General features: G+C 41.9%; 3 protein-coding genes and 1 pseudogene across 7 annotated transcripts in view; 3 read left to right on the top strand and 1 right to left on the bottom strand.

The window, feature by feature from the left end:
- Positions 1-665: 665 nt before the first annotated feature.
- On the top strand, positions 666-74,864 carry Herc4 (HECT and RLD domain containing E3 ubiquitin protein ligase 4). 4 transcript variants are annotated; one of them, XM_021173606.3, is made up of 26 exons: positions 666-1,010; positions 2,281-2,311; positions 2,698-3,001; positions 20,812-20,971; positions 26,195-26,271; positions 29,856-30,077; positions 31,415-31,506; positions 34,745-34,875; positions 39,964-40,124; positions 42,644-42,720; positions 43,009-43,133; positions 44,729-44,788; positions 45,113-45,224; positions 45,888-46,077; positions 47,337-47,509; positions 57,347-57,466; positions 61,749-61,772; positions 63,914-64,012; positions 65,323-65,490; positions 65,921-66,064; positions 69,117-69,283; positions 69,485-69,551; positions 71,635-71,717; positions 72,825-73,008; positions 73,671-73,773; positions 74,258-74,864. In XM_021173606.3, exons 3-26 carry the CDS (start codon positions 2,776-2,778, stop codon positions 74,464-74,466), a joined length of 3,174 nt encoding a protein of 1,057 aa, XP_021029265.1. In that variant the 5' UTR covers positions 666-1,010; positions 2,281-2,311; positions 2,698-2,775; the 3' UTR covers positions 74,467-74,864. The 4 variants fall into 4 exon arrangements, 3 of the variants coding, with proteins under 3 accessions (XP_021029265.1, XP_021029266.1, XP_021029267.1); XR_003837764.2 differs by lacking the exon at positions 72,825-73,008; XM_021173607.2 differs by lacking the exon at positions 61,749-61,772 and having other exon boundaries at positions 667-1,010.
- A 1,175-nt stretch (positions 74,865-76,039) lies between these two features.
- Positions 76,040-96,154, bottom strand: Sirt1 (sirtuin 1). 2 transcript variants are annotated; one of them, XM_021175120.3, is made up of 10 exons: positions 95,979-96,153; positions 95,182-95,655; positions 93,593-93,709; positions 92,243-92,484; positions 88,557-88,709; positions 82,768-82,915; positions 82,058-82,137; positions 80,856-81,042; positions 78,768-79,322; positions 76,040-77,988 (listed from the first exon to the last, which is right to left on the bottom strand). In XM_021175120.3, exons 2-10 carry the CDS (start codon positions 95,573-95,575, stop codon positions 77,660-77,662), a joined length of 2,205 nt encoding a protein of 734 aa, XP_021030779.1. In that variant the 5' UTR covers positions 95,576-95,655; positions 95,979-96,153; the 3' UTR covers positions 76,040-77,659. The 2 variants fall into 2 exon arrangements, with proteins under 2 accessions (XP_021030779.1, XP_021030780.1); XM_021175121.3 differs by lacking the exon at positions 93,593-93,709 and having other exon boundaries at positions 95,979-96,154.
- A 29,516-nt stretch (positions 96,155-125,670) lies between these two features.
- Positions 125,671-126,350, top strand: LOC110302695 (small ribosomal subunit protein eS6 pseudogene; annotated as a pseudogene).
- Positions 126,351-142,015: 15,665 nt separating this feature from the next.
- Positions 142,016-144,179, top strand: part of Dnajc12 (DnaJ heat shock protein family (Hsp40) member C12) — a 15,943-nt gene continuing 13,779 nt past the window's right edge. Inside the window, exon 1 of the mRNA XM_021174705.2 lies at positions 142,016-142,221. Within this exon, the coding sequence (XP_021030364.1) occupies positions 142,144-142,221 (78 nt within the window). The 5' untranslated portion in view covers positions 142,016-142,143. The remainder of the gene's footprint in view (positions 142,222-144,179) is intronic.

The following is a 144,179-nucleotide window of genomic DNA, read 5'->3' on the forward strand; positions in this document are numbered from 1 at the left end:
TTTTTCTCTGAGTGAAAGAGTTTGGGTAATTTAACCTCGTATCTTCCAAGAAGTTAGCTGAAAACGTGAGCCAACACTGTTCCGGAACCTGAAGCAAAGACGTTGACATTTAGTAAGATTAGACTAAGCCATTGCTCCATTGCTAGCAATATATCTTACATGTTCAAATTAGGCTCAGGTGAGTTTAAGGGTTTAAAATGAGCCATCATCGGCTTTTCTAACCGTATTTGTGATGGTTTCGTCTGCTACTTCAAAACCAAAATTAGGAAAGGTAGAATAAAATTATGAAAAGGCTAAAACCCTCCAAGCAGAAAGACAAACCAAAATGAAATTTTCACTAAGTAGCCCTTGTCAACGCCAAGCATTGTTAAAAACACACCGACAAGAACAAAAAAAAAAAAAAAAAAAAAAAAAACAAAGAAGAAGAAGAGGCAGAAAGAAAATACATTTGACAGCTTCTAGCCCTAGCCGGCTACATTAGCGTCTTAGAGCAGGGAACCGCAACACTGCGCAGGCTCCTGGATCAGATGAACCCTGGGAGGTCTCCCGCGCAGGCGCCCGAATGGGGAAGTGGGCGGGGTCGCGCATGCTCCCCGGCTCACTTCCGGCCAGCCCCTTCCCCCTCCCCCCTCCCCCGCGAAACCACCGCCCCTCTCCCTTGTCGCCAGCCTCTCCCTTGTCGCCAGCCTCTCCCTCCGCTCTCTCCACCCCTCGTGGTCTCCGCCCTGCTCGCCGCCAGCCCTTCCCCTCCCGCTCCATCCGGGTCGCTGACGGCTTGTCTCTCGGTCCGGAGAGTGCTGGCGGCAGCGTTTCTCGGAGGAGCCTGGGAAAGTTTCACGGGCGAGCCGGGCAGCAGAGGCAGCGGAGCTGCGGTAGGGGACGCCGGAGGAACCGTGGTAATCGCCGCGGCCGGCTGAAGGAGGAAGGTCTTGGGAGCTGGAGAGCCGCCCAGAAGTCCAGGGAGCGTCCGTCCTCCATCGCTTAGGGCTCTCCCTGCCCTGAGAGACCCGGTGAGTCGTTGCCCCCCGTGGGTTCGGGGTAGTGTGACGGAGGCGAGCTCCGCTGGGGCCTTGGGGAAGGGCGCCAGTGTCCTCAGTGTTTTCCGGGGCCGGAGTGGTGCACCGCCCTCGGGGAAAGGGTCTCCCTGGGACCGAGGCCGTGGGGGCTGAGCCCGGTGGGGTGGACCCTCTCCCCGGCTCGCCCGTAGGTAGCTGCGGGAGTTTGGCTGGCCGGCCCGTGAGGCTGAGTGTGTGCAGACCATTCCTCTGCCCCGGGCCGCGGGAGCTGATCGTGAGGTGCATGGTCAAGGAAAGAGGAAACCAAACTGCCTTGCGTTCTCCTACCTGTTGCTGGCGAGAGAACGTCTTTCCCATACTGGTTCTGACTTTTTGGAGATTAAAAAAAAAAAAGGGTACCCAAACGAAGCGCATTGAAATCGGAGATATGTTCCTGTCTTATGCTAGCCTTGAAAACACAGAGAGAGATACGGAAAGACAATGCAGAAATCTCCGGAACTTTCGAGTTTTGGTGTCCCAAAGGGATGAAATCAAACTTTTTCTGATAGGAGTGGAGTGAGACAGCTTCGGCACTTTCTAAATAAACATAAATAAACATAAATGCAGGAAAATTACGTTTTGAAACCTCAGATTAAGCGTAAGGAATTTAGGTGATTTTGGACAGCAAGGATAAGACTGACTTCTATTAATGCTTCTTAATACACCGTGCTTTTTAAAGAAATGTGAAGGTTTTTTTTAATGTTAATGGAGGATTCCCTCACTTGTTTGTGCACCATGTGTGCCCGTAGTGCAGGAAGCCAGTAGAGGGTGTAGGATTGATTCCCTGGGCGGAGTTAAACACACAGAGAGCAGCCATGTGGGTGCTGGGAATTGAATCTGGATCCTTTAAAAGAGACATCTCTCAGCCCCTTATATATGTCTTTCAAGTGTAGAAGTTATATAGATTTTCCTATCAAAAGTTAACCCCGCCTCCTACCCGGTTTTGTTTGGAAAAAAAACTCAGCAGTCCTGTGATTGTTTTTCATCTTTAAGTAATTTTCCTAGAGGTATGTATTATAATCACATTGATTTGGTTTTAAAATTAAATTAGGAGTGTGAGTTCGAGACCTCAGCAGTTTGACTTATAAAATGGAGTCGATTGTTTGAAATTACGACTTGATAATTTCTAATTTTGTATATAGCTTATTAGTACAAATAATGAGAAGTCTAGTTTAAATTGTTATTTTTTTCTAAAGTTCTATTATTGGTTTTATTTATGTTACAGATAAGAACTTTCGTTTTCTGTTGATGTGGAGGTAGGTATCAGATTGTTGAATTCCGTGGGCTATGGGGGACTGCAAGATTATGTTTCTGAAGTTGGCTGGATACTTGCTTGTTTGGGCATTGGACACATGCCTTATTTACTATTCTCATTAAATGTATTTAAACACGAAAACCTAATTTCATTAGAGTACTTATATAACAGAGTTAAAGCCAGTTACTGTTTTAAGTCTTGCAAAGAATAGTAGAAGGTGATGTCATTTCCTAAACATTTGTATATGGTCCTTTAAAACTGAGAGAGCTGACTGTAACCCTGAAGCATATTATAAGTATTAAACAATTGCAGTCCTCATTTTAGCTTAACACTTGATGAGAGAGCAGCTTGCTTTGAAGTCTTACTAACTTTTGTTTTTCTCCTCAGACATAGGGTACCTCCAAGTTTCCAGTGTTTGAGAAGGGACTTTTGTATTGAAACTGGAAGACCAAAGTCATTACAAGCATGTTGTGCTGGGGAAATGCATCCTATGGACAACTAGGTTTGGGAGGAATTGATGAAGAAATTGTACTCGAGCCCAGAAAAAGTGACTTTTTCGTGAATAAAAAGGTCCGAGATGTAGGCTGTGGACTCAGGCATACTGTGTTTGTCCTGGATGACGGGACTGTGTACACATGTGGATGTAATGATCTAGGACAGCTAGGTCATGAAAAGTCCAGAAAGAAACCAGGTACGGGACATTTCTCTATTTCTAATAATTGATCATTTATTTCACTCTTGAAATGGTGTTTTGTATGACCTCTGTAAATCCTAAACTTACAGGCTTTTTCAAGATTTAAAAGCAAAGTAAAAGTGAAACATACTCTTGACCTTTCCGTGCTGCTTAAAAAGTACATTGGTGTGTGTGTATGTGTGTGTGTGTGTATATGTGTGGGGTTGTTTGTTATTTATTTATTACTACTACTAGTGGTTGAAAACAGTAACGAAAAACCCTAGACTTCAGTGTTTGTTTCTTTTATATAGACTATAAAGTTATCAAAATCTTTAAGAAGTTCAGCTACCTTGAATAGATTTTGAATTCCTAATTTGTTCTCTGTGATGATTCTGTACTCATGGGTTCATGGTAAAAGCTTTTTATTTTCATTTACTTGTGTAAATTATAATTCTTCCATTTTATTCCCCATTATACTTTAGGTATGTAATGTTTTGTTGCTTAGTTAGAAATACTGTTTAATCCCCTAGTTGCTGCTTCCACGTTTTCAGTGCTAGCTTTTAAAGGGTTGTGAATGCCAGGTCTGACTATGGAGAGAGATCTAAGCACAATGTAAAATAATTTATCAGGTAATAAACATTGGAAACATTTGGTCAAATTTCATGGTGTTTTTCTGGATGTTGTATTTAAAATTGGGTAGTAACACATTTGAGGTGGAATTATTAGATATTTTGCTCTCAGTTGTGATGACCCAAAGCTCCTACAGAAAGGTGGTAAATTCAGGAGAGAAAGCTGCTGTGCTGTTTGTCACAGTAACACACTTAGGCGTTCCCTGTGGTAATCCTTGTTTTCCGCCATCCCATTGTAGGAGGTGTTTAGTTGGTTGGTTGATTTTCTTTTTGTTTTTTGTTTTGTTTGGTTTGGTTTTGTTTGTTTGTTTGTTTGTTTGTTTCTGGTCGTCTTGTTTTGAGAGATCAACATAGGTATAAACACTCAGGCAATTAATTGAAGTATCTTTCATACCATCTCACCTCCACTGCCATCCTTAACACCTAGTACTCTTAATTTGTAGAGACTGTACCTTTTATTCTTTGTGGGTAGGATCTTAATCTCTTCTCATAACCTGTAACTTATTACCTCATGATATGTAACTTGATTAATGAATGAGAGCATTTCCTTAATAAAATGGGTCTAATTATTGTAGAATTCAAAGTAAATGAATTTTCTTGTATTACATTTCATGAAAGAATCTCTTAATCATACCAGATTTTCATAATCTCGGGCACTGAGGTAGTTGTGGGTGGTAATTTACTATCTGTACATTTTGCTTGTGTGGGAATGCTACGGCAGGTTGAGGTTTTCATGGTGTTGGAATTACATAGTAGGTGTAGGAGTTGCCAGTGTGCTTACTGTGTAACTCACTGAGGTTTAGGGATTTTAAATGTTACCTTAGTGTTGTTTAGATCAGAGCCCTCCTGTCCCCCCCCCCCCCCACCTCCACATGTACCAGTAGGAAGTATAACTTAAACCTCATGGATGTGTTTGGGGAAAGCTGAGTGCGTTTTGGTCTTGTTGACATTGTGATGGCTGTATTGTGACATCTCTGTCTTCCGTGAATTCATCCCGGAAGCATTATTTAGTAATGCCAAGCTGAAGAGTGTGCTTCCACTTTAGATTGACTCATCGGTGTCCAGACATAGAAAACAGTCCCTAGAAAAGGAAAAAGGAAAGAAAAAAGAGCTTTGTTTTTTAGAGTTTCAGTTGGGAGTTAAGACATACATAAATGGAAGTAACTGAAGAGAATTGAAATTTTCCATGATATTATATGTATTTTAAGCCTTGGGAATTTGAATGATGAGAAAGATATGTGTGATTGAATGAAAGGAATAATGGTTTAAGTTTAATTCTGTCTGTAGTTGTGTAAATAGCTAGTAAATAAGTCTGGTGCTATCGAATTTTATAAGAGGGGTTAGTGGGGGAGCAGGAGGGCTCTGAGCTAAACCAAAGTCCTGGTTCTCGGATAGCTTGAGGTGTAACTAGAGATGGAAGAACAGGAACTCGAGGAGGTGTGATTGCTCTGACAGGATTTCCGCCTTCAACCTCAGTTTTTGTTTCAAGTACATGAGTGGTAAACCTTAATAATGTTTTAACTAAAGTTCTCTTTGGATGATTCTTCAGTGTTTTAAGTGTGCTTCCCCTGTTCCTTTTATGAATTGCTACATTTGAGGGTGAGTTTAAAGATAAGGAATTGTCGGAACTTATTTAATTGGTTCGAAAGACTTGATAACTGACCAGTCTTGTAATATGTCTGAGTCACAGGCAGTTCTTTTATCAGAGCTTTACTCACGTCTACAAAGAAAGTAGAGAAAAGCCAAGAATTATTTCTTTACATAGACTGGCTTTATAGCCATAGCAAATAGTTGTAATGAAGGAGCAGATTTTAGTACCATTAAGGATTAGCTACTCAGCCGGGCGTGGTGGCGCACGCCTTTAATCCCAGCACTTGGGAGGCAGAGGCAGAGGCAGGTGGATTTCTGAGTTCGAGGCCAGCCTGGTCTACAGAGTGAGTTCCAGGACAGCCAGGGCTACACAGAAAAACCCTGTCTCGAAAAAACAAAAAAAAAAAAAAAAAAAAGGGTTAGTTACTCAAGTCACGTGGCATACTGTAGGAGTTGGCCTTGCTGTAACCTGTTGGGAAAGTTTTCCATTTTGGATATTTTAGGAATCATATAAACACTTTCTGACATCCTTTTATTATACTAAGAGTGTGGATTAAGTCATGTCCATCTCTGGTCTCTTACATAGGTATGAACCTCTAGCTGGCCTTGAACTTGCTATATAGACTAGGCTTGCCTCCAATTTAGCGAGATCTGCCTGCTTCTGCCTTCTGTGTGCTGGCATTAAAGAAAGGACACCACCGTACCTATCTTACTTAGAGACCTGTCCGAATTAGTGCTAGAAAAATGAATGTCTTTTTCACCTTCATGCATTTTTTTCCTATGTAAGAACTTCTAAAAATACTTTTTAAAGCTAGTTTCTCGGTTTTTTAATTCATAGCTTACAAATGAATACATTTATTCAGTGTGTTATATCTGTCCATTTAAATGAATTGTTATATTCACATATTTCTAGATTTACTTAGGAAGATTTAAAAGTATATTTTTCCTAACAGGTTTATTTACTCACAATATATTTAGTTACAACTTGTTGACGTGTTTTTACTGGTTTCACGGTAGAAGTAATACTAAGCTACTTTATGATTGTAAATGATGCTATAATTTTGTTAAAGTGTGTGTCGGTAGCTTTCTGTGGTTCTCCAAGTTCTTTCAAATGGAGTAGTATCTCATTGAGGCTCGCATACTGTCTGCTGTTAGTCATCCCGGCAATGATGCTCGCACACTGCCTGCTTTTAGTCATTAGTCATCCGGGCGAAAGCATTTTGGTCGCAGCAGTAGCTACTTGCTTCCCTTTCTTGAGTCCTCACGTTCTGACCTATTCTTTCTGTTCATAAAACATAAGTGAAATGTCCCTTTATATACAGCTGGTTTTTTTAAAAATAGTGTAGGAAATACATAATTATGGTAAATTATTTGCAGATTAGAATACCAAATTATCTCACATATTTCTTATTTTATCAAAACATACAAGATTGAAGCTCAGTGGGTTTTATAAGTCTTAGTTTTCATAATACCTTCTAAGGAAGAGAAAGATGTAGGTTATACAAAGACTTGGAGAAAAGAATTACCTAGGTCAGGATGTCAGACATGGCTTTGAGCACGATGAGAGTCAGTGCCCAGGAATCACAGCGCAGGTGTAGGGGAAAGTCATAGTACAAACAGATGCTACTGTTAGAGAGATGTGTAATAATACTTTACTTTGTGTAGGACCCCACATCTGAGGAATCTCAAGAGCATTACACAATAATTCATGGTTCCTTTCAAAATGCTTGTGACACAGATTGCAAGGATTATCCTCATCTTAGGGGATAAGTTTTCGGAGAAATGGCAGCACAAGTTGGTAAGTAACTTGTCAAACAGCAAGTGGCTGGTGAAGAACTATAGATTGAATCTGAAAGCTTAACCCTACCAGTCTCCTACTTTATTCACTAAATTGTGCTTATGTTTAGCATTATTTACAATAATACCTTCTGTCGAGGCAGATCAAACACTAATGCAGGTTGTTCCTTTGCCATTCTATTAGATGGCCTGTTGAAGTGAATCAGTATTTCACCAAGATTGCATTATGCCACTGTGTGGTAGAAGCAGTATTTTTACTTTTTTGTTATGCTGTCAATCAAACCTAGCGCCTCATACATGCTAAGCAAGCACTCTGACACTTAACTACACCCACCCCCAAGAACATTTAGACAAACAAAGCTCACTTCTCTTATTTCTGTTTTGTTTCATCATATATTCCTTTATTGTCTTGACTGTTTGCTGGTCCATCAGAAGTCTGTAGTGATTGCAGTGCAGGGTTGATTGGGTGGCTGGCATTCGGACTTAGGCTACTTAGTTATGTTGTGTCAGGGCTGTCTGTCTCTGGGATGCATAGGTTTATGCTTTATAAAACACACTCTCTCTTACACACACATACACACACAGAGACACACACGCACACATGTGGTAAAATTTGGTTTCACAGTTTGGGTGAATACCAAGGAATAACATCAGATGGCAGCCTGAGGAGTCAGTTCATATTATTACTCATATTTTGTTGTTCTAGTTTTTGAGATAGGGTCTCACTGTGAACCTTTGGCTGGCCGTGAACTTGCTATATAGACTAGGCTTGCCTCCAGTTTAGCAGAGATCTGCCTGCTTCTGCTTTCAGTGTGCTGGGATTAAAGAAAGTACATCACCATACCTATCTTACTTAGAGACTTCTTAAGGCTTCTTAGGCTCTCAGTATTCTGTATATATGTAGCATGATTCTCATACACTCTGTGCTAAAAGTTGTTGTAAAGAAATAAAGTGATTCCCATTTTTCTAAACTATAAAGCATATTATTGAATGTTGGGATATTTAAAAAAATATCCCAACACAGACATTGTGACAGTAAACATGATTTGGGTGAGATTGTGTAGGGTAACGATCAGTAAAAGGAGCCGTGTACAGTAGCAAGCCTCTGTTCTCTCCTTTCTGTTTCTCTGCACTCACACTTTGTCGCTAGAAAGCAAGGCAATAATACAAACAAGGAAAACAGTGCTGTGTGTAGACAACTTACAAAACATTTGCTAGGCATAGTGGTGTTCACTTGTAATTTCAACACTGGGTTTACAGCAAAAGGATCAAGAATTGGAGACCAGACTATGTTATATAGAGATACATTCTCTGTGGTAGCTGGTCTGACTGTCTCTGACTGTGGCTTGTCCCTCCTGCAAGCCTGTGTGTCCGCACTACTGGGAGACCAGTTCTCTCGGGGGGAATTTGTGTATGGAGAGCTGTGGCATAGGGTCAGCTCTGGGGTGCAGACAGAAAGCGGAAGGATCCTGTCCCCAGCTGTTCCTTGGTTCCTGTGTCCGTAGGGCTCTGGGCGGGTCCCTCAAAGCAGAAGTGGTGGTCTTACCTGTGCTCACAGGTGTGTTGGCACTCCTGGGAGACTAGCTCTCTCCTGGCAGGATTTGGAGCTCTGTCACGGGATCAGCCTAGAGATACATTCTCACCAACAAAAATCAAAACAAATTTGTTCTAGTCATAAAAGGGGAATTTTCCTAACCATTAGTACTGCTAAAATTTTATTTATCTGGACTTAATCTTCTGTCTTATTTTCTAGCATGGTATTGTTTTATTTTTTATTCTTAAGACTCTTTAGTAACACGTTTTCTACATACTATTCAAAACTAATACTTCTTTCTTACTGTAATTTGAAGTGCTGGAGAGAGAGCCCAGGGTCTAATACATATATATATATATATATATATATATATATATATATATATTAAACTAATATATACCATACTAATATGTAAGTATACAGTACTCTGCCATTGTCCTATACCCCAGGTCCTCAATCCTTTATCAATATATAGGTTTAGACCGATTTGTTCCTTTTTTATACAATTCTGAACTACGGTTTTATTTTTTTAATATCTTTTTCTGGTTAAAACGTAGTACACATTCTTGGTGGAAAAATTGACAGGTCTAAGAAGGCAAAAATCAGTGTAATGACATCTTGCAAAAGTATTCTCTTTTGCTTACTTACTTATGTTTCTGACTACAAATTAAAAATGTGTTTTTCTCAACCTGTTTTCAATGATAGTTAAATAATTATTTTCCATATTAAGAAAAATTTGAGGGACTAGAGTGACAGCCTACCCTTTAAGTGTACCTGGCTGCTCTTCCAGAGGACCATCTGTAACTCTAGTTCCCTAGGTAAATCGGATACCCTCTTTTGTAACTCTAGTTCCCTAGGTAAATCGGATACCCTCTTCTGGCTTGGGAAACCACCTCCTATGGTATGCATGTCATACCCAAACATACATGTAGACAAATATAAATAAAATAAAATATTCAAAAAAATTTTAAATTGTTGACAAGTGATAATTTAATATTCAAGATTTTTAAAACTTTATTTCTATATCTATACATATTTGCCATGACTGTTCATTATCAGTTTAGTTCTTGTTTCAAGTGCATATGCTCACAAGAATTTTGTTTGTAAATGAAAGTTCCAGAATACATTCTTCTGACAAGCTTCTGACGACAATATAATGAACATCATTTGAAAGTCTAGTAAGGAAAAGAAAACAAGACACAAATCATAGGAGTGCAGATAAATATGAGCAGTGCTGGTTACAGAGTGACTGTATGGAATGGTAGCTCCCACCTGTAATCCCCAGACTCAGAGGAGTGCTGGACAGTGGAGTCCAGTCTGATCTAGTTTGGAATAGTTGGGTCCTGTTTCAGAAATCCCTAATCCCAAGGATGGTGATAGAACCTTGTGAAACAATGTGGCTTACAGGGGTGCATAGCAGAGGTGAGTAGGAAAGATAGATATTCAGTGCTCTTAGAGGAGAGAGTGGGAAGTGCGTTAGAGGCAAACTAATTCAAACGACTACAGGCAAGTGTCTTACCTAGGGTTTCTGTTGCTGTGAGGCACCATGAGGACAACAACTCTTATAAAGGGAAACATTTAATTAGGGCTGGCTTACAGGTTCAGAGGTTTAGTCCATTATCATCATGGTGGGAAGCATGGTGGCATACAGGTAGTCATGGTGCTGGAGAAGGAGAGTTCTATGTCCAAATCCACGGGCAGCCGAAGAAACTGTGAGCCATAGTGGGTGTAGCTTGAGCATATGAGACCTCAATGCCCACCCCCACAATGACACATTTACTCCAACAAAGAGACCACACCTACTCCATAAGGTCACACCTCCTAATAGTACCACTCCCTATGGGCCTGTGGAGACCATTTTCTTTCAAACAACCACAGCAAGTTTAATGCTTTCTAGGGAATGGAAGTCTTTTTAACTGGAATGTCTGAGAATAGAGAACATAAAAATTATATACAATCATATATACACACTCATTCATTTGTTCATATATGATGTTCATTATATTGTACCCAGAAGCTTGGAACTGTCATTTAACAAACATCCTCACAAGCATAGGCACTTGTAAAATGATCTACAACTGTGTTTACAACAGGTCGAGCTTTTAATTTGGCTAGTAGGCACTAATTATTTTTTTAAATTTTTAATCTATTTTATGTATATGAGTACACTGTTGCTGTCTTCAGACACACTAAAAGAGGGCATCTGATCCCATTACAGATGGTTGTGAGCTACTGTGTGATTGTTGGGAATTGAACTCAGGACCTGAGCCATCTCTCCAGCCTGACATTAATAGTTTTTAATGGTATTCACTGGTTTTATCAAGGAAGAATTGAAGGAAGGAGAATTTGGAAAGTAATTAGTTTAACTGTGATAATAGTTCTTTAAAACACAGAAGAGAGACTGGCAGACCAAAGATGGACAGCCTTGGTTAACTTACTGGATGTGAATTGTGTCTCCGTAAATATTAAGAGAGCCAGCCCTGACCCAGGTGGGGTCACTGGTTGGAAATAGGGACTGTGAGGTGATGAACACTGTTAACTATTTGAAGAGAGAAGATCCGGTGAGGTAGATTTTATTGTGAATGTGAGAGCAGTATTCAGTGGACAGTACGGAATTAAAAGAGAGAAAATCGGAACTAAATTCATAAAGTGTTGATTTTCCAGTTTTGCTTTTCCTTATGTGTATTTAATTAGGTAGTCTGTAAATTTTTCCATTGTTCCAATGTATCAAATAATTAATACAAAGTTATTATTTTGTGGTTAGAATTCAATCTTTTAGAAACTGTTAAAATTTAAAGTAACTTGTAAATTTAAAGTGTCATAAATGGCTGTCTACTTTATCTGTTTTCTATTTTGTTATTTTTGTTCCTTTTGAGATGCCTGGTACTCATGGCTACTCTCCTGCTTCAGCTTACCAAGTTCTGAGATGATAGGTGTGACCTGTACCCTTAGTTTTATTTGTTGTTTTGAAGTTGAATTTTTATAAAGTGATAAAAATGTCTGTTCGTCAGGTACCATTTGATAGCTTGATCACTTGAATTTTGTAATAGCCTTATATGCTTATTGCTTAACAAACACAACCCTATCAGTTAGTTTCTGTGTTTGACTCCATGCTTTCTGGGTTACTCGTAGTTGAAATAACCATGATGATAAACTGTGTTTTTGGCATAGGAGAGAGTACCTTTGCTGTACACTCTTTTGTGACATGAAAGTAGTGGGGAAGGAGCTAGAGTAAGGCAGAGGTTCTCAGGAGCGGAGGGGGGCAGGAACATCTGAACACAGCTGGGGGAAGGTGGCCTGCTTTTCTTACTAACTCGTAGGAATTTGGGATTTTATTTCCTTTTAATATTGTCATGTAAGCCAGGCAGTGGTGGTGCACACCTTTGATCCTAGCGCTCAAGAGGCAGAGGCAGGCAAATCTCTTGAGTTTGAGGCCAGCCTGGTTTATCATCCAGAGTGAATTTCAGGACAGCCAGAGAAACACAGAGAAACCCCGTCTCAAACAAACAAACAAACAAACGGACAAACAACAAACAAACTATCAAATTGAGTGCAAAACTCAGATTGCTGTCCAGAATTGATCCAAAGTACTTATGAGTTGGTACATACATATTTTCTGCTTTTGAATTGGTACATACATATTTTCTGATCCAAGTATTTGCTAGTTATTTCCTAACTTTAACAACAGTCATGAACCTGGTGAAACTACAATTACCTTTTTAATAGTTTATTTTAAATTACATGTATGTGTCTTTGTGTGGACAAGCAGTATGTAGTACAAGTGCTGTCAGATGCCCATGGAGCTGGAGTTACAGGTGGCTGTGAGCCACCTGGTGTAGGTTCTGGGACTCAAACTCTAGAAGAGCAGTACTTGTTCTTAACCAACAAGAATACTTATGTAAAAAGCTAGTTAGCTATCTCTGTATGAACATATGTTTACACATATACTCAGGTGAGCGGTTGAGTAAGTCTGCAAATAGAAATAGGAAGGAAAGCATTTAGAAGTTGACATGGGAGGTGTATAGGGAGGAGGGAAAAAAACATGGGAAACTTAAAAAAAAGGAATCTTAGTAAACTATTATTTTACAAATATAATGCTGATATTCAGAACTAGTAATAGCAACCGCCACTGTGTATCATGCCCTGTGGAACCCTTTCCGTATTACCCCATTTATTGTTGTCTGAGACCGAGGCTGCCCTTGAGTTAAGCAGTGATGGCATTATAGGTTTGTGGGGATTACAGGTTTGCACCACTGTGTTCTGCCTTGGTTTTGTGGGTAAGGAAAATAAGGTGCTCTTCTAAAGGACTGAGTCTGGTTTCTTAGCATCCATAGAACTACCTGTAACTGCAGCTCATGGGTGTTTCAGTGCCCTCTTCTGGTCTCCACAGGGACCTATACACATGTGGCATATTCATTCATTGTCTGTATGTCTGTCCCCCCAACTTAACACAATTAACACAGTGAAAATAAGTTCAGCGATATAATAGAAGAAAACATGCCCTTTATAATAACAGTAAAGAAGAGTAATAACTCGGGGTGATTATAAAAATGTGTAAAAGTGTAAGACCTAGATGAAGAATTGAAAGCACTGTGCTTTTTATCTGAAAAGTTCAGTTTCTGGGATACCACCTATTAGCTGGATTTGTATTGCAACAGCATTTTATGGAGATTAGAAATAGCTTTAATGTTTCTTTTGGAAACTGACAAAATTATAATTTATCCAACCACTGTAATGTAGTGCTATGTAGTTGAGGTCTGGTATGGAAGACATCTAATACACTAGGAAAGAAATAACGAGGTATAGAAGAATGTAGGAAGTTAGATCAATCAAAAGAAAACATCCATTTGTATTGACTTATAGATGTATTCAAACAGGTACTCAGTAGTTACTGTAGGTGCAGAGGTGGGAGGAAAAACAAGTAGACTGATGAAGGACTTGAAGGACAGGCTTCGCTTTGTATCTGTTTGGAAATACAGTGTTTAAAAGGTAGGAATTGAAGAACTTAGATGTGGTCCTGGTCTGTTGGTTGTAGGTCTATTTTTTTTTACATTGCTTATTCTGTATGTCTTAGTGTTCTGATCTATTAAATCAGGATAATCATGGGAAGTTCTTGCAGGTTTTGAGGTTCTGATCAAGTGAGAACACATGCAGTGCTTGGCATGTAGTGAGGGAGTATTCAGTAGGTGTCTGCTTTTTAAATAAAAAGCTACTAATGGTGCAGTTGGGCAGGGCACACAGCTCGTCTGCCTAATACCAAGTAGGGGATTGGGTTGTCTTTACAGTTGCCTGATACCTGTTACATACATGTCCTTGTGAGAAACTGTGTCATTCACATATTTGCTTCCAGATAGCGTATCTCTTTATTATAGCTAAAGTTTAGGCATTTATTCAACAAACAGTTGTTCTTATGACTTGGCTATACCAAGTACAAAAATACTTCTTTAAAGACCTTGTTGAAATTTTTATTCAAGAACTGTGCTAAAATATTAAAAAATCAAAAACCTGTGATGCTGTATTTGAACTAGACAAAATGGATGGGGTTCCTTCACCTTCAGATGTAAAAGGTGACTTGGGATAGGGGAGCTGTGATACTTCCTCCTGTGAGAAGCATGGAAATGCCAGAAGTTAAAGTTGGTTATTGATTATCTTAAGCTAAAAACTTGTTTGGTGGAGACAAGTGCGCATGTGCAGGTTTACATGGAGAGGTCAGTAGACAACCTGCAGGCGTTGGCTTTCTCCTCCCATTGTGTGCGTAGGTCCTGTGGAGGGAGCTCAGCAGACTTAGTGGACAGCCCCCTTTACCTTGGGGCATCTTGTAGGCCTAGCCATTGATTTTACAAACGATTTAATGAGTAATTACGATGTATAGTTGTGTCCTGATATTTTAGAAAATAAGTATTCAGATTACTATTATTCAGGTTTTTAAACATAGCTGAACTGAAATGATGAACTGACCTGTAAGATATAGGAACAAAAAACATTTCATCATGCCTCTTGTTTCTGAATGTATACTTATTTTCACACCGATATGAATATTTTATTTTCTTACTACAGAGGAGAAATTTACATGTCAAGAAAATTAAAGCTTTTCTTTCCAGTACTCAGGGAGGCAGGGGCAGGGGAGTCTCTGGGTTTTAGGACAGCCAGGGCTACAAAGAGAGACCCTATCTCAAACAAAACACCAAGAAAGAAAGTCAAGGTGTGTATGTGTGGAATTACAACAGATATGATTGTGAGAACAGGAAAGGAGTGTTGAAAGTGAAAGCGATTGTGATTTGTCAGTCTCTTTCATTTTCTCCAAAACCATTCCTCATCCCTCTATTATTTGCCCCTTGATCTCACTCGTGAGATTCATCTTAGGCTTGTTTCCTTGTCACAGGATCAGTGTTGGCTGTGTTGCCAACATTTGGCACTTTACCCTATAGCCAGTTATTTTATTTCCTTTGCAAATGGATGTGACCCTTAGCTCATTACTTTAAATCTTAGGCCATTGGTTTCCTTGGGTCGGACCTGAAAGTCTTTGTGTTGATCCTAGTAAGATCGCTTCTGTATCGGGCGAAGAGCTGTGACCATAGTTTTCTCTGATTCACTCTCTTCTTAATAAGTCGTGGTGAATGTTTCCAAAATGTATCTCATTTTGTCTTTTGAAACCCCAGCTAAAATGAAATTTTTGTAATACCTCTTTGGTCATTTCTATAAAAATTTAAAGAAAAATATTGAAATCCTTAAGTATTTATAAACTATATTCTGAAAATAAATTGTTAAAACAATCTTGCTTTTTCTATATATGTATGTATATATATATATATATATATATATATATATATATATATATATCTGTGTGTATATTACACATATATGTATATGTGTGTGTGTGTATAGCTTATCTGTGCCAGGAGGATGTTGTACAACTCACATAGTAAGACTCTCTCAAACAGTAACATCAACAAGAAAATCAGAATTATTCACCAATCCCAAAGTGATTAATATCCTTATTTTTTAAAGTAGGAATTAAAAAAAAACTCTAAAAGTTTTGTGTTTTGTATATTATAAAATAAAATTCAGTTGTTTAGTAATTAAGGGAGGAGGGGAGGAAAGCACAGATAACTAGAGTTGATAGTTTAATTTGCAGTTCTTCTCTGTATAAAAGTTTGGGCTATCTGGTAGTGTTTTTAAGTGAAAATGGAATTCTGTATGTGGTACTGAAGGAGACAGGGTTTCATAAAACCCAGGCTGGAGAATGACCTTGAACCCTTGATCCTCTTGCCTCCACCTTTCAAGCACCACCTAAAATTAAAAATAAAAGGATTTTGATCATGTTCTTTACCGCCCCCCCCCCCCCCCCCCCGCAGATCTTCCCCAGTTTCCCACCCAACTTTATGTTAAACAGCATCCCTCCCCCATCAAACAAACGAAAGAACTAATAAGATAACATGGATGCAAAAGCCATGAAGTCAGTTTTGTGCTGTCAAACTACTCCTGGCCATGGGACCTGCCCTGGAGTGTGTTCTGTACACCCAATGAACCCTCCCTCCATCGGAGAAAATGGACTTTCCCTTTCACTGCAGAGAGCTTCTTGGTTGGGGGTGGCCTTTTTATCCAGTTTCTCTTCTCTGTGTTGGGATTTTCTCTGGTCTGAACCTGTGTAATTCTTGTGAGTTCTGTCACAGTATCTGAGTTCACCAGTCCTATTGTGTCTGGAAGATTACTTTCTTGGAGAGTCACCCACCAAGTCTGGCACTTAATACCTGTCTGTCTCTTTTGCATGGATTCCTAAGCCTTGAGGGGGAGGGCTTTGATAGTGACATCCTGTTTAGGGCTGAGTGCTCCAAAGTCTCTCTCTGCCCGTTGTCCAGATGTGAGTCTGTTAATTACCAAGAAGCAGCTTCTCTGATGAGGGCTGAGTGATGTTCCTCTCTATGGATATAGCAATATTCATAGTCATTAAGGGTTGATTTTTGCTATGTTCCTTCAGCAGAATAAAAGCAGTAGGTTTTCTTCTAAAGCCCACAACCTACCCTCTGGTCGTTGGCCACTTTTTAGCAGTGGGTGCTGTCTCATGGGGTGGGCCTTAACTGCAGTCAGAGAGTGGTTGGTTACTCCTACAGTTTTTGTGCTACTATTGCCCCACCTTATCTTGCAGGCAGGTCACTGTTGTAGGTCATGGGGTTTGTAGCTGGAAGACACTGATTATGTTTCCGCTTCAGTAGCGTGCAACGTTCATTTCTAAGTTCTATATTTGATGTAGATAACCTGCTGGGTATCACACTTTAACAAAAAGAACATGTGGGTCTCTGTCTGTTTCCTGTTTTCAATGTAATTGAAAGCTGACTGCACCTCTGCCACAGCCCAGCAATCACAGGACCACAACATACCTTATCCCTAGCTCTGGAAAAGATCAGAACAGCAAGCGCAGTTTCCACAAGTTACCTATAGCTTTTGCAACATTATAAAATTGGAAATTTATCTGTTTAACACTCCTGAGTTGAGGACTATCTTATTTGTTATTTGGTTGGTTGGTTGGTTGATTTTTGAGACCTGGTCTTCCAATATTATATAACATTGGCTAGCCTTGAACTAAGGACAGTTCGTTAGCCTCTCAAGTGTTCAACCAACATACAGCATTTGCCACCACTTCAGCTCTGTTTTTTTTTTTTTCCTCCTTGATAAAGGGGTTTTTATTATAGCTCTTGGTGTCTGGGATTCATGAATCTCTTGTAGGAGCCTCTGCTGTGCCACTGTGCTCAGTTTCTGATATGTTATTTTTGTCTTAAGATTTATAATTATTTTCTCTTTTACTCTTTTCTTTGACCTTTTAGTTGTTCAGGAGTATGTTGATCTAAACACACCCACCCACCTCCACCCCCTGCCCCCCACTTCCCCAGACAGACTCTCCCTTTGTAACCCTGACTAAGCTAGCCTAAAACTCAGAGATCTGTCTACTTCCTCCTCCTGAGTGCTAGGACTAAAACCAAAATCACTTCGTCTATTGTATTTGTCTATTTATCAAGATTGTCTCCTGTTAGTGATTTCTACTTTCATGCTGTTTGTGATCAAAAATAACACTTTGGTAAGATTTTTGTCTTGTTGAAATTTTTTAAGCCTTATTTTGTGGTTTGACGAAAGAGTGTTCCTTTTGTATTAGATATTAGGACTATTTAGTCTAAGTTAAAGTCCCATGTAGTCAGTTCAGTATTTCATGGGTGTTTTCTGTCCACTTGATCTATCTATTGTTAAAGGGAAGGGATCAAGTCCCTTACTGCTTTTGGAGTTCCTTTTGCATGTATGTCTCTTAATACTTACTCGCTTTATATTAGGTGTTTTGGTGTTAGGTGAATGTTCTGTGGTAATTGATCCTTTATCATTAGATAATGATGTTTAGTCTTGTAAGAGGTTTTGATTTAAAGGTGTTTGTTGTTGTTGTTGTTGTTGTTTTTAATCTAATGTAAGTATAGCCACGGGTGCTCGTTTTGTCAGTTTACTGGCCGTCTCTGACAACCTTTGACTTACCTATATCCCCAGTACAGTAGATAAAATATGTGTTAGGGCTTAGTTCATGCAGAAGAAAGTTTTATTCATTTTGAAATGTAGTTTGAATTTGCCTTTTTTTTCCTTTTGGAGTTGAGCATCTTTTGATATAATTAAAGGCTAATGGTTTTTCTGAGTGAAGTTCTTGTCTTTACTCCAGTTTTGAAATGAATTACTGATCTTTTCCCTAGGAATTCCCTTTAAGAATTGGATTGGGCTTGGTGGTGCCCACAGTACTCGAGATGAGGTCAGAATATTGTGAGTTCAAGGTCAACCTAAGCTATATAGTGAGACTCTGCCTCTTTAGTGAATGAATGAGTTAGGAAAGTTATTTCTTTTTCTGAGATGTGTATAACATTTTTCCCCATCAGTCTTTTTACTTTGATTTATCTTTGTTTTGCTCTAGTAATCTGAATTTTCTTTTTTTTTTTTTTTTGATTTTTAATATTTTTATTACATATTTTCCTCAATTACATTTCCAATGCTATCCCAAAAGTCCCCCATAGCGCCCCCCATAATCTGAATTTTCTTAATGGATACTCGGATCTTCTTTTTCCTTCCTGAGCTTGTGACTTAAGTATCCCTGTCTTCCAGAACCCTTCCAAATGTGTTTGGAAACCTGAATGAGCAGCTGGTGTTCACAAGCTGTCTTCTCATGTCTGTAACCTTTATCACAATCCTATTTCTTCTATTTCTCTCAGACTTCACTTTTCTATTTCAGCAGTTGGAGCACAAACATGTGTATTTTGATATTAATGTACAGTACTTTATATTAGATACTCATATTACACATTAGAATTTGATGCCTTTGGTTTCATAGTCATTCAAATCCAATATAAGTGCTCTTAATTTGTTAATTGGAAAAACAAAAAGTCTTATTCATTTTTGTATTCTGTTTTCTTTTGCTATTTTCTTTGAGAATTGTTTTAGTAAGATAATTGATAATAAGCCTCTGTTATTGATAACATATTTCTTTTTTTTTCTTGTAATTAAGATTTATAGGACTGTTTGTGTAAGCTAATGATTCTTAGTTTTCTTGATTTTTAGAGAGGGGTTATGTTACATCTTGTTATCTTTTGTGTGTATGTGTTTCTGTAATGATTTTATTAAACCATATACAAAAGAGTTAGAAATTGGTGTAATAAACTTCCGTGAGTGTACTGGGGCACCAACTTGAGGAATTATCGACTTGCTGGGCTGGTTATGCACACTAGCACTTGGGAAGTGGGAGACAGAGGAAGGAAGATTGCTGCAGGCTTAAGCTGGCCTGATCTACTTAGTAAGGTCAGGTATACAAAAAGGTCTAAAAAATAGGTTATCCATTCAAAATACTCTAAGGTAAGTACTTAGTGTATCAGTAGAGTTGTGTGGATTCCTAGATGTTACCTAGCACTATCCTCCTACTTAAAAAACAACAACAAAACACCAAAATCTTAATCCAGATATAATTTGAAATGCTCTACATGCAGGAATGTCAGTTTGTATGATGCAGTCAGTTTCATTATTGGATAGCATTATTTACTGTGCTCTCTGGTTGGTGGAGTTTGACTTGCTTTTATCATGAGGCTTCTGATGTATTGAAGATGATAATTATAACGTTCTTATTAATCTTTTTTTTCCTTCTTCTCCCCTTCCCTTCTGCCTCTCTTTTGCCCTGCTTGCTCCAGGCCCCGCTTGCTTATTCTGGGCCCATTCTTATTAACCTTATAAACTTAATTTTAAATGTCATGTTAAAAATTTGTATACTGGTAAAACACTAGCAAACATTGTGTATATTTTTATTTTTGTGTGTATGGGTGTTTGTCCTGCATGTTTATGTGTCTATTGTATGCATTCAGGTCTTTGGAGACCAGACAGGGCATCAGATTCCCTGGAATTGAATTACATGAGTTTGCAAACCAGTGTGTGCTTGCTGGGAAGAGAACCCAGGTCAGCTATAAGACACCAAGGGCTCTTACTCTTGAGCTATCTCTACAGCCCTAACACTGGGTATCTTAAAGAAACGTTGGTGGTCACTGGCTGGCTACTTTTGATTTTATAAAAGCATATTTTTGACCATATGAGGGGGTTTATAACTGTTGGTACTAAAATAGAAACCCATAAACTAAGACTCACCATTTATAGTAGCCCTACTGCATTTTACTTCTCTATTCAGAATATCTAACCGGTTTTTCTATTTTTAAAACCTGAGCCTGGAGTGATGGTGGTATATTATATGCTGTAGTCTTAGTCCTTGGGAGTGAGAGGTGGGAGGATCCAAGGTTCAGGCCACCCTGGGCTGCAGTAGTGAAATTCTGCCTCAAAAAACTAACAAAAAGAAATGCTAATGAATTACCAGTTCAGATTATTTCATTATGAATACTATACTGTACTGTGTATGATAAAAATAAATCTGAATTATAATTATACTGCTGAAATTCCCATAGCCCAGTTTATTTTTAAGTGATTTCTTTTTCAGTGTTGATTTTAAGTAAGAGTACAGTCTTCTGAGATGATCTTGATAAGCCCGGATTTCTCTAGGATGTTCAGGTCATTTATTATACCTTATCATAATAATTATCACAGTGAGAGTTTCATAATGAGAACTGTATATGGAACATATTTGTTAATTTTTTCAAAACAACTGGTTGCATTTTATGTTTTAGCATCTCCTTATTTGATAGAAAATGAGAATTGAATATACTTTAATCCTCGGTTCAAGCTCAAAATTAGAGTGTAATGTTTCTCTGCCTGATTTTGTTCTGTAGAGCAGGTTGTTGCCCTGGATGCCCAGAATATCGTAGCTGTTGCGTGTGGAGAAGCCCACACATTAGCACTGAATGACAAGGGCCAGGTGTACGCTTGGGGCCTCGACTCTGATGGACAGCTTGGCCTACAGGGATCAGAGGAATGTATCAGAGTACCCAGGTAACAGAGGTGACCGCAAAGAGGTCCTTAATCTTCTATAATAAATTTATCTATCTAAATCATTTTGTTTACTGTGCTCGTGTATTATTGTCTAATTATTTCTCCCCTTTGAATCTTTCAAGAAGTTACTAAGTTGGTTCTTGTTAATGATTTGGGGATTTGGGTTGAAGTATTTGGTTAAGTATGAGTAATACTTACATAACTGATATTTACTCCATAATGGATAGAATTTCTGTTCGTAAAAAAAGTAGGAATTGTTTTCTTCTAGAATGGGATAGACTGATTTTCAGCTGCTGGTTCTACTCCGTCAGATGTCCCAGCTATTTATTTATTTATTTATTTATTTATTTATTTATTTATTTATTTATTTATTGGTTTTTCGAGACAGGGTTTCTCTGTGTAGCCCTGGCTGTCCTGGAACTCACTCTGTAGACCAGGCTGGCCTCGGACTCAGAAATCTGCCTGCCTCTGCCTCCCGAGTGCAGGGATTAAAGGGGTGCGGCCACCATGCCCAGCTGAAATATTTATTAAATACTGATTGGTTGCTGAGCATGGTGGCCAATGCCTTTAATCCCTGCACTTAGGAGGCAGAGGCAGATAGATAGGTGGCTCTCTGTCAGTTCCAGGCCAGCCTGGTCTGCATAGTAAGTTCCAGGACGGCCAGAACTATGTAGAGAGACCCAATCTCAAAAGTACAAGCAAACAAATAAAATACCTATTGGTTGCATGTTTCTCTGATTTGTTTTTAAAAAGGATTTATTGGTTTTGTTTGTTTATTAATTAAATCTAGAAGTCCATTAAAGTGAAAACCCTCAGTACTGGGTATGTACCACCATGCCCAGCTCTTGGTTTAGATCTTAGAAGGAAACCATTTAGCTTTTATCCACTATAATGTTAACTTTTGCTCTTGTTGTTGTTTTTTAAGATCTTATTTTTTTTATGTGTGTGTTTTTTGCCCACATGTATATATATGTATGTACCACAAGAGTGCCTGGAGCCCAGAAAAGCAGAAGAGGGTATCAAATTCTATGGAACTAGTGCAGTAGTTCTCAACCTTCCTAGTGCTGAACCCCCAACCATAAATTTATTTTTTTCTTTTGTTTTGTTTTGAGACAGGGTTTTTTGTGTAGCCCAGGCTGTCCTGGAACTCTCACTCTGTAGATCAGGCTGGCGTTGAAATCCGCCTGCCTCTGCCTCCCAAGTGCTGGGATTAAAGGCATGTGCTACCAACGCCCAGCTATAAAATTATTTTTATTGCTTTATAACTGTGATTTTGCTACTGTTATGAATTGCAATGTAAGTATTGGATATGTAGCCCCTGTGAAAGGGTTGTTTGACCATCCCTAAGGGTTGAGAGCCACTGAGCTAGAGCAACAGATGGTTGTGCACTGACATGTGGGTGCTGGGAACCAAATATGGGTCTTTCTGCAAGAGCAGCAAGTGCTCTCAACCACTGAGTCATCTCCCCAGCCCTAAGTTGAGTTTCTTTTCTTATCTCAACATAATGAAGACCTTTTATATATATATATGCCCCCCTTGGTTTTTTGAAACAGGGTTTCTCTGTGTAGCCCTGGCTGTCCTAGAACTAGACAAGGTTGGCCTCAAACTCACAGAGATCTGCCTGCCTCTGCCTCTGCTAGAATTAGAGGTATGTGCTACCACTGCCTCATGCAATACGCCCGGTTTATACCTCTGTGCTCAGCCTCTAGCTTCCTTTTTTGTTGTGTCCTTACTTGTGATTAGTATCAGAGTAAGTGGATTCATTTCTCTGAATTTTTTGAAATAGGAGTCAGTAAGAAAGACTTTTTTAAGAATCAGTATCAGTTCTGTAAATGTTTTTTAGAATTTAGCAGAGAAGCTCTTAGGTCCTGTGCTTTCTTCTCCATGGACACATTAGCACTGATTCTATCTTGCTCCTGTTACAGGTCTGTTGAGTTTTCTATTTCTTGATGGTTCTGTTTTGACAAAGCGCTTATGTTCAGAAATTGACTTGTTTCTTCTGGGTAATGAGGTTTATTGTGTAGAGTTGTTTGTAATAGTCTCTAATGTCCTTTGTAATTTTGTATCAGTTGTAATGCCCCCCTTTTCATCTCTGATTTTATTTTAAATACCTTTAGCATTTCTTTTGCATGTGTGTGTATATGTGGGTATGAATATGCAGCAGTGTCATGTGTGGAAGTCAGAACAAGGTACAGGACGTGTAGTGCTTCTCCGTCGTGAGTTCCAGGAGTTGAATTCAGATCTTTAGACACGGCAGTAAGTGCTGTAGTACTGAACCATCTAGTTGGCCCATGACTACTTTATTAATCTGCTTTAGGAGGATGCCCATTTTTGTCTGTTGAAGAACTTTGTACATTTAAACAACAACAACAACAACAAAAAAAAACAAACAAAAAACCAACTCTATTTCTTTATTTCTACTGTGGTACCTATTTTTCTTTCCATTTACTAAAGTTGGGTGCTTTTTGTTTTTTGCTTTTCTTGATCTTTGAAATAAGAATGGATGTTTGCAGGTTTTTGTTTTTGTTTTTGTTTTTTTGATCTTATTTTAATGTAGGTGCTGATTGCTGAAATCTCAGTATAGCTTTTGCTGTAGTCCATAGGTTTGCTGTGTTGTGTCTTTATTTCCCCCTTTTTAAAGAAAATTTTTCCTCTTTTGATCCATTTGATTGTTTAAAACTACGCTGTTTAATTTTGTATAGTTATTTAGTCTCTAGTTGTTTCTTGCTGCTAGTTTCTAGTTTTATTGTATTGTGACTGAAAAAGATAAGATTTTGTTAAAAAAAAGATTTTGTTTTTAAATTTTTTTTATTGAGGGGCTAGGGGTAGAGCTTATTTGAGAGATAGTGCTTGTTGCCTAGCAACATGGCAACCCCAGATCCGATGGCATGTTCTTCTAATCCCAGCACCAGGGTGGTGGCAGAAGCTTTAGAAGGTCGTCCTCAGATTAATAACAAGTTTGAGGACAGCCCAGAATAATAAGTGAGACCTTTATCAAACTAAGAAAAAGGGGAAGATACATTATTGAGAATTGGTTTGTGGCCTACTAGGTAGTTCAGCCATACCCTGGAGAATATTCCACATGCTGTTGTGTAGAAGGTTCTGAGGTTCTGTAGTTGTCTGCTAGGCTAGTTTGGTCTAGGGCACCTTTTGACTTCTGATTTTGTATTGAGTTTTTCTTGGCTATCCTGTCAAGTACACAAAGTGGGACATTAGAGTCCTGTGTTACTGTGTTGGAGTTGATCTCACTTAGGTCTAGAATACCTAGAGGACGTGTTTTGCATATTTGGATGCTCTGATGATCTAGAATTGTTTTCTGAGTTGACTCTTTAGCACTGCATCATGCTCCTGCCTCTTTACTGCTTTTGACTTAAAGTCCCTTTCATCTGACAGAATTATGGCTACTGTTTTCTGTTACTTCTCTTTGCCTAGAGTATCTTATTCCATTGCTTCACCTTGCATTTTGTCCTTAGAGGTAAAGTGAATTTCTTAGAAGCAGCTCTTAGGATCTAATTGGGGTGGTCCACACCTTCAGTCCCAGCAGTGAAGAGTCTGAGCCAGAAGAATTCATTTAGGTGAGCTTGAACCACCAAGTGAGGCTGTCTCAAACAAACCAAAAAGAAGTAGCAGCTGAATGGGTTTGGATTTTGTAATTCACTCAGTTACTCTTCTTGTTTGTTTCTTTGTTTGTTTGAAGAGGGACTGTCCTGGAACTATGTAGGCCAAACTGGCCTTGAACTCAGATCCACTCGCCTTTGCTGAGATTAAAGGCCTGCTCCACCATGCTGAGCTCAGTCACTTTTTTTAACTAGAGAATTTAGTGTGTTGTCATTTAAGATGTTTGTTTAATTTTACAGTGTCTCACTGTGTAGTTCTGACTGGCTTCAAACTCTGTAGACCTTGAAAAATGGTGCATTCACCAAGTGATATTTGGCTATGACTGTGTTAGGCTTTGGGATTCCCGTGGATATAGGATATAAGATGAATTCTGCCTTTATAGAGTTCATTGTTTAGCATATGAGACAGACATTAAGTGAATATATAATAGTGATAACTGTATGAAAACAGGAAAACGTGTGGTTCTTTGAGAATTTAGTATTTTGAAATGTTTTATGTGAACTTGTAAATTGAAGTTAATAATGAAAAGATGAATGTGGTGTGGGTGGTACCCACCAGCAGGAGCAGTTAATAACCAACTTCAGCACGATTGAACACATCCATGTGTTTTTGTTTCTAGCTCTTTTGCATTTATTTTGTTATAGCATTCTGTTATACCGTTAAAAACTTAAGGTACATTAGATCCTGCTAGTTTAAAGCAGCACAACTCTCAGGTTCTGTTGTTAAGAACATACATCTACTAAATAAAAGTCTATATTCTTATACACTGTGGCGTTAGAGCTAACAGCCCTTTTTCCTGCCCACAATAGTATTCACTGGAACTGTCTTTGGAAATCATAGGGATCAAAACTCTGTTCAGAATTTGCCCCAGACTTTGAGTTGGCAGGTCAGGTCAGGTGGCAGTATCAGGTAAAGTCAGATAAGAAAAATTCCTCTTACCTTTTCCTTGAGAACATCTATTTAGAAAAGCAGGAGAAGATTGATCAGGTGAAGGGGAAGTATGTAAGGTGCTTGGGATGTAGCAGCCAGCCCTCCCCAACTCCCTAGGAACGCATTGTGGTTAGGAAAAACTTAAGAGTGTGAAGACAAGAGTGTGATAGCATTACTGATTATTGATTATCGTAAATGACATTGATTATCATAAATGCAAATGGACTAAATTTCCCCAGTTAAAACAGGAGTGCCACTGATGTGGCTGTAAGCAGAAGGGTAGGCAGGGGACTAGGATCCATCGTTCTGATGTTGGAGATGTGGAAAACACCAGGTTCCAAATAAACTGCCAGGTTTTACACTAAAAATTAAGAAAAGTCTTAGATAATGGAAGAAAATGTTTGAGTGATCAACGCATTCTGAGGGATGTTTATCTATAAGCATGGTTTACCTTGCTTCTATTCTGTCTTTTACGTGTTTCCTCAGCGTATCTTTTTATACTTGTATATTCTGATTATTGGTTTTAACCCGAAGTTTTGATAATTAGCCTTGACTGAAAGAGATAGCATGCCCTGAAAAGTCAGCAGAGAACTAGACAGTGAGTCGCACATGAGTGGCACATGAGATCCACTGGTTCCGCAGAGGGAATTAAGTCTGCTCTCTCTTCTTTTCTAGAAATATTAAAAGTCTTTCGGATATCCAGATAGTGCAGGTTGCGTGCGGTTACTATCATTCACTTGCACTTTCTAAAGGTAAGCGCTTGCCCCTTTCTAACTAATTACTTCTTGGTGCTCTGAACAAAAGGCCTCTGGATTTGCTTTTACAAGATTTGTCCTGAGTTCATTTCCATGTATTTTAAATCAGCTGTTAGTTTCTATGTTTACAGAACTACTGAAATATTTGTTGAGCTTATGGTGTCTATAAATCAGTTTTAGGGTAATCTTTACAGTGTCAAGTTTTTCAGCACATGAACATGATACTTCTGCATGTACTCTGCTTCTCTTACTAGGCTGTTTTCCTTGTTGTTTATTCAAGACCGGGTCTTATGTATCAATGTGGCTATCCTTGAACCCACTGTGTAGACCAGGCTGGACTTGAATTCACAAAGCTCTTCCTGCCTCTGCCTCCCAAGTGCTGGGACTAAAGAAGCACACCATTACACCTGGCATTAGTGTTTCTTTTATCTGCAAATACCTTATATGCCTTTATTATATTTTTTACTAGGTATTTAACTTTTGTGCACTATGTAATTTTTTTTAACCATATAGGCTTGAAATTGGGTTATTACTTCTTACTTAATTACTAAATATTTAGAAGCAATAACTTATTCATATGCCAGTTGAACATTAGAGAATGAATTAGAGAATCTCCCATGGTTTTTGCGTTATCATTTAAAACTTGGGGGCTGGAGAGATGGCTCAGTGGTTAAGAGTACCAACTGTTCTTCAGAGGTCCTGAGTTCAATTCCCAGCAACCACATGGTGGCTCACAACCATCGGTAATGGGATTTGACGCCCTCTTCTGGTATGTCTGAAGACAGCTACAGTGTACTCAGAAATAAAATGAATAAATAGATCTAAAAAAGAAGAAGAAAAGGAAAACCTAGGGGGAAAGGGGAGATCAATTTGAAGAGGAGGAATGGCCCAGTGGGTTTATGACTACCCCCTGCCCTTCCAGAGGACCTGAGTTCAGTTCCCAGCACCCATGTCAGGTAGCTCACAAGCATCTGAATTCCAGCTCTAGGACATCTAAGGACTTTGTAAGCATGTACACTCACAGAGACACGTACACATGAATAAAAACACATAATTAAAAATAAAAAGATAAATTCAGCCTGGCATGGTGGTACATACCTATAATCTCAGCACTTGGGAAGCTAAAACAGGAAGCTTTCTACCCGGTCCACATCAGCCTAGGCCATCTCAGAAATAAAAACACATCCTGGTGTCTGTTACCATTTTAGGAAATGTCTCGTGGGGTTCACTGTGAACGAAACATTAGGTTTAGCTCTATAAAAACTGATAAATTAAGATAGTTTTCTATCTGGAGCTGATTTTTCTTTCTTGCATTTTATAGCTTTAGGTAGTATAATGAGAAACGTAACTCTCTGAGCATTTAGTGAGAACTGTGCACACCTGAGTGTGTAGTGAGTGAGAAGCTGTGACCACTCGCCCTCACAGCATCACACAAAGAACATAAATAGTTATGTGCGGTGAGAGGGGCTGGAGAGGAAACAGTTGGTTTCTATAACATTTAGTGGGAATGAGATTTAATCTGGTATGTCCAAGAATGATGACCAGACTTGAGCTGAACAAAACTCAAGTTAGGTGGTCAGGGCGGTGAGAGCGGCGGGCTGAGTGCTGAGGAGGGTAGAGATAAAGGAAGGTGTAAACACACACAGCCACAGCCCTCCTAAGGAGCCTGTCCTAAGAGCAGTGAGAAACCATGCAACTTTCCCCCTTTTGGTTGGCTTTGTTTTTGAGGCATGGTTTTACTCTGTAGCCCAGGCTGTCTTTAAACAAGGAGCAATCGCTAGCGCTCCTGCTCGCTCTCTCTCTCTCTCTCTCTCTCTCTCTCTCTCTCTCAATGATTTTTAAAGGGTTAATTTTTTTTCAAAGATTTATTTATTATTATATCTAAGTACACTGTAGCTGTCTTCAGATGCACCAGAAGAGGGCATCAGATCTCATTATGGATGGTTGTGAGCCACCATGTGGTTGCTGAGATTTGAACTCAGGACCTACCTTCAGAGGAGCAGTCAGTGCTCTTAACCCCTGAGCCATCTCTCCAGCTCCATCTCTCTCTCTTTTTTAATTTAAAATTTTTTGTTGTTTGTTTTTCTTGACAGGGTTTCTCTATGTGGCCCTGGCTGTCCTGGAACTCAGTCTGTAGGCCAGGCTGACCTTGAATTCAGAGATCCACCTGCCTCTGCCTCAATTTTAGTCAGAAGTGCTGCCCAGCTAAAAGCAGTCTGTTTCTGTCTCAAGGGCTGGGATTGTAGGCATTAGCCACCACACCTGGCTGCAGTTTGCTTCTTATGCAAATACAGACATGCTTGAAGAAGAGTCAGAGACTTAATATTTTAAGGGTTAGATGGAAGTTTACTTTAAAATTTCTTAATTGTTTGTGTATAGGTTTGGATCCAAAGGACTGCCTTGGGAGTTATTCCTCTGGAGCCATCTATTTCTTTTTTGTTTTGTTTTGTTTTGTTTTGTTTTGTTTTGTTTTGTTTTGTTGAGACAATCTGTCACTGCCCTGGAGCTCCAAATGAGTGCTGACTAGCCAGTGAGCCAGAGAGAGAGAGAGAGAGAGAGAGAGAGAGAGAGAGAGAGAGAGAGAGAGAGAGAGAGAGAAGAGAGAGGAGAGAGAGAAGAGAAGAGAGAGGAGAGAGAGAGAGAGAAGAGAGAGAGAGATGACTGGCTCTCCCTCCTCCTCTTCCTCCTTTCTTCCCTGCTCCCCAGTGGGTGAGATTGCAGAGCAGGCCACTGTTCCGCTCCACCCGGCCCTGTCCTGGGGACTGTGAACTTGTTTTCACTTTACTGGCTCAGCTGTTTCCCCAGCATCGAAGCTTACTTTCAAATGTGTACTGTTTTATAGAATGAACTTTTAAATTTGCTTGTTTAAATAGATTATTGCTGGTTATTTTAACAAAAACCACCTGAAGTTGCTGGCAGATGAATCTGAACTAACAAGTAGTAGAGAAAATGATGAAAGGAAATAAGAAGGATGCTAAAACAGATCTATTTACCAGAAGGAGAAAAACAAACAAACAAACCCAAACCTGTAACATAGTAATCCTTCGTAGATTTAGAGTTGATGATGTCTGAGAAGGAGCGACATCCCTGGTATCTGACCTGCTGGTGAAGGGCAACTCGGGGAGGAGAGCCGTGGGGATTGGAAATGGGGTAGAAGCCATATTCAGTCTGGGCACAGTGAGTTAGAAGTGGCTCTGGAACATCCTTGTGTAGGTGTCAGATAAGCAGTGGTTGCAGGGTGTTTCTTGGTTTAGGTTTGCATATGTTGATAGCTGAAGCCATGAGATTTGAAGAGTTCCTCTTGGGGAAAGCTTAGAGAGTAAGAGAGATGAGGAGTGTTAGAGAGTCAATCCTCTGTTGTAGGGCATGAGGAAATGAGCGTATTTCCTAGCTTATAGGACTGGTTACCAGTGTGCTCATAAGACAGTCTCTAGGTGGTAGTGTGTTCTCACATAAAGAAACAAACTTCCTCGTTCAGTAAGTATGTATTTTCATCTAACGAGAGAATGTCTCAAAAGGGTAGTTGATGTTCACATGATACTGTGTGTGTGTAAAATAATTTTATGATTTTTGTCTTACAGCAAGTGAAGTTTTCTGTTGGGGACAGAATAAGTATGGCCAGCTGGGTCTAGGCATTGACTGTGAGAAGCAGACTTCGCCGCAGCTGATTAAGTCTTTGCTTGGCATACCATTCATGCAGGTCGCAGCAGGAGGAGCCCATAGTTTTGTACTCACCCTTTCTGGAGCTATCTTTGGATGGGGACGTAACAAATTTGGTCAGCTAGGTCTTAACGATGAAAATGGTAGGTTCACTTTATACTTAAGCATGTTTTTAAAAGATGATCTTCTGAGAGATAAATGAGTGATTCTTAGAGCATGGAGAAATGTATACCCAAACATTCCCAGGACTAGTAGTGGTGGACCTGAGGGTGTTAGTTTAACATTTTAATGTGTTTGGGAGGATCCTGGGAAGGCTGAAAATTAGCATGTAATAAATTGGAAAGTTTGTTGAGACCTGGAGATATCGCTCAGTGGAAAAGCTCAGGCCTAGTGTGCACAAGGCCCTGGGTTTAATCCCCAGCACCTTTTCCCCACAAAAAAAAAAAAAAGAAGAAAAATATTCTTGAGATCACTTGTACTGCGATTATATATAGGTCCACGGTAGACTGCTTGCCTGCCACTCGGGGCTATGGGGTTAATCCCCAGGACTGAAAGAAAAGCAAGGCCGTGCTGTTTATGTCTTCATTGTTGGATGCCATTAAGAGACAGTGTATAAATACTGAGTTAGGTTGGTAACCAGTGTTGCTCCATTATTGGCCACCATTAATGGAAAGAAGCTATACAATTAATTAGCCAAGAAGCTACGTCTAAAGCTTCCTGTTAGAACATAGGTGCAGTAGCTTAGCCTGGTACTGAAAAATTTTGCTCTGGGAAAGTAACATGACATTTAGTTAATATTATTGTTTCAAGTTGGATTTATATGATCTGGGTTGTTAGATTATTTTTTGGTTGAGCTTCTTTTTACACTGATTATTGTCTTGAAAATAAACATTTTAATTTTAAACAACTATTTGAAACAAGTCACAATCTTTTTTCTGACATTTCATACTTATCGGTTTTTGAATGCGAATATTTGGCATATAAGTCATAGGTTGTAACAGTCAACATACTTGTAATGCCTGAGATGGCCAAAGTATGTTTTTACCTAATAATAACTGATAATGATATGTAAATAATTCTCTCATAGAATTAGATAATGGTTTTTATTCTGCATAAAAAATATACTCATGTTATGCTATTATTGTTTTGCCACAAAGTGCAGAAAGTAGATCAGGCTGTTGAGTAGAATCTCTGAACATGGTCATTACAGAATAAAGAATTATACACATGTAGGAAATCTGAAAACACCAAAGTCCTGTATTGTTGAACCCTGTGTACATTGGCAGTAGGGTAATCGAATGCTCATCTTTGAGTCCTTACTTTATCATAAGGCCTGGAAACCCAGTTTTATAGGCTTTTTTCTTAGGAAGTCTTTGATTGATAGTAAAAATTATTATTACAGCTACTGAATTTGGAAATCTATAAAGGAAACACATTTTTAGTTAAAAATATCATTAACGTCTTTTATTGGAATTTTCAGATAGGTATGTTCCTAATTTACTAAAGTCACTAAGATCTCAGAAAATAGTTTATATTTGTTGCGGAGAAGATCATACTGCTGCATTAACCAAGGTATTGTACTTAAAAAACTTTTTATTATTCGCAGTAATTTTTCATAATTAGTGAATGCTTTTGTGCTATTTCCATTAAGCTTGAGTAATGTTTGTATTTCGGGAATAGTTTATATTGAAAACGGCCTAAATTGTTTTTGAAAATAATTTGCCTTAATGTTCAGTTTTGCTTAGGGTCGTGAACTGTGCATCTGATCAACTGTCACATTCAGTTGCAGCAGTGCTTAGATGTAGTCCAGACTCACCTCAGACTGTAGACTTCCCCTCTCTGTGCTTCAGGAGTGCTGGGGCTGCACTCATTCAGGACCATGCTAGCACTTTTTGGAGGGGCGTTTGTCTGTGGTATTGATAATAGAAATTACAACTCAGGATCTTGTGTATACTAGGTCACCTCTCTACCACTGGGCCACATCTCCAGCCCCCTTTTTATTTTTGCTCAGGCTGACCTCCGGTTTTTAATCCTATTAGCCTCCTGAGTAGCTGGAATTATTAAGCATTTTGAGTGAGATGACTTCATTTTGGTTCCCCATGCTTGCAGTGCTGTGTGTCCGTCACACTTGTATTTATTTACACTGCCTAATTTGCTCTAAGCTTCCATTTGGTTCATAAATACTTCCACCATGTAAAGAAGCAGCTGAGTTTCGTTATCTATATTTAAATATTTTATATTTTGTAAATATATTAAGCTAAATGCTGTAGTTAGGCTGAACATTAAGCTAGCAATGACTGGTTTTAATACAGCCTTGTCAATTGTGTTAACGTTCATCTCTCATCTTCTGGGGTCCTTGTGTGGTGAGTAGATGTCAGGTGAAAATGAACACCTTCAGATAGTGCGGTAGTTAATGTGCTGACCTCAGTTTGATCCTCACTGTATAGAAACAAAACAAATTGTAGCTAATTTTTACTGGAAAATATTGTATTTGTTCATAGTAACATAAAGATTCTGAGAAATTGGTTTTTGGCCAAATTAGAAATGGATGTTTCAAAAGGTCTAGGGGTATGCACTGGTTGGTAGAGTGCTTGTCAAGTATACAGGAGGTCCTGGGTTCTATCTCAAATGCACCACATAAACTGAGGTCGGAAAATGAAGCCTCTTTTTTTTCTTTTTTTTTTAAAGATTTATTTATTGATTATATGTAAGTACACTGTAGCTGTCTTCAGACATTCCAGAAGAGGGAGTCAGATCTCATTACGGATGGTTGTGAGCCACCATGTGGTTGCTGGGATTTGAACTCCGGACCTTTGGAAGAGCAGTCGGGTGCTCTTACCCACTGAGCCATCTCACCAGCCCCGAAGCCTCTGTTTATGACTGTGTAGGTCTCCCACCCCTACCCCCATTGTCATTATTTTGTCTTCTATATTTAGTAAAAGAAATTAACGTTTTTTCTTTCTTCTCCTGTTCCTCCTCCTCCTTCCCCTTCTTCCCCCCTCCTCTCCCTCTTCCTCCTCTCCCTTCCTCATCTTCCTCCTCCCACCCCCCCCCACTCCCCCACCCCCCACTGAAACAGAGCCTCACTGTGTAGCCCTGGTTGGGCTTAGAACTTACTCCACTATCCAGTGTTACAGCTGGAAGCCAAAGCTCCATGTTTAGCCAAGCACTCTACCAACTAAGCTGTACCCTGTCTTCTGCTCTGTATTTGATGTGGAAAGTTTTATACTGTGCCATTATACTATATTTAAAAAATTGTCCTGTTAGATATTGAAACCAGAGTGTAAAATTACACACACAGACACACACACAACTATAGTTATAAACAAAGTGTCAAATTGAAAAATGCTATAGTTATGTTAGGCTATTACATGTCTCTCTTTAAAATGGCCTTAGCACAAGAGGCGGAGGCAGGCAGATCTCTTGAGTCCAAGGCCAGCCTGGTCAACAGGGCTACCCAGAGAAATCCTGTCTTCAAAAAGCCAACCAACCAACAAAACAAAACAAAACAAAACAAAACAAAACCCATTGCCTGGTGAGTTTCAGTCATGAACATTTACCGATAGCCTCCTGTAGCAAGTCTGTATGTGCACATGTCTGCTCTTTGCTCACATGCACTGTTCATGGGGGCTTTTTATCTGTACTGACTTTGTTTTTGGCTTGAGCTCCCTGTATAGTATGGGTTGGCCTTGAGCCCATTCTCTTTTGCCCCAGCTTCCTGGTGGGAGGACATCACACTCTCTCTGTGCAGAGCATTTGTCTATCTTCAAGCATAGCTAGCTTGCTAATGAAAGATAACATTTTTTAAAAAAAGTTTTTGTGAAATGTTAGATGCCCCCTTTGAATTAAAAAGAAGGAGAGAGAAAAAGAAAGTAGGAAGAAAAATAAGTAGAATGATATTTCAAAGCAATGCAGTTAAGTTGGCCGGTTTAGTAGTGGTTATTTTGTTTGGTAGGTGAGGCGTCTCCTGTAGTCCTGCCTCATCAAACTGTTGGGCAGTATTTTACCCTCTCCTTCTTCAGTGCAGAGATTTCAGGTGTGCACCACCATGCCTAGTAGCAATTACTTCTTTAATGAACACAAATATTTTATCATAATGAGAACATTATTGAGTACTTACATCTGTCAAAGCCTGCCTGGTGGTTCAGTCCTCTACAGTTACAAGTACCTGAGATGCTGAAGCAGGAGGACCTTAAAGTTCAAGGCCTTCTTCAACTAAGAACAAGTTCAGGGCCAGCTTTGACGTCTATTTAAAAATCCTATTTTAAAATAAAAGGTAGAGGCTGGTGAGCTCGCTCAGCAGATACAGGTGCTTTCCAAGTGTTCCTGGTAACTTGAACTGAACTCAGGTAAAGGTGGAAGGAGAGAGCCAAACGCCATAGAGTCGTCCTCTGAGTACACGTGTGTACACGTGTGCAGCATGCACATCCACACTAAGAATACGTCCTTAAAACGTTCTGCCAATGGCGCACGCCTTTAATCCCAGTACTCAGGAGGCAGAGGCAGGCAGATTTCTCGAGTTCAAGGCCAGCCTGGGCTACACAGAGAAACCCTGTCTTGGAAACAGAACAAAAGTAGAAGAAGGTATGCGGGTGTGGACTGAGCAGCAGAGCACTGAGCTGTAGGTGGAACCTTATTGTCTATCGCACACGAAATTATTTTATCTTCGTTAGTCAGCCATCATCTAATTTCAAAGATAGGAAAGAAAACATTGAGTCTGTATCAATAGTGAACTCATTTTGTAAACATTAGTTTATTTGTTGTTGAGCTTCTCATAAGTTAATTGTTCTGTTTGCTTGTTGTTTTCCAGGAAGGTGGAGTGTTTACCTTTGGAGCTGGGGGCTATGGCCAGCTGGGTCATAATTCTACCAGTCATGAGATAAATCCCAGGAAAGTTTTTGAACTCATGGGAAGCATTGTTACTCAGGTCGCTTGTGGAAGGTAAGCTGTGGTAAAGAAGAGGACTTTGCTCTCTAGACTGCTTATTGAGCTGCTGAGGATGGTAACACTTCTAATTCTTGCTATAATAGGGAGAATCTGTAACAAACCACCTACCCCCCCACCCTAAGGAAAAAATTCACACTTTTTAAAGGATTGTATAATAAATTGTCTTAGGGTTCTGGTAGGCTGAGGTGAAGTAGTTCTGAATGTCTGGTTGGCTGCTGAGGAGTCATAGTAACAGCTGTCCCTGGTGATTCTGTTTCAGTTTCTTAGAGATGAGGTCATTCTCCATTGTAATGGCATCATTTTTAAATATTTGCAAACACCGCTTTCTCCTCTTACTAGCTAGCCATCCTGGTAGATGTATGTTGTTTAGATTTGTATTTCCCCACTACTTAGTGATGCTCAACGTCTTTTTAAAAGCTGTATTGTTATTGACTACTATATTCTGACTTTTAATCTCTTTATCAGATACCTAATCTGAAGGGTTTTTTTTGTTGTTGTTGTTTTTCTGGGCCAGTTTTTGTTTTTCACATCTTATAGATTACCCTTGTGTTACTATTTTGTGTTGTCTGGAGAGAGGTGAACAAACAGACTGGTCCTCATCCGTACTCATCCTAGATAATCCACAGAGAGACAGTTCTTCCATCTTAAATCTAGAATGGTTGAACCCAGTTTAATTTTAGTTTCTTGAACATAAGTAAATTCTGGATGGCTGAAGAAAACTCTCTCTCTCCCCTTGCAAGCGTGAACCATTTACACATCTTCAAGGAGGAGTGGGCCTTCTACTGCCTCATGAGTTACCTTAATCCTGTGGGTGCTGCTTCATGAAACTTCTTACATAAAGAAATGTTTCATTACCAGCATTAAACAATACTGTCTATTTAAATGCTGAGCTATCTTTTAAAACCAAAATCTGGGTGAAAATAATCTCCAGGCAGACTGTAAAACCAGCCGTGGCTGCCATTTGGCTCAATTTGGGGCTTTGGCTTTTGATCATGTAGTTGCTTTTGGAAGACTTCTAAAATGCAGTGTGTTTTCTAAAGCAGTTTTGCAAGAAATGTTCTCTAATAAGTAGCTAGCATTAACTTACCTTATAATATAATTCTAAGTGCAAAATATGGTTCTGTGTGTGGATGAAAAAGTTGTTTATAACAAATGTCAGTTGGGAAGGCTGGAGATGTGGCTCAGAAAGTTAGAACACTGAGGGCCTGGATTGGAATCCCAGCAGCCACACGCCAGGTCGTTGCTGTCTGTGACTCCAGCTGTACGGAAGTTGTTCACGTTTTGGCTTCCTTGATCACTGTCCACGTGTACCAGATCTACATGCAGACTAAACACAATTATTTTAACAATGGGATCCTGGGGGACTAGAGAAATGGCTCAGCAGTTACTGGCCGCTCTTCCAGGGAACCCACCCGAGTCCTTTTCCCAGCATGTATGTTGTCTCACAACCATCTATATCTCCAGTTCCAAGGGATCCAACACCCTTTTCTGGCTTCTGTGGATACCAGGCATGTCTGTGTACCGCATGCCTGTGTACAGGCAAAACACTTGTATACATAAAATAAAAAGGTAAAAATTTATTTAGCTGGCATGATGGCATATCCCTTTAACCCCAGTCCTTGGAAGACAGAGGCAGGGAGATCTCTGAGTTTGAGGCTATCCTGATCTACAAAGTGAGTACAGGATAGCCAAGGCTTTATTACACGGAGAAACCCTGTCTGGAAAAAAAGAGAGAAATAAATGGAATCCTGTAACGGGGATGGGGGTGGGGTGGGGTCAGATACTTGTTAGTAAGTTCTTGCCTTGCTAGCAGTAGGACCTGAATTCAATTACGTCATCACATATAAAATGCATGGTGACACATGCTTGTAAGTCTGACATTGGTGGGACAGAGACAGTAGAATTCTTAGGATATGCTGACCAGCCAACCTAGCCTAATTGGTGAGCTCCGGGCCAGTGAGAGACCCTGGGTCAAAGAGATGATCCCTGAGATTGTCCTTTTGCTTACACACACACACATAAGGAGAGAGCAGCTCACTGTGTTGCAAGGTTGGCCCCAAAGGCCTTGACATAAATGGTCCTCAGTCCTCTCAGATTTCCTAATATCTGGGGTGTGACTAATGGTATGAATCTATCTGGCTAATAGTGTTTTTAGGTAGACATACACATTTAAATTTCATGAATTCTTATTTGTTGCCTGTGACTATGGTATAATTGAGGAAATATTGTCCAGATCCAATGTGTTTTATCCTTTGGTCTGTTTTCTTCCAAGAATTTTTATAGGCTTAGCGTTTAGATTTGGATTTTGACCTATCCTGATTTTTTTTTTTCCAATTTGGAGGATTGAAGCAGGGCATCATGCATATTAGAAAAGTGCTTTGCCAACGAACTGCATCCCCAGCCTTTGTTTTTGCAACATTTCATTTTGTAGCTGAGACTGGTTTGGAACTCATCGTGTAGCCAACTTGGACTTGGAACAACAGTCTTCATGTGTCGGTCTTGAAAGTGCTAAGGTTAATTCTTGTATTCAGTAAGTCAGCAAAGGTCCAGCTTCACACTTCTGTGTGTGGACAGACAGTCTTAGCAGCTTTCTTTGTATATAAGAGTTTCCTTTTTATGCGGAATGATTTTTGATGTATTGTTGAGAAGCATTTGGTCTTAAAAATCTAGGACTTACTTTTGGGCCATTGATTTGAGTGCACGCACTACATCCAGCTTTAGCTACTTACAGTCCTGCCTGATGTATGAGCCCACTGGTCTTGTTTTTCTGTTCTCTCCCCTCCACACTCTCCTGGCTTGGCAGATCTCCTTTCCCTTTCCCTCCTCCTGGTCCCAAGCCCTGGAATCCTAAAAGTCCATTGGCTGCTGACATCTTTATTTACCTAACAGAAACAACTGGGGGCAGGCTCCTTCAGTGTCTTACCTGTGGATGTGTGGACTAGCAGTTAGGGCAAACCTACTACAAAGTTCATTAGATTATTCTCTTCTGTATCAGATTGGATGATCATGTCTTTGGGAATTTGTTTTGTTTTTCTTTTCTTTTTTCTTTAAATTTATTTATTTTTTTTAATTAGGTATTTTCCTCATTTACATTTCAAATGCTATCCCAAAAGTCCCCCATACCCTCCTCCCCCACTCCCCTACCCACCCACTCCCACTTCTTGGCCCTGGCGGTCCCCCGTACTGAGGTGGGAATTTGTTTTAATTAGATGTGTACAACTGTATTCTGGGCCACCCTGCATTACCTGAAAATCATCATACCAACATACCATCTTAGTATGCTGTTGAATTCAGTTTGTTTTGAGAAGGTCTCACAAGGTGGCTCTAACTGGCTAAAACTTAGACCTCTGCTCCCCAGTGCTGGCAGTACAAAAGTGCCACCATGCCTAAGTTTCCACTTTCTCTCCTGGTTTTAGTAGTTTGAATTGTCTTTCTAAGTCAATCTAGTCTGTAGTTGATTAGATACTTTTAAAAGTTGTTTTGTTTTAAGTCAGGCTCTCTGTCTGTCCTGGAACTCTGCATTGAGCTAACCAGACCTCTGCCTCCCAAATGGTAATACTAAAGTCTTGTATCACCAGACTTGGCAATTTAAGGCAAACAATAATAGTTGTATCAGATTCTGCCAGTACAGTCCTTACCCAGATAAGAGACAGATTCTCAGTACTTACTACTTATCTGTTTTCCCAGAATCTTCTGTCCAGTTCCTTTTTTGAAAACTTGACCTCCTTGCTTTGTGATGACACAGTTGCTATAAATTATGTATTTATATCACTTCTTAAAAGTGCTGTCACATTAAACTTTTTTTAAAAAAAGATTTACTTATTCATTATATGTAAGTACACCGTAGGTGTTAGATCTCATTACAGATGGTTGTGAGCGATCATGTGATTTCTGGGATTTGAACTCAGGACCTTCTAAAGAGCAGTGTGCTCTTAATCACTGAGCCATCTCTCCAGTCCACCTCATTAAACTTTTATTGATAAATTATTCATGTTCCTAGGTGTATCTGTGGCTTTCTTTCTGTTAGTTGTGCAAACCATGTATATAGTTGTCTTAATGTATTGGCTAGTATGCTAGTCTAATCATTAAAGTACTGATCATCAAGGTATGTTTTGTTTCTTTGTTGGAAAACTCAGTATTTCACATTTAAGTAGTATGTCAGTCATAAATTTTTGTAGTTTTTTGTTTTTGTTTTTGGTCTGTTTTTGGTTTTGGTTTTGGTTTTTCGAGACAGGGTTTCTCTGTATAGCCCTGGCTGTCCTGGAACTCACTTTGTAGACCAGGCTGGCCTCGAACTCAGAAATCCGCCTGCCTTTGCCTCCCAAGTGCTGGGATTAAAGGCATGCGCCGCCACCACCACCCAGCTGTTTTTGTTTTTTTAAACAGGGCTCCTCTTATAGCTCTGGCTATCCTATAACTCTATGTAGACCAGGCTGGGATCTGTCTGTCTCTGCCTCTTATGTGCTGGCATCAAAAGTGTGCACCACTGTGCCCAGCTATTTTTGCAGGTAATCTTTATCAAACAATTTCTAGTTTATGTCTTGTTTATTTTCAGTGCTAGTGATTGGCCCCAGGTCTTATCTGTGATAGCAAGCACTCTGTCTTTGAGGGATATCCCAGCCCATTCCTAGTTGCTCTTCGTGGACCCGTTGAGATGATTCGTGATTTTTATCAATGTTGTGTGTGTGTTGCGCGTGCGTGCATAATCAGAGGCCAGAACAGGACATTGGGTATCCTCCTCTCTGTCACTCAGTGCTGCATTGCCCTGAGACAGGGGCTGCAGTGGGCTGGAAGGAAGTTCAGGATTTCAGCAACACTGGCGGTGGAGTAAGCTCTCAGGATCAGCGTGATGTTCCTACCCCCATGCTGCCTTCACAGGCGCTCAGCCATTCCTACCTGGCTGTGACAGGATTCTGGGTGCTCTGGCCAGTTCCTGGTGCTGGATGAAGGTGCAGACACTCATCTCCCCGCAGCCATCTTCCCAACCCCAGTTTATTTTTAAGAGGGTTGTGTTGGTTAATTTGTAGTTTAATTCTTTGGAATTTAACCTTAAGTCAGAAGTTTTCTATCATTTTATTCTAGGCAGCATACCTCTGCATTTGTTCCTTCTTCAGGACGAATTTACTCCTTCGGTCTTGGTGGTAATGGGCAGTTGGGAACTGGTTCAACCAGCAACAGAAAAAGCCCTTTCACTGTAAAAGGAAACTGGTTTCCTTATAATGGACAGTGTCCACAAGATATTGGTAAGTGCTACTGTATTTAACGTGTGCTACATATATTACAGCTCTTATTAAAATGCTGGTCTTCTGTGTTTACAGGAACTGTTAGATGAACTGTTAGTAAAGTAACAGATTAGGAGTATAGTGCTAAGAGGAGGAACATTGAGTTTATCTATCCTGGACTCATGGTAAGATCCAAAAGGCATGTGTGTACGTTCTATATATCTACATCTATACATGCAGAGAAATTCTGGCCGGGCAGTGGTGGCGCATGCCTTTAATCCCAGCACTTGGGAGGCAGAGGCAGGTGGATTTCTGAGTTCGAGGACCACCAGGGCTACACAGAGAAACCCCGTCTCGAAGAAGGAAAAAAAAAAAAAAGAAAAAAAGAAAAAGAAACTTGGGTTATACAGAAACTTGGGTTCCAGTGAAAGGGGTGATTTGAACTGATGTCAGTACATAAAACAAGATTTCCTCATTGAATTGTTTTAAAATTAAGGAGTTGTGTTATCACATTGTTTTGTAGCACTCTGTGGACCTCTTTTCAGTTTGCAAAACTAAAACTTTATAGTCATTTAAGCAAATGTACTGGCTGGTTTTGTGTCACCTTGGCACCACAAGCTGGAATCTTCAAAGGAAGGGTCCTCAGTTGAGGAAGTGCCTCCATGAGATAAAAGTGTAAGGCAAGCCCTTCAGGCCATTTTCTTAATTAGTGTTCAGTTGGGGGCGGGCCCAGCCCGTTGTGGGTGGAGCCATCCCTGGGCTGATGGCCCTGGGTTCCATGAGGAAGCAGGCTGAGCAGGTAGAAGGGGTCTACTACTAAGAGTTACATCTTCTGATTTTTGGAAAGAAAACCTTTTGAACTCTTAAATCATGGTAGTCTAAGCCAGATGAACCTTACTTCATGGTGGTTAGAGGAGTGACTCAGCATCGGAGAGTACCTGATATGCTGCTAGTTCTCAGGACCCAGCTCAGCACCCGTGTCTGCTGCTGTTCTCCAGCTTCAGGAAACCTGATGGTCTTCTGCTCTTTATAGACGCACCACACACAACGCACATGGGGTACACACAAATGCACAGAAAAATGAAAACTAAATATTTAAGCCAGTGGTGGCAGTGCATGCCTTTAATCTCTGAACTCAGGAAGGCAGATGGATCTCTGTGAGTTGGAAGCCAGCCTGGTCTACAGATCGAGTTCCAGGGCAGCCAGGGTTACACAGAGAAACCCTCTCTTGAAAACCAAAATGACAATAGCAAAACTATAATTAAAATTGTATTTTACTGTTACATATCTGATTTCTCACTGAGGGTTTTTTTTAATGATGTTTACTTAGTTGTAAGGGAGCAATCAAGGAAATTAAAACAATTTTTCTTTCTTTGAAAAAGTAGGTAGCAGCCTACCTTGGTAATAATACCAAGGTTTAATAACCAAAAAGTCAAGCCAAGCATGCTTACATACACCAGTAACTACAGTGGAGGCAGGGCAGTATAAATGGGAGGCAGAGGCAGGCGAGTCTCTTGAGAATTCGAGGACAGCAGAGCTACACAGAGAAACCCCGTCTCAAGAGAAAAAAAGAAACCCACTCCCGCTACATAGCGAATGTGAGGCCAGCTGCCCTGTATGAGACCCAGGAAATAATAAACCAGAAATGTCTCAGGTTGAGAGATAGCGAGACATTAAGTGAAATAGGATGGCTTTTAAAGTGTGTGATGCTGGAGAATTCAACCCTTGCAGTTTTTATTTGGGAGAACAGAAGAGAGAAAGGAGACAAATTGTGACCCACAGGTTGAGAACTTCTGTTTCTTAGACACTGCGGGAAAATGGTTACATGTTATTAAGTCTTTACTCATTTATTTAAACTTTTCCATGTTCTTTAAAAATGACTTTTTCTGTTGATGTTTTTGAGGTATAGTGAGTCTTGATGTGTGACCCAGGCTGGCCTCTGACTCTGCAGTTCTCTTTCTGCCCACCAAATGCTGGAATTGCAGGAGTGCCCACTTTAAGTTTATTTTCTTTTATCTTTTATAATAGTAATCACTATTTTATACTATGTTTAAACCAAAATATGAGATACAGATCAGAAAACAGTGTTGTGTGTGTGTGGTGGGGAGGGGGTTAGTATGTTTCCCATACTCGGCTGTCTCCACAGGGAACCTTCCAGAGGGGTAGCTGAGCCATTTCTGAATCAGAGCTTCATTCACTGTCAGATTTGCTTTGAAGGGTCAGAGCATCTAAAGTCATCTGGAGGCCCACAGTTCTAAACGTTAAAATGAAAGAGTCCTATGCCTCAAATGTCTGTGGTAGAGCAAAGGCTCACAAACTTGCCAATGATGCCTAGGCTTGTGGAACTCTTTCATGTTCACGTTTGGTCAGCTCATCCCGAGGAGTCAGGCCACTTATTCCTACCTATTTCTTGTTACGGAGTCCCTGGGATGAAGGGAAGGAGGCCTGATTATACAAACCCCATGGTAAGCTGGATAATCTAGAAAATGTAATATGAATCTTACAATCTAATGCTTTCTATTTTTCTATTTTTATTGTAGGTTCTGAAGACTATTTCTGTGTCAAAAGAATTTTCTCGGGTGGAGATCAAAGCTTTTCACATTACTCTAGTCCGCAGGTACTAATTAATCATATAAATAATTAGCTCAGATAAGTTGGAGTGATTTTAGAAATTTATCTCCCTCTTTTATATGTTATAGGTCAGCTGTCTGAATTTGTTTTCCTACTCAAATCTACAAAAAAATATTTTTTCCCAAAGCTATCTGCTAAGTTTTTGTTTCTGGTAGTTAGGAATAATTGACTTCTGTCTTCAACAAAACCAAACAGATAGATCATACTGGTTCTTAACTTTGTATTGTAAGTGCCATCTCTTCCTCTGACCGATCTCTTTCATTTTAACGTTTAGAACTGTGGACCTCCAGATGACTTTAGATGCTCTGACCCTTCAAAGCAGATCTGGACAGTGAATGAAGCTCTGATTCAGAAATGGCTCAGCTACCCCTCTGGAAGGTTCCCTGTGGAGATAGCCAAGTATGGGAAACAGTCTACTTATACACAGCCCTGTGAAGAATTTTCATTTAAATATTTCATTGACTGTCATTTTCTTGATGGTTTATATATAAAAATTTTAAGAACTTAAGAGTTTCCATGTTTTTAAGATCTTAAAGCTCTAGTCCTTTCAGACAGGTAAAAAAACTAGCTGCTGACATGGCACAGTGTGGAGCAGCCATTTTCAGATTCTGTTTAAACTGTGTTCCTTTGTTGCTTTAATGCTCCTTTTTCAAAAATTAACATTTATGTATTTTGCATATATGTATGTACTGCACATAGGCTGTTGTACACATGTGGCAGTCAGAAGACAACTTTTGAAAATTCATTCTCTTCCACTTACATAAAGATGATTTGAAGATGGAGCTTGGTTTAGTGGTGCATGCCTTTAATCCCAGCACTTACGAGGCAGAACCGGGTGGTTCTCTATGAGTTCAGGGCCAACACCGTCTGCAGAGCAAATTCTAGGCCAGGCAAGACTACATAGTGAGCCTTTGATAGATAGGTGGATGGGTGGAAGGGCGGAAGGAAGGAATCTAGTTCTTCATTTCCTTGAACTGTCCTTTTGTGGTGGAGGGTTGTGGGTGTGCACAGATGTCTGCCGATGTGCATTTACTACTTCTCCTGTGTGCGTGTGGAAGCGGTGGGTCTGTGCTGACTGCTCCTCTCAGCACGGAGCATTTTAGGTTTTGAGAGATGATCTTGGGCTCATAGCCTTCCACCCACCCTCCCCCATCCACCACCACTAAAGTTACAAGCACGTCCCACACCCACCATTTTATGTGGGTCCTGGGGAATCCAAGGTCATTTCTTCATGCTCGTGCACCTGGCAGTTTATTAACTGAGCCGACTTGACTGCTGAAGATGAATGCGTTTAAGCTTAAGTCAAATAGTTAATACCTTTATCTAGTATTGTATAATCAGTCTTTTTTTTTTTTTAAAGATTTATTTATTGATTATATGTAAGTACACTGTAGCTGTCTTCAGACACTCCAGAAGAGGGAGTCAGATCTCTTTATGGATGGTTGTGAACCACCATGTGGTTGCTGGGATTTGAACTCCGGACCTTCGGAAGAGCAGTCAGGTGCTCTTACCCACTGAGCCATCTCACCAGCCCATAATCAGTCTTTATATTTAATTTTTATTGTGTATACTATATTTATTTAATATATTTAATTTAATTATTATTATGTTTATTTAATTTTAAAGACCAAGTTCTTTACTAAACCTGGAGATTGCTGGACTACAAGGCTGGTGGGTCTTGGGGATCTTCTTGTCTCTGCTTCCCCAGTTCTGGTCTTATAAGCTTACACTGGCACTCAGGTGGTAGGGGATTGGGCTTGAGTCCCGCTTATAAAGCAAGCAGTCACTAAGTCATCTCTGGCCCCAATTTTTAAAAAAATAACAGTCCTAACTCTATAGCATAGGTTGGCCTTAGGCTGTAGATTCTCCTGCCTCAGCTTCTCAAATGATCAGATTCTGCTCATATGCCACCATACCCAGGCCTAAATTGTCATTGAAATTTTTATTAAAAACAAAAGGCAAGTAGTAATATGTCTCATTTATTTTATTTTTAGTGAGATAGATGGAACATTTTCTTCGTCTGGCTGCCTAAATGGAAGTTTTCTGGCTGTTAGGTAAGTGGCAGTTCCTTGATTGACTGAACCTTTCAAACTTGAGTGATGTATTAAAGAACTAATTACTATATACTTGTAACAGTCGGCAAGTTTGTACATATGTATAGTGTACTTTGATGAGACAACCACTCATTGCCCTCCCGTACCTCCTCCCCACTCAGCCTCTCTTACTCTCATGCCCTCTGTGTGTCTGTGTGATGCCTACTGAGTTTATTAAGTTACTTGTATGAGCAGGCATGGGGTTATAATCACTGGAGCCTGGGAAACTACTGAGTGGCTACAACTCTGCAGAAAATTGACTCTCCCTCTTTTTTCCATTTTTAGCAATGACGATCACTATAGAACAGGCACCAGATTTTCAGGGGTTGACATGAACGCTGCTAGACTCTTATTCCACAAACTTATACAACCCGATCATCCTCAGATATCTCAGCAGGTTTGTTTTTAAGTGCTTGTATATTTACTATTTAGCTGCTGGATTTTTACGTGGTATTTTATGTTTGCAGCCTAATTAATTAACCTTGTGCTTTATAGATTTACATTATACTTCATAATAAAAAATTTAATGCCAGGTGCGGTAGCACATGCCTTTGATGCCAGCACTCAGGAGGCAGAGGCAAAGGCAGATCTCTGTGAGTTCGAGGCCAGCCTGGTCTACAGAGTGAGCTCCAAGACAGCCAGGGTTACACAGAGAAACCCTGTCTCAAAACCAACAAAACAAAACAAAAGTAAAAATTTTATTTTAAAGCTAAACTACAAGTTTAGATATTAAAGAGGCATAAATCTTTTCAGATGTTTGTAGCAGACTCTAAATACTTTACTGATTTGGGTCTGTTAATAGCATTATTTAGCCATTGTGATAGAGTTTAAATGATTATTAAATAAAGTTGTTTGAAATTTCTTTGCAATGCTTAGGCAACTGTTTTTATTGTGTTCCAACATACATCACTGAAAGATGTTTGTTTTATGTTTCACTCATTTCATGTTTGTCATAGTTCTTGGTTTCCTTTTTTCTCTCTTATGTGTACATATGTGTGTGCATCTCTGTGAAGTGCATTCATTTTAAATGAAGTAGGTTTTGCTTTTTGTCAAAATATAGGTGGCAGCTAGTTTGGAAAAGAATCTAATCCCTAAACTGACTAGTTCCCTACCTGATGTTGAAGCTCTGAGGTTTTATCTTACCCTGCCAGAGTGTCCCTTGATGAGTGACTGCAACAATTTCACAACAATAGCAATCCCCTTTGGTACAGCTCTTGTGAACCTAGAAAAGGCACCACTGAAAGTACTTGGTAAGAATTTTAGTATTTTTCTTGTGCAATGTTTTCTCTTTAAATGACAGTGCTGATGAGATTTATTTATTTATTTATTTATTTATTTAGCTGTTTGAAATTTTCCTGCCTTGCTTATTCTTGATGGGACAGAATTTTCTCTTTTACTGGCTTTTATTGGGTGTTTAATTCTAGTTATTAGAGTTGCTGAAGGCAAATCATGTTAAACAGTTTTAATCCACATAACACACAGAAAATACAAGAAAAATTGAAAACTTACCCATATTTTTCTCCCTCGTTGCCTTGAGTGATTTTGCTGTTAAAGAACTAAGAAGAGCCATTGAAACTGAACAACATTGGTTTCCATCATCCTGGGCCCCAGTATCAACCCGCTCTCCCTCTAGTTCCTTCCCTTGCTAATTAATTGCCTTTTGTTTGTATCTCCGCTTATTCACAAGATTCCTGAATTCACAGTTCAGTCTCTGTTTTGCTCTGGGTCTTGGGCTTCCTATGGTTAATCCAGTGTTTTGCTTTCTCAGAGTGTGCTAGGCATGAGGAACTGAAATATATTGAAGTAATAAAATCACACAAGAACTTCAAGGATAAGAGTGAAAAGAGCAGGAAGTGAGGGATGGGATGCTGGGACTGAAGGAGTGAGCCAGTGTGGACAGGTGAAGCCGCATGCTGCTCCCAGTGTAGACGGGGTCATGGCTCTGGTATCTGGAGTTAGAAACTCTAAGTAAGAAACAGGAAGAAGACAGTACAGGTTACAGCCGCATTATTACCTTTCTAGTTTTCATTTCCTAGAGTGCTTTAGATCTGTAAATACATTGCTTCACAATATTTCAGTTTTATATATTAAGTTGAATAGTAAAACCTAGATTTTTAAATATTTGGATTTTTAAGGTATAGTTTGTTGAAAAATAATTGATTGCTAAAACAGCTTAATAACTGATTTTTATATTAAGTGTAGCGATGAATTTTAACTATAACTTATGAATTTAAATGTAATTAATGATACCAGGAATGTGAATTTAGTAAGCCTTTCATACTTTATTTTTTGTTTTTACTTTCGAGAGATTTTTAAGAACAATATCCTTTATCTTGGTAGTGAGGAAAGTTATCTATAAGCCCTAGAGATGTTATATAAAGTATTGCTGTGTTCATCTTCCTGAAATGTTCAAAGGGTTAAAAACCACTGCTCTAGAAGAAAAGTTAGTATGTTTTTTTAATTCTGATTTTTGTATCATTTTATTTGCATGTTCACCCTTTAATAACAGAAAACTGGTGGTCAGTACTTGAACCTCCACTATTCCTCAAGATAGTAGAACTTTTTAAGGAAGTTGTGGTACATCTTTTGAAACTCTACAAGATCGGCATTCCCCCTTCTGAAAGAAGAATTTTCAACAGTTTTCTTCATACCGCATTAAAGGTTTTAGAAATATTGCATAGGGTATGTCCATTAGTCCTTTATTTTTCTCTTTCCCCATTTCTACTAACACATTGATAATGTTCATTTTAACATTAATATTAGAATGGCATAAAAGATACATATTAAAGAAATTTAGAAGTTATTCATAGTTTCTCATAATTTCCTTTACAAGAAGTAATATATCTATACTTTTTAGCCTTGGATTTAGTTGTCTTTGTTAGGCATCTGTAGCCTACAATTGGGCAGAACAATAGCATATTAATGAATTAGAATTCTTATGTTTTCTTGTAAAGAACCTAATGTGTTAATTTAATATACATTATTTTTAGTTATAAGTGGTTATCATATAAAAGTGACTGGACCCTTATAATTTTGAACATTTAAATTTCTATTCTTTTGGTATCAGGTACTAATGGCCTCAATCAAAGTAGAATGTTTCATTTGAAACAAATGACTAATTTGAAAATGAAACTATATATAATTCATTAATTTGCCTATTGTTCTTTCCTGCCCTTTTTCCCAGTGTAAGAAATAGTACACTTTACACTGTAGAAGTGCAAAGTTACATGAAGAAATAGAGTCTCAGCTGTCTGATTAAAGATGGATTTGAGTCATCCCTGACAGTTGGTAGGTATATCTCTGTTATGCCATTTGGTATTTTTGAGTTGCTACTTAAATGAGACATGACCTAAGGGAGAAGCATGTGTTCATAGTCCACAATAGACCGAAGCGTCCTTATGAATACAGTCTCTTCCATAACGACTCTTTACACTTGCAGATGGTTGCCAGAGTAACCATAAAGGGAGTAGAGGAGGTAGATCTTCTCTGGATCAGAGACTCCAGACTGGGGACTGTTACTTTACCTGTTTTTAGGGAAGCTCCTGGGTCTTTTTCTCCACTACTTAACTTCCTGGTTTTTTTCCTTTTGTATTTAGTATGTCCAAGATTGTAGGCAGTTCATTCCTCTTCTCATTGTATGATTACGGAGATGAGCAGTTTCTTTCCAGAAAACAGGTCATTCCCCAGAACAAGACTGTCTTGCAGTCTATCAGGGCCTGGGCGTGTACCATGCTGCACTTGTGAAGATCTTCTAATGTGGTAGCAGGGCTCTCTGCCTCTCTACCTTTGTGTATACTTTTGCCTAGGACTCAAGAGATGAATTGATTTGCTTTTGTTTCTCGGATGAACTTTTCCCTGCTGTTCTTTGGCCGTCCTTCAGCTGGACCTCATGTCTGCAGAACCCCACTTTGACTCTTGTCTGCTTATCCTCTTAAAGAACACTGCTTTTCTTTAGCCCTCTCTGTTGTCTCAGGAGAAAGGGATGCCTGTAATTCCAGCAAGCTGGAAGCTAGAGCAGGAGGATCAGCAAAAGCCAGGCCATTGTGACCTACAGAGAATGGCCCTGTCTCAAGAAAGGGGTGGCAAGAAGGACTTTTAGAGTCCTAGCTAGGACTTCCCAGCCCTGAAACCCCAGTCTCTACTGAGAGCCCTATTAAGATTACATTGTCACCTTTTTTATAATTAGTTAATACTTCAGTTTTTAAAATAGAATATATGTTCCTCAAAGATTTTGGGTCTTTGTGTGTGTGTCCTTTGCCCCTTTATTCTCTGGGTCTGTGGATTGAACTGCACATGCTGCCTACAGTCTGACGCTTAGGTTCAGGGGATAGGATTTTGTGTTATATAGCCCCAGCAGGCCTTAAAGATCACAATCCTCCTGCTTCAGCCTCCGGGACCCTGAGGTTGCAGGCATTCTCTACCAAGCTTGGCTACAGAGACCTTTTTGATGGAGCTGTGCCAGATGCTAGGATTAGCCTTCTTGTTAGTTCAAGGTTGAGATGAGGGTGGTGTCTTAACATCTATTGTTTGCCAACAGTTTTTAGAAACGTCTGTATATAATACATGTGAGCACTTTGTATATAGAATTAATTAAAAAAAAGATTTTTCTTAAAATATACTTGTAGAGTTGGTATTGTCCATTTTTGTAAATTTAGAAAATGATGTCCCCCCCACCCCCCAGAGTTACTTTGCCAGGTGGTGGTGGTACACACCTTTAATCCCAGTACTCAGGACTCAAGACAGGTGAATCTGAGACCAACCTGGTCTACAGAGTGAGTTCCAGGACAGCCAGGGCTACACAGAGAAACCCTGTCTCGAAAAACAATTAAAAAAAAAAAGTTAGTAAGAGAGAAGGTCAGATCTGCTTCCCAAGCCCCTGCTGTTTTTCTTTCACATTAGTGTGTCAACATATTGTTGGTAGTTGGAGAACTCACATACAGGTGGCTCACAACTTTCTACAACTCCAGATCCAAGGGATTCTAACAGCCCGAGCCTCTGGGCGCCAGTACTGTGCACACACACACACACAGAGACTTAGAGTGGACTTGCTATGTCTTTAGATCTGAAGATTTAAATTCTGTAGAGTGCATCATGTCTACTATCTCAAATGGATTTTGTATGGGGTGTGTGTGTGTGTATGTGTGTGTGTGTGTGAATGTTACTAAGGATTGAGCTCAGGGATTCTTTTTTTTATATATATATATATTTTTTTTTTATTACGTATTTTCCTCAATTACATATCCAATGCTATCCCAAAAGTCCCCCATACCCTCCCCCCCACTCCCCTACCCACCCATTCCCACTTTTTGGCCCTGGCGTTCCCCTGCACTGGGGCATATAAAGTTTGCATGTCCAATGGGCCTCTCTTTCCAGTGATGGCCGACTAGGCCATCTTTTGATACATATGCAGCTAGAGTCAAGAGCTCCGGGGTACTGGTTAGTTCATAATGTTGTTGCACCTATAGGGTTACAGATCCCTTTAGCTCCTTGGATACTTTCTCTAGCTCCTCCATTGGGGGCTGTGTGATCCATCCTATAGCTGACTGTGAGCATCCACTTCTGTGTTTGCTAGGCCCCGGCATTGTCTCACTAGAGACAGCTATATCTGGGTCCTTTCAGCAAACTCTTGCTAGTGTATGCAATGGTGTGAGCTCAGGGATTCTTTAACTGAACTATGTCTGTTGTCCATATCAGTTCTGTGCTTGGACTAGAAATGATATGAACACATTTTAATCTCTTGTGCTGTTTCTTATCAATGTGGTTTTGAATAAGATCTTTCTTTATCATATGCAAATGAACAATTACCAATAAAATATCACCTTGATAGTTTCTCAAGATTGATATATTGTTCCAATCACATGACAGATATTTATTTATTTATTTACTTACTTACTTACTTACTTTTGACTTTTCAAGACATAGTTTCTCTGTGTAGCCCTGGCTATCCTGGAACTCTCTCTGTAGAACAGGCTGGCCTCAATCGAACTCAACAGAGATCCACTTGCCTCTGCCTCTTGAGTGCTGGGATTAAAGGAATGTGCTACCACTGCTGGCTAAATTATATAACTTTTAAATACTGTTTTTGTATGTATGTGTTGAATGTGTGCATTCCACCCTGTATTGAACACTGGCTGTCTGGCTTGATGACAAGTGCCTTTATGTGCTAAGTTGTCTTGCTGGTCCTAAGTTACCTAATTTATATGTTGTTATACATTCTGAAGGCAGGGATTTCATAATTAGATGATTTGAATGGGGAAAACCACTACTTTTATTTATTGGGTTAGACAGGAAATAGGTTCTTATTTGAAGTTGTTATATTTGAAAGCAGAATGATAGTGGAGTGGATTTCCTCTGTCTTTTCCGTTTTGCAGGGGGTTAGTCCAAGGCCTTTCACATGCTAGGCAAGTGTTGTACCGCTGAGCCATGTTCCTCGCCTTGGGATACTTTTGTTAGGCAGCTCCTGGATCTGCTTGGAGCCCTGGTCTTTCCTCTACCTCTGCTCTGAAGAGAGCTTTGCTTCATTGCACTCTGCTGTCAATAAGTACGTGTGGATAGGTATTATCCGCCATGACTGCTGTTCACCTTTCCACAAAACCCTTGCCAGAAGTTTTTTTCAAAGACACTTAGGCCTGAAGGTGAGAGGCCTCAGTGGTAACCTGCCACCAAGTCTAAGGACCTGAGTTCAATCCCTGGGACCAGCATAGTGCAAGAAGAACCGATTCCCACAGGCTTTCCTCTGACCTCCATGTGTATGCTTATGGTAGGCATATGGACACACACGCACGTAAATTAATCTGGAAAAAATGAAAGACTGTGTGGTACTTATTCTTTCTCTCTTCTCAGTGATTGACACCTAGGGGTGTTTCCTCAGGTTACCCCATGACCTAACCTAGGAGCAGGGAGACCTAGGACAGGAAACCAACTGCAGCTGTGCTCACTGTGACTGCAGGATGTGCTTGTTCCTCCCCTATGTCATGTCCTTGGGAAATGCTCTAAATGGAAAATGTTTCCAATGCTCTAAATGGCGTCATGGAAAATACCTTTGATGTCTGCTGTCAGGAATGGGTCTGTAAGCAGAAAAATGAGTTTACTGGGTAGTAATTGGGTGATTTGAAATCTTACGCAGCACATTGTAGCGGTACTAGTGCACCAAAAGAAAAGGGCTTACTTGGTACGTCTAGCTTAGTAACTATGTAGTATACTGGTTTTCAAACATCTGAGAGCAGGGCCAGGAACCTTCAAACTGAATGGATAGAACATAGATTGATTCATCATAATTACCCCATAACCAAAATACTGAATTATGATGTGAAATAAAAACATTGTAATCAGAATTTGCTTGTTATTATATTTTCGGAGCTAGAGATTTAGTGATAAGGAAGTTATATAATTTACCCCCTTCTTAAGCTGGCCATCTAGAAAGATTATGTATGTACAGATAAGTGAATATTTATGATAGTGTAATTGTTAGATAAAGAAAAACAGAATGTATCCATGGAGGGATTAAAAAGGGCTTCTTAGAGAATGGTTGCTACTTTGTAAGAGAGCGTGTACGTATACGTGCATACCATATAGAAAGGTAGGGGTGTGTATGTGTGTGTGTTTGTGTGTGTATGTGTGTTTGCAAAGTTCTGTGCTTTTGGATCACTCTTCTGAGCCAGACATGGTTCACAGGCTTTCATTCCGGCACGTGGGAGGCAGAGGCAGGTGGGTTTGAAAGTTTGAGGCTGGCATTGTCTACATAGTGACTTCCAGGACAGCCAGAGCTACAACGACAATGCATCAGAAAAGCAAACCTCTTTGATTACTCTTCAGTTCAAATATGAGCTGGGGGTAGGCAGAGGCATGTGGGTCTCTGTAAATTCAAGGCCAGTCTGGTCTATATAACTAGATACTCTGTCTCAAAAGTTAAAAATAAAAGGAAAGGGAAGAGAGGAAAATGTTATGAGCCTGGCCTGGTGCCAGTACGGGTAGCTGAGACAAGATTGTGAGTTAAAGGCCATCCTTGGCTACAGGCAGAGACCTTACTAATTTTTGTTATAAATATGAGTGTTTGAGAAAAGGACAATGTGAAATTTTTGTGTGTGTGTGTGTGTGTGCGTGTGTGATTTTGTGTGTGTGTTTTTAGTAAAGAGTGTAGCTAATAATGTTAGTATTAAAGACTATAGGGCGCAAGGACACGTCTTCTATAGTGGAATAGGTATTATTTCACACTTTATATCTGGTTTTTAAGGAGATCTTAGTTCTGTTTGGAAGTTGATAATAACAGCTTCCCTCTGGTTTCTGTTTTTGTCTTTATTATTTGTCCAAATGAGAACATTAGGAAAAGTGCCCTGGGTACTGTGCCACCCAGTTCTAATCCCAGCCCGCCAGCAGCAGATACAGCCGGCCTGGTCTGCAGAGCTGGAGAAGCAGATCATGTCTCCACCCCTACCCCCACCCCCGCACCTGTCCCATAACAGTAGGAAAAGAGCTCATGATTTTTACTTAATAAAATAAAGGGATTAAAAATATAACTTTGAAAATAAAAGCAGTACTGTTTATGAGACTATTGAAATATAATAATGTGTCTTACAAGTAGTGTAATGTTTAATGATAGCTATAATTGAAACATAGTTTTAGTTGGTTTTAACGTAAAAGTCTACAACTCAGTTAAAATTTCAGCTTACCTTTTAGATCAGTATGCTATTGATCTTTTTCTTTGAGGAAGAGGTATGTAGTGTTCATTCTTGTTTTCCTTTAAAGCAAAACTTTGAAATCTGTGAAGATATATAAACTCTTAAAATTATAAGATAAAACTCAAATTTTAAGAGTTTATATTTTCACAGATTTCGCACATCAAAAATTAACAATAGCTGTTCATTGCACTTCATCCTTCTAAAGATGCAACAGATAGAGCTGGTTCTAATTAGAGACTGGGTTGTATTTTTCGACATGGTCTCACTCTAGCTTTGACTTGCTGAGAACTCACTATTTAGACCAGGCTTATCAGAATTCACAAACATTCTTGTTGGGGTAACCAGACATAGGTCACCATGCCCTACTACTTAAATTATTTTTTCCATTTATTCATTTTGTGTACATGAACCACAGCACACATGTGAAGGTCAGAGGACAACTTACAGGAGTCAGTTCTTTCCTTTCACCTTATAGATCCCAAGGATCAAACTCCTGTGACCAGTCAGGCTTAAGAGGCAAGCAAAGGGTGTGCCGCCACTGCTCAGCCTATTTTTTTAATCTACACTTGTGTGTGAGTGTGATATAATAAGTGTGCAACTGAGCCCAGAATCTCCTGCACGCTAAGCAGGCCTGTACTACCTACTATGCTATATGCCTGGCCTCTTCCCTCTTCAGTTTTTATTTTAACTGTTTTCATACATACTGAAACATTGTAAGACAAATGTAATGAATACCCACATTCCCCTTTCTTAGATTTATCCAAAGTTAGCCTGGTGTGGCTTTTCTTTATCTGTTAGTATGTGTACATTTCTGTGAAACATTTTGAGACTATACTATATCTGTTGTTCTTTTTAATTTTTATGCATACAGCTGTGCACCCTGCATGTCCATCTGTGGACCATGTGCATAGACACATGCATGCCTGGTGCCTACTGAGACCAGAAGAAAGCATTTAGATTTCCTAGAAAGGCAGTTACAGATGGTTGTTAGACTTCATGTGGGTGCTGCGATCAGAACCCAGGGCCTCTGTAGGAGCAGCAAGTGCTCCCAACCCTGAGCCACCTCTGTGCCTCCATGCATAGGACATTCTTTAATATTTCAGTTCTGCTAAGAAAACAGGTGTTTATCTACCGAACAATAAAATCGTTTCTAGTAAGGAAATGAATTATAGCCCTAAAGTGTCTATGCATGTTTAGGCTGTCTCAGTTATAGCAGGATATATTTTGTATTACTGTTTCTTTAAAACAGAATCCCAATTAAAATTTGTGTACATTTGTTTGTCAAGTCTTATTTTCCTTTGCAGTTTATGATTGGTCTTTTTTTTTTTAATCAGTCTCTTTATGTTCTCTTGACTGTTTTATAGTTTTCATAGGTTTTATACATCCTTTGAAAGGGGATGTATCTATCTAGTGAGGTGACTTAGTGGTTAAAGGCACTTGTTGTTCTTGAAAAGAACTGTGTTCAATTTTCAGCACCCATATGGTAGTTCTCAAATCATTTGTTACTCCATTTCCAGAGGAGCCAGCACCCTCTTCTCACCTTTCATGGGTGCCAGACATGCATATGGTCTAGACTTACTTGTAGGCAAAATACTCATATGCATAAAATGATGAAATAAATTTTTTTTTGGGGGGGGGTTTCGAGACAGGGTTTCTCTGTGTAGCCCTGACTGTCCTGGAACTCACTCTGTAGACTAGGCTGGCCTCGAACTCAGAAATCCGCCTGCCTCTGCCTCCCAAGTGCTGGGATTAAAGGCGTGCGCCACCATGCCCGGCGAAATAAAATTTTTTTAATGTTCAGTATTTTATATTTTTGATTGTATATAGTTTAAATGTTTCATTCTTCAAGGCTTTCTTGGTAAATAATTTAGTTGGGGGAAAAAAAGAGAGAATTTAGTTGAAATGTTTAAGTTCCAGGCCTGGTCTACAATGTGAGTTCCAGGACAGCCAGGGCTACACAGAGAAACCCTGTCTCGAAAAACCAAAAGAGAGAGAGAGAGAGAGAGAGAGGGAGAGAGAGAGAGAGAGAAAGAATCTATCTATCTATCTATCTATCGTCTATGAATGTTGTATCTGCATGCAAGCCAGAAGAGGGCATCGGCTACCGTTACAGATGGTTGTGAGCTACCACATGATTGCTGGGAATTGCAATCAGGGTCCTCTGAAAGAGTGGCCAGTGCTCTTAACCACTGACTCATCTCTCCAGCCCAAATATTAAATGTTTACTCAGTGACTTTGGTAAATGGTTATTTTTAGTAATTCTCTTTTGTTTTTTGTTTTTTGGGGTTTTTTTTTTGGTTTTGTTTGTTTGTTTGTTTGAGGCAAGGTCGTTTCTATAGTGTTGGCTGTCTTAGAACTTGCTCTATACACCAGGCTGGCCTCCAACTCAGAGATTCACCTGCCTCTGAATCCCAGTGCATGTGCCAACCATGTCCTGGTGATGTACAGCGTTTTTTAAGTCACTGTTTTATTATCTGTGGTCAAGAATTTGTCATTGTTACTGTCAGGATGCTGACTTTTATACCTACCACTAGAATCTGTCTGGTCTCTTTTAAAGAATTATTTTAAAACTTCATTTTGAGGGTGGGAGATGCTTGGGCTGTCATGGGATAGGTGAAAAGACAAGTTGTAAGAGTGGCTCTCGGCTTTTACCTCATCAGTCCAGGCTCCTTCACCCTACCGTCCATTTTACAGGGCCAGCTTCGTTTTTCTTCTTCAGTTTAGAACACCTGCCCTCTCTTCCGCCCTTCATTTGCATTTCCTTTTGCTTTTGGAGAGTTGTGGTGAGTGTCCTGAAAGGTCCAGGTCCACAGCAAGGGCCTTCGTGATTGTGCTTGTCCATCCTCTGTGTTCCCCGCAAACTAGAGTTTACATGCTACGAGTTTACATTATCAGCTCCTAGTTGCTTTGCTTGATAAAAATGTGTGTACTTGTTGGTGCATTACATGACAGAAGACCCCTCGCTATCGTCTTAGGGCTGCTGAGGAAGCCAGGTCACTGTGGACTGACTGGCTTCCCTTGTGGACCTGGTTCTCTCTCCATGGAGTCTGTAGCCGTGGTTTTACATCCTATCTTGACACCACCTTACATAACCGGACTGGAGAGGTTGCTCAGTGGTTAAGAACACTTAATTGCAGGTTGGCGGAGATGGTTCAGTCGTTAAGAGCACTGGCTGTTCTTCCAGAGGACCCAGGTTCAATTCCCAGCAGCCACATGGCAGCTCACAACTGTCTGTAATTCCAGATCTACACGGATATACATGCAAGTAAAATACCAATGCACATACAATAAAAATAAATTAAACAAACAAAACAAGAAACACTTACTGCTCTCCTAAAGGGCCTGAGTTCAGTTCCCAGCATCCGTGTCAGGTTGTGTTCTAATGCCGGTTATTCCAGCTCCAGGAGCTCTGACACCGCCGTTTGGCCTCCAAAAGCACCGTACACATGAGGTATGCATTCCCATAAACAAAGAAACCAGAGAGTAAAGAATAACTTAAAGGTTTGTTTGTCCAGACATCCAATAGCATAATGTTTATCAAGCTTTACTGTTACTGTTTAGTTCTTCTTTGCCAACTTGAAGGCCATGTAGTTTCTGGCTTATACAATTTATAGTGTATTGTGGTTATAAAGGTATTTATTTCTGGACTTGGGGTTACTGAGTACAAGTAGATACATCCTAAAATACTTTATGTCTCCTAAAACAGTCGATAAGGATTTTTCATGTATAGTAATTTTTGTTTTGTTTTGTTTTTAATAGAAAATTAGTTAAATCTCCAAGCCTTTTTTTTCTATTTAAGAACAGAAAGTACAGACTGAATTACTACTTCTTTTCTTTTAAGGTAAATGAGAAAACAGGACATCTTATCCAATACGACAAGTTTTACATCCATGAAGTCCAAGAGCTGATAGACATAAGGAATGACTATATCAACTGGGTCCAGCAGCAAGCCTATGGAGTGGTACGTCTGTCTCCTCACCTTGTGACTGAGCCTGTGTGCGGTTTGTACAATGCAAAAGGAACAGTTTAGAAACAAGCATTTCCATAGCTTTTATTCCAAGTACATTATTTTAGAATAATGCATTCCATAGAGAGCTCTGTTTCTATGTAAATATTCTCCCAGCACCAAACCAGTGCTACTGCCGCCATTGCATTTTTCTAGAGCAAATGCAGGTGTGGCTTCAACTTTGAACTCTTATTTCCTTTGAGGTTACTACCTCTTCTCTAATGTTGAGAGTAGCAGATACCAGATCTCTTAGAAATGTCAGATGTTTGCTTTAAACCCAGGTGAGAACCCCAGAACCATTTATTCTGTGTTTTAATTTAATTTAGGATTGTTAATACACATTCACATATGGATGTACTTCTTTGCCTGTGATGAAAGGTCTTTAGTAACAAGTTAACAGATATTTAATAGCTTTAATTGTTTTAAAGTAACTTTAGTCACTTAAGTAACAGATACTTAATATCATATGAGAACTAAACATAGTGGCCACTCCTAGAGTCTCAGCACTCTAGTTGCTGAGGCAGTTTGTTCTGGGGCAGCCCGATGAAAACAGTAAAACCCTCTGTCGGCAGCCTGTCTTCTAACCAAGGTAGGATAAATGCTGTCTGGCTGGGATTTCTTTGTAGCAAGCAACTATTGTTCTGTTTGAATACTTGCCGAAATTTCATAGTCTTCTCACCTAAACTCATCTGAGCACAAAGTTCCAATGATATCAAACTATATCTCATTAAGGAGCTATTTTGGTGTTAGCTGTTTTTTAATAAGAGGAAATAGAGGGCTATAGTTTTGATTTCCTTTTTCCTCATTTCTCTCTAATCTATCTTTAGTTACTGTCTCTCCGTTTATAAATGAACATGACACTGAGTACACACTATTGCACGAAACTGGCTTCTTTTCCTTAATTTTCCTTTTTTTTTTTTTAAAAGACAGCCCTGGTTTGTCTGGAACCTACCATGTAGACCAGGCTAGCTTTGAACTCACAGAGATCACCTCCCTCTGCCTCCAGAGTTCTGGGATTAAAGGCGTGTGCTACTACATCTAGTTCTTTGTTTTAAAGAGAGTTCATCACACTTTTGTATTTACATAGAACTTTTGATACTCTTATTCCTGAAGTTTTAAGAGATAAGATTCATATGTTTATTGTAATCTTAATGCTGGATTGGGTGTCACTTTTATGGTTAGTAAAGTTTTAGTGACCATCCTAAAGATACTCCTACTATTTTGTGATAATATGGGCATTTGTGTGCACATACAAATATGTACATGCATGTGTACATCTATTTTATGAATATACACATAAACATGAGTACTAGTTTGGCTAATGGGGCCGTGAGTTGTTTCTCTGAAGATAAATTCTTGCTCTGTCTAGGCTGGATTCAACCTTGGAAAACTTGTGCTTCAGTTTCCTGGTGCTGGGGTTATAGGCCGGTGACACCATTGCAACGTGTACACAGTTGCTGAGCTAGATAGAGTTTGGATAAGGGGCTGGAGAGATGGCTCAGAAGGCTAGAGCACTGCTCTTCCAGAGGGCCTGAGTTCAGTTTCCCTCACCCATGTAATGGCTGACAGCCTCCTGTAACTCCATTCCCAAAAGATCCAATTTCCGTTTCTGCACACAGACTCTCACATTCACATAATTTAAAAATAATAAAAATTTAAAAATGTTAAATACTTTTATTTTATGTGTTCAGGGTGTTTTGCCTGTATGTATATCTGTGCTGCATTTATGGACTTGATGCCTGCTGAGGTCAGAAAGTGGCATTGGATTCTCAGGAACTAGAGTTAGAGGAGGTTGTAGAGGACCGCATGGATGCTGGGAATTGAACCTGGGTTCTCTGGAAGAGCCATCTAGCTGTACTCTCACCCACTAAGCTGTCTCTCTCCTCCCTCCCTTTCTCTCTTCCCTTTCTTTTTTCCCTCCTTTCCTCTCTCCCTTCCTTATGCACCCACCAATGAGCTACCTCAGCAAGCAAAGGCACTTGCCACCAAACCTGGTGGCCTGCTATCAATCCCTGGGGTCCAGGTGGTAGAAGAAACTGACTCTTACAAGTTATCTTCTGATCTCCACACATTTACTGTGGTGTGAATGCATCCCCTCCCCCAAATAACTACAATAAAGTTTTAAAACTAAAACTTAGGAAGTTAGGATGACCTGCATATATGGTTGGATATATTTATAATACCAGCATTCAAGAAGTGGAGGCAAAATGATCGGAAGTACACTCTGCTGGTTCTATTTCAGAAGAAAAGAAAGGTCCACGCTGGGTTTATTATGTTTGTGTTACATTGAAATTTGACTTAAGTGGTTTTGTTGAGTTAAATGAGGTTTTTTCCGTCTTTGATGTTAAATATTTGTAGGTCATAAACCTTATTTATTCAGTATTAGGCTGTGTGTCTAAATTTGTTCTAGGGAATTTAATTTTATGTGCTCATTGGGTAGTGATTGAAATAGCAATCTGACATGTTCAGTATATGGCTAGATGTAGTTTGACATATGAGCAGGTATAATATCAGGATGGAACAACATTAGAGGACACACTGATATTTTAACCTGTAGGACATTCTTTTCAGTTGTCAAAAGCATGATAGAATTTAGCAAAAAATCAGAGGAAAACTACATGGGGCTACGCTTATTTCTGCTACCACTTGCCAAGTTGGAAGGGATATACCCTACTCTGTCCTAAGGCTCTATCATTTGTTGTAAAGTTCACAGAACTCAAAGAGCTACAACATAGCCAAGTGCAGTTTGTTATAGGATAAGGATCCAGATTACAGTCGGTCAGGTTAAGACAATAATGAGGACTCTAGGAGAGGTATCAGTAGCAGAGCATATGTTTTTTTCTCCATGGGAAAGTCATAAATGCGTACCTGGCATTGATGTTTGATACTGCTCAGGATTGCTAAGCAGTGAGGCTGAAATACTCAGTGTTGTTATTGGGTGTCAGTCATTTTCCACAAGGTGGCTAGCTTTCTTAATTTTGCACGTGTGAGTGTTGTGCCTGTGTGTGTGTGCATGTGCTCAAATCACAGCATCAGGTTCCCAGGATCTAAGTTACAGGTGGCTGTGAGGGTCCACGTGGGTGCTAGGAACTGGACCCTGCTCCTCAGGAAGAGCAGTAAGTGCTCCTTACTGCTGGGCCTTCTCTGCAGCTCCAGGTCTGAACTTCCTGAAGGCGGAACTGATGTTTGATGGCTGAAATCTGCATCATAAATTACATTGTTTATATTGTCAGCAGCTAAAGATCCTAGTCTTTCCAAAGACCCAGAATAGCCCAGGGCAAATGCTGTATGTCTTATAAAAATTAATCGTTCACTACAGTAGCTACCAGGTGTAAATTCAGTCGCATGTTGCTGAAGATTGTAGTACTTTGAGTACTATGAGCATAAACACTGAACATATGTGGAAATGTTCAGTTGATGGAGTGCTTGTCTAATGTGTGAAGGCTTGGGTTTTATACTCAGCACTACACAAAAGTGGGCATGCTGACATAGGTCTACAACCCCAGGAAGTAGGAGGAGCAGAGTTACAGGCCATTCTAACTATGTACTGAGTTCATGGCCAGCCTGAGACACACGAGACCTGCCTTAAAATAGTTTGTACATATGTGGGCTGGGAGTGTAGATCACTCATCGTTCAAGCCTTTGCTTAGTATGTGCAAGGCCCTGAATTTAATCCACAGATTCAGGGTTCAGCGTGGTGAGGGTGGGGGTGCAATTGTTTCCTGTTCTCTTAAGTTTTCATACCTTCATAAATCTGTTTTTACAAGTTAGCAACTTTATGTTCTGTCTTGTGCTTTTTATTTTAAGTTAATATTGTTTAAAAAAAATACTAGTAGGGCTGGCAAGATGGCTGAGAGTTAGAGAAAAGTACTTGCTATGCAAACAGGAAGAGAGCCAACTTTATAGACTGTCTGCTGACCCCCACAGACACACTTGTGCTCTCTCTCACACAGTAATAATAATAAATGCAAGGAACAGACTTAAGTATGGTGGTACATGGTACCTTTAATACAGCTTTGAGGAGAGTTCAAAACTGATGATAGTGTACCCAAAAATCTTCACTTCATAGATAGAGATGTGCGAGGCGTTACGGAACGGTGAATCTTTTTGTTAATTTATTTTCTACCTCATTAAGTCAGTATTCCGCTATAGCAAAATATGTGACCTCTGTGTTGACTAGAAATAGACCACTAACACTCCTCTTTCCCCATTGCTGCGTTCTGCACTGCTGTCTTAGGATGTCAGCCATGGAGTAACTGAGGTAAGTCTGGGGACATACAGTTTCAGAGTCATGAAGGGTGTTCTTTCTTGTGTCAAGAGTCAAATTTGTCTTTAGTGTGAGTTTTTGTTTGTTTTTTAATGTGCACAAACACACACTTACTGGTTTTAAATCGGTATATTATGTTGGTTTTAAAAGTTGACTCAATAGAAATTATCTTGTATAATATCAGGATGTCCTGTACAACTCAGAAGAGTTTTCTGAATTAAAGCCTGTTGCTGGGTGTGATGGCATGTGTCTTTAATCCCAGCACTTGAAATGCAGAGGCAAGCAGATGAGGGCAGCCTGGTCTACATAGTATGAGTTCAGACCAGCCAGAGCTGCACAGTAAGACTCTGCCATAGGACAAAGACAGCAGCAACAACAAAACAATGATATTCCCTACCATGACATGATACCTTCTAACAAGAGTTACTTTGAAATATTTCCTGTTCTTGTCTCCCAATATAAAGTACAGTATGTTCTGAGAAATATTTTTTATTTTAAAATTTTATAAATGCTTACCAGTAGAGCAGAATATTACAGAAGTGAAATGATCTATTTTTTAAACTAATAATTGATACTCAGATTGTTGTGTGTGTCCCCTTAGTACATAAAGCTCTAGCACTCCGACCTGACAGTGGGTGGCTGTTTTCCTTTTCAGAACTGGAGGATTGCTACTTCCTCTGTGTTATGCTGCTTGGTGGTCGTTTGCTTTGTTTTGGCTTATTGAGTATGATTTTCCTAGTACTTGAACTAATGAACATTGGTTAGGTCACATTACATAATTATTGCTTGTTTGTTTCCTCAGTAAGTATAATATAAAACTATAAATGGATGGGGCTAGTATCAGACACAGCTCAGTGCTAGAGTTCTTGCTATCATGCACAAGGCTCTGTACAAAACCCCCATCGGTGTAAGACTTTGTGTTTGGGGGAGGGGAAATGAAAACACTGTTTGAAAACATGGTCAGGGCTTAGACTAACTTGAAATGTTGTTTGCACCTTCCTGTAGGAGCTAAACCAGCATTTCTCAACCTGTGGGTCAAAACTGACCCTGACACAGGGGTTGCCTAAAATCATTGGAAATATCAGAGAATTTACATTGCGGTTCCTAACAGTAACAAAACTGTGGCTATGAAGTAGTAAAAATAACTTTATGTTTGGGGGTCACCATAACATGAGCAGCTATATTAAAGGGTCACAGCATTAGGAGGGTTGAAACCACTGAGCTAAACAGAGATCCATAATGATGTCATATAGAAATGAAGAGTGAGGAATGTGGAGGTGGTTCAGTGGGTGAAAGTATCTGCCACTGGACCCACATGTTGGAAGGAGAGAACAGCTACTGTACACTGTCCTCTGACCTCCATGCACGCATATGGCATGCATGCACTCACAGAGAAGCACAAAAAGATTTAAATGGCTCAGCAGACAAAGGCACCTGCTGCCAAAACTAACAACCTAGGTTCAGTCCCTAGGATCCACCTGATAGAAGAAAAGAATTCCCCTCTGACCTCCACATAGGTGCCATGTATGATGCCAGGATTCCTGCATACATTACATACTTAGACAACATAGATTTTTCTGCTGGGCATGGTGAGACACTTTTAATTCCAGCACTCAGGAGGCAGAGGCAGGTGGATCTCTTAAATTCTGGGCCAGCCTGATTACATAGTTCCAGGACAACCAGAGCTCATCCTGGGCTCAAAATACAAAGGGCTGGGGATATAATTCAGCAATTGAGCACTTACCTAACATTCTCTTTTTTTGTTTGTTTGGTTTTTTTCGAGACAGGATTTCTCTGTATTGCCCTGGCTGTCCTGGAACTCACTCTGTAGACCAGGCTGGCCTTGAACTCAGAAATCCGCCATGTGCTGGGATTAAAGGCGTGTGCCACCACGCTCTACTCAGTGGTCACATCTTATCTAATGCCATGACCCTTTCATACCTAACTTGCCTAACATTCTCAAAGCCTTGAGTTCATTAGCAAGCTGAATGAAAATCCTGTAGTCAAAAATGAATGTTTTTGAAAATTTCTAACCATACCTGTGAATGAACAAGAGTGTGATAATCATCTTTACCAAAAGTGACAGCACCCACACACCAGAGCTTCAACTGAGAAGTTGATTTCTTTATTTCCAGTTGGCAGACATCCCGGTGACAATTTGTACATACCCATTTGTATTTGATGCCCAGGCAAAGACCACTCTGCTGCAGACAGACGCAGTCTTGCAGATGCAGGTAAGTGCTCCGCAGTGCTCCTGATTCAGGATGCTGTAAAAACTGTCTCTGTGCTGTTGGGTTTTGGTTTTTTGTTTTTGTTTTTAAGTATTTGAGACACTGGTGATAATACTAATGTGGGGGCGCCATTGTAGACTGTCATTTGCATAATGCCTTGTGGAGCTGTGAGAATTGCTACATGAGACATACAAACATGAAAGCTGCTTAGTTAACAAGGAGCTGTCATAAAAATAGATTAGCAGCCTTTATTCATGTTAAACCTTCAAAAATGATGAACCCCCTTTGTTATATATAAGTCCGTCTTTCCAAACAATTTCATCAGGTTCACTATAACAGGTTAGATTTTTTCAGAAGCCTGGCTCCACTCTGCCCTTTAATTACATACTTGAGAAAAGATGGCAGGAACTAGAGGTGAGATAAAAAGTTCAATGTGGGAGCAGAGGCAATTCATCACTTAAATGAAAAGAGTTTGAAATTGCTCTGAGCCTGGCATGTTAACACACACGATTAATCCCAGCTCTATGAATTCAGAGGCCAGCCTGGTCTATATAGCAAGGTCTAGAACACCCCGGACTACAGAGGCCCTAGCTCAGAAAAGGAAGAAAGGAAGGAAGGAAGGAAGGAAGGAAGGAAGGAAGGAAGGAAGGAAGGAAGGAGGGAGGGAGGGAGGGAGGGAGGGAGGGAGGGAGGGAGGGAGGGAGGGTAGGCAGGCAGGCAGGCAGGCAGGCAAGGACAGGAAATTACCTTGAGGTTGGTCATATATATTGGTGGTGGGGCTGGGGATGTTTTATAGGGAGGGATATATACATATATATATGCATGTACATATATACACGCACGCTTATTTTATATATGTGTGATATCACAGTGAAACTCATGACTTTATGTTAGTTATAAATAAATTAACTATGTATGGTGATGCTTGCATGTGATCCCAGCCCTCATCTAGCAATCGGAAACTTCCAAGGGAAAGCGTTTAATTGGGGATGGTTACAGTTGTAGAGGGTGAGTCACCACGGCAGAAAGACAGCAGTGGCACGGGAGCAGTCGCTTCAGAGTTTTGTATCCTACTCTGCAGGCAGAAGTGGCTGGGCCTGACGTGGGCTTTTGAGACCTCAAAGCTCATGCTCAGTGACATGCGCCTTCCCACAACATCACACCTCATAATCCTTCCCGAGTAGCCCACCACCGGGAACTCAGTACTCAGTACACGAGCTCACGGGGCTTATCCACACTCAGCTTCACAGCTCAGTTAGAGTAAATAAGACTGCCTAAAAGTAAAATAAAAGTCTGGTGTTTTTGTGTTCTAGATGGCCATTGACCAGGCCCACAGGCAGAATGTCTCCTCTCTCTTTCTCCCAGTGATCGAGTCTGTGAATCCTTGCTTAATTCTAGTTGTTCGCAGAGAGAATATTGTAGGAGATGCCATGGAAGTCCTCAGGAAAACCAAGAATATAGATTATAAAAAGCCACTCAAGGTAAGCAAGCACTCTACATAAATTGGGACTTCTCTGTAAAAGCTGTTCTAGGGTGTGTGTGTGTGTGTGTGTGTGCGTGCACGTGCGTGCGTGCGCGTGTATTTGAAACACTTTGTGGTTTGTTTGTTTTTTAATTACAGATTTACTTCATTCTTTATGTATAAGGTTTGCTTACATGTATGTACAGTATGTACATGCCAGAAGAGAGGGTTAGATCCTATGTGATTGTAAGTGGGCGCTGGGAACCAAACCTGGGTCACCTGCAAGAGCAACAACTGCTTCTGACCACTGAGTCATGTAAATTATATATTTAACTTTTGAAATTATAGGTTGCTGAGATTCATTAGCAGGAATAGCTTGTTCACAGGCCTCTGAGACGCAGTCTCTTGTTCTTCATTGTCTATTCAGTGTTCACATTACCCTGTTTTAGGTTATATTTGTTGGAGAAGATGCTGTTGATGCAGGAGGTGTTCGCAAAGAATTTTTCTTGCTTATCATGAGGGAATTGTTGGATCCTAAATACGGCATGTTTCGATATTATGAAGATTCCAGGCTCATTTGGTTTTCAGATAAGGTAATATGCCCGTCTACCACAATTATCTCTTTAGATCTTTGTTTCTAACATATTCTGGTCAGACAGAGGTCTGCTTAATTACAGCTTGAAATTAGGAACTTTTAGACTTATTGTCAAAACACAGTCTTGTGTTTTACACATTTCAAATTAAAATAAATTGAGGAACAGTCAGCTTTAAAATAATGCTGAATTTTCCTTCTGAGTGTGTGGAAAATTTCATGGTGATTACTGTCTTAGCCTCTCTTCTGGAGAGAACTCGTTTAGCATTAGAGATCACTGACCGCTTGTAATTCAGATTCAGGGCCAGTAGACGGTAGCAGTGAGCCAGATCTTCCTTCCCAGCACATATTTGGATCCAGGAAGCCACCTGTTGGATACTACTGCTTTGACACATGTGCATGGGAGACAGAGCTGACAGTTGCTAGGACCCCGTGTTCAGCTAAGACTAAGACGGTACCAGCTGGTCCTTTACAGAAAATGTTTGGATTCTATTTTGTAAAAAAATTTCTGAGTCGCCTATGTTTTAAATTTATAAGATTTCTTTATGTGTACATTTAGTCTTTTTGAAGGCTGTCTTGTATCGGGATAGCAGCTATTGATGTTCAGTGCTAGGCTAATTCCTAAGGGCAACAAACTACTGCACTGGAATTACACTGTCTTGGGTGCTTGGATAGAGAGAGAAATAGCTCAGCCTTATTTGGTAGGCATCCAGCTCATGGGCCTGTCCCACTGTTCGCTGGTGCCCTCCAGTGGCCGCAGCCTAGGTCTTGGTCTTGTGTTTTCTGTTTGTTGCAATTCTCTTTACTGATTCCCATCCACATTGTCCTGTCTATTGAGGGCGTCAGGTGTTCTTGCCTGGGTTCTTGTCAAGCGTCCTCAGCACTATGCAGTTCTCCAAAATGGTCAAGACTTTAAAATACAGCCGAACAATAGCACCAATATTATGATGTACATGAAAGTAAATACACTTTAAGTTATTGTGTAATATATTTCATCTTTAAGTTATAGTGAGTAGAGATATAAAACTAATGATGTTTGCTGTCATTTGAAATAGTTGAACTCTATTAATTTGATTATTATAGTTAGTTTATCAATGTGTACATGTTTAAGTTAAGGGTTTTTTGGATTTGTTATTTTAGTGTAATTTAATTTTATAAGTATATAAAATGTTTGCATAATTGTAAATCAGACTTACAGAAAAAGACACATTGGAAGACGCCCTGCTTGCTGTCATTCTCTCCTTCCTTATTTACAACTGCTTTTGTGTTTTCTTGTTTTGTTTTATTTTTCTCTATTTTTGAAATGGGGTCTCTCTATGTAGCCCTGGCTGTTCTGGAACTCTATGTAGACCAGACTGGACTTAAACTCACAGAGATCCCCTGCTTCTGGCAGTGTGTGCCACCACCCCTGCCGAGTTCCTGATTCTCTTAGTTTAGCCTCCCTAGTTGCCAGGATCGTAGTGGTGAGCCACCATAACTTGAATGTGTGTTGTCGGGTTTTGTTTCCTTTTGTTAGGTTTGAGACTTGGTCTCGCTATGTACCTCTAAGTAACCTGGAGCTCCCTGTGTAAACCAGACTGGACTCCAGCTCACAGTGCCCCTGCTTCTTCCTGAGTGCTGGAATTAAAGGCATGGTCTAGCTCTCTCAGCCTCGCTGGAATTAAAGGCATGAAAAAAAATTACTGTTTTAAGGGCTGTGTTTATAGCTCATTTGGAATAAAGCAAATGTCTTAGAAGCATAAAGACTTGAATTTGATCCCCAACATCCATCCACTTAAAACGCTTGGCATAAGGGCTATGGAAAGATGGCTCAAAGGTTAAGTAATGCTGGCTGGTATTCCTGAGGTCCTGAGTTCAATTCCCACATGGCCACTCATAACTGTCGTAGTCCCATGGGATCCAGTGCCCTCTTCTGGTGAGTAGATCTATATGCAGACATAACACCCATATTCATAAAATAAATAAATCTTTACACTCCGCACCCGCACCCCCCACCCCAAATCGTGGCATAGTCAGGCTATTGTGACTCACACCTGTAATCCTAGCACTTGAGAGTTGAGTTTCAGGACAGCTTAGGCTACATCTAAAATTCAGTTTTAGGCCAGGCCTTGCCTCATGAAAAAAACACAACAGAAAGCTAGGCAAGGAGGTATGTATGTGTAACCCCAGTGCTGGGAAGGCAGAGTCAGAGCAGATCTCTGGGGCACTAGCCAGACCGTCTAGACTCATTGCTGAGCTCCAGGCCAGTGAAAGGCCGTATTTCAAAGGAGGTGGCTAGCTATCTTGATGATACCCAGGGTTGTCTTGCGCATGTACATGCACACATATACACATACCAAGAACAAATTTTCTTTTCTTTTCTTTTTTTAAAGATTTTTCTTATTGGATATTTTCTTTATTTACATTTCAAATGTTATCCCCTTTCCCAGTTCCCCCTACCCTGCCACCAGAACCACCCCCCCCCAACCCATCAGATTTTCTTTAAAGGTTATTTTGCTTTTGTTGTCTGTCAACCATCATCTCATTCCCACCCATCCTGGGTGTCAGACTCGGGGCCATGTCCATAATACACAAGCCTAACAGCCCACATTTAATATTTAACAACATGAAAAAGTCAGTTGTGAAACTATATATGTGTCTATAATCTTGATAGTCCTGGAACTGGCTATATATACCATACTGGCCTTGAACTCACAGAGATCCTCCTGCCTCTGCCTCCCAAAAGCCACAATCCCTAAAACAGTAAATTTTTGGTGTTTTGTTTTTGTTTTGTTTTTAAATTCAAGGCTGAGCGTGATGGAGCACGCCTTTAATTCCAGCGCTAAGGATTAAAGTTAAGTAATCCCCCTCGCCGCTAAAAGAAAGTGCATTGCATGGCACTGTGCCCAATGATGTTCATGCTGAGGAGACGGGACTAGGAGTGAGCTTCTTTCTCATTGGTTGATTTTCTGTGTAGTCGATTTTTTTTTCTACTGTAGAGAATAAATTTGTGTACTAAAAATCAAGGTTTAGCTTGCAAGACAAGTCTTTCACTTTTTTCTTCTGTGTTTTAGACATTTGAAGACAGTGATTTGTTCCACTTAATCGGTGTTATCTGTGGATTAGCAATTTATAATTTTACCATTGTGGACCTCCATTTTCCTTTGGCTTTATATAAGAAACTGCTGAAAAGGAAGCCATCCCTGGATGATCTGAAAGAGCTGATGCCAGCCGTCGGGAGGTCAGTGGTTGGAAAGTGCCAAGGGGGGCTTGAGGCTGAGAGCAGAGGACTGCACTCGAGGCTTGCCTGCTGGAGACAGCCGTGGCTTCCCTGTCTGTGCTAACAGGTTCAGGACAGCCCAGTGTGTGCTGACTCATGAGCAGAGCTGTCAGTAAGAACGTACGTTTCACTCGGTTTGGTTTTGTTCTGTTCTGTTTGCAGAAGCATGCAGCAATTGCTGGACTATCCAGAAGATGACATAGAGGAAACATTTTGTCTAAACTTTACGGTAAGATGAGCAGGAGCTTGGCCTCGTCACAGAGCAGCTGTGCTTTAGGATGCCTGTCTTCCATAGAGCAAATGCTTTTTGTTTGTTTACCAAGACAGGGTTTCTTTGTAGCCCTGGCTGGCCTGTAAATTGCTCTGTAGACCAGGTTGCCCTATAACTCAAAGAGATCTGCCTGCCTCTGCCACCAATGCAGTTTTTTTAATGTATATTAAAATGTATACATTTAAAATGGATATTATATGGGTATTTAGTCTGCATGATTATGTGGACATAACACATCTTGGGACTGGAGTTATATAGAGATGGCCGTTAGCTGTTATGTGGGGACTGAGACTTGTCACTGGGAGAGCAGCCAGCCACGATACATTTATTGAGCTTTTACTATGTCCCAGCATTATTTCATTTTATCCACACCAATCCTGTGAGTTTTTATCCTTTATTTACAGATAAGGAAAACTGAAATAGTTGCATGTCAGCCATTGTTCACCTGTTCTATGCCTTCAGTAATTAGGTACTTTGTTAATTAAGAAGAGAACTTAGGAGACTCAGGGATTCATTCTGAGCCTGTGGCTACAGGGATGATCAGAGATGGGAAGATGATTTAAAGACAGCATAGCATTACTAATGCACTCAGACTGCCTAATAGATGGATTTGTCCAGTTTGTCTGTCTCCTCCTCACTGACGGCCATGCTTGCTTAACTTGTCACTTCTGTCCTTCCACCATGGATCTGGGAATTGAACTCACGCCATGGTGTCAGGCTTGCACAACCAAGCACCTTTATCTACTGAGCCATCTTGCCAGACCTCTTAGATCGTTGTAAGATTGGAATGTCTGGCGTGTTTGCAAGAAAATTCAGTGCATGCTTTAAGATGAAGTAAAATTAGTGCATTATTTTATTTTTTTTCTCACAAGAAAAATCTTACTGGGAGCTGCAAGATCAGAACACTTACTTCTCTTACAGAGGACCCAAGTTCAGTGTATAGCACTCCATTTGGGGAGCTTAAAATTGCCATTAACTTGGGTACATGGCACCATGCCTCTGGCCTCCACAGGCACCTGCACTTTGATACACATTCGCACCTTCAGACCTACACACCTCAGCTGAAGGCTTCCGGTGAGGGCAGCACCAGTTTTCTTTACATGTATGGTTCCTGGTGTGTTTCCAAAGTGGATGACCACACCCAGCCACTGCAGCACTTGATGTGTGACAAAACTTTTCCTGGAGAGAGATGGATACCACCAAAGCCCAGCTTGGTAAACCAGTGAGATTGGGGTTGCTTGCAGGAATATGGATAGGGAATTACTTACAGGAGCAGAAATGACAGTTGCATCACCAAGACCCACCCCAACGCAGGTGACAGGTCACAAAAGTGCAGCGCACTGCACTGCACAGCCTGTAGGCAGCTCAGCAGGATGGAGAGTGTCCTTGCCAAGTGACTTGGGTCTAAGTCTAAGCGTCCTCCAGGCAGCTGGTCTGCTCTCAGAATCACCTTTGCAGCGTAGCTTCCTGCCCTCTGAGAGAGACTCTCGAGTTTGTATTGCTTACTCTGGCAGGCAGGGGCCCAGTATGACAGGTAGGAATGAGTTTGGGAGGAAGTTAATTTTTAAAAAATTAATTAACTAGGCTGGATAGTTTAGCAGTTAAGAGCACTGACTGCTCTTCTAGAGGTCCTGAGTTCAATTTCCAGCAACCATACGGTGGCTCACAACCATCTATAATGGGATCCAATGCCCTCTTCTGGTGTGTCTGAAGACAGCAACAGTGTACTCATAATAAATGAATGAATGAATGAATGAATGAATGAATGAATCTTTTTAAAAAAAAAAAAGCCAGGCAGTGGTGTGGCACACACCTTTAATCCCAGCACTTGGGAGGCAGAGGCAGGCGGATTTCTGAGTTCGAGGCGAGCCTGGTCTACAAAGTGAGTTCCAGGACAATTAGGGCTATACAGAGAAACCCTGTCTCGAAAAAACCCTCAAACTCCTCCCCCTCCACCCCCCAAAAAATTGTGAGTAGGCTCCTGGTAGCATAATTTTGATTATATTTAATGAGAGATGCTACTTTTTTTTTTTTATTCTAGATCACAGTTGAGAACTTCGGTGCAACAGAAGTAAAAGAGCTGGTTCTGAACGGCGCAGACACTGCTGTTAACAGACAGAATCGGTAAGTGGATTGCACTGGACTCATCGAAGTGACCAGGGTTAGTAGGCATTTTCTAAATTACTGAAAACATCACAACTTAAAGAAAACACTATTGTACGTTGTATATGGTAGCACACTTCAGGAGGCAAAGGTAGGCAGCTGTCTGATCCAGCTAGGACTATGTAATGATGCCCTGTCTCATAGTCCAAACACAAATAAACAAACACCATAACATTTGAATGTTTAATGGGAAAGCAATGTGCCTTTGCTCGTGAAATCGCCTATAAGTAAAGGAACAAAACAAACATGACAAATGAGAAGAAACAACAGCAAACATGGTTTGAATGGAAATGATGGCCACTGAGTAGCAAATCAGAGAAAGCAGTGATGGGCTGGAATACCCAGAAGACACCAGTTTATTTTGCAGAACAGCAGTGCAGATGCTGAACTAAACTCGGTCTTAGAAAGTGCTAATAAGGGAGCCAGGCAATGGTGATGCCTTCAACCCCAATACTCAGAAAGCAGAAGCGCTTGGATTTGAATTTGAGGACAGCCTAGTCTCTGAGAGAGACCCTGTGGGCTTGTTTTGTTTTGTTTTTGTTTTTAAAGCCTGTCTATAAGGCACTTGAGATTATTTCTAGGCTATTTCTAATGAAAAATATTTTCAGAATAAGGTAACTGGCTATCAAATAATTTCAAAGTATTCCTAAATCATGGGAAAATACTCAGTTCAGCAGCTGCTCTGGCGTAACCACTGGGCAGGAGGGAGGCAGGGAGAGCCCTGGGTGAGCTCCATCCTACTGAGAATAAGTAGATTTTTCAGTCCCTTTGTTTTTAAGGAATCTACAATATATATTCCTAAGAAATAGCTATTAAGCATTCTTTCAAGATGATCTTTAAGATGTTTTTGTTTGCTTGTCTGGTTTGGCTTATTTGTAATGAAGGAATTAGCTATGGTTTAGTGTAGCTTGGGATTGGTTTCTTTTTACCCATTGAACTCTACTCATTTTTCTGAGTTTAGTTGAAAGTAGCAAGAAATGAAGGAGCAAAAATGTAATGATAAGCATTGGGTATTCTCCATAAATGGTGCGTGTGACTTGTGCATCTGTGCCTGGCTTTTATTTCTAGGCAGGAGTTTGTTGATGCCTATGTGGATTACATATTCAATAAATCAGTGGCATCTTTATTTGATGCTTTCCATGCGGGCTTTCATAAGGTCTGTGGAGGAAAAGTTCTTCTGCTCTTCCAGCCTAATGAATTACAAGCTATGGTTATTGGGAATACAAATTATGATTGGAAAGAACTGGAGAAGGTAAGGAAAAACCAATCTCTACTTGTCAGTGGAAAAGCAAAACTATGCGTAATTGGAAATCTAGCCCTTGTGTGCTTTTGCCCTTCCTACAGCTCCTTGCTGTGCTTATTCTAGACACTTGCCTGCCCCTCCTACCCTACAGTGCACTCTGTGTGGTGGCACTGGTGAGGTGATTGGGAGATGTGCTATAGGGACCCTAGCCCAAGACTGAGTGACTTTCTACCCATGCTTAATTAAGGCTTTTGTTTCCTGTTTTTCTACCAAATCCCAGTGTTAAACTTGACCATGGTGGGAGGGGACTACAAAAGGAAAAGCCTTGGTAGCATTTGAAATGTAAATGAAGAAAATATCTAATTAAAAAATTGTTAAAAAAAATAGGAAAAGCCTTGGTGCTCTTAACACCAAGGGGGGAAAAATTAGTAGAAACATTCTGATTTGTCTTCCTGAAAATAGTACAAGAAACATTTACCCAGTCCCATGTTGGTATTTAATAAAGCTCTCACTATTTTAGTAAACTCTTACTTACAAAGGTGACGGACGGGTCCGTTCTTCCTTCCCGGGGAGCATCTTCACATTGTAAAATACCAGGGTTGTGATAGCTCCTACTCTTAACATGAGAGGTTTCACTCCTTAATGCTAATAAAAGGTTGTATTACTTTTAGAATACAGAATACAAAGGAGAGTATTGGGCAGACCATCCCACGATAAAAATTTTTTGGGAAGTGTTTCATGAATTACCACTAGAGAAGAAGAAACAATTTCTATGTAAGTATATTCTGAGACAATAATCTAAAGTATTAGCTCAGTTTAGTCTTTGTTATTAAGATTTTTATTTACATGTATGTTGTTTCTGTGCGGAGTATAATGTATACAGGTATCCCGGAAGGCCAGAAGGGTGTGCCATGCGTCAGACCCCCTGGAGCTTTTATAGTTGTGGGCTTTATCTATAGAGTGATGTCTGCAGTTGCCCGAGATCCTGTATCAAAGAAACAGCGTTGGAGGACTAGAGAGAGCTGGGGACGCAGCTTAGCAAGGGAAGCCTGACTTCCAGTTCAGTCCCTGGGACCCACATGGAAAAGGAGAGAACTTAAAAAAAGTTGTTAGAAAGCTTAACTAACCAGTTTTCCAAATGGCTCTTCCAAAAAGGATTTCTAAATGCTTTTGTCATTTTTCATCAAGTAATGAGTACTTCCTTTAAAATAATGAATGCAGAACTAGACTGTGTTGTCTAAATTGTTTTCCTTGGCAGTATTTTTGACAGGTAGTGATCGAATTCCCATTCTTGGTATGAAGAGTCTGAAACTAGTCATCCAGCCAACAGGAGGCGGTGAGAGCTATCTCCCGGTTTCCCATACCTGTTTTAATCTTCTAGATCTCCCAAAATATACAGAGAAAGAAACCCTCCGATGTAAACTGATCCAAGCTATTGATCACAATGAAGGCTTCAGTTTAATATGACCTTGGAGTTCTGACTTTCCTGTTTAGTGCAAAAACCACTCGTGTTTCTCTTGTGAATTCAGCAGTGAGAGTTACTTCTGTAATTCTTACTTACAAATTGTTCACTACTGTACTGATGAAAGCCAAAAATTAAAAACTGAGCATTAATACTAAACTGTACAGAACCATGAATTGTCCATCCTCATAAACATACGAGTATTGTGGATACATTAAAGTTTTACGCACAGGGATTTTAAGAGTTTGCGTATTTCGGGAATTACCTGATGTGTGGGTGCATGGAAATGTTGCTTACTGTTTCTTCAATCACTGGGGAAAGACGACGATGGCCTGCCGACAGTCATTTGATTATTTTTCCATTTTGTAAATAAAAATTTTGTAATAAAATAGTGACATTCAGATACCAGTAGTTTCTATGGTTGTAATTGAACTGAGTTTTAAGGGTTAAAATTTATGATTCAGTCTGACTTGCAGATTCTATCTGTAAAAATCATGGTGGAAATGATCTTTTTGCTACAATATGCAGACCTAAATTGTTACTTAACTTTAAGCTGAGTCCTGAGATAGACATAAGCCACTGTGAAAAACAATCACGAGTTAGTTTTAAAACTGATGCTGTAGTAGTGCTTAGAAATTTTTAGTGCTTAGAAAATCTGAGGTTTTTTTTTTTTTTTTTTTTTTTGGTTTTTCGAGACAGGGTTTCTCTGTGTAGCCCTGGCTGTCCTGGAACTCACTCTGTAGACCAGGCTGGCCTCGAACTCAGAAATCCGCCTGCCTCTGCCTCCCGAGTGCTGGGATTAAAGGCGTGCGCCACCAACGCCCGGCGTAAATCTGAGGTTTTAAATGGTGCTGTTGCTTAGTTATCCCACATTAATAAACTGAAAATGAGTTGATGTGGTACATCTAACAAAAATGCCATAAAAAGCTTAAAATACTTTTTTTAAAATATCGTCTCTGATTTAAACTTAGGTGGTTTGGCCAGGCATCCCAGTCACAGGCTGAGAACCACACAAAAGCAGTAAGCACTCAACTGCTGAACTCTTGTAAATCTAATCCAGCTCATTTTGCAGCCAACACTATTCTGAATTGTTGAGGTGAGGCTATTTGAGCTATTCACTAAAACGGACTCCTGTCTGAAAATGCTTGAGACACAAAGTACACTCCTCCCTACAAAAAATGAGATCTTATTTATACGGGTAAGTTAGTCCCTGTGTATGTACAAGAGTCACCTACTGTGGGCATGCCCACCACACCCAGCTATGCCACACGCCTAGTACTACAAGATGAGGCTCTGGCTATTTGTACTGTCATCTCATTTGGCATCCTTTCCAAATTGGAGTAGGAGGGGAACCACAGACCATAAACCATTTCTCCACTTAGCGTATTTAGCTTTCTTTGCCAGGTGTCTTTTACTTGGGCAGCTTTGGATTCACTCTGGTCTGACACTAAGTAGAAAACCAACACTCTCAGTCTTATTAAACACAGGTAACAAATGTGTTAAGGTAGACTTACTTGAGGCATTTAGTGATAGCAACCCTTACTGGGCTAGTATGCTATGAACAATGGGGGGGGGGGGGGGAGTCAAATGACAATTTTAATATAAGACTTTAAAACAAGATACAAGTATAAAACACTGTTTTTTGTATTTCAAAAGTTGGAGGAAGATAATCCAGTCATTAAACGGTCTACAAAACATATGCCAGATTACATAAAAGTCTATGTACAATATAAAAAGAGCTGAAAACAGTCTTCACTGTAAAAATAATTTAAAACAAATTTTTCAATTTAAAATATTGTCTATAGCACAAACACATCATGCAAATGGAAAACTAAATATACTGCATTCTTTAGTGTAGCCAAATAAATTCAGTTATCTTTTAGGTAGGGCAATGAGCTACTTTAATACTTTTCTCCTCTGGCAGTAATGGTCCTAACTGGGTACTTTATGCAGAAAGAACAGCTATATTTCAAATCAGTTTTGTAATAAATACTAAACCCACATGAATATTTAAATTTGGGGGCAATGTTCCAAAGAAGTCTGTAAAATAAATACTGACTTTCTGAGGTGTGAACTGTTTGAAAGGCTAAGTTTCTGCAGTTCAGAAAATTGATCCCTAGTTTTAAGGCAAGCTAAGCTTTTAAATAAATAAGAACTGGTTTCATTGACTATTGGATCTGTATTCATCTCCATAATACAAGGCTAACACCTTGGGGCTACATTACACCAAGTCCTCAACAGGCAACAGTGTACTTTCTGGTTGAGCTACAATTTATCTTATGACTTTGGAACTTTCATTAAGAGGTCTATTGCTTTCCTCATTAATGGAAAAACAGCAGTCCAAAATATTACACTCTCCCCAGTAGAAGTACCATTATTAGATTCAGAAAGGCTTTGCATATTCACATCTTGGCAGTATTTGTGGTGAAGATCTATGCAGGCTCTACCACAGTGATAGGTATTTAATTAAACAATGGCAAATATTCAAACTAAGGGGACCTATATAGACAGGCACTATTGTTTCTAGAACAGCTGAAACACATTTCCAAATCATTTATCAGATTAGTCTCAGGGGCCTGTTTGGACATTACCACGTCTGCAGTAAGTACAAAAACGATGCAGTAAGTACGCGTCACACTCTGAGCTCCAAGTTTTGAGTGCTCCAGACACGGTGCTGACTTCCTTCTCACATTACAAGTCATCTGTGATTTTAAAAAGTTAGCTGCCACAAGTTTTGGAAAATGCCAGTGTTTAAAAAGTTAACTGTCTTAAAAATAAAAGTTCAGCAGAACAGAAATTGAGGGTTTCAAACTATTCAATGTTACAAACAAAAGTGTGAAATACCATTCTTTGGTCTAGATAAGCTGTTCCCTTTACATTAACATTCCAATGGCTTTTGAAAACTTTAAAAGGTTGAAACTCATTAGGCAAAAAACAAAATTATACATACATACGAATGTATCATACAAATGAACCTTGAAAGGAAGATGAAGTCAACCAACAGTGTTGAATGTACAAGTACAAACAGAAATGATGGAACTTTAGAAATTATCCAAGAAGACAATCTATTTTCCAGTCTATAAATAATACATCTTTCAGATTTCCTTGTTCAAGTTCACAAGTAAACATTCATTTTTGACATGCTAAAGTTCCCAATGCTGGTGGAGCAATTCCTGTACCCGGACAGCTTCAATAGCGTTATGATTTGTCTGATGGATAGTTTACATCTGTCAATTCCTGTCTTGTAGCTATAGCTTCATTAACTACCTCTTGATCCCCTCCATCAGCTCCAAATCCAGATCCTCCAGCACATTCGGGCCTATCCGTATCATCTTCCAAGCCATTGTAGAACTCTTCAATTTCACTTTCATCTTCCAAGGGTTCTTCTAAACTTGGACTCTGGCATGTGCCACTGTCACTGTTACTGCCACAGGAACTAGAGGATAAGACGTCATCTTCAGAGTCTGAGTATACCTCAGCGCCATGGAATATGTAACGATTTGGTGGTACAAACAGGTATTGATTACCTGAAATACAGAAGTAAATAGCACTTAGAATTTTATGTGTCCCGTAGTACCTAACTTGTTGGCTTACTCTTGAACTCAACTCTTAGTTCTACCTCCTGAAGGCTGGGATTACATCTTTTCAAGTCTAACAGCTCTATCCTTTGCACCGATGATCAGAAACATACTTCCAAAGCTTGTTCCAGGGGCAAATATGATACAGGCCAAGTGCAATTCCCAGAGCACAAGCCTCCCATTGTGTATGAACAGATTGTGCCTATGTTAGAGGGGAGGGAGCAGTGTGTGTGCCACCATAACAGTTGACAGGACAAAATAGATGTCCAGTAGATAGGAACCCCGTTTTTGAGATCTTAAACAAGGCAGCCTTGTTTGAGCAAGAAGGTAGAAGAGGGTACAGCCTTAAGGCAGACCTAGGCCTAATTACCTTCTGGGGTATATCTTCAACCCTGAGTTTTCCCACCCAGAACATGGTTCCCACCCTTTAAGATCAAAAACTGACCCAAGTCTCAGTCATTTGCTGGGGAGGTGGGAGAAGAGAGTAAAACCCACTTTTGGGATATAACTCAGCCGACAGATCAAGTTCCCTAGCTGCTTGAAGCCCCGGGTTTAGTCACCCTACTGCCAGCAAAGACAAACTCATCGCCCAAACTGACTTTAACTTAATGTACACAAACACAGAGCACTACCTTCATCAACTAAGTCAAAACAGTTATCTGACACTGGGAGTCCCCCTTCTCTGGTCACGGTACTTTGAAAGTGATTCAACAAAAAGCATTCCATACCCTCAAGCCGCTTACTGATCTGCTCCTTTGCAAGTCTATTAGGCCAGCATTTTCTCACTGTTTCTGCAACTGAAGTTCTTTCATTTTTGTCTGCAGTACTGGAACCAACAGCCTTGAAATCTGGATTTTCCACATTAATGTTCTCAACATTCCTACTAGTCTGTACTTCTTGTGGTTTTTCTTCCACACAACCTTTTGATTCAGATACTTCTAAATCATCAACTTTGTTGTTTGCTGCTTGGTCTACAAGTGTAGCGATCACAGAAGAGTCTTGTGGTACAGTTCTTTCAGGTGAACTTGAGTCTTCCGAAATATGAAGAGGTGTTGGTGGCAACTCTGACAAATGAACCAATTCCTTTTGTGGGCGTGGAGGTTTTTCAGTAATTTCTGAAAGCTTTACAGGGTTACAACAAAGTTTGGCATATTCACCACCTAACCTATGACACAACTCATTAATTATGACATCGCAGTCTCCAAGGAGCTCTACATCAAAATGCAGATGAGGCAAAGGTTCCCTATTTATTAATATTTGAGGCACTTCATGGGGTATAGAACCTAAAAATGGGGTGAAAGGAGGGTTAGAAAAGAGAAGTTAATTGTAACAACTGTCAAGAGGTAGGTATGGTAGCACACCCCTGTTAATCCCAACAACAACAAAAAGAGGGTTAAACAGAGATACAAATCACATTGTCAAAAGCAACTTCCTCTCAATAACAAACAGTAGACTTTCCTCCCGCTCAGGCCTTAAACTCATGGCAATTCTGTTCAAGACTTAGCTGAGATCCTAGGTGTTCCAGTTCAGAAAGCTTAAACTAATCCTTTAAATTAGCTTAAAAAAATAAAAGTCTAGCTGGTTGTGGAGGCTCGTGGCTTTAACACTTGGGAGGGAAAGGCAGGTGGATCCTTGAGGACATCAAGAATGACAGAAACTTGGACATGGAGGAGTGGTTTCAATTCAAAAAATTTACCTTTTGGGATTATGTTGGCCCATAGGCTGAGCTCCTAGACATAAGCAAATATTCTGTGGAACTACAACTATTATGGAATAGAACTCTATTTTTTTCATCTATCCTAGGCTGGCTTCAAATCTGCTGAGTAAAACTCCTGACTCTTCCTGCCTTTACCCAATAGCACATGGTTTACAGGCAGGTATATACTACCACTCTTGGCTACCAAAGATTAGCTGGGAATGGTAGCACACGCCTTTGATCCCATCACTCAGGAGACTGGAATGTGGGGCTAGCCTAGTCTACATAGGTATCCCAGGTGCCAAGTATAGTGAGATCTGTTTCAAGAAATGGAGTATGTTGGGGGAGGGGCGGCGGGTTATGTGCCTACATACATGTAAGTGTACAATATAAGTACTTGGCCAAACAGAGCACCCGATCCCTTATAAACTGACAAACTGTCATTTCCTGTGAGTCCTGGGTCCACTCAAGAATAGCGTTCTTTACTACTGATCAGTCCATCTCTGGAACACACCACACACACACACACACACACACCACACACTTCTTTCATACATAAGCACATAAAATAGCGATGAGGGAATACTGATACTGTACATATTCTAGAGCAGTACATATTCTAGAATACTGTACATATTCTATTCACATGACCTGTGGTTACAACTCCTTTGGGAGTGAATGACCCTTTCACAGGGCTTGCCTAAGACCATCAGAAAATACAGATATTTACATTTGATTTATAACTAGCAAAAATTATAGTTAAGTAACAAAATAAATTTTTTATCATTGGAGGTTATAACATGAATTGTACTAAAGGGACTACATCATTAGGAAGGCTGAGAACTACTGTTTGGGGAGGGCACTTTTTTTTTTTTAAAGATTGATTTTTTTTTATTATTTTATTAACAGTTTTGCTTTAATTTTATATGAACTACAATTAAAATCTGATATTCTGATATTCTTCACAGCCCCATTCCCATACCAAAATATCACTTTATGAATATCACCTAAAAAGTAAAACTTAGACCTTCAACTCTTTTCTAAATAAAAAGAGTAAAATACATCTTACACAGATCCACAGCTCACAGCATGCACAACTGTCCCCTAAACACCAACTTACTTGGAATTAGTGCTACTGGTCTCACTTTCAGAGAAGACCCAATAACAATGAGGAGGTCAACTTCATCTTTGTCATACTTCATGGCTCTATGAAACTGTTCTGGTAAGTTTTCACCAAAGAAGACAATCTCTGGCTTCATGATGGCAAGTGGCTCATCAGCTGGGCACCTAGGGCACCGAGGAACGACCTGCACAAAACATGAAAGCAAAGTAGCCCAGGTTAGCACTCGGCAACATTCCCAGCAAACAAACGCTGTGCAGGCATGAATTTGATAGTGTCTGCTGTGGAGCCAGTGTGGAGCCTGGGGGTGGATGACCTACCAGGCAGGGCCACTTTTCACCGCCTGACAACCAAAGGCGGTTCTAACTCCCAGGTAAAAATTGAGAACTGACTCCCAGGTTGATCTTCTGACCTCCACAGCCTCTCTCTTATCCAGTCTCCACACATGCTATCATTTCCCCATACGTACTGTGCACCCACAAAATACTATAAATACGAAAAGAGCGTGGTAAAGCATGCAAATAAGACCTTTTAAAATATTTGTGAAAATGACTCCATTTGAATATACTGTCTTTTTTTTTCTTCCTGGTTATACATGATTTCAAAGTTAAACATATGTCTGGATGTATCTTGGTGTATTTTCCTGTAATAAATACTTGATTATCATTTTGAAAAGTGTTTTAAATCTTACCACAACGAATGTAAGACTAATTCCAGAGGTATTCCCTGCAACTTGTGACTTAGGCCTAGATCATATAAGGAGGTGGTTAGGTGTATTAAGGAGGACTTTAGGTTGGTTTGAGAAAGAGTTTGTAGGTGTGACCATGACCTTCAACTTCTTATTCTCTAACCTCCTTAAATGTTAGGATTTCAGGCAGGAGAGCAATCCCAGGACTACAAATGCTAAGCAGCCATGATCTACCAACTGAGCAACAGAAAAACTTTTTTTTAAAAAAACAAGACTCTTGCTATCCAGCTCAGGTTAGCCTGACTCTTACAGTGGCCTGCCTTAGCCTTCAAGTGTGCTCTAACATGCTCTTCTTGCAAAGGGATCTTCTACTGAATGTCAAAGAAAAAGACCTATTTACATCAGGATTTCTAACACTCTTTACAACACATGTGTCTCAGAAGGGGGAAAAAAGATCAAGATACAACCAAAAGTAAAGTTTACACAATTCCTAAAATGAGATGAATTAAATTACCTGATTAAAAATGTCTCCACGAACAGCTTCACAATCAACTTTGTATTTACAAATCAGGCAAGATGCTGTTGCAAAGGAACCTAAAACAACCAAAATAGAACATTGATTGAAGGGCTATTTGTGGCTTGCTCCATGAAGACTTTTTACAGTTTTATGTATGAGTGCTGTATCTGCCTGCACTGCTACATGCCAGAAGAGGGCCTTCATTACAGATAGTTGTGAGCCACCATGTGGTTGCTGGGGATTGAACACAGGACCTCTGGAGGAGCAGTCAGTGCTCTTAATGCTCTTAAATGCAGAGCCATCTCTCCAGCTCCACCATGAAGACTTTAACCTGAACTCTCCTGTGAAGTCTTTAAGGAATACATGTGATATAGTTTATCTACTAGTACATGTGTATGTAGACCTTATCTTCTAAAGCTACTATTTGCAATAACATAACTCTGCAAGTGCTAAAACTGCAGCTGGAAGGTTCCAACTGAGTTACCTTAGCTTGGCTGTGTCTTGTTTAGTCAAGGCTAGCCTTGAACTTGTTATCAAAGTATATACCCCACCACATCTGAGGCCTTCGGCTTTATTTGTGTCCTTTTCAATTTTGTACACTCAAGATTACAAAATAATGCTTAATCTCATTACTAGACAGCAGCTTCTTTCCAAGCCTGATTATTCTATTAAACACCCTACAGAAAGCCACTGTGACGTTTACTAACCATGACACTGAATGATCCTTTGGATTCCTGCAACCTGCTCCAAGGTATCTATATTTTGAGTATAATTTCGAAGTAGTTTTCCTTCCTTATCTGACAAAGCTATGAATTTGTGACACAGAGACGGCTGGAACTGTCCGGGATATATTTCCTATGTAATGCAAAAGGCAGAAAAGTTTAATTAATGAAAGAAGCATAACAGATATCCTGCTTATGTTTAGTCAAACAGGTACTAACAATAAACCCCCATGTGCGCACTGTAATAACCAAAATACATGAACATTTTAAAGCATCTAAATGGATGGCCCCTAGAAAAAGCTTGTTACTTTATGAAAACTCAGCAATTAGTAAACTTGGTCCCTTGAAGTACAAGATAACATGACCCATAAACACATCGCAATGGATTACTTAATGTCAGAAGAAATACATACCTTAGGTACATCTAAATTTTGTTGGCTGCAAATTCATATTGTTTTTCTTTAAGGAAAAAGGGGAAAACTTTACACTGAAATTACAGATATTAAAGATATGGTGACTTCAAAACTTAAAAAAAAAAAGGCTGTCAATGAATTATTTAAAACTTTGTTTGATTCATCATTGATAAATATCAACCTGCTGGGAGTTTAAAGCTGAAGTTTTAATTCCTTACCAAAATTGCTTTCCTTCCACTGCACAGGCACATACTGGTATAGAACAGAGCTGCTCATGAATGTTGAGTTGCTGGATTTTGTGTGTGTGTTTTTCCCCCCAAATAATGCTTCAATGCTGTTTCTTCTTTAAAAACAAAGAATTCAGATATACACATGGCAAAAAGATCAGAGAAAAAGTATCAATTTTGGTCCTCCCAACTTTTAAATATATACATTTATTAATTCATTTATATGTGCATTGATATTTTGCCTGCATGTATGTCTGTGTGAGGGTGTCAGATCCACATGCCATGTGGGTGCTGGGAACTGAACCCAGGTCCTTTGGAAGAGCAGCCAGTGCTCTTAACTGCTGAGCCATCTCTGCAGCCCCTCATCCTCAACACTCCTGATAGTGTTCTTATTCAATTTCATTTAGTAAGTGACTGTGGCAAGGAAGTTTCTTTTTTCTCTCAAGTAGCTTACACTATCTGTTTCCTTACATTATAGGCTTTATCTAACCCATTATAATGTTAGCAAAAACTAAACACAACCATATGTATGTCCATCAATACGGAAACTAGTTGTGCAGTAAGGTACATCCATACAGTGGAGTATTCAGCCACTGAGAGAATGAGAGGGTTCTCATGTACTGACCTAAAAATAGTCCATGACACACATGAACAAAGCAAGTTAGTCACCAGGGTGTAATCTTTCTGGTTGTATTAAGCAAAAACTGAAGTTATGTGTATATACATATGGATGGCTCTGTCTTTAATTTTTGCTCTCCATTACAATGCATACAGAAAATACTCATGAAGCTGGACTGAGTGGCACATGCCTGGAATCCCATTAAGAAACAGCTGGAAATATTCTATAAATTCTAAAAATTCTAATGAAAAATTTGCCTTATATAGACCGAATCTAAAAATTCTGCTGTAACTCAAATAGCTTGGAGATTTTTTTATAGGGCATGGGTTAATTATTCCAAATCAAAAAGATAGGTCACCCATCTCAAGTCTAAACATCCTAAAGGCCTTTAAGAAACCAACTATGGCCGGGCGTGGTGGCGCACGCCTTTAATTCCAGCACTTGGGAGGCAGAGGCAGGCGGATTTCTGAGTTCGAGGTCAGCCTGGTCTACAAAGTGAGTTCCAGGACAGCCAGGTCTATACAGAGAAACCCTGTCTTGAAAAACAAAAACAAAACAAAACAAAGAAACCAACTATGTTGGGTATTCTGCTGAGATCAAAAGCTTAAATTTTTTGTTAAAAGATAATAGCCTGCGTAGTGTTGGTGGCATACACCTTTAATCCCAGCACTCGGAGGTAGAGGCAAAATTCACCTAATCTTAGAGTTGTAGAACCCAGGAAACCAGTTGAGTTTGTATGGTTATAACCTACATTTCCATTCTATAAACACTAGACGGCTGGTGGCACGGGAGGCACAGAGTTTAATCCCAACAGCACATAAAAATGTGAAGGGCTGGAGAAACTAGAACAGGGGGAAGTATTTACACTGTCAGCTTGAGGCCCAGCGCTGTAACTCTGAATGCAGGAGGCAGAAACAAGGACTCCAGCTCAACAGTCTAGCAGGATCCCCTGCCCCAAGGGATGGCGAGAGCCTGGCCTACATCAGACTGCCTCAAAACAAAAAGATGTCTACACTGCACACTGCATACACACCACACACATGCAATGTGAAACAAAATTCCACTAAGAACCCTCCTCCTACTTATTCATTAAACCCCACTCAATTTCTTCACAGCTACCTCTTGAAGGTTATTTAATTTTAACAGAACATATTTTCTGTACAGGGTCACAACAGGGAGTATTTTAGGCTTTATGGGCTATACATTTGCCATATGGTCTCATATAGAAAAAGAAGTCAAAGATGATCTGTAAATAAACGTGGCTGTCATAGAAATAACTCAAGGGCAGTACAGTAAATGTAAAACAGGGGTCTTGTGACAGCTCCCAGTTATTAACAATTAATTCTCAGCTAACATGGTAGAGTAAGATTGGGAAGAAGCTAGTGAGCAGACACATAATCTCTGAGGGAGAACGATATTTAGACTAGAGATTACAATGACTAACATTGTGTATCTACAATGTCTTGATGTAAGAGTAGAAAGACCTATGTAAAGTAATGGATGTTAACATCGATATAGCCATCCTATAAATACAATATAATGTATACCATAAAAATATGCACTTATCTGTCCACTTAAAGTAATCCATAGGTCATCACTCATGGGGAATTATACAATATTTCATCACATTTCAGGAAATAATTTTGATAGTATGCCAAACTGACTAACCAAATAAAAGGATTTCAGTTAGGGAAGCTATGAACTAACTCCTACTGAACTTGAACATGCAAAACCCACACACGTATAATTCGGAGCACTACACATACTTCATGTTATACATAGTTCATATGGATAAAACTGATTTAAAGGTAGGGTCTTATTATGCAGCCCTAGCTGGTCCACCTGCCTCTAACTCCAAAGGACTGAGATTAAAGACCTGCACTACCATACCTAACCCTTGGCTTTTTATATTAAGAAGAAATTTTATATGCATGAGTGCTTTGCCTGAAGGTAATATATATGTACCACATGCTTGCTTGGTGCCCAAGGATGACAGAAAGGGGAGTTGGAGAGAAGTGGAGTAATGGATGGTTGTGAGCCACCATGTGAGTGGTAGGAACCAAACTCAGATTCTCTGTGCAAGAACAAGTGCTCTTAACAGCCCCCATTTTAACACTTTTAATTATCTGCATGTCTGGGGTTGAGGATGTGGGTGAGTGCAGGTGCTGTGAAGTGGAGGCCTGAAGGCCAGCAGCACGTGACTGAATTGGGACTGGGGGTAACCGCAGCTGTAGAGCCTCTGGATATAGATGCTGGAAACTGACCTCTGAAATGTGCAAGCAGCAGCACGCACTCATTCTCCAGCCTCTGCTGTCTGAGAGGACTATGAAGACTTTTTCCAGATTTTCTCCCTGCCCAGGCTTGTTAGGTGGTACATAGAAAGGGGAGTTCTCTGGTGAGGCTTTTAGGGTCTATGTATAGAATATCATCCACAAACTAAGGTCACTTTAATTATTCCATTTTTTTTAATCAAATGCTAATTTTTATGCCTCTAATCTGCCCTAAAACCCAATTAAAATTTAGGAAAAACATACTTTAGCATGTGTGTTCTTTGTGGGTAGCAAAATATGGGACCTTGTGCTAAAAATGGTCTACCACTGTGTGCTATTTCACTCTGTAACCCAGGAGAGCCTGGAACTCAAGTGTTTAGCAGAGACTGCCCTTAACTCTTGAGATCCTTCTGCCGTCACCTCCTAAACCCTGGGATTACGGACATAAAAGGGTTAGCTTGTTACGCATTATTGGAGAGCTAAGTTTACTGGAATTCTAGTCCTTATAATCTCCTAAAGAGGAACAAAATAATGCTTGCCCATACACCTACATAAGTAGTAAATAACTAAATGTAATTTTAAGAACATGTGGAACTTTCAATTTTAGGTATGTATCTGCACTTGACATTCCTGGTAAAATAGTGGGGGGAAAAAAAAAAAAAAAAGACTAGTTATGACAATGCAGTTTCCCCAACTCACAACATAGAACTTACAAGAAAAGTTGTGAGAATACTAACATATAATCACTAACCAGCTATGCTTGTATAAGATGAGAGTAACTTTTACCTGCCGGCCTTCCTAAATCTGTGTCTATTTATAGTCGACACCATGATACACCAGGGTCCTGCATCCATTAAAAAATCTTTGTTTTAAACAGTGTAGCAGCACAGCTTCCAATAGTACACCTTAGCTGCAAAGTCTGGCCATCCTCTAATCCCAGCACCAGACTACTGAGACTAGAATTAAAGCATCCCCTTACAATTCTGAGACTGTACTGTAGGAAGACAGCCTTTCTAATCCACCTCTGGGTTTACAAAATGGGAGGTGGATTGGTGAAGATAACTTTGTTGCCTAATCTGCTGACCTGAGTTCTAGTCCAGGAACTCTCCCAACCCCCTTAGCTAAGGTAGTGCTGTCACATCCACTGGTGCGCTTGGGCCACACCACCATTCACCACTCCACCCCTCCACAGATGAAACTTTTCAAGCATCTCTCTATAAATCAGAAAAGCCTTGCAAGTGTATTTCCAAGTTCCATAACAGTGAACTACAGCCAGGCATAGCAGCTCCTGCTCTAATCCCAACAGATAGAAGTTAGACGCAGGAGGCTCAGGAAATTCAAAAGCCATCCATGGCTCAACAAAATTCAAGACCGGCCTGGCCTACATCAGACTGCCTCAAAACAAAAAGACTTAAGATTAAACTGGGAAAAAAAAAAAAACGCAAAATTTCTATAAACTTTATATTCTACAGCAGAGCAGAGCTGCACAGCAGACATAGGAGACAAGTGTTCAATTTCTTTAGTTCACATGAAAGTGAAATTTTCAAATGCCTAATAAAGAATTGTTACTGCTTTGTTTTTGAAGCTGAGTCTCATGGTGTAGCCCTCCCTGGCTGGTCATGAAGTATCCTGTGCCCCTGAACTCCTGGAACTGCAGGAAGTGTATTATTATGCCTGGCTCCTGAACATAGTCCCAAACATAAAAATGTTTGCTTGTTAGTATTTAATAAGTACAATTAGTATATTTCACTTTTCTTTAGCAAAGTATTTAAAATCCTTAAGTAAGCAATGCCCTCACTGTGTCATTACACATATTCAATAGCCACATGCAACTATGGTGGTGACTGACTTATCAACTAGAAAGACTAGAGGGTCCCTTGTAATCTTTCCCAAAACATGTAATCTCAACCTTGAGTAGTTAAAAATCATTTTTAGACATATGCATATATTAAAACCTGTCCACTATAAAACATACCACGTAGTAGGTCATAGAACCTTTATGACTCAGAAAAAAAGAGTAAGTGAAAACAGGTCTTTTTTTTTTTTTCCCCAGATCTACAAACTTCCAAAGGAGAGGGCAAGACACACAGGCAAAAGACCAAAATTACATTATTTAAAATCAGTCCTAAAACAACTTAAGTTCTAACTACCACACTGGTAGCCTCCAAATCACCGGGCAATGAATGTAAATTTAAAAAGCCTACACATGAGAACTCTTTTTCATAAAGACAAAAACGTGTGATACCTTTGCAAACTTGAAGAATGGTCTTGGGTCTTTTCTAAAATACTCAATATCAAACATGGCTTGAGGGTCTGGGAGGTCTGGGAAATCCACCGCAAGGCGAGCATAGATACCGTCTCTTGATCTGAAGTCAGGAATCCCACAGGAGACAGAAACCTGAAATAGACAAGGCCTAAGTCAACCCATTAACTGTCTACTTTCACAGTAAGTACCTTTAGTACATACAATTTAGTGGGAAGAGATGAAAAATCAAAGTTTGAACAGAAACACCACAAGCCTTCTAATTTCAAATACAGGTAAAATATAAGTATAATTAAATCTGCCACATACGGTTTTAATGGGCTAATCTTAACCCTTTGAGCATTTAAATAAATTAAAATGAATGCATTTGGTTGGAATAAATCAATTCCATTTTTTAACCAAAAAGTAGACACGACTTTTTACCAGACAATCATTGCAAACTGTTCTCACATAGCCAGCTTTACTACCTCAGGAATACTCAAGTTTTGAAACTTTTTTCAATACTGTATTATAGACTGAGCACACTGGTTCATGCTTAAAGTCTCAGATACTCAGGGAGACTGAAGGGCTGTCTGGGCTCTGATTTCCAAGACTACCTGGGGACAATCACAGCAGCAAAATCATTCTCACAAAAGGGTTTGGGGTCTTTGTTATGTTGTCCAGGAGTTAGAACTACCTTACACATATCACAGCAAAGTTTGTTGGGTTTGTTTGCTTGTTTTTTTCAGAAGCCATTAGGCTTTATTATTTTATATGAACATAAGGAAGCCTACATGTTCTACACAGGTGCCTGGTGTCTACAGAGGTCAGAATGCATCAATCATGCAGTTGTGAATTGCCATATGGGTACTGGGAACTGAATCTGGGCCCCTGGCCTTACAGTAAGACCTCTTAAGTTCTGAGTCATCTCTCTAGCCCAAGAATGAATCATTTGCTTACTTATTAATGGCTTAATTTTTGTCTTTTGTTTGACATGGTCTCACTACAAACACACACACACACCTACCTGCCTCTAGAACTAGTGGCATGGGCCACCTCGATTCTCATTCTCAGAGATAGTGTCTTTAGTTAGGCTGGGAAGCCATTGGGCTCCAGGGATCTGCCTGTCTCTACATCCTAATGCTGAGGTTACAGTCACTAAGGCCCTGAAAGGCAAATGCTGGGATTACAGAAAATGCATCACCATAGCCAGCTAAGGATATGCATTTAATTATAAATTGTAATGATAAAACCCAGGATGGTGGCACAAGTTTATAGTCAGAGCTAAGATAGCTGAGGCAGGATCTCTTAAGTTCAGGTAGCCACCCTAAGGAACCTAAAAAGGGCTAAGGAGCCCTGTAGAGTGTCTGTCCAGACTCAAGCAGTGAAAATAATACTTACAACAAAGGGCCAGTGAGATGTCTCAGCAGCTAAAGGCTACCATACTGGATGACCACATGTAATACTTGCAAGTAGTCCTCTGACACACACCACACAAGCAAACAAGAAAATTGGGAGGTTTTCAAGACAAGGTTTCTCTGTGTAGCCCTGGCTGGCCTCAAACTCACAGATTCACCAGTCTCTGCCTCCCAAGTGCTAGAATTAAAAGCATGTGTTACTACACATGGCTACACAAAATTTTTTTAATAACCAGGATGGCACTGGCCTTTAATCTTTGCATTTGGGAGCCAGAATAGGACTGGATCTCTACAAGTTTGAGGCCAGCCTGGTCTACAAAGGAAGTTCTAGGCCAGCCAGAGCTACATAGTATAATCCTGTCTCCAAATAAATTAGACAATGCTCCTATTTCTGTAGCTAAATCTTGACACTCCCGATAGGGGAATGGACAAGCTTTCTTCCAGTTTTACAGATCCATTCAACTTGGAACAAAACAAACAGATTGTCTCCTGGTATACACCCCTAATCCCAATTTTTCTGAAACAGAAGGACTGCTGCAAGTTTGAAACCATCCTAGACTATAGAGACTGTCTCAAAAAAATAAAGCCAGGCATGGCAGTACATACCTGAAATAATCCCAATAGTTGGGAGGATCTCTGCCAAGTTCCAGGCCATCCAGGGCTGTGTGTAAGCCCATTTCAAGAATAACTAAAACTGGGGGCCTACAGAATAGCTCAGCCAGTTAAGGTGCTTCTGACGAAGCCTGGAGCCAAGACTAACCGAGAGGAAGGACAAGCAACTCACAACTCAGGGTGCACTGACGCCCACAGTGCTATAGCTCACAAACCACCACATGTACCCAAACACAAAACTAATGTTATTCCCTAAAATAAATAAATAAATAAATAAATAAATAAATAAATAAATGGCGAACCCTAGTCTAAATCACACCTGAAGCAACCCTAGCCCTAGTCTGGGGCTGAGGGGCCAGCACACACCGACCTGCTTTGGTGTGCTTACCTGCCTCTGCCTCCCACAACTGAGATTCTGATTCATTCATACTTTTCACTCCGCTCAAACAGCTCTGGCTGCTAACATAATGCCTAACATACAACACAACACAACACAGTATGACTTGGTTCTAGACCAAGTCAAATGAAAAAGGCCAAGTCTCTACAATCTTACAAAGTTAAAATGAAGGGGGGAGGGGCGGGGGCGGGGAGGGATGGAGAGATGGCTCAGCGGTTAAGAGCACAACTGCACTTCCAAAGGTCCTGAGTTCAAATCCCAGCAACCACATGGGGCTCACAACTACCCATAAAGAGATCTGACGTCCTCCTCTGGTGTGTCTGAAGACAGTTACAGTGTACTTAGATATAATAATAAATCTTTAGGCCAGAGCCAGCGGGGTTGACCTGAGTGAGCAACTTTCATTCCCAGCAACCACATGAAAGCTCAAAACCATCAGTACAGCTACAGTGTACTCATTTTAATAAATAAACCTTTAAAAAAGAATGAAAGAAAACTTTCTGCACTAGACTCTTGCTACCATAGACTTCAAAAGGATCTGATTCTTCTAAATCATCTTTAGGAGCCAGCATATGTGTAAAAATTCCAGGGGTTTGAAAGAGGCTTGAGGCTCTTGCAGAGGACTTGGGAGGCTCACAACCATTATCACTCCAGTTTCAGGGGATCTGATGCCTCTGGACTCCTTGGGCACGTCACACAATGGTACAAAAACATACATGTAGATAAAACATCCATATACATAAAATTAAAGCCAAACAAGTCCAGGAGCTAGAGAGTCTAGCCATTAAAGAGAACTCGTTGCTCCTTGAAGAGAATCCAGGTTTGCCAGCACCCACATGGTGGCCTACATCTGACTAACTCAAATCCCTGGGAACCCAACACCCATTTCTGGCCTCTGTGGGTACCAGGCACACCATGTACATTTATGCATGTAGGCAAAATCAATGAATCAATGAGTTTCTCTCTCTCTCTCTCTCTCTCTCTCTCTCTCTCTCTCTCTCTCTCTCTCTCACACACACACACACACACACACACACACACACGATCTTAAATAAAAACAAAAACAAAAAACATAATTCCACTTACCAATTGTTCTATAAATATACAACGCTTTAAAGTTGTCAAACTTTTCAAAACACTGAACTAGTTTAGCAACTGCTGCTCTCCTCAGTTTTTATGAACAAGAGCCGAAAAAAATTAGCTGGAAAAGGAATAAAATATCTACTAGCTTTCTCTTTACTGTTTTTCTGTGTCTTACATACCCCAGCTCCAGTCAGAACGATTATCTTTTTACACTCCTGCAGTAACTTCACAGCATCTTCAATTGTATTGATATCTTTTCTTTTTTTCCGCTTTGGTGGTTCTGAAAGTATATTAATAACAATCTGCCACAGCGTCATATCATCCAGCTCAGGTGGAGGAATTGTTTCTGGTAATAAATCTTTAAGAATTGTTCGAGGATCGGTGCCAATCATGAGATGTTGCTGAACAAAAGTATATGGACCTATATTAAGGGAAGAAAGACTCACATCAATTCCACTTCTAATAAAAAGCTATTTTTTCAAGCAATGAGTTAGCAATATATACATTTTTATGCAAAGAATACAATTTATATGTATTTCATGTCATATCCCTAACAAGACCTGACTAGTCCCAGTTTGGGGAGGGTGTGCTTAAGTCTAAGGGTTTTTTTTTGTTTTTTGATTGGTTGGTTGGTTGGTTGGGGACAGGGTTTCTGTGTAGCCCTTGCTGTCCTGGAACTTGCTCTGTAGATCAGGCTGGCCTAGAACTCAAGATTCTTCTGCCTCTGCCTCCTGAGTGCTGGGGTTAAAGATGCATGCCACCACTGCCTGGACTGTCTAGGTATTCTGACTGCGCTTAGACAGGAGGACTTGGTGAGCCACTCAAGGATTACCATGCAGGAGGCCAAGAAAAAAAAAAATCTTACCAATACCTGAGCAACTAAATCTAAATGGTAAAGGTGACAGAGAATTTAAAGTTGGTACAAAAGCAGCTGTTGGGGTGGTACCAAATAACTGTAATCCCCAGCATTTAGACACAAGATCAGAAATTCAAGGCTAATATGTGCTGTCTGGCTACACAGCCAATGAGTTCAAGCCAGTCTAGGCTTATACGTGTTCCTGTCTCAACAAGCAAGCAGACTACAACCACCACAACAAAACAAGCAAGCAAAACCCCCAAAGGCTGTACACAGAAAGCAAAAACAATGTACAGAAGAAAAGAGACAGGTGAGGACCTAACCTCAGGCCCTGACAAACGGACACGGTACATACAGCACACCTACACTCCCAGCACTCTGGACTGCTGGTAAAGTCAGGATATCAATGTCATCCTTTACATCCTAGACTCCACAAGTTTAAAGCCATCATAGGATAGATGAAAATGTCAAAGAAATCAAGAAAAGAGAGAAGGAAGAGTAAGTCAAAAAGAACTTTGGTTGTGATGTTCTCCAGAGGCTGGGCAGAGACTGCAGCAGCTGAACTAGCTTGGGCTATAAAATATCTTGTCTCAAAAAGGAAGGACAGACAGAAGGACGGAAGGAATGAAGGAAGTTTGCGATTGTTTCAAAGATGCACATGCCTGAAGCATACCTATCCGCGGCCGCGGAGTCCAGTCACTAGAGCTGGCGTGTGACGTTCTGTCATCGTCATCACTTTCACAGGAATGAAAGCCATTAGTGAGGAGTCCATCAGTCAACAGGAGGTTGTCTGTCAAAGAGATCAAAGGCTGCGGCTCAGACAATCCCTACCTGCAATCCCAGGTACTTGGAGGCCCGTTTGGCCTGTATGGTGAGACACACACAGGTTCTTGATACAAAAACAAAAAACCAGAAAGGCACAGAAGCACACACATCTGTAACTCCGGCACCTGGAAGGCACAGACGTTGGAAACCAGCCTGACCTATATAAAATAGTGAGTTCCGGACCAGCCTGGGCTAAACAGGAACCCTACCTCAAAAAATCCAAAATGAAGACACACACACAAATAAAATCTGTGTAGCCCTGCAGAAGCATGCTTTCAAAAAAGGCTCTGGGTTCCATGCTCAGGACAAAGAAATACAACTTCATGAAATGCATCAAATAGAAATTACCTCTAAATGTCACTGAGATAAAAATCAATCCCTGGCTGTGTTCTCACTGCACCAACCAGAGAAAGTCTCTTTCCGTAGCCCTTTCAAGTAGCAATCTTCCTGCTTCAGCCACTGGGTGTTAGTAAATGTATGATTTAAAGAACACGAAGCATACTTTATGCGACTTGTTTCCCCTTTAATACCTGACATCGAGGGCCATTTCCTATTTCAGTCCCTAACATGTTTTGTTTTGTTTTTTTTTTTTAATTCATGGCCCCATTATATGGGCCACAAACATCTACAAGGGCACTGACAGACTCCGATAAATTCTGTACAAAGCTTTTCAGGAAAACTATAAGTGGCATTATTACAAAAAACACCGAACAAAAACACAAAAAATAACCCAAACGTTTGGCGTCAATAGGGCAAAACCAAGCAAGTTTGTTTCAGGTTTGTTAATCTAAAAATGTTGTGAGCATGATTTTGAAAGGAAAAGAAAACTCACGAAAGTACAGTACAACTATCACTCCTCTATATCGAAGAGATAAATGCAATCGCAGAAAAGCAACATTTTTAGGACTAGCCATTTCTTTACATTTTTAAGACGGTGTCTCAAGAAACAGCTTTGGTGTATTAAAATTTCTAACTTCAAAAAAAGACATAGGTCTATCCAAAAAAAAAAAAAAAAAAAAGCAACACAGGTGTCAGTTTGCAAAACGAAATCGCAGGTCGATCCACGGGACAGCCCCAAAGTCGCAAAGCAAAGTGTGCAGCGAGGAAAACTATAACTTCACTAAAGGCGCATCGGGAACCCAAGCCGAGAGAGGGAAAACTTCACTCTAACGCCAAACTGCGAGAACCGCGGCCCCGGCGACTGCGCGCAGCAGCGCAAGGCGGCCCAGGCGAGCGGCGAGTCCGCGCGCGGCTCCGCAGCAGGGCCGGCGAGCTCGGCGGCGCGCGGCCGAGCCAGGGCCGAGCTGCGCCGCTGCCGCTGTCGCTGCGCCGCCGCCGCGGAGCCCGCGGAGCTCTCGGGGGCCCGGGCAACCTGGGACCGGGTCACAGGCGGGGACGCGGAGGGACGCGGCTGCGCGGCGGCGCGCGCGGACTCACCTCGGTAGCCGATCGCTGCCGCTGCCGCCTCGTCCTCCTCCTCGCCCTCGTCGTCGTCGAAGTCGTCAGCCGCCCTCGGCTCCCGCCGCAGGCCGGACCCATTGTCTCCGTCCCCGGCCGCGGCCGTCGCCGGGGCCTCCCGCTCCGCGCTCGCCGCCGCCCCTGCCGCCTCCCGCCACAGCGCCGCCGGGGCCGCGGCGCTCGCCGCCTCACACCCCACGGCCGCCGCCGCCGCCGCTGCGCTCGGCTCGCCCGGGCTGCGCCCGAGGCCAGGCCCGTCTCGGCGGGGCCTCTTGCGGAGCGGCTCGTCCGCCGGCTGCGACGCGGCCTCCATGGCGGCCGCCGCGGAAGGGGAGCCGGCGGCCTGAAGGGCGAGCGCCACCTCGTCCGCCATCTTCCAACTGCCTCTCTGGCCCTCCGCCCTCGCCTCCTCTGCTCCGCTCGACGCGCGGCACTGGCGCCCCCGCGGCTCGGCTGCGGGAGATTTAAACCCCGTCACGTGATCCGCCCCTCCCCGCCCCCGCGCCGCTCCCGCCACCCACGCGGGCCGGACCACAACACGCCGGGTCACGTGGCCGGGCGCCGCCCGCGGCCTGGGCCCTTCCCGGCCCCACCCAGGGCGGCCGGGCTCCCCTCGGCGGCCTCTGGGCGCCTCCCGCCCGCCCGGCCCGCTCGCTCGCTCGCTCGCCCGGGATCGCCGCGGTGGCTCAAGTTTGCGATGGCGCCGCCACTTCCCACCTGGGCCTCACGCGTGCACCTTGCCTGCCTGCGCCTCTTCGCCTCAAGTCGGCTTTTACCTCAGGGGCTCTGGAGAGCCCAACCTGGCCGACGCCGGCCTTCCTGAGGAGAACTCCTCCACCTGCCTTGCCCTTGCTCTGTGACAGCTCTTCCTCGGGTTACCCCTGTGGTCTCTCCTCAGGAAGTTTGCGCTCTCTCCCAATCTCCCTTCTCAAGTGTACTGGAATGCCCAAGCCAGCCCTCGGGGCCTGTTGCCCTTCTGGAAAGATCTGGCGGTTGAGGATCCGCCCCATCTGCTCTCTGGACCCACCAGGTCCTCTGTACCTCGCTTTAGTCTTTGGTAAAATTCATCTCTTAGGGCAGCAAGAGAGAGGACAGAAGGGAGAGTGGTTGGTTTTCCACAAACTTCTGTGTTAGAGTCAGATTGGGCCTGGGCTCTTGTGACTTGGGCGGTTGATTGAACCTTGTCTAAGCCCAGTTTTTAATCATCTCTAAAATGACAGGGCCAGGACCGAAAGAGACTGTGTAGCTCAGTTGTAAAGTCACGCTTGCCAGACAACCCCGAAGCCCTAGAGAGGAGGCAGGAGGGTAAGTCGAACTACTCTCCAACTACTTAGGAAGTTCAAAAAAGGCCTGGAATACATAAGACCTCGTCTCAAAAACGAAATTTAAAAAAACGATAGACCATGAGAAATCAGGTTTAAAGTAAATGACATTAGTTTAAAAATCTTAGGCAGTTGATGGTGGCACAGGCCTTTAATCCCCACACGCTGGAGGAGACAGGAGGAGGTTCACTAGGACAGCCAAGGCTACACAAAGAAACCCTGTCTCGAAAAAACAAAATAATCTTCTAGAATTGTAGAAATGGCTCTGTAGTTAACAGCACGTGTTGCTCCTGTAGAGGCCCTAGGTTTGACTCCCATCATCCACATGACAGCTCATACCTTCAGATCTGGCACCCACTTTTGGTAAACACAGACATGTATGGAGCCAAAAGACCCAAACACATAAAAATCCTCTTTGTTGTTGTTTTATGAGTTAGGGTTTCTCTGTGTAGCCCTGGCTGTCCAGGAACTCTGTAGATCAGGGCTGCCCTTGAACTCAGAGGCCACCTGCCTCTGCTTCTTGATCTGCTGGGATTAAAGATGTACACCAGCAAGCTCAGCATAAAAATACATATTTAAATAATTTTTAAATAATCCTTAGTTCCTTCACAACTCTAAGCCTCTTCACTTTCTAGTTACCATGAAATTCTGAGCACCTGTATCCATTTGAGTCATTAGGACTCAATTGCACATGGTTCAGTTACAGTGGGGTTTCCCCAGAGTTTAGAGTTAGAGGCAGCAGGATCAGGAAATTAAATCCATTTGCACTAGGTAGTAAATTTGATCCCACCCTATCTCAAAAACAAAACACTAGCCACACATGGCGGCACATACCTTTTACAACAGGACTCAGGAGCCTGGCATGATGGGACAGACCTTTACTCCCTGCACTTGGGGCAGATGCAGGCAAATCTAGGCAGCCTGGTGTACATATGAAGTTCAGGCAAGCCAGGGCCACATAGGCTCAAAGACTAAAAATAATAATAATAATAATTAAAATATTAAACCTGGGAGTGTTGCTATAGCTCAGTGGTTAAGCACATGCAATAATCTTTCAGAGAACTCGAATTTGGTTCCCAGCACCTATTTCAGGTGCTCACAACCACCTGTAACTCCAGTTCCAGACTATTCTGATTTCCAAAGGTGTTTTGTGCACGCGAGCACACTCACACACACACTCACACTCACATGCAAACAATTTTTAAAAATCCTTAGGCCCAGGATGGATGTGGCTGAACATACTATCAACCTTAGCACTCAGGAGGTAGAATGGAGATTTGAGGCCCGCATAGTTTACATAGCAAGTTCCAAGCCAGACAGAACTGTAGAGTGAGACCCTGTCTCAGAAACAATAAATAGTAATATTCTTTAGGTCCCCCGCAGTGGTACACGCCTTTAATCCCAGCTCTAGGAAGGCAGCAGCAGGTGGATCTCCATGAGTTTGAGGCCAGCTTGTTTTACTTATGCCTAGGCTACCAAGGACTACATCATTAAAGACTGTATCAAACAAAAATTTAAAAAATGGGGACAGTGACATGGATCTATGGGGAACAGCCTGATGATAGCTTGATCTCTGAGGCCCACGTGGTGGAAAAAGAGGATCTCCAAGCCACACAGCACAGGAGGCAGGAAACATGTATAGCACTGTGCTGTTTAAGCATACATTGAAGGGGTTTTACAAGCTAACCATGAAAGCAAGTGGCACTTGCTACTTCTTGCATCCAGCTTTCTAGAAGTTAGTGGTGCACTTATACACAAAGAAGACTGGCAGGTTGTATTGTTCCAGTTGGCAGAATGGAGAAGTTCATGAATCAGGCAAGAATCGGGACTTATATAGTACCTTTGGTACCACATAGCAATGCACAAAGCTCTGCATTCAATCCTAGCCCCTCAGAAATCAGGCATGGTGGTACGTGGTCTGCAGTCCCATCACCTGGGAAGTGGAAGCAGGAAGATAGAAAGTCACATGGCAGTCCTGTTGTGCTGGCTATGTTTATGTCAACTTGACATAGCTAGAGACATTTTAGAAGAGGGAATCTCGGTTGAGAAAATGCTCCCACTAGATTTTTCCTGTCAGCAAGTCTGATTGATGTGGAAAGGGCCCGGCTCACTGTGGATGGTGCCACCCCTGATCCTGGGTGCTATAAGAAAGCAAGCTGAGTCAAACAGTGGTGGTGCGTGCCTTTAACCCCAGCAGGATTCCTCAGGAAGCAGAGGGAAGTGGATTTCTGTGAGTTCGAGGCCAACCTGGTCTACAAAGCAAATTCCAGGACAGCCAGGGCTACATAGAGAAACCTTGTATCAAAAAAAAATTATATATATCTCAGGAGAAAGAAAGGAAGGAAGGAAGGAAGGGAGAGAGAGAGAGAGAAAGAAAGGAAGGAAGAGGCTGAGTAAGCTATAGAGTACCCCAGTAAGCAGCATCCCTCCATGGCCTCTGCCTCAGTTCCTGCCTCCAGGTTCCTGCCTTAAGTTCCTGTCCTAAAGTCCCTCAGTGACTGAGTATGACCTGAGAGTTGGAAGCAGAAATAAATCCTTCTCTCCCAAAGTTATGTCCATGGTGTTTTATCACAGCAACTGAAACCCTAAATAAGACACTTGTCTAAGCAAAGTCATGGCCAGACAGGGCAACATAAGATTCTGTCTTGAAGTGAAGGTAGTAGAGCAGGAAGAATGGAAGGGAAAGAGGAGGCCAAAGGAGTAGGAAGAAGAGAAGAGACAATGACTGGGGGAGGTTGCTGGGGATTGTAGCTCAGTAATAGATTATTTAGATAGAATGCCTTGGGTTTTAGCCTCACCACACAAAAGGAAATGAAAAAGATATTGTAGCTATGTGTATTGTGCTTGTGTTGGCCACTGAATTGCCTATAATCGTGGCAGCGGTAGTGGTGGCGGTGGTGATTGTTATTTTCCAGCACTGGGAATTAAACTAAGAGTATCGTGAAGTTTAAGAAAACACTGCTGAAGCCAGGCAGTGGTGGTACACACCTTTAGTCCCAGCATTCAGGAGGCAGAGGCAGGCAGATCTTTGAGTTCAAGGGCAGCCTGGGTTACAGAGTGAGTTCCAGGACAGCCAGGGCTACAGATGAAAACTCTGTCTTGAAAAACAAACAAACAAACAAACAAACAAAAAACCTACAGAAGAAAACTGTCTTGAAAAACCAAAAAAAAAAAGAAAAAAGAAACACAAAACACAGTACCACTGAGAAGCACCCCTAGCTCCCCATTGTAACATTACAAATTATTCCCTTAACCTACTAGATCCACTCTTTGCTTGATATCAGAGACAGGCTTTGTGATTGGTTGAAAGCCCAACCTGCAAATGGACATCATTAGAAAGTACATCTTTGGGAGCTGGTTAGGTCATGAAGGTGTCAATCTCAGGAATGGAACTAGAGCACCTATGAAAGACATTCTAGCATAGTGATGCCCTCCCTTAATCTAAGCACTTAGGAAGCAGTGACAGGCAAATCTCTGAGTTCAAGAGCAGCCTGGTCTGTGTCAGGAGTTCTAGGACAGCCAGGCACCATATTCTCAGCTACCCCATCTCCAGAATCTGAGAAATGAGTTAAGTACCCAGCTCATGGATAATTAGAACAGCCATGCTGGGACAAATAATATATTTGTTTTTGTCTGGTTGGTGTGCAAGTGACCAGGGAGGCCAGAACTGGGTGTCAGAAGACATGGAGCAGGAGTTGCAGGAGACGATTAGCACCCGAGAGGGTGCTGGGGACCAAATTCTCTGGTCCTCTAGAAGAGCAGCAAATGCTCTTAGCTGCTGAACCTTCTCTCTAGTTCCTACCCCACCCTCACCCCCATTTTTAAAGCAGGATTTTCTACTTTTGGGCTCAAGAAGTTCTTCTGCCTCAGCCTTCTGAGTGGACACACCACACCACACTTCACTGTGCAGTCTATGAAGCTCAGCAGCAAAATGCTTCAGCAGAAGGGCTACTAAAGAAGAGGAGGAGGGAGGAGGAAGAGGAGCAGCTAGAAGCATCTTTGTCCAAACAGTGTGAATATCAGTAATTGTTGGGATGAGATAATTTTCACATCAGATATGCATATACATATACAAATAGACAGACATATAAGGGATTTTGTTACAGTACCAAAGTTTTTCAAGTTCTGGTTTTGTTTTTGTGGTCTTTTTAATGCTGCGAAATAATGCAACTCTGTTTTCAAGAGTATATATCTGTTTCCCCTTGTTGGAGTAGGTGTGGCCTTGTTGTAGGAAGTGTGTCACTGTGGGGGCAGGCAATGACACCCTCTGTCCTAACCATGTGGGAACCAGTTTTCTCCTAGTAGCCTTCAGATGAAGATGTAGAACTCTCAGCTCTTCCTGCACCATGCCTGCCTAGATGCTACCATGCTCCCTCCATGATGATAATGGACTGAACCTCTGAACTTGTAAGCCATCCCCAATTAAATGTTGTCCTTAGAAGAGGTGCCTTGGTCACAGTGTCTGATCACAGCAGGAAAACCCTAACTTAAAGCAAAAGTTGGTATCAGGAGCTGAGGCATTGCTGTAAGAGGCCTGACCTTGCTTTTGTTTGGAAGAATGTGGATTTGGGACTTTGGATTTAGAAAGCAGTGGAATGCTTTAAGTGGGGCTTAATGGGCCATCCTAGTAGAACTGTGAAAGACTTTGTTGCTGAGACTTCTACATCTTCATCTGAAGGACGCTAAAAGAAAATTGGCTCCCAAGTGGTTGGGACAGAGGGTCTCAAAGCCCACCCGCACAGTGACATACTTACTCCAACAAGGCCACACCCACTCCAACTAGGCCACACCTCCAAATAGTGCCACTACCTGAGCCAAGCATATTCAAACCACACTTTTTCAAGTTCTGGGTTTTTGTTTTTGTTTTTGTTTTTTTTTATGCTGAAAATAGCATAACTCTGTTTTCAACATAATCTCTGTTTCCCCTCTCTCTTCTCACTGTCTCACACTCCTTTCCATCTTCTCTCCCTCTTCACCTCCCTTCCCCCTCCCTTCCTTCCCTCTCTCTCTCTTTCCCTTCCCTTCCTCTCTGGATCTCACTACCTAGCTGAAGTTGGCATGGAATTTGTTATGAAGCCCAGACTCAAGCCTGAGAACCTGGCTTTCGGGTTGCTACACCTAAGCCCAGCATGAACATCATTTAATGACCTACTAACCGAAAAAGAGATTAGTTTCTCCTTTGGTTTGCAGAAGGCAAAAGGCTGGAAACTACCTGACTTTCAGAAAGATCTGCTACTTAGTCGTCAAAGTCATTCAGGGTCTAATTTTGTGATAAGTTTGGGCTAGACTTACCAACTGCTAATTATACTCTATTTTCTTTTATATAGAGGCACCTTGCTAGGAAAGTTTGGGGAATATTAAATGATTTTAAGGCACCATAATGAGTACCTTGAATATGTTTTTCTCCAGAATTTTAGAGTTTCACATGTAATGCACTCAGTGTATACAACAATGAAATTCAATACAGTTGATTGCTTTGAGTTGAGGTTTCCAAAGGCAGCCCACGCTGGTTTATGATTCTCCTGTCTATCTCTCTGCTTTCTAAGTGTTGGGATTGTAGGCATGTGCCTCCATGCCTAGATTCATGTAATTTTCACTCCTCCTCCTCCTCCTCCTCCTCCTCCTTTACCTCCTCCTCTTCTTCTTCCTCCTCTTTCTCAGGGCTTCACTATCAAGCTGGCCTGGAACTCACAGAGATCTGAAACTCAACAGAGATCCACCTGCCTCTGTCTCTTGTGTGCTAGACTTAAAGGTATGACCTTTAAGGTGGTGGTGCATGCATTTGGTCCCAGACAGAGTCAGGTAGAACTGTGTGACTTTGAGGTCTGCAGAGTGCGTTCCAGGTCAGCCAGGGCTACACAAGAGAAAAACCCTGTTTCAAAAAACCAAAAACAAAGCAAAAAGGTGTGGCCCACCATGTCTGGCTCATTTTTCTTTCTTTCTTTCTTTCTTTCTTTCTTTCTTTCTTTCTTTCTTTCTTTCTTTCTTTCTTAAACAGCCACACAAAGGAGCTAGAACAGTGTTTTCAGCCATCCTCACACTACGACCCTTTAATACAGTTCCTAGTGTTATGTTGACCCCCAACCATAAAATTTTTTGTTGCTACTTCATGCCTGTAATTTTGCCACTGTTATGAATCATAATGTAAAATCTGATGTCCAGACTATCTGATGTTCAACCCCCAAAGGGGTCATGACCCACAGGTTGAGAACATGCGCTTGAGCGATGGCTCAGTGATTACAGTCACTTGCCGCTCTTCTTTTTTTTTTTTTTTAAGATTTATTTATTATTATATGTAAGTACACTGTAGCTGTCTTCAGATGCACCAGAAGAGGGCGTCAGATCTCAGGACAGGTGGTTGTGAGCCACCATGTGGCTGCTGGGAATTGAACTCAGGACCTTTGGAAAAGCAGTCAGTGCTCTTAACCACTGAGCCATCTCTCCAGCCCCCCACTTGCTGCTCTTATGGAGAACTAACTTCCATTCCCAGCCCCTAAGTCAGTTGGCTCACAACTGCCTGTAAGTGCAGTTCCAGGGAATCCAATGTCCTCTGGCTTCTGGTGGCACTTGCATACAGTGGTGCATACAAACTCATGTAGGCGCACATATGTCAGGAGCCATTTTGCCTTCTTCTGTAAAAGTCTACCTGCCAGACAGAGTCAAGACAGGTCAGGGTCTGCTGACAGATTTCCTGGCCTGCTAATACACGGAACAATAATAGGAGATATACTTGATGCTCAAGGTGAGGGGTCAAACGTTCTATTAATCCTGGTGGAAGAAACAGGGAGACCTCCAGATAAAAACAGATATCCTGTGTATTTGTCAGCCATCGTTTCTGCTAGCTTGTGATTTTGCCTCCCATGGCACTGTAGGGTATAAAAAGGCTATGTAAAATCAACTCAGGGCTTCAGTATTAACTGGAAGCCCTCCTAACCTATCTATCATCTCTTCTCTCTGTCTTTCCTAGAATCATCTTCACTGCTCCCACAGAGGCTGTTCGAGTGCTGCTGGTGGGCCTGGCACACATGTATACACATAAATACAAAAAAGAAAGAAATCTCTCAAAATATTAAATGCATATACTGGAACAGACCCAAGGTACACTTCCACGGAAGGCTTGCTTAACACGCAGAAGGCCTCTGGGTTCAATGCCCAGTGCCACACTCAGAAAAGAAACAGGATGAAGCAAAGTTAATCGGAATTCAGTTATACCTGGGAAAGCTCTGGCCCCTGGTACACATATCCTGTTATTCCTCTATGGCTCAAAAGTGACCTCTCCTGTGGCTTATATTTGAACACCTGGCCCTCAGCTGACCTTGCTACTTTGGGAGGTTGTGGGACCTGGCAGTCAAAAGTAGGTCTTCTGAGCAGAACCGATGGAAACGGTATAGAAACTGCCAGGCAGTGTGATGGTTTAAATGGCACATCCCACCTAGTGCTGATATGTGAACACTTGGTCCCCTGGTTTGTTGCTGTCTGGAAAGGGTTAGGTATGTGGCCGTGGAGGTGGCCTTTGGGGTTTCTAAACACTTTGCTGTTCCAAGTTTCTCTCTGTTGTCTGCCTGAGGTTTGAGGTGTGAGTTCTTGCCTTTTCCCTCCGCCAGGCCTGGTGCTTGCTGCCACACGGCCTTTCTGTGATAGTGACAGACTCTTATCCCTGTGAAATTGTAAGCCCAAAAGTAAGCCATGGCACGAGCTGTGGTGGGGAATTTTTGTTTGTTTGGTTAGTTGGTTTTGGTTTTTAGTTCGTGTTGTTGTTGGGTTGTTTTTTTGGGTTTTTTTTGTTTGTTGGTTGGTTTTGGTTTTGGTTTTGGTTTTGGTTTTGGTTTTGGTTTTGGTTTTGGTTTTGGTTTTGGTTTTGGTGTTTTTGATAAGGTTTCTCTGTGTAGCCTTGGCTGTCCTAAAACACACTCTGTAGAGCAGGCTGGCCTCCAACTCAGAGATCCACCCTCTTCTGTCTCCTGAGTGCTGGGATCAAAGGTGTGCATCACCGTACCTGCTTGGTTATGGTGTTTTATTATAGCAATAGAAAAGTAGGTAATAGAGGCAACCCTGTCCTAAGGATTCTCCTTGGAACTCAGGGCAGGGCTAGCCAGAGGGAGCACATCTGCCTGCGGGGGAGGGAGGACTGAAACTCCAGTTCAGATACAAGTTCCTTCTGGTGAACAGCTTTAGAACTAGATCTTTAGCTTTTAATAGTGGAGGTGGGCTTTCATCTCTCCTCCAATTTCAGCCCATCTCCTAAATGATTTTCAGGTTCCCTCTTCAGAGGCAGGGAGACGTTACAGTGGCCTTGATCAGGGCATTGTTGAGTCCCTGTTAAGGGATAAGTTAAGGTCTGGTCAGTTGCTATGTATTTTAATGCTAAATTCTGTAGCTGAAGGTCTAGTTGCCTAGGAGTGAATTCTCAACAGCTTCTGTTGTACAAACCTTAGTTGAATAAAAATGGCTACAGCAAATTACTGGAGGGATTAGAGGTGGGGGAGGGTGCTGAGTTAGCTGGGATTGGGGGTTGCAGAGTCAGGGAAAGAGAGAGAGAGAGAGAGAGAGAGAGAGAGAGAGGAAGGAGAAAGCCTTCATGAGAGGAGATGGACCATGAACACATGACCAGGAGAAACATCAAGTATTTGGGGTCTACCATTGTGGACATAGCCAGGCTAGCCATTAGAAAAGTAGATTAGTAGATTGTTTTCCCCCCCCCCAGTAATTGTCAAAGTCAAATAAAATAACAATAGTCAGAGTCTCATTCATTTGTAAACTAGAGGGGGGATAAATTCAAATTGGATCAACTCCAGGGATAGAACTACCTCTGGCCTCAGGTAGAGACAACATTCCAGGCTACCCAAAACAAAGGCATTCATCCAGTAGGGCCTACCAACTCACTGGCTTTGGGGGTAAAGCTCAAGGCTGAGTCACCTTTCTTTAATTTGTATTTATTTGTACGTGTATGCATCTGTGCTGCACGTGTGTGGATGCCCACGGTCTGTCTGTCTGTGTGTCTGTGCCTCCTGTATGCATATGCTCATGGAGACCAGAGCAGGCTTCAGATCCCTGGAATGGGAAATTGCAGGCCTTTGTGGGCTGCTAGGGAGGAGTTCCTGGGAACTGGGCTGTCCTCTGAGGAGCACTGAGCACTTAAGCAGCTGAGCCTTCTCTTCCAGTAGGTCCTCCTCCTTCTGCTCTGTCCCTTTCAGACCCTGCCCAGAGGGTAAGTGTGCTTTCCCCAGTAATTTGAGATTTTGGCTTTTCCATTCTTTCCTGGAGGCTACCTTCCATTTGCCATGCATAAACCCAGAAAGGGACAATGTGGTGGTTTGAAAATGCTTGGCCCATAGGAAGTGGCACTGTTAGGAGGTGTGGCCTTGTTGGAGGAAGTGCATCACTGTGGGTGTTGGCTCTGAGGTCCTATGCTCAAGCTCTCTCCCAGTGCAGAAGAGACCCTCCTCCTGGTTGACTGGGAAAGAGAGACTCCTGGCTGCCTTAGGATCCAGACGTAAAACTCTCAGCTTCTCCTCCTGCTTCATGTCTGCCTGCATGCGGCCATGGTTCTTACCAAGTCAAAAATGGACTGAACCTCTGAAACTGTAAGCCGGCCCCAGTGAAATGTTTGCTTTTATAAGAGTTGCCTTGGTCATGGTGTCTCTTCACAGCAATAGAATCCTAAGACAATTGGCTCTCTCTCCTTTTCCTTATCCTTCAGGCAGCTGAGATGTACAGCTTTCCTTCCTTGTGCTTCTGTCTGTCTGTCTGTCTGTCTGTCTGTCTTTCTTTTCTTTTTTGTTGTTGTTGTTTGTTTGTTTGGTTTTTGGTTTTGCTTGTTTGTTGTTTTTTTTTGAGACAGGGTTTCTCTGTATAGCCCTGGCTGTCCTGGAACTCACTTTGTAGACCAGGCTGGCCTTGAACTCAGAAATCCGCCTGCCTCTGCCTCCCAAGTGCTGGGATTAAAGGAGTGCGCCACCACCACCTGGCTCACTCTTTCTTTCTTTCTTTCTTTCTTTCTTTCTTTCTTTCTTTCTTTCTTTCTTTCTTTCTTTCTTTCTTGTTTTGTTTTTCATTTTTCCCAGACATGGTTTCTCTGTGTCCTGGAGCTTAGTCTGTAATCCAGGCTGACCTCAAACTGGCAGAGATCCACTTTCCTCAGGAGTGCCTGGATTAAAGGCATGCACTACTACTGCCCAGCTTTTTTCTCTTAAACTGGTTAAATTGTTCTCTAAGCTCCAAACCTGTCCTTAAATTCTTTTAATAACGAGACAAAGAGTGGGGTGGTGATGGCAAGCACTCAGAAGCAGAGGCAGGTGGATCTCTGAGATCAAGGCCAGCCTGGTCTACAGAGGAGTTCCAGGCCAGCCAGGGCTACACAGAGAAACCCTGTCTCAGAAAACTGAGAGAGAACACCTCACTTTCCCCAGAAACAGAACTTTTGAAGCTTGCTTCCAGTCTCATTTGCAGCTCTCTGACCTGACCACCATGTAAGAAGCAACAGGCTGATGTCCCTCTGCTCTGAAGCCATTCCACTCCACCCTCCCAACCTGTGATGTCCTGAAATTCCCAGAAACTGTAAGTCAAAATGCATCCTTTCTCCTCAAGCTGCTTCTGACAGATTTCTGTCAGTGACGAGAAAAGTGACTAACGCCCCTGCTCATAAGTGCTGCTGTGGCCTGTGACAACCAGGAGACAGCTCCTTCCTTATTAGGCTATTCAGGCAAGCCACTGTATGTCCTGCATCTAAGGTTCATCCAGCTGCAAACCAAAAGCAAGAGGGTGAGGTGGAAAGATGGCCTAGCAGGTAAGAGCATTTACCACCCAATCGTGAAGACCAGAGTTCAGATCCCAATACCCACAGAATAAGCCATCCATCCTGGGCATGTCTGTACCTTCAGCTCTGGGCAAGGAGGGTGTGGGGACAAGAGGATGGCTAGAGCCTGCTGGATGTTCAACCTGGAAAAAATGTGAGGTTCAGGGGAAGACCTTAACTAAAGGAACAGGCAGACAGTGGTAGGCAGCTGAGCATGCACAAACACACAAATAAATAAATGCTATTCCAGTTTAGACCAGAGGCTTGAGCATGAGAAAATTTTGGTGTCTCTCTGTCTTGGAACACATCCCCTGTGGACATCAAGGGCTGACTGAATTCTGTAGGACTGTGCCAGTAAAACTGGAGAGACGCCCTGAGAAACTTCTGATTTGCTTTTTCTTGTTTAGGGACAGGGACTCCTTTTTCCCAGGTTAGCCTCAAACTCACTATGTAATCAAGGATGACTTTGTACTTCTGATCATCCCGGGATAGCCTTCCAGTCTGGGGTTATACAAATGAGTCACCAACTTGAGCTTTAAGCATTGAACCCAGGTCACGGTGCGTATTTAGGTAAGCATCATGCCAACTGAGCCACATCCTTAGCCAGCTAGGCTGAGAGACCCACGAGGCAGAGGGGGACTCTGTAGCAGCTGAGAGCTTTTGGCTGTGATCTCAGACCTGCAGCCACAGCAGGTGGATCCTGGCAAGAATATGTAAACTAAGGCCAAGACCTAGGCTGGAGAGATGGCTCAGCTGTTAAGAGCACCGACTGCTCTTCTGAAGGTCCTGAGTTCAAATCCCAGCAACCACATGGTGGCTCACAACCACCCATAATGAGATCTGGCGCCCTCTTCTAGGGTGTCTGAAGACGGTGAAAAGCTCAGATCTGGAACTTTGGGAAGGTCATTAAACACTTGCCCCTCCGGAATAGAGAGGCTAATTAACATTCCTCAGACCACAGGGGGGAACCGACCTGCGGGTGGGGACACATCCCACAAGATAGACCGTTGCCCACCTTCAGACAAGGGAAGTCCTTTTCACCTCATTTCCTAAAGACCAATCAGTTTAAAGGGTGCACTGTTCCACCAATCATATTGTGCCTACTTGCTGATGCTCTATTCTACCCCTGGAAACCATATAAAATCTCACCAAATGGGCACCAGGGGTCGCCGCCTCTCCTTGGGGCCTGGGATGATCCAAGTGCACTGGAACGATAAATTCCTCTTGCTTTTTGCATCAATCCCGGCTCCATGTGGTTCATTCAGGGGGTTCCAGGTAAGCTAAGGCTCCCTGGAGTCTTACAACAGCTACAGTGTACTTACATATAATAGATAGATAGATAAATCTTTGGGCTGGAGTCAGCAGGGCCAGAGTGAGTGGGCCAGAGAGAGAGAAGAAAAAGTGTCTGAAGAAAGCTACAGTGTACTTACATATAATAAATAAGTAAAAAGAACAACACCTAAGCCCCAAGCTAAAAGTAAGATCTCAGGTGATTAAAATAACTTCACTGCCGTGAATACTGCTTGGTCTCCCAAGAAATTCCTTTTCACAAGATTTCACATTTAGACAAAAGCCACTATTACTTCAGGGACTTGAGGAAAGTTTCTACCTGCTTTAAAAAAAAATTTTTTTTTAAAGGGAGGAAGGAGGGTATGGGGGGGCTTTTGGGGTAGCATTGGAAATGTAATTGAGGAAAATACCTAATAAAAAAATATTTAAAAAAAAAAAGGGAGGCAGGGGTCATCTTCCTTATCTCTGACCAGAGGAACAGATGGTCACTTGGCTCTCCATTAACATATGACTGGTGGCCAGAGTGAGCAGGTGGAGAGAGAAGAAAAAGTGTCTGAAGAAAGCTACAGTGTACTTAGAATCCCTTAGTTCCTGCTCACAAGTCCCCTATAAAGGCTGATTTTGTGTCAACTTAACATACAAAAAGGAAGCAGCCTTAGTTGAGGAAATGCCTCCTTGGTAAGGCATTTTCCCAATTAGCGATCAATAGGGAAGTAGGTGGAGCCATCCCTGAACTGTTGTCCTGAGCTCTAGGGGAGGAAGGCAGGCTGAGCAAGCCAGTGAGCAGCATCCTTCCTGGCTTGTGCATCACCAGCTCCTGCTTCCAGGATCCTGCCCTGTTTGACCTCCCGTCCTGACTTCCTTCAAGGATGGAGAGTGATGTGAAAGAGCAGGCCAAATAAACCCTTTCCCCGCCGACTTACTTCTTGGTCATGGTGTTTCACTGCAGCAACAGAAACCTCAACTAAGGCACCCCCTTTCTCCAGTTCCCATTCAAGCCTGGAAATCTTTCTTCTGTTGCTTCTCCTTGCTTTCTCTAGAGACAGCCTTAGCAGTTTGGAATAAACTTTTCCCTCTTCACCCACGGAGCGGCTATTTTGGTTTCTATGCCCATTTTCATTCAGATGTGTTTAAGCTCTGCCAAGATTCCTCACTCATAGAAATCGAGATAATGAATATGTCTCTCTCTCTCTCTTATTTTTTTTCCCTGAGCCACTATGTTCCTGGTAATTTGCTAAGCAAAATAGAAAACTAATACAGATGGTATGTAGTAAGGGAATAAATGTTTTTCACAGGACCTAATAAAACATGTTCCAGCTACTATATTAAACAACCTACAAACCCTTTAAAAGAAATCAGGTTCCATGCTTACCTACATTTTTTTTTAAAACCCAGTTTCAATTTGTTTGCTTTCTGAGACAAGGTCTCATTGTATAGCTCTGTCTGTCTTGGAACTCACTATGTAGACCAGGCTAGCCTTCATTTACCTGAGATCTACTGGCATCTGCCTCCTAAGTCTGGGACTAAAGGCTTGTACCACCACCCCTGGTTAAATGTCTTTTTTTTTTTTTTTCCATTTCCAATGTGATTTTTCAGCTCTATATTTCCAGCTAAAGTTAAAAAAAATAGTGTGTACTGTAGGTCTGCAAGGGTAGGTCTGCCCATTTGTGGAGGTCACACGGAAGCCAGAAAACTCATGGAACTGGAGTTCTAGGTAGTTGTAAGCTGCCTGACATCAAACTCTTGTTCTTAGCAAAGGTAGCAAGCACTCTTAACCACTGAGCCATCTTGCCAGCCCCTCCAGTTATATTGAAGGAAATGAGCTTTATACACTACACTGCTTCAGATACTCCATTGGGTTCTTTCACTGAGTGACATTTTGTAAATTAGTATTGTCACTTAAGAGAACTTATGTATTCATTTGTATATGCGAATGTATGTCGTGAATACATACATACAAACATACATATTTGTGTATGCAGACACCAGTACACATGATCGCCAGAGGTTGACACCATATCGTCCTCAATTTTCAATGATTTTTCTGAGACAAATTCCCAGAGCTAACCAATTGGCTATCAAGCTCCAATCCTCCTGCCTCTGTTTCCCCAGTGCTGCTGGTATAGCTTTCCAGAGTACTTACACAGCTTGAGTTTAAGAGCCTCAGGTATGAGTGACAAGAAAAAAAGAAAGATAGATATACAGAAAAGCTGGGATCAGGCGGTCTGGGCTCTGTGGAGCAGCCTCAGTCAGCATGGTGGGAGTTCATCATGTTTATTATATACATTTGAACAGGGATGCAGGGTTACTGCATACAGTTGAACAAGGAGGCAGGTTCAGCTAATCTCAGCAGGAGCAGCAGTTGCAAAAAAGCGGGTCTTCAGGTGGGAAATTCTGAGAGAAAACTACAGGGTTCCTCTTCGTCACAGGTTGTCAACGTTCACACTCTGGCCAGAGGAAGGCTTTGCCATCTCTTTCAGCCTAACCTTGTGTGGTGGTTTGAATACACTTGGCCCATGGGTAGTGGCACTATTAGGAGGTGTGGCCTTGTTGGAGGAAGTGTGTCACTGTGTCAGTAGGCTTTGAGGGCTCCTGGTGCTCAAGCTCCACCCAGTGTGGAAGAGACCCTCCTCCCGGTTGCCTGCAGAAGAGAGAATCTCCTAGCTGCCTTCAGACCAAGACGTAGAACCCTCAGTTCCTTCTCCAGCACCATGTCTGTCTGAACACAGCATGCTTCCTGCCATGATGAAAATGGACTGACCCTCTGAAACTGTAAGCCAGCCCCAATGATATGTTGTCCTTCATAACAGTTGCCTCCGTCATAGTATCTCCTCACTAACCCTAACTAAGACAGTAGTTGGTATTAGGGATTGGGGTATTGCTGTGAGAGACCTGACCATGTTTTTGTTTGGAGGAATGTGGACTTGGGGACCTTAGGTTTGTAAAGAAGTGGTATGCTTTAAGCGGGGCTTAATGGACCATACTAGTAGGAATACGGAAAACATTGGTGCTGTGGTGATTTGAATGGTGTGGACCTGGCTCAAAAGGCTTCAGAAGAGAATTTTAGTATGTGGCTTAGAGACTGTTCTTGTAATAATTTGGTGAAGAATGTGGCTGCTTTTTGCCCTTTTCTGGGGAGACTTCCTGAGTTTAAGGTGAAGAAATTCACACTGCTTGCATTGAGAAAAGAAGTCTCCAAAAAGCCTAGCACTGGTTTACTCTCATGAAGAGTGTTTTGATTAAGTGTAAGTTTGGAGTTTTTCAAACCCTATTATTTATTTATTTGTTTGTTTGTTTGTTTGGAGACAGGGTTTCCCTGTGTAGCCCTGGCTGTCCTGGACTCAGAAACTGCTTGCCTCTGCCTCCCAAGTCCTGGGATTAAAGGCATGTGTCACCCCTGCCTGGCTCAATATTTTTAATAACGGTTTTTTAAATGTTTTAACCTCTTTTCTAGCCCACTACCCGCCAGAGGTAGTAGAAAAGAAAGGTTACTGAGAATGGGAAAAGTGGACCTGTTTAGAAATTGTTCTTTGGAGCAGATCTCATCTGCACTGTCTGGACATCAGCAATTTAGCTCATAGGATTCAGCAGCTCGATCTACTGACAAATACTTTACTAATATACTAGCTAGCCAATTCAGTGCCAGAATAGCAGACATGGATCCGTACCTTTAGCATGTCCTAGCAGAAACAGCCAGGCCTCAACCAAAGTCAGCAGGAACAACCAAGATCATCAGTGACATTAGGAGAAATTCTCTAATGTGCCTCTCTCAACAAAGGGAAGATCAGCAAAGACTCTAGACCAAGAAGCATAAAAGCTAGCTATGCAAGCAAGCCCCCATCACTATTTATTGAGTCCTGTTTATACTTCCTCCAAACATCCCATGTCCTCCATACAGCTTGTGTCACCACATGTCTTGCCTTAGTACAAGAGTCTGTATCAGCTGACATCACTCTGTCTATCAGCCCTCATCCACGGAAATGGCAAGAAGCCACCAGAACACCACCAACAGTTCTTTTAGTGTATTTCTCTCTATGGAGTCACCACAAACAGAACTCAACAACACAATGTAAGGCAAACCAATAAATGGGTGTTGTTAGTGAAACCTTCATCACACGTCCTTTCACGAGCTTACTTTAGCAAAACATCTTTTCATCTGTGTCTACTTCAGGAAAACACTCCTTCACCTGTTTGCTCCAGCAAAACGCCATCTGACACAACTCACTTTCCAAAGAAACCAGAAGTTTCCACTTCAGTAGTAAGCTTAGAAAGGAAAAACATACAAAATGTGCTGTTGAAGTATTAAAGGGACACCGGGAAGTGGAGTGGAACTAAATCCTGTGTTCATAGATATTAAATATGATTAAGAGAGTGGTGATCTTGGGGCAAGATCCCGTCCAGCTAAGCTTATTGTTTATGCTTTTGCAATTTGAACAAGGGATAGTTATATCGTGTTAGGCATCATTATGACCTGGATTATTATTTTCATTTGGGCTTTTAATCTGGAATGAACTACCATACAGAAATGGAGGGTGCCACCTGTGATACAGATCTTGAGGCTGGAAGACACAAGCTCTTGATCTGGATCTTGAGGCATGGCAGCCATGAAAAGCTTAGGCCCAGGCATGGTGGTACACACCTTTAATTCCAGAACGCAGGAGACAGAGACTTGCAGATCTCTGAGTTTAAGGTCAGTTTACAGAGTAAATTCATGCTTAAGCACTGAAGGATGTAATAGAATAAGGGGCCATGTTCCAGCCCCGCAAGCAGCAGAACTCACCAGCTTCGGCCATGGCTCTGGCTTTAGAGTCAAGAATAGAAGGGACTGGGCTGGCAAGATGGCTCAGTTGGTAAGAGCACTGGCTGCTCTTCCAGAGGTCCTGAGTACAAATCCCAGCAACCACATGGTGGCTCACAACCACCCGTAATGAGATCTGATGCCCTCTTCTGGTGTGTCTGAAGACAGCTACAGTGTACTTAGGTATAATAATAAATAAATCTTTGGGCCAGTGCAAGCAGGGACTGAGTGAGCAGGGTTGACCAGAGCAAGCAGAGGTCCTAAATCCAATTCCCAGCAACCACATGAAGGTTCACAACCATCAGTACAGCTACAGTGTACTCATATACATTAAATAAATCTTAAAAAAAAATAATAGAAGGGACTGCTGGAACAATTGATGACAATTGATGCTGGTTCGCTGGAACTAAGGAATTAGTGGTGATTAAGAGACCAGCATCATATGAATCAGAAGATGGCCTAGTCGGCCATCAGTGGAAAGAGAGGCCCATTGGTCGTGCAAACTTTATATGCCTCAGTACAGGGAAACGACAAGGCCAAGAAGTGGGAATGGGTGGGTGGGGGAGCGTGTGGGGGATTTTTGGGATAGCACTGGAAATGTAAATGAAATAAATACCCCCCCCCCAAAAAAAGAGACCAGCATCACTGAGGTGAAATCTTCTGGGAAATATTTTCTGAGAGCACAAAGAAGCTGTGTTCCAGAGATAACTAAGGTTGTACCTCATGCTGCAGCTGTACATTGTAATGTGTAAAAGCCACCCAGGTAGTACTAGTTTGAAGTGTAGAATCCAAAATAAATTCAAGATCACCTAGCCCCTTCCCCTCTGAAGGGACTTTCAGAAACATAGAGGTCAAAATGACTAAGTCTACAGCTGCCAAAATAAAATGAACCTTCCTCAAAAAAATAACCATAACAAGATAAGCAGTTCCTAGAGAAATTCCCCTTACCCTGCCCCACACTGAATTCTGAAAACAAAACAAAACACAAACCACCCTGACCTTGTCGATAGCTGTGGTGTTAATAGCTGACCCATAAGTTCAAAATGCACTGCTGCTTTGCTGAATAACCCACCATAAGGGCAGGCAGAGTGAGTCAGTAGGCCAAAGGTAGTCACTATGCAAACCAACCAATGCCTGAAAAGGTTACTTGCTACACCAATGAGAATAAGCCAGCTAGCCCTGTTGCCTAAATCTGCCCCTTACAAGGTATAAAAAGTGTGTTCTTGGGCCGGCCGTGGTGGCACACGCCTTTAATCCCAGCACTCGGGAGGCAGAGGCAGGATGATTTCTGAGTTCGAGGCCAGCCTGGTCTACAAAGTGAGTTCCAGGACAGCCAGAGCTATTCAGAGAAACCATGTCTCAGAAAAAAAAAAAAAGTGTGTTCTTTCTTTGTTTGGAGTCTCTCCTCTTGCCTGCGTGCTGAGGAGGGTCCTCAGTGTGTTGGATCAATAGAAATCCTCATGCAGTTTGCAGCGATGTTGGTCTCGGTGGTCTTTGTGAGTGAGGGTCTTTTGGCAAATTCCAACAGAAGGCATGAAGGAGTCATGAAAAGCAGCTGAGGCTTGGCACTGTGAGAGGCCAGTGAAGTCCATTGGTGAAGGTACAGCCTCAGTTGTAGTTAACAACACAGGGCTGATGCAAAAAAGTTGAGGCTGAGTATTATGAAGAAGCCCATGAGAGGCTGTGTAAGGGTCCATGGTTCGCCAAAGAATGATACCCCAGACTCAAATAGTATGTAAACACAAAGAGTGTTTTATTCAGCAGAAGTCTAGCATGCCGGTGTCTCCCATTACTAAGGTAGAGAGACAGCCAAGTGAGCTTGCAGGCTCGATTTAAAGCACACTGGAATTCCCAGGTAGGTGAGCTTTATCTTACTCTATCTCTAGGCATCCCGGAACCAATATGGAGCATGAAGGCTGGAGCCTGGGGTGTTTTTCTATTAGTAATTGACTTGCCTGAGTTTTCCTGGACTTGCCTTGTTCTTAGGCTTAGTCTCCTTAATTGCCAATTTGAAGTCTGTTATGGAATCATCCTAGCCTTCTCAGCTGTTGATGAAGCCTAGTTGTAGGGAAGACCCCAGCATATTAGAGATGCCAGTACCATGGGGTAACCACCAAGGAGAGCAGCAACAGTGTAGTGAAATCAGTCAGAGCCTAGAGTATCACAGAGACCAGAGCTGGAGAAGTGACCAAATTCCTTTAGAAGAGCTCAGAAAATCATGTGTGAATCCCAGACATTGGAACAAGAAGCTGTGAAGTTGTAGTTGCCTTGGAGACCCCAAATGGGAGATGCCAGAGTTGTGGAATACCTACCTAGGAAAGCTGCTAACAGGGAGTGGGATCAGCCCAAGAGAAAGTTTGTTAAAGTCAACAGAGCTGAAAGGAGTTGGACATCAGCCATGGAGTTGCAGAGTTTGAAGTTTTCCCCACTGGTCTTCTGTCTTGCTTTGGTCCAGTATTTCCTCACTATGGTGTTTTGGAATGGTAATGTATAGCCTGTGATGTTGGAAGCATGTGATCTGCCTTTTGATTTTGATTTTATAGGGGATTACAGTTAAGAGATTGTATGAATCTCAGAAGAGAGTTTGAGCTTTTAAACATTGTTGAGACTGATAGAATATGGGACATTAGACTGAATGTATTTTGCATTATGCTATGTTTAGGTATGGTCCCCATAGACTCCTGTGAGGACCTCAAGCCTATGAGGGCCAGGAAGTAGAATGTGGTGGTTTGAATATGCTTGACCCAAGGGATGTGGCACTATTAGGAGGTGTGGCCTTGTTGAAGGAAGTATGTCATTGTGGGGGTGGGCTTTGAGGTCTGCTCCTATGCTCAGAGCCTCCACCTGGCTGTCTATGGAAATGAGTCTTCTGACTGCCCCAGGATCAAGATGACTCTGGGCTCCTCCAGCACCATTTCTGTCTGGGTGCTGGCATGCTTCCCACCATGATGATAACGGATTGAACTTCTGAAACTGTAAGACAGTCCCAGCTAAATGTTTTCTTTTATATAAAAGCTACTTTGGTCATGGTGTCTCTTCACAACAATTAAAATCCAAGCTAAGATAGCAGTTGGTTCCAGGAGTACCATCATGAGGTTGAAACATTGAGGTCCTTAACAAGGCTGTGTGCATGTCACAACTACATTTACACAGGACTTCACTCTCTCCCTACAGATAAGTGGGTTCTGGAGACCTGAACTCATGTCCTCACACTCAGAGGGCAAACACGTTATTGACCAGACCTTGCCTAAATGGATCTTAAAGCTTAAACTCATAATAATAGCTCTTGATTACTTCTTGTTGTTAGCTTGTTTGGTTTATTTAAGTTAGGATTTTCCATGTTCTCCTGGATAATTTGGTCTTTTTTCCATGTAACCGAGGCTGGCTAAATCCTGTGTCAGTGTTTGGGTCTCAACCACCTGTGTGTTGGGGTTGTAAGTATAAGTCATCACACTAAATTCGGTATTTCTTGGTAAATCTTTTTTTGACTTTCTCCAGACTCCCCTTTGCATATAAACACAATCAGATATCTGTGGATAAAGAGGTGATGGTAGCATCGCTACTGTCCACAATGGTTCCAGAATGTTCCACTACCATCAGTATTTCCATCTGCAGTGTTTCACCCTAAACAGAATCATTTGGTCCCTTGTTCTCTCCTTGCTCTTCTCTCCCTCTCTCTTTGTGCGATCTTTCTCTTTCTCTTACCCCTCCCCTCTGTTTCCTTTCCCATGGCAACTTCCCTGTCTATATTATATAAAGAAGAGCCTCTAGAAGGGCAGCCCAACCCCTGGGCTAGAAAGTTCAGGGCTGCTGGTGAGATGGCTCAGCTGGTAAGAGTGCTGACTGCTCTTCTGAAGGTCCTGAGTTCAAATCCCAGCAACCACATGGTGGCTCACAACGACCCATAATGAGATCTGACACCCTCTTCTGGTGTGTCTGAAGACAGCTACAGTGTACTTATGTATAATAATAAATAATTTTTTTTTTTTAAAAAGCCGGGGCAAGCCGGGTGTGGTGGCGCATGCCTTTAATCCCAGCACTCGGGAGGCAGAGGCAGGTGGATTTCTGAGTTCGAGGCCAGCCTGGTCTACAAAATGAGTTCCAGGACAGCCAGAGCTATACAGAGAAACCCTGTCTCGAAAAAAAAAAGAAAAAAAAAAAAAAAAAAAGCCGGGGCAGTGGTGGCGCATGCCTTTAATCCCGGCACTTGGGAGGCAGAGGCAGGTGGATCTCTGAGTTCGAGGCCAGCCTGGTCTACAAAGTGAGTTCCAGGACAGCCAGGGCTATACAGAGAAACCCTGTCTTGGAGTTAAAAAAAAAAAAAAAAAAAGAAAGAAAGAAAGTAAGTTCAGGGCTGGAGTAGGAGATTCCAGGTAAGGACTGAGGGATGCTGGGAGAACATGGAGGTCAAGCTGTTTTGATATGTAAAATATGCATCTGAGTCCCTAGGTTGGAAGTCAAATGTTCACCATCAAGGAGTGCTTAGGAGAGGAAACAGAGAAGGTTGTACCTTTGATTTTTATTCTAATTCGGGTGGTGGCTTCCCCATTGGGGTCCTACCTCACAGTCTTTATTCAATCTGGTAATCTGAAAAGCACTGGCCACAGGAAATGAGGAAGGGGGAGGGGTCTCTGTTCCAAGGAGAAAGGGGTTACTCTTCACTGTTCAGATCCCTGGCATAAGCAGTAGGCTCTTAGCGTAAACAAGGGGTTTACTGGGGCGGGGTGGGGTGGGGGGTAGAAGTGGGAAGGGGTGGTGTTAAAACATTTGCCATTTTCTAATATTTGATAGGAGAGACTAGCCAAGATTACAAACCTGAAATTCCAGCACTTTGGAGGTAGAGGCTGAAGATCCTAAACTCAAGGCCTTCCTTTAGTCAGGCATGGAGGTGCACACCTTTAATCCCAGCTGGGAGGTAACCCAAGTTGATCGGAATTTGAGGCCTGTCCAGTCTACATATCTAGTCCCAAGCCAGCCAGGCTATATAGTGAGATGAAACCCTGTCTCAAAAGCAAAATTAAAAAGTTCAAGGCTATTCTTTGATATATAGCAAGTTTGATGCTAGCCTTAGATACACAAAACCCTGTTGTGCCCTAGTGGCAACTCCTATAAAAGAAAGCATTTCACTGGGGCTGGCTTACAGTTTCAGAGGTTTAATCCATCATCCTTATGAGGGTGGGCATGGTGGCATGCAGGCTGAGAGTTCTACATTGGGATCTGCAGGCAGCAGAGAGGCCCTGGGCCTGGTTTGGGCTTCTAAAACCTCAAGCCCCACCCCTAAAAACAAACTTCCTCCAATTCGGCCACACCTCCTAATCCCTCTCAAGCAGGGCCACTCCCTAATGAGCAAGCACTCAAACATATGAGCCTATGGAGATGTTCCTTCAAACCACACAATTACTAATTTTTATTTTGTTTGTTCTTTGAGAGAGTGTCTCCCTGTGGTATCTTGTTTGGCCTGGAGCTTGAGACATAGGCCAAGCTGGCTCCTAAATGCTAGATTAAAGGCAGGTGCCCTCATAGCACCTGGTGCTATTTAATTTCATTTAAAAATCCTTTTACTTTCTTTTTCTTGTCTTTCAGTTTTATTTTAGAACAAGAGACACATTTAAAGAGCTGTAAAGAAGCAGAAGGAGCCAGGCGTGGTGGCACATGCCTTTAATCCCAGCACTCGGGAGGCAGAGGCAGGCAGATTTCTGAGTTCGAGGCCAGCCTGGTCTACAGAGTGAGTTCCAGGACAGCCAGGGCTACACAGAGAAACACTGTCTCGAAAAAACAAACAAAAAACAAAAGCATAAGGCCTGGTGTAACAGAGTTAGCTGGACGAGGCTGGCCCCGCTCCTCTCTCCTGTGCTGGTGCAGGGTTGTGTGCTACCTTGCCTGGCTTTTTTTCTTTCTCTTTTTCTGCCTTTTCAAGACAGGGTTTCTCTGTGTAGTTCTGGCTGTCCTAGAGCTCACTCTGTAGAGCAAGGCTGGCTTCTGGCTCAGAGATCTGCCTGAGTGCTGAGATTAAAGGCAGGAACTACCACTGCCCAGCTTTAAGAAATGTGTTTGTAGTGATTTGACTAGGTTTGGTTCCCAAAGATTCATGTGTTTGAATGCTTGGCCATAGGGAGTAGCACTATTAGGAGGTGTGGACTTGCTGGGGGAGGTGTGTCACTGTGAGGTGGACTTTAAGGTCTCCTGTGCTCAAGCTCTGCCCAGTGCAGAAGATAGTGTCCTTCTGGCTGCCTGCAGATCAAGATGTAGAACTCTCAGCTGTTTCTCCAGCATCATATCTGCCTGAATGCTGCCAAGCTCCCACCATGATTATAATGGGCTGAACCTCTGAACCTGTAAGCCAGCCCCAATGAAATATTTGCCTTTATAAGAGTTGCCTTGGTCGTGGTGTCTCTTCCTAGCAATGAAACCCTAACTAAGACAGGCTTAAAGTTTTGAATTATTTCAAAATCGATATTCAGTGAACATATACTAGTATTCTTACAAAACATGATCTCATCATTGTATAGTTCTCACTGTGTCTACGATGCCCAAGAGAAAAATAAAAAGCAATGATTTTTTGGGGGGGTGGGGTGGGGAGTTGGGTTATTTATTTCTTTATTTATTTTCCAAGACAGGGTTTCTCTGTATAGCCCTGGCTGTCCTGGGAACTCACTCTGTAGGCCAGGCTGGCCTCGAACGCAGAAATCTGCCTGCCTCTGCCTCCCAAGTGCTGGGATTAAAGGCGTGCACCACCACTGCCCGGCTTAACAATAATATTTAATTAAATGTTTTGAGGTCCACTTATCTTGGATATTAAATATCTGGAGAGTCTACCTGGTGGCACATGCTGGTAATCCTAGGACAGAGAGTTAGAGACCAGCCTAGGTACCCTAGCAAGTTCAAGGCCACCTGGACTATAGAGATACCACATATGTTCTGGGCTTGACTTACCTGGTATCCCTAGTCCATAGCAGAGAGCCTGGCCCTTCAACAGGTGGACAACAAGCATTCTGATGATGTGCACTTCTTACACCTGGTGTGTGTTGTAGTAGTAATATATTTTTTAAAGATTTATTTATTATATGTAAGTACACTGTAGCTGTCGTCAGGCACACCAGAAGAGGGCATCAGATCTCATTACAGATGGCTGTGAGCCACCTTGTGGTTGCTAAGATTTGAACTCAGGACCTTCAGAAGAGCAGTTGGTGCTCTTAACCACTGAGCCATCTCTCCAGCCCAGTTGCTGGGATTTTTTTTTTTTTTTAAGACAGGGTTTCTCTGTGTAGCCCTGGCTGTCCTAGAACTCACTCTGTAGACCAGGCTGGCCTCAAACTCAGAAATCCGCCTGCCTCTGCCTCCCAAGTGCTGGGATTAAAGGTGAGTGCCACCCCCACCCCTCACCCCTACCCCCACCCCAGCGGTTACTGGGATTTTGAACTCAGTCAGGACCTTTGGAAGAGCAGTCAGTGCTCTTAACTGCTGAGCCATCTTTCCAACCCAATAGTAATATTTTTAATAAATCCTGGCGCGAGACTCCTTCCCACCTTAGACCATTTATGTTCCCAGATGAAACACACACACACCGCCTTTATATTTTAATATGCCTTAAATAACACAATAGCCGGGCAACTGCCTAACTCTGAGTTACTACTTCTAATCTCTGTGCTCCATCTTCACTGCTCCTAATTCCAAATTAGTCAGCCCTCTGGGCCACATTTTCTTGGCCCGGAACCCATGGCTCTCCTTGCTTCTCTGCCCCATGGCTGCTCTTGTCTCTGTTCTGCACACTCCTGAGGCATAGCGAATCTCTCTTCTTCCCTCCTGCTTCCTCCTGGTCCCAAGCCCAGGAATCTTAAATCCTGCCTCTCCCTCTCTTCTCCCCAGCTATTGGCTGCTGACATCTTTATTTACCAATCAGAATTAACTGGGGCAGTTTCCCAGAAGCTAGGAATTACCCTCTCAAGTCAACTAACTTGGGGGACCCAAATTAGCATTAGAATACTAGCGGCTACAGTACCAGTCAGTACCAGAAAGATCCTGAACAAGGGAGACTAATGGAGAAGTGTGTGTGTCAAAACTTAAAACAGCTTTAACCAGCAAAACAACAGAAGGCTCAGCTGGCTTTGCCTTACCTGGGATAGGAATACAGACCCAGCACACCTTTATCAAAATTTGGATTTTCACTTTTCCTACTCACCAGTATAGCCTCAGGACAAAAGGAGGAGGAGACAAAGGGGCTCCTGCCCTACCCTCATTCATTCATTCATTCATTCATTCATTCACTCACTCATTCCTTTTCAGACCAAAGAGAGCTAGATGTGGGAGACACATCTTCACAGAGCTAATCATAAGGAAACCCAGGGTGCTACCGAGTGGCCGTGCACAGCACACCTCCTTTCACCACGCACCCCGAAACCTGGGGTGTAGAGTCTTGCTGTGGGAGATGAAGAACTGTTTGATTCATGAGCCGCCACTGTAAAGACAGAAGGATGGACTCTGGATATGACGTGGTGTGTAGTGATTTCCAACTTCGGCTCTTCATTAAAATCCGAAGCCCTGTTTCAGAAGGCTTAGTGGTTCTAGGGATGGGGCCCCGGGGTCACTATTTCAAGTGGCTCCAGCGATTTCAGTGGAAGGCGAAGGAAGCTTTTGGAAGTGGCTGGGATACCCACCTGTTGTTTTCCTGGCAAATGCTCGTTGCGCTAAGAGAGCTGTCATACTCTGTCTTATCTGCCAAAGCGGTTTAAATCTGCCGCGAGTCCTCAAGGACATGACGGGACAGTAGGTCAAACTGATGTTTGGAGTTTTTGGTACACAGAGACTTGTGAAGGTTTCAGATTTCTTTATTAATTGATTTCCCCCGCTGTCTGTTTTCTTACAGTAAACACTAACTCTGTAGGAACTAAGAAAGTGCTACCCAGCTGTGAGAGGCAACTGAACTGTGGTTCCTGAAAACAGTGTTTGATGCCAAGGGATCCAAGGCCTCCGCATGGACACTGGTACCCATGAGGACCCTCCTAACTTCTTGAAAACAATTTCTTTAACCTCAGTATTAGGTAATTTCAACTCTGAAAACTGCTCCCCTTAACTGCAATCAGAGTAGACTTTCTTGATTTTTGGTCAGTCTTGCTATATTTCTGAGTCTGAGTTGCAAGTTTTGGAACTTGCTGGGTAGCTGCAGGCTGACCTGAAACTTGTGACCTTTCTGTCTCAGCCTCCTGGGCGCTTAGAGTTTTGGCATGTATTACCATGTCTAAGCGAAAGTTATTTTTTAACACTGTGTGTGTGTGTTGGCGTGTTAGCTTATAGACCATTCCATTAGACTCCTCTCAGGGACCTAGCAACAGCTTATGTCATCTGCGGCTGCTAGGTTATGGGCTGCCTATAAAAGGACTGCCTACCACCCCAGCCCTTTCTGTTCCCTCGTTTTCTCTCTCTCTCTCTGTATTTCTCTGTTCCCAGCATTCTCTCTTGATCTCTTCTTTCCTTCTCTGCCCTCATGGCTCTCTGTCTGCTCCCTGTCTGTCTGTCTGCCTGTCTACATGTTTACTTGTCTGCCTCTACCCCTTCCCAGATCCTCACTCCTTAACCTTCCCCCAGTAAACCCCCTTTATACCCTATCTGTTGCATGATGTATTTACTCAGGGGCCACACCTTGGCATGGGCCTTGCCATGTACCCCTTTGCCAAATTATATTTCATACACACACACACACATACACACACACATACGATATTGGAGATAGGGTCTTATTATAGAATCAGCTAGCCTGGAATTCTGGAATTCACCAATGATGGGACTAAAGGCATGTGCCAGCTCTGCCCTGTTCTCCAGCTCTTATTGATTGACTCAGGGCATTGCACACGCCAGGGAACTTCTCTACCACTGTGTTGGCCCTCTGCCTGTAGCACTTGACAGTTTTGTTTGTTCCCATACTGGGGACTGAACCCAGGACCTCCTGCATGTTAGGAACACCCTACTGAGCTATATCCTCTGCCTTCATATCTGTCTCAATCAGTGCTCTATTGCTGTGAAGAGACACTGTGGTGGTTTGTATAGGCTTGGCCCAGGGAATGGCCTTGTTGGTGTAGGTGTAGCCTTGTTGGAGGAAGTGTGTCACTGTGGGGGTGGGCTTTGAGACCCTCCCCCTAGTTGCCTAGAAAGCAGTCTTCTCCTGGCTGCTTTCAGATCAAGATGTAGAACTCTTGGCTCCTCCAGCACCAAGTCTGCCTGGATGCTGTCATGCTTCCCACTATGATGATAACGGACTGAACCTCTGAACCTGTAAGCCAGCCCCAATTAAATGTTTTCCTTTATAAGAGTTGCCTTGGTCACAGTGTGTCTTCTCAGCAATGGAAATCTTAACTAAGACAAACACCATGGCCACAGCAGCTCTTATAAAAGAAAGCATTTAACTGGGGCTGGCGTACACCTCAGAGGTTTGGTCTATTGTCATCGTGGTGGGAAAAGCACAGGGGTAAGCAGGCAGACATGGAGCTGGAGGAAGAACAGAGAGTCCTACATCTGGATCTATAGGCAAGCAGAGAGAGACAGAGAGACAGAGACAGACAGACACTGGCCCTAGCTTGAGCATTGCCCACCCCCAGTGGCACACTTCCTCCAACAAGGCCACATCTCGTAATTTCACTCCCTAAGCATTAAATATATAAACCTATAAGGGCCATTCCTATTCAAACCACCACAGTATCTTTATTTTATTCATTCATTCATTATATATATATATATATATATTTTTTTTTTTTTTTTTTTTTTTTGGTAAAACTCTGGGTATACGTATGTGTGGGAGGGAAAGGGTATGGAACAGATGTGGAAGTCAAAGGACAGTTTGTGGGGATTGGTTCTCTCCTTTATTTTGTGGGTCTCAGGGATTAAACTCAAGTCCTCAGCCTTAACAGCCAGCTCCTTTACCCACAAACAGACCCCCTAGAACTAGTTTTATTTATTTAATGTTTTTATTTTTATTTTTTTTAAGAATTATTTATTTATTATATGTAAGTACACTGTAGCTGTCTTCAGACACCCCAGAAGAGGGAGTCAGATCTCATTACAGATGGTCGTGAACCACCATGTGGTTGCTGGGATTTGAACTCCGGACCTTCGGAAGAGCAGTCAATGCTCTTAACCGCTGAGCCATCTCTCCAGCCCCAATGTTTTTATTTTTTAAGACAGTGTTTCTCTATGTAGCCCTTGGTTGTCTGAACTCACAGAGATTCCCCTGCCTCTGCCTTCTACACGCTGGGATTAAAGCTCTGCACCACCACACTCAACTGCTGCCCTGCTGTTTTTGAGATGGGGCCCTGGAGCCCAAGCTGACTTGATGCCTCCTGCATAGCCCAGGTTTGCTCAAACTCTCGGTGGTACTCTTGCCTCTCTGCGCCCTCACAATCAGACTTGGGGATTTTCCGCCCCACACCTCCCCTGCCCCATGTGAAGGATGGAGCCCAGAGCTTGAGCATGCCACACAAGCGCTCCATCACTGAGCTTCAGCTCTAGCCCCATCCTTACTATTTGATAATTATTGAGGCTGGACAAACGGCTCCGTGATTAAGAGCATTTGTTGCTCTTACTAAGGAAGGACCCAGCTTCCGTTCCCAGCACCTACATGGTGGCTCACAACCAGCTGTAACTCCAGCTCCTGGGAGTCTGATGACCTCTCCTGGCTTCTGGGCACACACCGGTACATACACTTAAGGACGACCATCAGACACACATAAGATAAAAATAAATGCTTTGAAAATGTGAACTTCCATTTGGCTAGGAATTTCATAAATTCATTCTTTTTAATAGCTGAGTAGTACTCCATTGTGTAAATGTACCATAATTTCTGTATCCATTCCTCTGTTGAGGGACATCTGGGTTCTTTCCAGCTTCTGGCTATTATAAATAGGGCTGCTATGAACATAGTGGAACATGTGTCCTTTTTACCGGTTGGGACATCTTCTGGATATATGCGAGCTCTTGTCTCTAGCTGCATATGTATCGAAAGATGGCCTAGTCAGCCATCAATGGAAAGAGAGGCCCATTGGACTCGCAAACTTTATATGCCCCAATATAGGGGAATGCCAGGGCCAAAAGAATGGGAATGGGTGGGTAGGGAAGTGGGGGGGCGCTATGGGGGACTTTTGGGATAGCATTGGAAACGTAAATGAGGAAAATATGTAATAAAAATATTAAAAAAATAAATAAATAAAAAAAAGTTTAAAAAAAAAAAAAAAAAAAAGAAAATGTGAACTTCCTCTTTTTCGTGACACTTCCCAGGCGCTTGGCTGTGTCAAGATGAAGCTGAACATCTCCTTCCCCGCCACGGGCTGTCAGAAGCTCATCGAGGTGGATGACGAGCGTAAGCTCCGCACCTTCTATGAGAAGCACATGGCCACGGAAGTAGCCGCTGATGCTCTTGGTGAAGAGTGGAAGGGTTATGTGGTCCGGATCAGCGGTGGGAATGACAAGCAAGGTTTTCCCATGAAGCAAGGTGTTCTGACCCATGGCAGAGTGCGCCTGCTGTTGAGTAAGGGGCATTCCTGTTACAGACCAAGGAGAACTGGAGAGAGGAAGAGCAAGTCTGATGCATCGTGGACGCTAATCTCAGTATTCTCAACTTGGTTATTGTAAAGAAAGGAGAGAAGGACTGACAGACACTACTGTGCCTCCTCAGTTGGGACCTAAAAGAGCTAGTAGAATCCGAAAGCTTTTTAATCTCTCCAAAGAAGATGATGTCCGCCAGTATGTTGTCAGGAAGCCCTTAAACAAAGTAGGTAAGAAGCCCAGGGCCAAAGCACCCGAGATTCAGTGTCTTGTCACGACATGTGTTCTGCAACACAAACGCCGACATATTGCTCTGAAGAAGCAACGCACTAAGAAGAACAAGGAGGAGGCTGCAGAATAAGCTATACTTTTGGCCAAGAGAATGAAGGAAGCCAAAGAAAAGCGCCAGGAATAGATTGCCAAGAGACTTAAGCTGTCCTCGCTGAGAGCTTCAACTTCTGAGTCCAGTCAAAAATGAGTCTTTAAGAGCAACAATTAATAATGACCTTGAATCTTTCATTGGCTTTCATTAATAGTGTAACTAGATAAATGGTGGGAAAGATGAGACAGAAGAAGGAATACATCTATAGGACTGCTAGAATATGGGGAAAGTGATTATTTTCAAATTAATATGTATCTAGCTCCTACCCCAAGGTAAATAAATAACATTTGGAGACCATAAAAAAAAAAAAAGAAAGAAAATGTGAACTTGTAGTTGAACCAATTTAAACTTATCCCTCAGTCTAGCTAACAAGTACATGAAACGCAGAAACTCAAACTATGGGTATTTTATTTGTCTTTGACAATTACTGGGAGTCACCCCTAATCCAGTTTTTTGTTTGTATGTTTGAGACAGGGTTTCTCTGTGAAGCCCTGGCTGTCCTGGGACTCACTCTGTAGATCAGGCTGGCCTCGAACTTAGAAATCTGCCTGCCTCTGCTTCCCAAGTGCTGGGATTAAAGGTGTGTGCCACCACTGCCTGGCTAATTCAGTTTTCTAACTGCTGGCCTGGCTATCTCCCTAGTGGTGTACCCCCAAATACTTGCTGTTTCTCTTGGCTACACAGAGAAACCCTGTCTGGAAAAAACAAAACAAAACAAAACAAAAAGACAAAAGCTGGTAAACGTGAGAATTCGCTCATAAGCCTAGACCTTCAGGTACAGAAGTTAGCATTATAATGCATAGCAACAACCAAATCCCAACACATTCTCACTCTGTGTGTCTGTGTGTGTGTGCTTATGCATCCAGGTGCACACGTGTGTGAGTCGTATGCTCCAGAGGGTAGCAGTTAACCTCGGGTGTTTCTTGAGACAAGATTCCTCAGGGATTAGCCAGGGATTAGCCTGGGAGCCATGTGGGTCTGCCTGTCTCTGCCTTCCTAGCACGGAGATGACATGAACATATCATCACGATCTCTTTTTCTTTTTTAGTCAGTCTCACTGTGTGTCTTAGTCAAGGTTTCTTTCTTTCTTTCTTTTTTTTTTTTTTTTTGGTTTGTTTGTTTGTTTTGTTTTGGATTTTTCGAGACAGGGTTTCTCTGTGTGGCCCTGGCTGCCCTGGAACTCACTCTGTAGACCAGGCTGGCCTCGAACTCAGAAATCCGCCTGCCTCTGCCTCCCAAGTGCTGGGATTAAAGGCGTGGGCCACCACTGCCCGGCTTAGTCAAGGTTTCTATTCCTGCACAAAACATCATGACCAAAGAGCAACCTGGGGAGGAAAGGGTTTATTTGGTTTACTCTTCCACATTGCTGTTCATCACCAAAGGAAGTCAGGACAGGCACTCACACAGGGCAGGAACCTGGAGGCAGGAGCTGATGCAGAGGCCATGAAGGGTGCTGCTTACTGGCTTGCTCCCTGTGGCTTGCTCAGCTTGTTTTCTTATAGAACCCAGGACTATCAGCCCAGGAATGGCACCACCCACAGTGGGCTGGGTCCTCTCTCCCTTGATCACTAATTGAGAAAATGCCTTCAGCTGGATCTCATGGAGGCATTTTCTCAAGGGCGGCTCCTTTCTTTGTGATAACTCCAGCTGTGTCAAGCTGACACAAAACCAGCCAATACATTATTTAAGTCTGGCTGGGCTTAAAATCATGTGCTACCATGCCTGGCATGCCCAAGTTTTTTGTTTTTGTTTTTTTACCTAGGTTCTGGGCATCAAATTTACATCCTCATGCTTGTATGCAACTTACCAATCAAGCTATCCCTCAGCTCCCGCCCCCCAACCCTACCCCCTGCTTTTTTTGAGACAAGGTCTCAATGTAGCCCTGGCTGTCCTGAAACTCACTATGTAGACCATGCTGGCCTCAAACTCAGAGAGATCTGCCTGCCTCTGTTTTCCACATGCTGGCATCTAACTTGCTGTTTAGCCAAGGATGATCTTAAACTACTATTATCACCTTGCCTCTACCTCCTAAGTGCTAGGATTACAGGTGCGCATGGTTTCCCTGAACCCTCCGTAGATGGTCTACCAACTGAGCTACATCATCAACATATTCAATTAATTTTAAAAAAATGTAAAAATGTTTTTTTAATTGAATGCCTGTGTCTTTCTTAGGCTTTCTTTCTTTCTTTTTCTTTTTTCTTTTTCTTTTTTTTTTTTTTTTTTGTTGTTGTTGTTGGTTTTTTTTTTTTTTTTTTGAGACAGGGTTTCTCTGTAAAGCCCTGGCTGTCTTGGAACTCACTCTGTAGACCAGGCTGGCCTCGAATTCAGAAATCTGCCTGCCTCTGCCTTCCAAGTGCTGGGATTAAAGGCGTGCACCACCACTTCCCAGCAAAACCTGTAGTTTTTTATAAACTAAATTTCCCCTCATTTTATTTATTTATCTTTATTTTTATATAGGATCTTACTATATAGCCCTGGGTAGACTAGGCTGGCCTCAGAGATCTGTCTGCCTCTGCTTCTCATGTACTGCCATTAAAGGTATGTGCCACCACACCCTGTTTTTACCAACTTAACTTTGGGGCTAGCAAGATCCTTAGAGGTTAAGAGCACTGCGTCTTCTTTCAGAGGACCCAGGTTCAATTTCCAGCACCCGTGTGGCAACTTGAAGCTGTCTGAAACTCCAGTCCAAGGGGATCTGACACCTATTTCTGGCGCCTCTGGGCACCAGGCATACACCTGGTACACAGACATATGTGCAGGGAAAACATCAATACACAGAAAGATAAGGAGCTGGAGAGATGGCTCAGTGGTTAAGAGCACTGGGTGCTCTTCCAGAGGTCCTGAGTTCAAATCCCAGCAACCACATGGTGGCTCACAACCACCATGAGATCTGACACCCTCTTCTGGTGTGTCTGAAGACAGCTACAGTGTACTTATTTATAATAATAAATAAATATTTGGGCCGGAGTGAACAGAGTTGACCGGAGCAAGCAGAGGTCCTAAAATTTAATCTCCAACAACCACATGAAGGCTAGCAACCATCTGTATAGCTACAGTGTACTCATATACATTAAATAAATAAATAAATTTTGGGGGAGGGCCTATTAAGAACAGCCTCTCCCAGACACTGGGTGGGGGCACAATGAGAGAAGGTTGTGAAAAGGGGGAATGATGCTAACAAATGTACTTAAAAGTTTACCTGGTGGGGGCTGGTGAGATGGCTCGGTGGGTAAGAGCACCCCATTACTCTTCCGAAGGTCAGGAGTTCAAATCCCAGCAAGCACATGGTGGCTCACAACCATCTGTAGCGAGATCTGGTGCCCTCTTCTGGAGTGTCTGAAGACAGCTACAGTGTACTTACATATAATAAATAAATAAATCTTAAAAAAAAAAAAAAAAAAAGTTTACCTGGTGGCGCACGCCTTTAGTCCCACCACTTGGGAGGCAGAGGCAGGCTGGACCTCTGTAAGTTCGAGGCCAGCCTACAGAGTGAGTTCCAAGAGAGCCAGGGCTGCTGGCCCCATAAAAAGCTAAATACAGGAGTTGGCTACGTAGCTCAGTGGGTGAGGGCTTGCCGTGAGTGCAGGCAGCCGTGTGTTCCATCCTGTCACCAAACAAAACTGTCTGTGGGGCCAGGGAGACAGCAAAGTGAGTTCAACCCCCAGAACCCACATGGTGGAAACCAAAGAACCAGTTCTTGATGTTGAGATGGCCCAGTGGGTAAAGACACTCTGTGGTGGCTGCTGCCAAGACCGATGACCTCAAGTCCATCACAGGATCCATGTGGTGAAAAGGGAGACCTGCAAACTGTCCAGTGATCTCCACAAGGAGCCATGGCACGGGTTCACGTGCATACACACACAAGTGTAAATGTAATTAGAATGATAAAAACGGAGGTGTATGCTAATTCCCAGCACTAGGGAGGTAGAGGTCTTTTTGGCTAAATAGTGAGTTCAAGACCTGAGATGCTTAAGCCATGAAGAAGAGGAGGAGGAAGAGGGGGAGGAAGAGGAGGGGGAGGGGGAAGAGGATGGGGAAGAGGAGGAGGGGAGAAGAAGAAGAAAGTAGGTTAGGCAGCATGAAGCACAGGCTGTTGGAGACCTTCCTCTCTGCCGTGCCAGATTCAGTCGTTTGCTCTCTGGCGCTTCGGTGATCCCTCCCTAGGTCGGGGCCACAGTCTGAGGCTCCAGTAAACATTTGTCTGGCCCACATTGCCCTAAGGCTCCTGGGGTTAGTGGGTACACAGACAAAAGGCCTCTGGAATAAGTGCAGTCCAGTATTACACAACACGCCCTAACCACCCACAGAAAATGACTACCCTGCTCGGCCTGCACGCAGCACCTACCTGTTGGGTGAGAAGTGAGAGGAATTACAATTGCTGCCCAGTTGTGACCATTACTGCCCTCTTGACTGACAGATTTTAATATTGGAAAAGCCAGAAAGAAGCTCTTCCCACTACTTCCCCCTCCGGCCTCCTTCCCCCCTCCCCCACTCCATTCCTTAATAGTGTAGCCCAGGCTGACCCCTTGCCTTAGCCTTCCAAGCTTTGGGATTACAGATGAACACTATCAAAGTCGAATGGACTTCGGAACTTATTTTTTCTTCTCGTCATTTTCTGTAGTTTTATCTAATTTGATTTGTGGGTCGGTTTGTTTGTTGTTGTTTCTTCGAGACTGGGTTTCTTTGTGTACCCATAGCTGTCCTGGAACTCGCTCTGTAGACCAGGCTGGCCTTGAACTCCCAGAGATCCACCTGCCTCTGCCTCCTGAGTGATGGAATTAAAGGTGTATGCCACCACTGCCGGCCAAGGAAAGTTTCTGCCTGTGAGTGCTGATATTGTATACCCAGCAATCTCAGATCAATAACCTAATCCTTCTAAGAAGTGCACGGCTCCTGCAGAGGACCTGAGTTCGGGCCTCATCACTCACAGGGGCAGTTTGCAACCACCTGCATCCCCAGTTGGGGGCCTATCACTATGTAGTCCCAGCAGGCTTGAAATCTTGATGTCTTAGACATCAAGAACAGGACAGACTGATGAACAGAGAGCAGGTAATGGGCCCCCCAGACCTTAGCACAATTTGACTCCATGATGGAAGTACCACTCAGGCCATGAAACTCAGCATATAGACAGCACCCCCTGCCAAGCATCTCCTGCTGGAGAGATGGCTCAGAGGTTAAGAGCACCGACTGCTTTTCCAGAGGTCCCGAGTTCAAATCCCAGCAACCACATGGTGGCTCACAACCATCTCTAATGGAGTCTGATGTCCTCTTCTGTGTCTGAAGAGAGCAATGGTGTACTTGTATACGTTAAATAAATCTTAAAAAAAAAAGGGAAAAGAAAAAGAAAGACCTAATCCATCAAAGTTCATAGTTCTGGGCAAGTCTCTATGAACTAACCTTGCTTTTCGGCTTCTGTAGCTCCCTTTCTGGCTAATTTTTCTTGTTAACTGAAGTATGCCAACAACCCAGGATATGGGTTTTGTATTGAAAAGCTCCCCCTGAGGAAGGCTCAGGAATACACTGCGATCCTGCACACATAGTCGCCAGCCGCCTAAGTTTTGCTTTTAGTTTAAACCCAAGCATGAGGGGTCTTCTCTGGTGGCCACCCCACACGAGAGGGTGGCAAGAGATAAAATCATGGAGAAGGGCTGGAGATGGGGCTCAGCAGTGAAAAGCATTGGCATTCTCCAAGATTACCTGGGTTCAATTCCCAGCACCTACCCCAGCTTACAGCTGTCTGTAACTCCTGTTCCAGGAGATCTGACACCTTCATACAGACACTCGAGCAGGCAAAACACTATTGTACATAAAATAAAAATAAATAACTAAAAAAAATCATGGAAGAAATTAAAGGAGACTAAGATATAATCAGTCAGATAACAGAAAATTGACTCCTTGAAAGAACAAGATCAATAAATCCCTAGCCAAACTAAAAGAGTTTATAATTATATAATTCATTACGTTAATGATATAATTATAATTATTAGTAAAATAAGAAGTGAAAAGTTACAACAGATTCCAACGAACACTGTTTCTAGAACAGTGGTTCTCTACTTGTAGGTTGCGAAATGACCCTTTCACAGGGGTCACCTGAGACCATCAGAAAACATAGATATTTACATTAGGATTCATAACAGTAGCAAAACTGCAGTTATGAAGTAGCAAGGGAAATAATTTTATGGTGGGGGTCACCACAGCATGAGGAACTGTTGTAAAGAGTCGCAGCATTAGGAAGGTTGAGAACCTTCTAGAGGATCTTTAGGGGTCATCTGAAAATGTATATATTCCCAAATCAGGAAAAGAGCTGGACAGAGTGGTGAAAGCTTGTAACAGTCACACATGGGAGGTGGGGGCAAGATCAAAAGTTCTAGGCCATCACAGGCTACACAGCCAGCTTGAGGCCAACCTCGTCTACATAAGGAGTTCCAAGCCATCCAGGGATATAGTGAGACTCTGTCTCCATTTTGTGTGTGTGTGTGTATTTCACTCTGTAAAATTTATTTTTTATAAAAAATGTGTAACACCAGAACCTGCTTCTAAACTGACTTAATTAGGAACCCATTCTCTTATAGGATAAACATTGGCACTGAAATAGTTTAAAGACTCTGTCTCAGCCGGGCAGTGGCGGCGCACGCCTTTAATCTCAGCACTTGGGAGGCAGAGGCAGGCGGATTTCTGAGTTCGAGGCCAACCTGGTCTACAACGTGAGTGCCAGGACAGCCAGGGCTATACAGAGAAACCCTGTCTCCAAAAACCAAAAAAAAAAAAAAAAAAAAAGATTGTCTCAAGTTTTGTTTTGTTTTTGTTTCTCAAGCCTGAGACCCACCCGTGTTCTAACACTGGACCCCACAAAGTGGAGGGAGGGAACTGGCTGGTGCAAGCTGTCCTTTGACAACACAAGCATTCCCCAGGACTCACACATGCTCACAGAGAAACAAACAAGTCATGAAGACACCCCTGCTCCACAGTCTGTTATCAGAGGCTGGGCATGGTGGTGTGTCTTTAATTCTAGCACCCCAGAGTTAGAGTCAGGCAGATCTCTGTGAATTTGAAGCCATCCTGGTCTACAAAGCAAATACCAGGACAGCCAGAGCTACACAGAGGAAACCCTGTCTTGTAAAGCCAAAAAAAAAAAAAAAAGTCTGTTATTAGACTCGGCTGCAAGCTCCTCTGCTGGCTGAACCATCTCACAGCACTTTTCTTTTTCTTTTCTTTACTCTCTAGACAGAGACTTAGACTGTAGCCCAGGCTTTCCCTGACCTCATGACAACACCTCTTGCCTCAGCTCCTGAGTGTTAGGCTTATGGGTGTGTGTGTGTGTGTATGTGTATACACACACACATACACACATATATATTTCTTTCATATATATATATATCTTTCATATATATATTTCTTTGATATGTATATATTTAAAGAAAAAAGGAGGGGGAATGAGAATTTTAAAAAATGGCAGTAGGGGACTGGAGAGACGGCTCAGAGGTTAAGAGCATGAGTGCTCTTCTGAGGGTCCTGAGTTCAAATCGCAGCAACCACATGGTGGCTCACAACCATCTGTAAAGAGGTCGGGCGCCCTCTTCTGGTGCGTCTGAAGACAGCTACAGTGTACTTAGATATAATAATAAATAAATATTTTAAAAATAATGGCAGTAGGAATCGGCCGCAGAGTTTGCCAATTCCTTTGGCTTTAGTCCCTCTAGTGGTCATTCTGAGGTACTGTTGGTGAGCGCGTCGAAACAAAAATCCTGTAACAGCTTAATTTGTTCTAACAGGTAAGGTACTGTAGTGTAGCTCAGAGGTAGAGGGTGCTGGTTACATGCCTTTAATCTCAGCACTTGGGAGGTGGAGGCAGGAGGATTAGCACCTCAAAGTCATCCCTGATTACACAGTGAATTCAAGGCTAACCTGAGCTATGTCTCAAAACCACGACACTCTCCACAACCACCCCTCAGACAAAACAAAACAAATCAACATTTCCAACGTTTGCACCATCATTCAACACCCCTTGTGTAGATGGATGGTAAACTGAGGCATGAGGCTACACAGCTGGTGAGTTGTCTGGGGTCTGACGACCACACGCTTCCTTCTCCCTGTCAGTACCGAGGGCTGAACCAAGAGCCTCCAGTATGTAACACAGTAAATCGCCCTAGAAGCTTGGAATTTTATGTAAAAAAAAATCTCCCAATTTAAAAATAGTGTCAATAGCTGGATGATGTTAGCATGTAGTTTTAATCCCAGCACTCAGGAGGCAGAGACGTGAGTGTCTGTGAGTTCAAGACCACCCTGGTCTTAGAACAGGGCAAGTTCTAATACAGTCAGGGCTACTCAGAAAAACTCTGTTTTGTATCTAAAATTCATAATTGCTTAGACTCCTGGTTTGCTCTATCTTATTTGACACATGGGTAAGAGATTCAGTCTCTTTTTATACTCCTTGTTTTTGAGATGGTCTCACTATGTAGCGAGATCCACCCACCTCTGCCTCAGGGCACTGGGATTAAAGGTGTGCACCACCATCTGGCTATCAATTCCTTTTATACCTCCACGCTGTCTAGAAACTTTGCTCAACCAGGAATGAGATCGTGAACACTGTTCTCTATTTAAAGTTCACTTCCTTCTGCCAAACACTTACCTGGCAAGCTTGAGCCCATATAGACTCATCTGTGCATACCCTTGGAGGCCAGAAGAGGACGTCAGGTCCCTTGGGATTGGGATTTACACATAGTTATGAGATGCCATGTTGGGACTGGGGGTTGAACCCAGGACTTCTGGAAAAGCAGCAGACAGTGCTCTTAACCATTGAGCCATCTCTCCAGCCCCTGAATGGGTGTGTGTGTGTGCATATGGTAGATATGTAAGCTGGGAGTTAGATACAGACTGAGATAATCTTATTAAGACTGTTCATTTTGAGCACATGGTGAGTCCAGACAGTAAGGAGTCCACATGACCTATTTTTGCTCCTGTGGTCCAATCAGAGAGCTGCTCTTTTATTTGGGGAGGGGCCAAAAGTGCTCTGTGACTAGCTCACAACCCATCATGGACCCATCCTTACTACCTATGGGCAACTTAACTCCTGTCTCAAATGCAATGGATTCTGGGATTGCCCACAGAGTATGAGGCCCAAGACCTTGGAAGTATTCATTAATATTTCCTAATAGATTGATATCACTTCCCAGGTGACACCTGCTGCTTGTGGAACCAAGGGGAGCTTTAATCATGCGAGACTCCACCCCAAGACTCCTTTTTAATTAGTCTAGAGGAGAGCCCATTGTATTGAAGTTTGCCAACAATTACACAACTTTGAAGTGATTCCAAATGCTGACAAAGGGCTGGCATGTAGGTCAGTGTGATGTGTGCTATTAGTAAGGTATGGGGCTTAATTCCCACCCTGGGGGGTAAAAGAGAGGATAAACCAAGAAATACTTAAACACTCCAACAGTTTGTTCTGATAGGAACAACGACGGAGTATGTTCTCCCTGAGAACCCACCATCATGGGGTGTTTGGCCACCCTTCATGGACCACATGTTAAGTCTCAACTTGCAAGCTGTGTCCTAGCAACTTCATCACATAGTTCCAAGCACCTTTAACTCCAGTTCCGGGGGATCGAACACCCTTTTCTGGCTTCCTTGTACACCTGCATGTACATGGTGAGTATGTATTCACACACACACACACATACACACACATACATACACATACATACACACACATACACCATATACACACACACATGTACATACATCCACACACATAAACACACACACACAAACAGATACACACATACACACACACACACCACACACACATATACATACACATACATCCACACACCACACACACATACATACATACACACACACACACACACCACACATACATACATACACACACACACACCACACATACATACATACATACATACATACACACACATATACACACACATACACACACATAAACACATACATCCACACACATCCACATACATACACACACATAAACACATACATACACACACACACACACCAGGGATTTGGCCATCTTATGCTAGGACTATACATTTAATTGAAACCCAGTTGTAGTGCAGCCAGACTTCTATACCTAGAAGAACATTTTCAAATCTGAGAATCATTCTGGTTCACTATCCTTCTTCATAGATCAAAGAAGCACGAGTTTTAAGGAGTCAGTGAAGCTGTGGATTTGATCCCTAGCATCACATAAACTACACACTGGTTTGCTTGATAGTAGGGATTACATTATGTGATTACACCTGTAATCCAGGCACTCAGGAGGGCGAGGCAAGATTGAGCATTCAAGGCCCTCCTTGACTGTGTGCTGAGGCAGTTTAGGATAAATAGGATTGTGCCTAAAAAGGAAGAGATGGCCAGCACTTAAAAACATGAGCTACTCTTACAGAGGACCCAGATTTATTTCCTAGCACCCATATCATGGCTCACAACCATTAACTCCAGGTCCAGGGGATCCTACACCCTCTTTCAGCATCTGTGGGCACTGCATGCAGATGGTACAGAGACATGCAGGCAAAACATTCATTCACATAAAATACAAGTAAGTCTTTAAAACACTGTAGAAACTGGGTGATATTGGCCCGTGACTTTAAACCCAGCACTCAGGAGACAAGAGGCAGGTGGATCTGTGAGTTCAAGACCAGATTGTTCCTTGATAGCCAGGGCTGTTACACAGCAAAACCCTCACAAAAAACAAAACAAGACAAAAAACAAACAAAAAAACAAAACAAAACAAAAAAACTCCCAAAAGACCCCAAAACCCAAACTGAAAGAAAAGAACATAAAGGAAAAGAAAGGAAGGAAGGAAGGGAGGAAGAGAGAAAGAAAAAAAAAAAGAACACCCATGGGTCAATTAAGACATACCAGTTGGTGAGGCTGGAGAGTGAGTTAAGAGCTCTTGTTGCACTTTCAGAGGACCCGGTTCAATTCCCAGTCCCTATATAGCAGCTCATAGCTGGCTGTATCTTCAGCCCTAAGGGGATCCCACAGCCTCTTTTGACTTTTTCAGGCAAAACAAGTATACATTTAAAATAATATAAAACAAAACTGGGGTTGGGGGTGGACCTCAGTCGTAGAGCACTGTGGGATGGCTGAGGTCCGGGATCAGCCTTCAGTCACACACACCCAAGCACTGCTCCCCCTCAACCTAACGTTTTAGAACAGCTAGGTAGTGGTACATCCCCTGCTTCCGCACCCTTAACACCGTTTTCGTTCCGTACTCCGTACTTAACCGTGGCATCAGCTGCTTTCACCGTCGCCCTGGTTATAAGTTGCTACTGTGGCAGCCCCTGGAGATGGAGTTGTGGCTTGGTTGGTAGGATATGCCTAGCGTTGGAATGCCTGGGTTCCGCCCCTAGCATAAATCCCTAACGGTGGCACAGTCTTGTAATCCCAGTATTGGGGATCATCCTGTGCTACAAAGTGAGCTCTAGGCCAGTGTAGGCTATGTGAGACCAGTCTCCAAAACAACCAAACCAAACAGAGAAATAACAACGACAACAAAACAGCTTTGAAGAATTATATAACTTTTCCTTTGATAGATCCTGCTCTTGGACACTGGTAACTTTGGCAGCAGAACAGAAAGGGATTGTGTCCCATTTTATAGGTGGAGGGATGGAAAGAGGGCAGTTAAAATCTGCTCGCTTCCTACTGGATCTCAGGTTAGAATGGATCAGCAAGATCCTGAGAACTCAGTGGTGGGGACCAAGTCGAATTCAGACTAATATCACAGAACGTTGGACATGGCTCACATTGTAAGAGTGCTTGCAAGCAAGGTTGACCATCTAGTGTGATCCACCTGAAGGTTGCCACAACACACTAAAAAAACCAAACAAACAAAAAACAAAAAACTAAAACCACCCAAATATATACAAACAAAAATCGCAAACTTCCATCGGAATGTTCATTGGTGTCCAGAACCCGGGAAGAGAAACGGTTGCAGGTAATTTCTGGAGCTCAGGGATTGCTTTCCGGACGCCGCTGAGACTTGGAAGAATCTTAAAGGGAAGGCGGGAGCTGACACCATTTGCACGGAACTTTGGGGCGCGCTGGGAGGAGACAGGTGAGAGAGGGGTGGATGTCAGTGGGTTGTGGGCTGGCTAATGTCTTGTCTGCTCTCAGAGCTTCTGGGGTTTGTAGTCACTTATTTCTAGGTTCAAAGATGAATTTCACGTAAACACCACTTTTAGCTGACACGCCTAAAAATGCTGAGGCAGGGGGATGGTCTGAAGCTAGAGAATATCCTGGATTAGCAACGTTGACGCGGATCTTGGACACAGACGCAAAATCTGCAGCGATTAGGGAGGGACGAGAGTCTCGGAAGCCGGAAGTTCTGGCAGTCCCCGGCGTTTCTTTTATGTAGTAGCGCCATGCCTTATGGGAGTTGTAGTCCAAGAGTGAGCCACACTTATGGGTTGGAGGAGTCTGCACGGTGTTGGACGCCACCTAGAGGTACTGAGTCTTTCTGCATCTTAAAATCAAAGAACTTTCAAGTCTGTTAATAATTTTTATGTAAGTTTTACTTATACTTTGAGATACTGTGGTCAATGGTTTGTTGTTTTGAGGCAGGATCTTCTAGCTTCAGGCCTGCATGGTACTTGCTGCAGTCCTCCTGCCTCAACTTCACAAAAGCAAGGATTGTAGGTAGGTATGAGCAAGCCACAACACCCAGCTTTAGCGTTAGGGTTTGTTTTCTATATCTACCCCTGCAAGATGGCTCAGCTTGTAAAGGCACTTGCCATCATACCTGAGTTTGATCTCTGGGACCCAGAAGAAGAAGGAAAAAAAGAAGGAGGAGGAGGAGGAAGAAGAGGAGAAGGAGGAAGAGGAGAGGGGTAGGGGGGAGGAGGAGGCGGAGAAGGAAGGAAACTTTTACAGGCCGTTCTCTGACCTCCACATTTGCATACCCACCCAAATAAATGATAAAAATATAAAAAAAAATGGATCTATACCTCCAGAAAAGCGTGTAAGTGCAGGTGCACGTAGCTATGTAAAATAGGTGTTCAGAGAAGCCAGAGATTTTTGAGTGTCTTCCTGTATGGATATCCATCATTTATTTATTTTTGAGATAGGGTATCATTTTATAGCTTGGGCTAGCCTGGTATTCCTTATCTAGACCAGGATGGCCTCGAACTCAGAAATCTCCCAGTCCTCTGCCTCCCCAGTGCTAGTATTAAAGTATGGGCCACCTAGCTTCTTCTCATATTTTGAGATAGCCTCACGATGAGATGAACTTGGAGTGCACCGCTTTGGCTAGGCTGGCAAGCCATCAAGCTCCAGGGATCTGCCTGTCTCTACACTTCAGTACTGAGGTTAGAGACAGTTAATGGCATGGGCAATGTTATCACAGACTCTAGAATCACCAGAAAGATGTGTCTCTGGGCATGGGGGATTATCTTAATTAAATTAATTGAGGTGGGAAAACCTACCTGCCTGCTTGCTGTGGTAGCTAACACCTTGGGAGGACCCCGGACTGAATAAATGGAGAACAGGAGCTAAGAAGTACCATGTGTGGGCTGGAGAGATGGCTCAGAGGTTAGGTGCACCAACAGCTCTCCCAAAGGACCCAGGTTCAATTCCCAGCACCCACATGGCAGATCAAAATTGTCTATAACTCTAAGATCTGACACCTTCGCACAACATCCATGCAGGCAAAACACCAATGCACATAAAATAAAAAATGAATAAATTAAACAGGTTTATTTTTAAAAAATACAAATTGACAGAGATCCACCTGCCTCTGCCTCTTGAAAGCTGGGGTTAAAGGCATGCACCACCATGCCATATATATAAATATATAATATATAAAAGTTATATATAAATTATATATAACATAACATATATTTATAATATATATTAGCTCTCCTGTATCCTCGGCTGTTCTCAAATCTGAGATAAGATTAGATAATAGGTTTGTACCATCATACTTGGATGCTTAATCTGTTTATATTTAATTTGTATCAGTTTTTTTTTTTTTTTTTAATTTTTGAGACAGGTTTCTCTGTGTAGCCCTGGCTGTCCTGGAACTCACTTTGAAGCTGGCCTCAAACTCAGAAATCCACCTGTCTCTGCCTCCCAAGAATTTGTATCAGTTTTAATTATGTGGTGGTGTGTGTGTGTGTGCACCTGAGTGCAGGTGTCCTAGGAAGCTGGGAGGTATCAAATCTCCTGGAGCTGGAATTAGGGAGGTGCTGGGCGCTGGAAACTGAACTGAAGCTCTCTGGAAGTTCAGCAAGTGCTCTTCACCCCTAGCCATCTCTCCAGACCCTGATTTCAGAATCAATGATCTCAGGGTGTCACACGCCTTTAATCCCAGCACTTGGGAAGTTTCTGAGTTCGAGGCCAGCCTGGTCTACAGAGTGAGTTCTACAGAGAGTAGTCAGGGCTACACAGAGAAACCCCCGTCTCGAAGAAACCAAAACCAAAAACAGAATCAATGATCTCTTCTCAGTCTCCTCTCCTTGTCCCCTCTCGCTTCCCCTGCTCTCCCTCCCCTTCCCCTTCCCCTCTCCCCTCTCCTTCTCTCCCCTCTCTCCCTTCCCTTCTCCTCCCTTCCCCTCTCCTCCTCCCCTTCCCTCTCTCCCTTCCCTAGGGCCTGGCTGGTGGCAGTCAAAAATGCTGGCCACGGGGCTACATCTACAGCCGCCCCAAATTACATGCTATTTTAGACACTTGGAAAAGTATCCACTCTTTCTATTGACCAAATCTTAAAAACTTGCTTCACATTTTCTTCTGTCTCTTAAAAAAATAGGTTAAAAAAAAAAAGAACTATCCAAGTAACAGAGGTACAATAAATTAGTAACAGTTTTACACTAAATTGTCAAAACTGACTTCCGATCAGCTAATAGGAAAGAAAATCACCATATCAATACTCAGACTCCACTGAGGCACATAGGACCTCACAGAGACTGTGACAGCACACACAGGCCTGTCCGTGTTCAAGCCAGATGAGGTCCCAGCACTGAGAGGGGAAGTAGAGATGGCCTCCCATCCCTAACCAACAAGCCATCTCCAGTTGATATCATCAAGGAAAAAGTAGTTCTCTCTAGCTGGGTCTCACTGGGTATATTAGGCACACTTAAGGGTAGGCTCCGAGCCCAGCAGGAAACGGGTAACACAGAACAAACTCAATGGTATTTTTTAAAGCCTTTTTGCTTCATATTGCATAAAACAAATTACTGCCCTTCTGCTGGTATGTTATGGCTTCCCAGTTTTTAATTTTATAGATTTTGTTTGCGTGTGTTTCTTCCATTATTTTTCTCTAAGTTCTTTTATTTTAGTTTTTAAAATTTGTTTTCTAACGAGAGAAGGAAAAAAAAGAAAAAAGAAAAAAAAGGCGAGATGTTGGGTGAGTGAAGAAGAGGGGAGGAGATGGGACTGGGGAACCATAATCAGAATATATATTGTCTGAAAAAAATTTTTTTTCAATGAAAGCAAAAAGTAAAGAGTAAACCAAACCAAACCAAAACAACGTCAACGACAAACAATAGCATCACCAGCAACAACAACAACAACAACAACAACAAAACACAACAGCCACAAAAAAAAAAAAACAAAAAAAAACAAACAAAAAAAAAACCACAACAGCACCAACAAACCCCAAACTACAGATCCCAGCAGCCCCGCATGGCAGGCTCCATCCTGGGCAAACAGCCAATGAGAAGCTGTGTTTGCAAAGGGCTGGGTTGACGTCTGGGTGCTCGGTGGTTTGGAAAGTCCTGCTGAAATGTAAAGAGCTTTGCTGTCGCCCCGGAGCTCACAGTGTCCGTGGCATCGGAGAGGACTGACTCATCCGCTGTAAATGGACGCGATACTGAACTACAGGCCGGAGGGCAGCAAGGACTACTACGCCTTGCTGGGATGCGATGAGCTCTCCTCGGTAAGCAGGGTTGCAGGTTCTCATCAGGTCGCCTTTGAGATCAGCCACTTCTCCTGGAACTCCAACCTCGCACCATTTGGAAGGAGTTTCGGCTCGGAGAAAGTGAAGGATTAAAATGCTTGCTGATTAATTTGAGGAAAGAACTCCGAACTTCAAAGTAATTAGCTGGGAGAAGGACCACATACAGATTTTATTTATTTAGAGCAGCGGTTCTCAACCTGTGGGTTGCTACGGACTTGGGGTCGCATATCAGATATCCTGCACATCAAATATTTTTAATTACAATTCATAAACGCAGCAAAATTACAGTTATGAAGTAGCAACGAAATAATTTTATGGTTGGGGGTTACCGGAACGTGTGGAACTGTACTAAAGAGTCGCAGCAATAGGAAGGTTGAGAGCCACTGCCTCAGTAAAGGCTGCGATTTAGAGCTCAGGAGGCGGGGCCACCTCTCTGTAGTCTCCTCGTTCAGAGAAAGACTCATGGATTTTATAGTACCATTATAACCTCAAATGGTATTAAATACCATTATAACTTCAAATCAAATCAAGTTAGATGTCATAGCTGGCGGGAGATTTTTCTTTTAAAGAAAGTAATGCTTCCCTTAGACATCATATACTTGAGACAAATGTGTTATTCTTTTAAAGACTTTTTTTTTTTTGTGCATACATGCATGCCTGTATGTATATATGTATGTGCATTTGGGTTCTATTTGGCTGAGTAGGGATACTTACTCTGTCATATAGCCTGCATTACTTTTTTGTTTGTTTTGTTTTGGTTTTGTTTTGTTTTTGAGACAGAGTTGGCTTGGAACTCACCATCTCACTATGTAGATCAAGTTGGCCATGGTTCACAGACATAACTTGCCTCTGCCTCATAGGTGATGGGATTAAAGGCATGTGCCACCATGCTTAGCCACAAAGCCATTTAAAAAAAAAAACATCTATAGTTATAATTAGTCTAAAGAAATATCCTATTACACATACATTTTTATTTAAAAATTATGTTTCATTCGTTGAACCTTTGTATGTTGGGTTGGGCCAGATCTTTGTTTCAAGAGTCACTTAAGACACCAAGATGGATGACCTGTGTACTGTAATTCTAAGGGCCGACCCCCAAATAAAACAAAACCAAACCCCCCCAACTATGCTTACTGCAGCCCCTTTCACATGACAGTTCCTTAGTTCTTACTCTGAATTAAGCCTTGCTTTGGCTTCATTGAGGCTATGGTAGTCTGTTTCTCTAGATAAGCCACACACTGTGGAGCTAAATTCTTGTCTCATTTCAGATTTTCTCCGTAGACAAGTTTTTAGAATTAGAATTCTGGGTCAAAGACTAGAGATAGAGGTTTTTCATACACACACACACACACACACACACACACACACACACAAATGTTTTTTCATATACATATGAAAAAATATGTGTATATGTACATGTATATGTATATACATATGTATGTTATATGTTTAACATATATGTACACTATATATTTCATATATTATATATGCATACATATATACATTATATATGCCACACACAAATATGATTATGTATTTCATATATAATGTACATTTCATTCACATTACATATGCCTGCAAATATATATTGTATGTGTACTTGAATTCACTTTTAGAACTGTGTACCTACTTAATTAAGATTCAGGAGAGCACTGGTGTTTGTGTCTTTGAACCTCCCTTCGCCCTCTGCAGGTTTTGGTTTATTTGACTGTGAGTAAAGTTAAACATGATTTCTGTTTACCACCAGCATGGTAGGCAGCTGTGCAGACAGATCACTAGATATTGGATCAGGAAGGGAGGGCTTAGTGGACCTTGACGTAAAGGCTTTGGCTGTCCACGGTCTGCGTTCAGCACTGGGCATGTGGGATACGGACAGCAGGAGAGAGATAGGCTATGTTGAAAGCACACTAGCCACCTTTCCTGGTTTACTCAGGGTC

This window comes from Mus caroli, unplaced genomic scaffold (assembly GCF_978045245.1).
Source record: "Mus caroli unplaced genomic scaffold, Mus_caroli_1 scaffold_9, whole genome shotgun sequence".
NCBI classification, from domain to species: domain Eukaryota; kingdom Metazoa; phylum Chordata; class Mammalia; order Rodentia; family Muridae; genus Mus; species Mus caroli.

Bases quoted from the DNA above. Each gene is read 5' to 3' on its own strand.
- Herc4 (XM_021173606.3), top strand. From the start codon at position 2,776: ATGTTGTGCTGGGGAAATGCATCCTATGGACAACTAGGTTTGGGAGGA. The intron at 40,125-42,643 runs GTAAGTGCTACT...TTTTTATTGTAG, and splicing joins ACAGTGTCCACAAGATATTG to GTTCTGAAGACTATTTCTGT. The intron at 69,552-71,634 runs GTAAGATGAGCA...TTTTTATTCTAG, and splicing joins CATTTTGTCTAAACTTTACG to ATCACAGTTGAGAACTTCGG.
- Sirt1 (XM_021175120.3), bottom strand. From the start codon at position 95,575: ATGGCGGACGAGGTGGCGCTCGCCCTTCAGGCCGCCGGCTCCCCTTCC. The intron at 81,043-82,057 runs GTAATTTAATTC...TGTTTTGTGCAG, and splicing joins GTGGAGACATTTTTAATCAG to GTCGTTCCTCGGTGCCCTAG. The intron at 79,323-80,855 runs GTAAGTTGGTGT...CCCCATTTTTAG, and splicing joins ACCAGTAGCACTAATTCCAA to GTTCTATACCCCATGAAGTG.